Source organism: Lepisma saccharinum, chromosome 17 (assembly GCF_977018435.1).
Source record: "Lepisma saccharinum chromosome 17, izLepSacc3.1, whole genome shotgun sequence".
NCBI classification, from domain to species: domain Eukaryota; kingdom Metazoa; phylum Arthropoda; class Insecta; order Zygentoma; family Lepismatidae; genus Lepisma; species Lepisma saccharinum.
This window is the reverse complement of record NC_139245.1, coordinates 41189973-41305352: the sequence shown is the minus strand read 5'-3', so window position 1 is coordinate 41305352 and position 115380 is coordinate 41189973. Positions and strand designations below refer to the sequence as shown.

At 38.1% G+C, this 115380-nt stretch overlaps 2 protein-coding genes across 4 annotated transcripts; both read right to left on the bottom strand.

Annotated features, from left to right (window-relative positions):
- Positions 1 to 446: 446 nt before the first annotated feature.
- Positions 447 to 24425, bottom strand: LOC146001692 (SAP30-binding protein). Of its 3 annotated transcripts, none has more exons than XM_083139343.1 (4): positions 24289 to 24425; positions 20556 to 20648; positions 4232 to 4345; positions 447 to 2794 (listed from the first exon to the last, which is right to left on the bottom strand). In XM_083139343.1, the coding sequence occupies exons 2-4, from the start codon at positions 20626 to 20628 to the stop codon at positions 1245 to 1247; spliced, it is 1737 nt and encodes a 578-aa protein (XP_082995469.1). In that variant the 5' UTR covers positions 20629 to 20648; positions 24289 to 24425; the 3' UTR covers positions 447 to 1244. The 3 variants fall into 3 exon arrangements, with proteins under 3 accessions (XP_082995469.1, XP_082995470.1, XP_082995472.1); XM_083139344.1 differs by having other exon boundaries at positions 447 to 2773; XM_083139346.1 differs by lacking the exons at positions 447 to 2794; positions 4232 to 4345 and adding an exon at positions 13904 to 15854 and having other exon boundaries at positions 24289 to 24402.
- Positions 24426 to 39935: 15510 nt separating this feature from the next.
- Positions 39936 to 111765, bottom strand: LOC146001691 (uncharacterized). The gene is made up of 8 exons (XM_083139342.1): positions 111263 to 111765; positions 106016 to 106187; positions 93373 to 93531; positions 91989 to 92127; positions 60822 to 61032; positions 54182 to 54335; positions 49459 to 49716; positions 39936 to 44867 (listed from the first exon to the last, which is right to left on the bottom strand). Exons 1-8 carry the CDS (start codon positions 111418 to 111420, stop codon positions 44721 to 44723), a joined length of 1398 nt encoding a protein of 465 aa, XP_082995468.1. The 5' UTR covers positions 111421 to 111765; the 3' UTR covers positions 39936 to 44720.
- Between the last annotated feature and the right edge of the window lie 3615 nt (positions 111766 to 115380).

Here is a 115380-nt window from a genome sequence, read left to right as displayed (position 1 = left end):
AGTGACTGAGAAGAAGCTACTACACACGCAGCATCTGTATGTGGCACATAGGGGGACCAACTCTCCTACATAAGAGTTAATTCTTTTCAATCCTCTTGGCTCCTGTATTGACATCCTATTTCTTTGTTCAAAAGCATTACTTTCGTTGACCTTACTTAAAATCTGCCTAACATCAAAGCAAGAAAGGCTTCACACAGAGCAACCATTATATCAGACAAGTCAGTAGAAATGCAAATTAAAACATTAATTTCAATAATTTAAATCAATCCTGTCTCAGTAGACTGGAGAAGAAAAAACAACAAATGGAAACATCTTGCAACAATGTGGAGGTTCCAAGTAATCGTCTGACACATCAGCACTGATACAAGTCAAACGTTCCAACCATTATACACAAAATAACACTAAATTAAACACAGTAGCACTTTTCAATGAAGTAACTAAGGAAAAATTGTAGCATAGTTTATTTACGTATAAACATTATTTGACATTTATTTTGGTCCCTTAACACTTCTAATACAAGAACAATTATTTTGTATATTTTTTAAATCAATACTCAATCCTGTTAATAAGGAACTTTTTCAAAAAAAATATATGAAAAGTGATTAATACTCTACTTAATGAAACAAACAAACAAAAACATTATATAATATTGTACAACAAACATATTTTAAATTGAAATAACACACATTCCTATCAATTCTTTTTTTTTTACAAAAATAAACATCTTTATGAAGGAATTTTTGTCTTCTACAATGGTACAGCTAAAAACGATTTAATATCTTTATCCACGAAATTGAAATGGATTTTCACTATTAATAAAGCTCAAACAGCACACACTTTCAACACAAGTCATAGATTAGTAGTGTGGTGCAAAAACATTAATCCTAGAAATCTAAGAAAATTGCATACTCAGCTGCTGCACTTCACTGCACCTTTTAGTAATCAAAATGTAGCATATATGATTAACCTGTCTGGAGACTACAAATGTGGCATGTTTATACAAACTTCGTTCACCTATAATCTTAACAAAAGATTATTATTTCTTCTTGCAGCTCAAACAGCTTTGTGCTATTCCAAATACATACAGAATATAAAAAGAATATTACCTGCATCTTGAGGGCAATTGCTACAAAAACATATTCTCAGACTATAAACGAAAAAAATTTCCAGTGTGTGTTCAGTTAGTAAAAGTAGGGAGAAGTAAAATGTGCTGAATGATACTCCTTTTGATCAATAAATGAAGATTACTTCGTTCTCACTATTTTAAGTGAAACTTTCAGCTTATGATCCGATGCAAAGAAGTGTGCAGCCTGTGGCCGTATGAAGAAAGAGTCGCCAGTTGCATAGTAAGCACTCATCTTCTTGGAATCATTGTGAGTCGTTCTCGTATACACTATAACACGTTTGCAAACATCACTCTCGCTCGATACCTCAAAAGTGTACATGAAATTTTTTGATTTCTTTTTCGGTCCATAGTACTGAACACCACCAAAAATCTGGGTTCTGGCACCATTCTGCATAAAGTTAACACGGAAAATTTCGTCAAAAGCTGTCAGAAACCAATTTTCGCTTATGTTTCCTGCTGGGTTGAGATTTATGGTAAGACTACACCTTGGACCATACAACAGCATATCCTGATGGGAAGTACTCATGTGTGCAAGGATTTCAGGGAGGAATCCTTTCCATTCGCATCCATGTTGGATGCATAGGTACGCACGGAACATGCAGTTGTTTTCATGTTCAAACTTGTCCTCGAGTTTATGATGTTCTATGCAGCCGGTTAAGTGGTATTTACAAGGGTACTTCAGCTGGCGAGCCACTTGCTCCATGGCAAGATTTCTTGTTTGCAAGAAAGGCGATCTACAGGTATGACAGCAGGGGAGCTGAGATTTGCAATCGGAACAGATGAGGTGACCACGTTGGCAATGATAGATAGGGGGTATGATATACTCCAAGCACACGGCACATTCGAGAATAGGCATCAGATGATTATTCAAATCATCGCTGCACTTATTTTTGGTCTCCTCTGTCACCGGCAAGGGTGCATTTTGATTCTGAAGTCCAACCTCCTCATCCAGGACCACTATTTCATCCTGCCGCGATGGCGTACTTACGTTCAGTGATTTTCTTGCAGGTGAATCCTTTCTGTTGACAGCAGAGCCAATGCACTCGATGTTTTCCACATCCATATCAATTATATTGGTGTTGGAAGGCAAAGTGACTGTGCTTGCCTTTGATGATCCACCTACATGTTCTATGTCCATATCAATGATGTCGCTAGGTGAACTGGTTGTACTGGAAGGTCCGGCTTCATTTTCCAAATCCATATCAATAACATTTGGCCTTGTTATTTTTTCCTTCGATGAGCCAATGTAAGATGGACTGAATGTTGAATTTGGAAACAGGAACCTTCTTCGTTCCCTCGTAAGAGATGCCATGCCTCTAATTTTGGATATTTTTGGTAACTGGTTGCTTGTCCAGAACTTCGCAAATTTTGAACTAGCTTTGTCTGTCGCTTCCTTGAAATTCATCGGTATAGCTGTTGAACTTTGGCTTGTACGGCTAGCAGGAACTTCGTAAATACCCTTCCATGTCCGATGCGTGTGGGGTGTCTGTGGCATTTTAAATGGCCTGTTATTCAAAGTCTCTCCTTCATCAGCTTGAATTCCTGAGGAAGTATCTCGTAGTAGAAGACAAACATTGCTGGCCAATGGCACTGTAGGAACCTTTTCATTGTCAAAATCAGGTGGCTCTATTTTAACAGTGGCAGGACCTAGAAATGGGATGTCAGGACCTAGAAATGGGAAGAAGTATGTGAGGATATTACCTTTATCGCATTGCAACTACCATTTCACCACCTAATATAAATATGTAAGAACAGATGTGTTCTTTTAGAATTTTTTACTGCTGGATCCCTATTGATTATTGGCGTTTTTACAAACAAAAAAGGTTTTTTGAAATTGTGGACTGAAAAGGAAAATTGTGATGTTAAATACTCTTTTTTTGATAAGTCTTTATTGAAAGTTGACATTTTTAGCTTTTGAAAGGTTTTGTCCTTCTTGTTGAAATATCTGATTATTGATTGAGTGCACAGCACAGTAAAGCTAATAGGGAATGGGACTACAGTTTAAAGTGGCATCCAACCACTATGTGCCTCCACCGGGTATCGGACCAAATATCTGATTATTTCAAACCACCTGGATCTACTCAATTAAGCAAGAGAACATTTGTAGAATTATATGTATATGTATGTGTGTAAAATTTACTTGTATAATAAATATTGTGAATTAAATTAAAACTTAAAATTCAATTTCAAAACTTGTATGTTCATAAAATTAAAAGTGCCTTCCAACTTCATATTTTATATCGATTTCATTAATATTCCATTTACCATGCAAATCAAACTTTTAAAGCATCCTAGGCACCCTCCCCCCAAATGACATTAGAGAAGTTCTACTGCATATAACTTAAAGTACATCAAACCATACTTAAATTCAATGTTGAGAAAAGTTATACTGCATATAAATTAATGTACATCAAACCATACTTAAATTCAATGTTCCCTATTAACTTAATGTAACTTTGCTAATAACAACAAAAATTAAAAATTTAACATGCATTCTTGGAATATCACCCAGGTTAAGATGGTGTTTATTTCCAACATTTCGAGTATATACAACGCTCTCAAGTGTTAAGTATAAATATGAGTAGATGATGGGGTGGAGCAACACATGCATTTCACATTAGAAATAAGTGCCGATTTAACCAACCTAAGAACACTGTTCAAATCACGTCTCCAGGAAAGCTACAATTTCTAAAATTTAAAACTGTAACCATTGAAACCTTTCCATTTTCTCCAACATTCGACACTTCTTCAGTTTCTCAAAAAAAAAAAGTTCGCCTCTTCCATTTTTTTTACACTAATGCCTACTGCCTGGCAGGCTGTAATGGAACGAAAAACAACAGAATGCCTACATGCTCACACACACACTTAATGTAGACACTGCACCTTCAAATACAAAAAAGTCCAGTCATCTATCAGAGTTTTTCTGTTACTGACGTTCAAAGAGTGTAAACACATTGGGACACTCTGTACATGGCCATGCTGTGCATCCACACACTGTGACTGAAAACTTAAATTGGAAAACTACAGAACTACTGGGAAGTTTCTAATGAAATCCAAGTGTAAAGTAATGCACATTTGACTTATGACTACAATGTTGCAATTTACCTGCGGATCCTGCTTGTGGCAGCTGCAAGTCACTGCTGGTACCAAAGGCACTGCTGTGTGTATTTGATGCCACGGCAGAAGAGGTATTTGTTGAAGTATTAATGTCATTGGGGGCTGTAAAAAAACAGTCCATTACTTCAAAGTAATTTTTTTTTAAAAAAAAAAAGGTTTGTGAGACCTACCTAGAATACAAGAGATGCAAATATCAGTGTTTGTAAAAATTCAAACAGCAATAATTGAGGGGTTACAAAAATTTATTGCAAGTAAAGAAACCAGTCCAGAATGAACGACGAACACAAACATTTTTTTTTTTTTACACCTACAAATGTTCAATGTGTGCACCACGGGTGACATGGAACACATCAACACAATAGTCTATTTCTTGCCATACTCACATCAACATGGGCCTGTCAATCGTGTTGATCGCTCACTTAGGTCTGCGATATCACATGCGCAGCATCGGTGGAACGAATACCCTGTCTTTGATGAAACCCCACAAAAAGAAGTCACACACCCTGTTGTCTTGGGGACCAAAACATTGCACAGAACACTATGATTTGAGTGTTGCCTAGCAGCAGGGACGTGAACACTCAGCTTAAGAAAACATACATGCACAAGCTGTTTGCGTTCCTTGTTCATTCTGGTCTAGTTTCAATAAAGTAAGTTCAATAGTTTACTTCCAACAAATTTTTGTAAAGCCCCAGTTATTTCTGAAACACCTGGTATTTCCAAAAAAACTGGTCTAAATGGGTCAAGCTGCTTTAAGATTTGTTTTACATGCACTCTGAAAATGACAACCAACAAGATTTTTTAGTTAAATATTTATGAAGTTGCCTAACATCAGCTATTTTATACTGAAGTTCACACATTTGTATTGGTTTAAATAATTTGACAATTTGACTGTGAAGATAGATAAATGTAGACCTTAAGGATCTGCTATAAGTTAATAACACGTACAGTGTTTTTCTGTGACCTTGAAACAAACTGACAGGGTGGATAGACTGATCCAAGTAGCAATATGAGATAAGGAACTCTGGTCTGGAAATGTGCCATTCAAAAGTTATAAGCCCATACTAGTGGACTATGACAGTAGAATAAGAGACACGTTGGAGCAAATGTGACGGACGTTATTGTGACGCTGTTGTGCCTGCATGCTATTTTGAACAACTACTGTAACGATTTCATCGTGGAGTGCTACAATACACTGCAGTAATCTCCATGTTAAGTATACAAGCCACATGTTTTAGTTGTCTTATTCGACAGTCGAGTCCCAACTAGTTTTGGTTTATAACTTTATAATGACGCATTTCCAGAACAGGGTTCCTTATGTTTTACTGGAACTTGCATCAGTCTCCATCCACCTTGCCAGTTTGATCAAGGTCACGGAAACATCCTACATACTTTATGTTGAAATCTATCAAATACCTTTCATTTCAAACCTCACGACAGTTTTCAATCATAACATTCTCGCCTACAGTCAACTGTTTCTCAATTAAATTAAATATTTGGTGAGAGTGTAGCAGGTGATCACGAAATTCTGGCCATCCTACTTGTTCAACAACTTGGATATGCAAAAGTGTCACATTTTATTTGCAAGTTGACCATTAGAACACACGAAGATTGTATAAGAAGAGTGGCCACTAGATTCGTCATTAAAAAATTCTCATAAACATTGCAGAGGAAAGATTAATATATTAAGAAAAGATTATATCTTCTGCTCTTGATAATAAAGTGGGGTTAATGAAGCAGATTGTGATGAGACACAACTAAATAAACTGTTGAAAAGTGATTCTTAAAGAGCACTTTTTATAATCTCGCCTTAATTATTTCAAAGTAAATGTATGGCAAGGAAACAAAAATGGTTCCACCACAACATGAACATGGGAAAAATATACCAGGGATATTGGAGTGTAATTGATTGTAGATTACTGTTAGGCAGTGTACACACAGAGAAATAGCAATAGATGCTGAGTACAAAAACTTGCCAAAGCGGCCTATAGAATGAAACTTAAAAAAGTTCTGGACATACAAAACAAATTACAAGATTTAATTCATCATGCACTTCTGGTGTTTTAATATTATTTTTGTTTCTTAAATTTATTACATTTACTTATTTCATTTATTGATTTATTTTTGTTCTATTTCAAAATAAATATTAATACTGAGTATAATACGTGGTTTGATTTGTTTGAAGTACGAGGGCTGCTGGAAAAGTTTCTGCAATCAATATGAAAAAAGAAGTGAAATTCTGGGAATGGCTTTATTGTTTTTCAAAGTATTCACCCTTAAGATCGATACACTTTTGCATATGCTCAAACCAAGTTTGAAAGTATTTTTTCCACTCTGAAGCTGATACCTCAGAAACTGCTGTTCGGAATGCTTCAACAGCTGCTTCAGGCGACACAAATCGCTCACCATGCATCTTATTTTTCATGTGTGGGAACAAAAATAATCATTAGGTGATAAATCAGGTGAGTACGGACAATGAGTCATTAATTCCACATATTTACTGGACAAAAAATAAACAGTTTGGTGTGCTGAGTGGGAACTGGCGTTGTCGTGGTAAAGAATAATGCGACGATTTGGGGCTATTTTACGCAATTCATTGATGACCTCTGGCAAACAAATTGTTGTATACCATTCAGCATTTACAGTCCTTAGATCTTCTAAAGCCTGGTATAACGGAAGAAACAAGCAATCATTTGCTTGGCAGCACTCCTCGAACAAGCAACTTTTGTTGGTTTCGGCTCACTTTGAAACACCCAATCAGTGGATTGCTGTTTAGTTTCGGGTTCATATGAATAGATCCAAGTTTCGTCCCCTGTAACGATGTAGTACACCAAATTTGACTTGCCTCTGTTGAATTTTTTGAGCATTTATTTACGTCAATTTACAGAGCCCGTTTTTGAGCTATGGTCAAGTTGTGTGGGATCCATCGGCTTGAAAGTTTCCATACGTTCAGATGACGATGCAAAATCTTATGTATTGCTTTCATGTCAATGTTCAAGGTTGCCTGAATCTCACGGTATATCACATGCCGATCTCTCTCAATCATTTCACGCACAGCATCAACATTACTGGCAACAACAGACGTGGATGGACGACCTACACGAAATTAATCACTGAGAAATGTGCAATCACGCTGGAATTCGGAAGGCCAATTGCACACAATCCTATTGGATGGTGCTTCATCCCGAAAAGCCAAATGAAGTCGCTCGATGCACTGCTTTAGTGTTGAACTACATTTGAAATCATTGCCCGAAAGTGTTCACGAGAAATTTCCATTTCTCACACAAAACAACTACTTCAAACTGCTGTGAAAAATAAAGGAATAGGCTTAAACAAACAATCAAAGATAATTTAAACATAAAAAAGGTCTATTCTTTCGATTTTTATAATAGCGGAACACTAGCGCCACTGTTGGTGGTAGTTTGCAGAAACTTTTCCAGCAACCCTCGAATACAATAACATTCTATATGACTGCATATTTAAAGATTTTCTGCATCAATTTTATAAAAAAAATTGTTATGTGATTGGGAAAATGGTTACTATATTTGAAATCACAATGACTTTATTATTAGAATACCAGCATCAAACCAAAAACAATGCTAAAATGCAGACTAGTGTTGCAATTTTAAAAGAAGACAATACATAAGACAGTGAATGTGAAATTTTGAGTGAGAAATAATGGTGATTTCTTCTTTCTTCACGTAGCATGAAAACCAACTTTGAGAATAGGACAAGGAACTGTAACACAAGAACCATCTAGGAAAGAATAAATGAGAACTAAAAAAAGAGCAAAAATCTAACTTCAGAATCTGAACTCTCCCAAGACATAAAGGCATCAGCAACAATTCAGGATTTTACACAAATGTAACTGACAAACTGCAGTGTGTTATAAGAGAAACCTTTGAAATCTTTCACAACAGCCCAACACAGGCTAATTTTAAAGAAAATTGCAAACAAAAGGATTTCAACACATATACAAGTGACATCTAGTAAAATAGCCTGAAGTACAGAAACGCAACCAAGTGCAAAATTAGTCAGATACTTGTTATAAATGGAATGTTGCAAAATTTATGAGAATGTCAATGCTATACTGACTGAGAGAGGGAGTAGCCAAAATTGGTAGATGAATAAGGATCTCAATCATTGCAAGGAAGATAAATACCCTCTTGTTCTGACGTCAGTGAGGAATGCCTTTGTTGTTAGGTTAGGCTTGGTTCTCAGCAAGCCTCGCCTGGCCTTCTATTAATTATGATACGAGAACTAAATCCAACAAGCTTAACCTAACATCGAAGGTGCTCCACACTGACGTAAGAACACAAAGGTGTTTAGCTTCCATGTAGTGAATAATACTCGGTGAATAAGGTAGTTCTTTTGCAACAAAGGTTATTACACGGAATTATTATTATTATATACTTGTGTCAGAAGAGAATTCAACCATGCCTGTGCTAATAAAATAAATGATTGCCCTCATTTTAACCTGTCTAATGAAGAATTTGCATCCAGACGAAAAGCACAACTTCTATATTTATTTCTTAGTTATTTCCATGGTTTTCATGTTTATTTTAAATTGTGTCAGTAATACACTTTGATTCCTTGACACAGGTGCTGTACACTGTAAGTTACTACATGCTTCTGCATTTGGTTATGTTTTCAATGGTTTGGGGCTTTTTAAAACCCTACAAATGAAAAAAAAAATGTAATTTTATTGAAAGCACTGTAATGAGTTACATCAGGACGAAGAAAAATGTAACATTTATGTATCACCGTAATTGTTTCTTTTCTTTGCATACATAGTTTATCAACACAATGAAGATCAACAATGTTGGCAAATTTTCTTTGCAATTAAATTATTATGACGGTTCACATGCATTGCGCTACTTGCACACTTTCTTAGTCAGGGTGGTGGCCACTCTAGAACCATGATAAAATTCATGTATAATTCCCGGTTTTCAAGGTGAAATTTCCAAAACTACAAGGGTACAAGTAGATGTTTTTTCTGCTTCAACCTTACCTATTACCTCTCTCACCACACAGATATTTAACAATATAAAGGGTGTGTGTAATTCCAATGTATCCAAAAATTCTAATTCCACTTTGACGTCTGGTAAGAAACTCACTGCAAGAACACAACACAGGGATTGACTGAGGTCACGGGTCTAATGTCATAAACTCTGTATACATCCAGCAAACAGGCTGGAGCACCCAGACAGTCGGGAGACAGTGTGATGCTTAAGAGGATCGTCTGAAAGTGCACCATGGAGAACACACAATTGCGAGTGATTTTTCTTTACGAATTCAAACTGGGACATTCTGCTCAGCAAGCCTCCAAAAACATTAACAGTGCATTTGGGCCAGGAATGGCAAAGGAACGCATCATTCGCCGCTGGCTTGTCAAATTTCGTTCCGGTGACACAGCGTTGCAAAATGAGCCCCGTGGCCATCGATAAACATCATGTTCGGATGAGATCCTCAGGAACACCGTGGAAGCCTCGGAAAAATGTTCGTGGCATTGCAGACGAGTTAGGCATACACCATACCACTGTCGTTCGGCAGATCCGTGCGATCGGTAAAGTGAAAAAGTTGGACTCATGGGTACCACATGATTTGACACCGGCCAACAAGTCTGGAGGTGTGCAGTTCTCTGAGTGTAAGGAATAACCGGGATTGTTTCTTGCATCGGATTGTCACTTCAGATAAAAAATGGATCTGCTATGATAATCACGATCAGGACAATGGTTGGATCATGATCAACGTCCAGGGTGGTTTCCGAAACCACACCCACGGAAGGTGTTGTTGCTGGTATGGTGGTCTATGGTGGGTGTGATCCATCATGTTTTTCTCAGGTGAGGTGAAATCATCAATGCAGATCGTTACAGTGCTGAACTCCATGAAATGCACCGCAAACTTCTCCACAAGCATCCAGCAATAGACATGGTGTCCTCATGTTGCACAACAATGCTCACCCACATGTCGCGCAAAGGACGGTGTAGGCTCTCCATGAGTTGCAATATGAAACCCTTCCTCATCCAGCATATTCTCCCGACCTCTCTCCCACTGACTACCATCTCTTCCGGCATCTTCATCACTTCCTGACAGGTAAGACCTTCGCTGATGATCGGGCGTTGCAACATGCCGTTCAGGAGTTCTTTGTGTCGCAGACTCCAGACTTCTTTCGCCATGGAATCCAAATGTTGGCTGAGCGATGGCAAAAGTGTGTGGCTGCAGACGGCGACTATTTTGATTAACCAGGTATTGTAGTTTTGATTTTTTTGTCCTTTGGCAATGATGCACCTGGGGCGGACATTTCATTCGGACCAACCCAATAATTTAAAATGCAGAGTTCACATTAACCATTTTACATACTCAGACTCGAAAAACATGTACAAACACAAATGTCACAGGACACACAAGGGAGAATCAAATGAAAACCTTGTTTCTTATCTAGTCGATTTCTGCATGTATGGTAGCACAATTTTGCTGCATTTTAGCAGCTTTGGGGTCCACGTGCAGTCACTTATGAGGAGACCTCGGATTTTAGGTTTTTAACCTATCTTTTTTACAGGTATGTAAGAAATAATAAGTTATGTCAGCATTTCGTTTAAAAATGCAACAACTGAAAGTTTTATAGTGCCTAAAAAATCTATTTTGCTTGTTAGAACCTATTTTATGTTTATGCACCTAAATCAAGCCTTTTTTAGGTTTTTATATATTTATAAAGGTTTTACAGGATTTTTTTTTTTGCTCGGTTTGGTACCGAAAAAATTCATGGACTACCGTGTTAGGAACATACTTTCAGTCGATTTCCCTCCCTCCTAATTCCAAAATGCTTTTTCAAAGCTCCAAAGAAAGCAAATTGTCTGGTGCCATTGTTAGCCTACCTGCACAGTTTAAAGTACAAACTTGTGATCCGTGTTGTCTTACTTACTTTCGCGTCAGTTCGGTACTTTCTGGCATTCACGCCTTGCGAAGTAACGTTTCAGCATTCAAATTTGCATCACTGACTATGTTTTTTGTTGAAAGATCATTTTCAGCATTTATGATGATCCACACACACAAAAGGCAGAGTTTGACTGTGGATAACATGAAAAAGATTGTTTTGTATTCAGAGTGGCCACTCTAAAGTGTGTTCCGTATAGGATGCTGAATTTGAATCGAGTGCTATTGTTTTGTTTCGAGGTTGGCAGACCTGTTTTTACCAATGTTGGTATCTGTTGTCATGCCGATTAATGTAGCCTCAATTGTTTTGACCCATTTGTTGTGGTTACGATACGGAACAGTTTACGATTGAGCAACGTGTTCTCATTGTGAAGACATTTTACCAAAGTGGTGAAGTGCAATGCAGACAGAGCGAAAACTTTGTACGATTTTTGGAAGGAATTTTAGACCTAACGAGTCTACAGTTCACAGACTAATGTTGAAGTTTCAGTCAACTAGTTCAGTGTCAATCATACGGGTGATTGGAGGCATCAGGACAGACATCTGCGAGAGGGTTATCAATAATTTTGTGGAGCATATAAATGCACGCAGATTCGGTAGGGGTGGACATATACCTGACATTGTCTTTCATATGTAAATGGGAGATGTTACTGCTTACATATAAGTGAAATATAACAAATTTTCATGATATTTTCCCTATTTTTATTTAATTTTCTAATTTGGCATCCTATACGGAACACCCTATATAATTCCTGGTTTTCAAGGCAAACTTTCCAAAAATTCAGATGTTTTTCAACCTTACGTATTACCGCCTCTCACCAACCACACACATACAAACAAATACACTAACAATATAAAGGGTCTGTGTGATTCCTATGTATCCAAAAATTCTAATTCAATTATACGGTATACATTTTTTAAATATTTAATTTAAAGTGCAATTTAAAGTGCAGAGATTACATTGGCCATTTCACATACTCAGACTAAAAATACATCTATAAACACAAGTCACAAATGTGAAAAACTTGCCTCAGGGCATTAATAAATATGTATAAATTCAATGCAATTTGGATTAATAAAAGATGGAATTTTTCACGTAATGGGAGAAAAATTCACGCAGAATTCCCTGAATTCAAGGAATTTCCGGTGAGTTGCCACCCAGGTATTGTGCAGCAAATTATACATACGTAATTGATTCTTCATATCAACAAAGTAACTTTTGCTAACAACACAAATATAGTATTACGAAAATTTGTGGATAATTATGAAAATGATGTTTGCAAATGAAAATTTGGTTAGAAAATTAATAATTGGTTGTTAATATACCTATTAAGATTCCTTATGGTTCTCTAACGATTATATCTAATCAGTATTTTTCAGGAATTTTGAACAGTTTTAAGTTTTTTTGGGAAGCTACTTCAGGATTTTTCGAGCCTAATTTAAGATTTCAAGAACTTATTTTAGAGCCATTTTAGGAACCTACAAGCACACTTTTTAGGACCTAAAAATCCGAGGTCTACTTATGAGGCACTGCGAAGGCCTTTCCACCCATCTGCCTGCGAACTGAGGCCATTGTTGAACTTTCTCCTCCATTAGTAAACTTCCTGGTGTGGTAAGTATGCACAGAGATATAACTTTTCATTTGCAATAAATTTTTGTAAGTTTTAGGCTGACAGAGGGCAAGAAATCACTCCTCTTCACTGGTGCAAGCGTGTAGATGAGGCACAATCTTTAAAATGACAAAAATGGCAATTTGAAGCTTACTTTATTGTGTGCAGCCTTGAGGTCATTTTGTTAATAATAGTTGATAGCTCATGTAAATTTGAGCTGCATGCAGTCTGTCCTACAATTGTTATTGGACTTTTAAGTTTTTAATTTGACTCTCCCTCATACTATTACATGAAAAATTGTTAATTGAATATATGAAAAATTGTTAATTGAATAAAAATGCAAACTAAAATTTAACTTCTCAACTTTATCTTGCAATAATATTCTGTCTGTCAGATAGATTGTTCTGGAAAGGACACTAACAAGTAAACAAAACAGACCGAGAGAATTCTGTTTTATTTTCCACGGAGCTTTCTTTTCCTTCTCGATAAAAATATAAGCTAAATGGTAAAAAACTTGCCTCGGGGCATTTATACATGTGTTTAAAACCAATGGGATTTGGATTAATAAAAGTTTCACGTCTATGAGAAAACTTCATGCAGAACTCGCGCATAATTCCCGGAGCAAATAATTCATGCAGAATTCCCGGTGAGTAACCACCCTGTTAATACATCAGAATAAAGCACTAACTTATCTACGAAACCCATTGTTTTAAAGCTTGCAAGCAATAATCCATGTTCCAAAAAGGATGGTCCATGACAGTGGCCACCAAAATTAAGGGATCTTCAAAAAATCATCTTAATTTTATTCCGGTATTTTAATTTGCTACAATGATTTTCATATAACTGTAGGAAAAAGTGAACCATAATATTTTTCTGCTTCTTTTCTTTCATCCTAGGACAATACATGACACTTACACAATATTTTGTAACAGCAAAACAGAAACTTTAAAATTCTTACGTAACAGATATTTTCTCTCAATTCAAGTGGCCTTTGAGAAATAGTAGCCTGTAAAGCTTATTTCAGAAATAAACATTGAGATTACCTTATACCTAGGTAAATCTTATTTCACCTCCATTTCAACAAAGCAAATAAATGTACACATGTACCCAATTATAATTCAGATAAAAATCTAAATTTTATTCTTAGTTCACGCTCACTCTTTCCATTAATGCAAATTACATAGATATAGACAACACAGTAATTTCATGAATATTGTATACTGTATTTCATATGCAGAACTACCATCACTAGAACAATGGAAAATAATAATCAGATGTCTCCATTCATTATTATTTTAAAATATGTTTGTTTCAGATATGACAATAATAATGTGTATGCTTATAGCACAAAAACAAATTGAAAGTCACAAGGAGTAAGTTCTATCAAAATTGTTTTGAAAGATAATGAACTAAGAACAAACAAAAGGTGCCAAATAAAAAGGATTAAACAAATGTTAACATCCATATTATGAGGATAACTGAAACTTCAGTTCATAAGTTTCTTTAAAAAAGGATTCCAGCTAGCTTATCAGAAAACTCTGCATGTCCTACATAAAACATTTATTGTGGGAATCCCCAAGAGCAATAGACAATCTCATAGCAAAGAGTTCAATGACCTCAATTCAAATCCTTCGACTCTCAGATAAGCAATTTCTCATCCACTACGCAATTATAAGTTGTGCCTTTTAGCCTTGTTTGCAAGCACACATCACTTTACAAAGTTTTCAGTCTCGGAACACCACCTCCATCTGAGTGCATTTCCCTTTGCACTGATATTACCTTCATGATACTTGTTTCTCAGGACATAAAATTAATCTGTTGACATGTAAAATCACAATTTTATCCTGCAATCAATTGGCTATATATCTGTTGTCTTTGCAACACCAGTTACACACACAACCCCACTGGTATAACAGAAGTCTTTTTATAAATCCATGTTAACTGAAAACATTACAATTCTAGTACAACAAAATCTGTGAGCAATGACATTCACATTACTGATATGCCCCTCTCCACTGTAGAATTAAAAGGTAAACAAAGTATCTTCAGACATTATGAAACTACAATACAAAAAAACTGTTGAACACTGCTCTCGCTACTTCATGTAGCACGTGGCTTCTTGGGAAGAGACCCAAATGCAGAAATCACGGTACCTTTTGTACCTGTTACAGCTGTCGTTAGAGACGATGGCTGAATGACAGTGGCTGGTTTCAAAGGGACACCGACCGATGCTGCTGTGCCCACTTGATCCCACTTTGACTTTCTTTTCTTCACGTCATCTTCCACACCTTTCTTTACGGTCCCCGATACAAACTCCACTTTGGTTTTCTCCTTCTTTTCCTTCTCACGTTTGTCCATCTCGGCTTTCTGAACTTTCGCCACTTCCTCATAGAAAGACTCCTTCCCCCATCTCGAGGGATCGTACATGTCCAGGGGATAGTTCGTCCCGAGCTCATTGATGCTGCAGAACTGGATAAGCTTCTCGTATATGCTCGGATTTCTGAAATCCTTTCTCTGCTGAATTACGGAGTTCATGTCTAATCCGCTTCGGACCATTTTGTCATATAATCTGGATATTTTCTCCTGGAGCTCATTAGAGCATCTTCCGAGAGGTTCTGGAGGCAACTTGACATCGTCTTCGTTCATAGTGCTGGTGACTTGCTCAGACTTCTGTACTCGGAAAACCCATTCACCGGTTTCCCCCTTCCCACTGTCAACGTCATTCGGTTCATCATCCGAAATCACGGTGTCGTCCTGATAATTCACCAGAGCGTTGACCATCTGGCTGGCGAGCTTTGCTGCAGAAGGTGGCGTGACTGCACTCGATGCAGAATTTGTGCTGCTTGATGGAGACTTATCGGACTTGGGCTGTCCCGGGCTTCTCTTCTCATCTTCTCCTGCTTCATCTTCACCTTCAGAATCCGTGTATGTTGCTGTTAGAGATGCTAGCGCAAGACTAGACTGTCCGGTGGGCCTGACAGACATTTTTTTCACTACTTGTTTTGCTCTGGGTAAAAAACTTCCTCAGCGTATCTGCTCTCAAATTTTCACACATCTGTTTCATACATCTGCAATAAATGAAACTTCGACAGGAGATATTAACTACAAACCTGTAGCCTGCGTTGGCACATGCTGATACAGATGTCCATGTCACAATGACTTCTTCGTAGCAGTGGAAATGTCCCAATTACTGGATATTTTCTTAGTTAAAATTTTGATCATATTCATGCCACAAATGTACACAAAGTAAGCTTTATGTTTAAATTTGTCTTCAAAACATGAGTATCGGTATCAGCACATGACTTGCAGGTTTATATTTTGAAACTAAATGCTATGCAATACATAGAGAAAACATCATACCCTTCAGTCAACTGACCTTTTTGGTACATTAAAAATAATGTAAAAAGTGAAGATGCTGAAATATGGACTAATGCCAAATATCAACTGAACTTTGATATGTATCAGAAAAAATTACATTATCAATCCCAGACACACATTGCACTTTATTATGACTGTAAAGGAGATCAGCTCACTTTTTTTAGATATTCAATTCTTTGAAAGGAACAAAACTGTATTAGGGAACTTATTTTCTTCTCTTGGGACACCCTTCACACTGAACTTCACAACTAATATTTTGAGCAATGGTATAAATACACCACGGTCCCATGGTGTTTTATCTTACTTTTCACAATGTATGCACTAACTTAACAAAAGAACCACCATCACTTTGTGAAACCACACCTACCATTTTGATAATCACAATTCAATACTTGTAAAGAGTGGGGGAGCATGACACTGAAATGGCTGTGATCCAACACAAGGGAAGTTGTCCTCCTTGTTAGACACATGACCCACCAATGTGCATGCGGTAATCAAAATGTTAACACTAGTTCTTCAGAAAGTGCAATTCTATGTCATATGTTAGTTTTATCTAAGTCTCTAATTGCTGTATGGTTCTACACCTTCCTCGCAATCTTTTCTAAGAATGAAATGACCTGTCCACCACTCCAGATACCGATGTTGGAGATTCTTGTTCCCCAAGATGTTGGTGTCTTACTTCAATTGATTCTGCACAAATTTTCTCAACTATTTTCTGCAGTGATTTACGGCAATGAGACACAAACATGTGGCAACATAACTCTCAAGTTACATTCCCCCCTCTCCAGAATGGTTCAGGATTTCTGACCTTTTCCAGGGAAAAGGTTCTTTTAACATTGCACACAGTAATAATTAGCTTGATGTGCAGAAAAACGATATGCTGCACTGTGGTCTAAAGTGTCATGATTTGGGCTCCGGTTACGGGACGCACACTGATTAGAGTCACTCGTGGGTGAAGTGTAACAACCTTTCTCCTGAGATTTTGGCCTTTGTATGGGAACGGTGGCTGCCCACCATCGTGAGGAAATTGGGGAGCTACAAATGAGTAGCATAACCTGGTCATGGAAACCAACAACAACAACTGGGGATTTGTCCTACTGACCACATGTCACCTGGCAACTGGTTGAATATCTCCCACCTCAGCAGGTGAAAATGAGGCCGGCAGATAGGCCTTGGCACTCATGGACTGTTACGCAATGGGTTGTTATTACAGAAAAATGATTGTATCCAGCAACCTAACCTATTACATACAGCTTTCTGAGCACAAATATCTAATCACCCTATACTGGTCCCTTTTGTTGGCAAGTCAGTGAAGTGGCACCAGCTTCAGTTCAACAATCTGGCAGGAAAAAAACCTAACACTCTATTACACACGTGAACTTCTAGCACAGCCATCAGAAAATCTAAACAAACCTAAGCTTTCTATACAGACTGACCACTATTACAAGATCATCTTGCTACTCAATCCGATCACAGCCTCCTGCATGGCAACACAACTATAAGAGATCAGAATTCAATCCAAATCAGCAGGAGGGAGGGGAAATTCAGAGATGAGATTCATTTGTAAAAACTGGTGCATCTATATGTATGGATCCTTGCTGCAGTACTAGCTTTCACACCACAAAAATTTATTAACATGTCCTGATTGTGTGTACTATGAACATTTTAAAGCTCGTTAGATGCATTTTAACCATCATGCAATTCACTGCGTAGAATTGTCAGAAATAAGAAACAAGCGAGTGCAAAATAAACAACGTTGTTGATAATTCCATATTGCAATTTTACTAGACTGCTACCCTTTTACTTTTGCACGTTATCACCAAACATCAGGCCTCCCCAATGGCCTAGTGGTAACATTGTCACCTTGTAATCAATGGGTCCTGAGTTCGATACCTGCTGGAGGCACATAGTGATTCGGATTCCACTTTAAACTGCAGGTCCACTCCTGGTTAGTGTATCTATGCATAAAGTGTACTTAAAACAAAAATTCTGTTATCAATCTGCAATTACTGGAAAAGCTACAAGTCCCTTTCATGTGACCAAAAAACGTCAGAACAAAGGTATGAAGTTATGATCCTTTCAAATACATTTCTTTAGCTAATACCAATACTCATTTTACAACTAGAACAATGAATGAATATTCACATAATAATTAAACACCTAGTCATTTGATAAAGAAGTAAGCGTGTTCAATTTTTTTAGCAATTTAAACTTATCTTTTGACTTGAAAAATATAAAATGCATACTGGAATTTAATCTTCTTGAAAACACAAACACACTTGCTTGTCTATCACATATTTTATTGATTAACTTTTATGATAAAATCTGTGAAAGTGTAATTTACAATATTAAAACTTTCACAGGAGAAGAGTGTTACCTTAGTACCTTTTTACATATGTGATGTGCTTTCTTAGTAATTGACATAGAAGAACTATTAAAAAGCATTCAGGGTAACAAGATCACTAATTCCACAAAGGAATTAACAACAACAATAAAGACAGGAGGAATTCAAGACAATTTCGGATATGAAAAAAATTGTTAATGAATTAATTCAATGTTCATAGGTTTTTACATATTGCTTGACAAATGGCAAGAAATGTGGCCCACACAAATCTCCTGATTTGTTCCAACAGATGGCACCACAAGTAATGTATTTCATAATTTTACTGCTTAGCTCCATTAACCTCCCACCATCTATAGCTTTTATCACCCATTGTAAATTTTTCCTTAAGATCTTTCTTTGTAAGGGTGCAAGATTGGATTTTTATCTACTTTTAACCAGTGCAGGTATGTTTATGTCTATATTATTAAAAAATGTAGGTTTCATGGTAATAATAAAGGTTTGTTATTTTATGCCTTATTTTGATTGCTTGTAACAGGTACTAGTCAATATGGCCTAGGACATATCGGTTAGTAGCTAAGCACATTATAAACTATTTCTGCAATGATGTTTTTTACACTTATTTTCCTCTGGCCCACATTTGTTTTTTTTTGACAGAATATTCAAAATGCTTGAAATAGTCTTCATCAGGTGAGGTAGCATGGATGTTATCTCACCAAACAAACAACGTTTCAAACAGTGGAAATATTGTGTTAAAACCAAATAAAAGTAAGTGCAAAAATAATGTATTACTATTTATTCATAATTGTGTTGGCAGAAAACATTATTATACTTTAACCCTTAAATGGTCGGGTTGTGACATATTATCACAGCATGTATTTGCGTTAATGCCGGCTTGTGACATTGTCACAAGGAGCTTTTCTTTTCGTAGTATGCGACTTTTTGGACATACTGTGTCTCGGATAATGTTCGGATATACATGTTTTGAGTTCTGAATGAGTCTTGAGGGATGTAATTAGCAATTAGCAAGGTTTAATTAATTTCATTTTTGTTATATTGCTTTGCATTTGATTTTTTCCTTTTCGGAAAGTATCTGCAATATGTGCACAATTTTTTCCATGATAATATGTAACATGTATTTCAGACAATGTGCAGGTACAGTTTTGTAAATGTTTGTCTCGGTGTTGCTAGTGTGGGAGTGCAACGAATTTCAAAATTCGTAAAAAAGAAACAAGTTTTTCTTCTTTCTTCTTCTACCCGATAAAAGAAAATTTGGTTTTTATAGCATAGCCTTATAGCCCCATGTGTACTGACCAAAACAAGGTATAATTTGTAACTCTAGCGTTCTGAGTTCCAGAGCTACAAAATTTTATTTAAAAACATGCAGAAGTTTAAAATTCGTGCTGAAAATTACTCGGTCGTTCGCGAGTTTGTCGTTTGCTCCGTTGTCTAAGGGTTTTAATTATCATGTATTTTTTCTTTCTTATATCACTTTTCTAAGACTATTTGGCTAACCGTGCCAAATATTAGACTGTCTGTCTAGGCATGAGGATGATGTCACAAGATACACCCACGTAAAACATTAAAGCTACAATGGCAAACTTCTAGTATTTTAAACTGTGTTTTTCCACAATGTGTCATGAATATGAATGAATGCCATTGAAACTGTCAAAAAACCTGTCAAATTTTAACACAATCTGAGCCTGTACATTATTTTCAACCAAGAAACAAGAAAAAATCTGGAGGTAAAGTAAGGGTCAACAAATATTCATATTAAAAATAAAAATGATGACCTAGCAGAAGTTACAGAAAGTTTGTTGCAATATATTTCAGTATGAAAATACCACATTCTTAAATTCACATACTATTTACTTGGTGCCTTAAATCTACAACTGAGAACTAAACATAATGTAAAATAAATTGTACATTGTGAAGAATATTTTAATATATTAAGCAGAATTCAAATCTCAATACCATAAAATATATATGTTTAGGCTAATATAGCAAAAATTATTTTTTTTTGTATGAATTCAGTAAACTTTACACTTACGTCTGATGATGTCCGATGGACTGTAAGTTTTAGTAGAATCCTTATCTTCAGAGTTGGTATTCTCAGAGTTCATACTTAATTTTGGTTCAAAAACTGAAAGAGAAAATTTTTATTCTACATATACATATTCTACATTATTTATACTACATATAACTTCATTCTTAAATTGTATTCTTGGTCACGCCAGCACATTTTCAAGCGTGCGCTTTTCAAACTTCCCGCAAAGTACAGAAAAAAAACTTTACTCAAAGACTAGTTGTCTTAGGTAAAATTTATTTTGTTTTCTTTCTTAAAGACAGGGCTTTTAGTGAAGATAAATTATTGGGAGGCACAATGAAAAATTTTATGTTAAACGAAGAAGAAAGTTTTTTTTTTTTTTTTGGCATATGGCATGTCCCTTTAATAGACTGAAGTGAATGAAAAAATGTAGTATGTAGCGGTGGTACATTCCTACAACTATGCAAAGTATCATTGAAATCAGACTTATACTTCTTGAGTAAAAAAATAATAACTTTATATAAAGCAGCAGTGTTGCCAGCTTCAGGACAGTGTGTGGAATTTTGCTTCTAGAATAGGCCGTATGGACGATGGATGCACCAAATTTGGAGGAAAGCACAACAAAAGACCACTCTATGGAGATATGTAAAGCAACTTTGAAAAAAAATTGAAATTCCGGTGTTTGGAATTATTGTGCAATTATCGAAAATTCTGAACTTTGGGCCTTTGACCCAGCTCTCCTCCCAGGGTGGGTGATCTAAGGTCGAAATTTTCCCCCACCTTGTTCCAGCATAAAGTGGCTCTGGGCTCACCCAGTCTCAAATCAATGGGTACCTGAACACAACCCGGGGGGGGGGGGGGTAAAGGTGGCAGGAGTGTGGTGCTGATCACATCATCTCCAGAATGGCGGAGATCGAGAATGTGTGGGGGCCCCACCTTCACATCCCCTTGATGGAATGCGGAACTTAACATTACCTTTACAATAGATGCTGACATGAAACACTGCGTTCATATTTTCGTACTAGGTAATGTAAGAGTTCAGTTGTATAAATTATATTTTTGCTATGCCATTAAGAGTGTTCTCCAGTAGTATAACAATTCATAAATTTTCTTGTGAAATCTAAAAAATGTCCTCTTTATAGTTTGTCATCTGGTAACCTTAATTGTGTGTGCTTGTTATTGTACTTTTTTGTCCACAGTAAATAGTAAAATAGACAAGGTTTCCAATGGTAAAAATCTGATAGTCCCCGAACACCTATAACTTTTTTGTTTTGTCAATTTTTGACATTCGTACTTACCCATCTGGTTAATGTTAACATTCTTGAAGATGCATTCACGTTTTTTTTTATGAAAGTTATTGCAATTTTGCACATTAGGAGTACTACACACAATATGGGGCGGGGTGTACACCTTCCTAGGTAATCGCGCGTCGTGCTTGTGTTTTTGTCGATTTTCATTTGTTATGCAGTGTTTCAACCTTCGGAACCCAAGAAATGCCCGTGAACAAAGCTCGTGATCATCTTTTTTTTATTATTATTATTTTTTTCACATTGTTTTACGAAGAAAATTGTAATGGTTCGTGGGGTTATCCGTGAATGATATTTGGAGCTATCCATCCAGGAATCGGTGTGAAATGAAAAAAAAATTGTTTAGTTTCAAATTTTTGAGTCCAAATTTCCCACCGATTTCGGGCTCCGCCCCTGGGGTGATTGACCTACCACCCCCAACCGCTGCCGTGGCCCCACCTCCACTCCCCGGCTTTTTCTATAGACTCCCTGTTAAAGGCATGTTAGAAATTGGCCGTTACCTGCCCCCATATTTCACCATGCATCCACGACACGTCATATTAGGCAAGCTTACTTTGTCCTATGAAGGTACACACTTTTGCCGATTTTTCAAATCTACACGGAACTCTTTTAAACCGTAACTTCCCACGTCCCTGGACTCTTTTTGAACAAGCATATACCCACAGCCCATTCCTTCTAACGAGTAGCTTACATTCACTGCCACACTTTGAACATTCAATTCCTTCCATCACGATCCCATGTTCAATTACAAAATTCACTGGATCTTCCACACCCGGTACAAATTTCACCATGCATCCACGACATGTCATGTTTCTGCCTTTCGTTGGAAATACAGACGGGTCGAAACACCAGATACTCAATGAACATGAACAAAACACAATCACGACGCATGATGATGTAGGAAGGAAGGTGTATGCGTGGCAAAGGCTATTTATTCTCAGTCGGAGAATTAATTGTCAACAAACAACATGAGTTTCCGCTATGAAACATTCCCACATCACACAAAACACCTTGCAGATGTTAGACAATGCTACACAAACTTATTACCGTAAGTAGTTTCTTCTGTAAAAATTAAGAAATCTGTCCAGGGATTGTCAGTTTAGGGTACTACTTTACTATACCGGAGACACCTATCAATGATTTATTTCGCAATTTTTTACATTGCTAACATACTATTCTGCATTGCGGAACATTTCTTTAAGTGAAATAATGAATTTCTAATGAAAATAATGTATATTTCTTACGTTAACGAGTACTTACTGTTGTTCCTTATTTCCCACAAACCATCCACGGCTAGCCCCAAAAACCATTGACGTTAGCCCAAAAAATCACGATAGCCCCACGAACCATCACGGGGATGAGGTATGCCTACTAGGTTAGGTTAGGTTCCATTAACACTCCTTTCGTTCAATTTAGCATATACGGACAACATCGGCTTGTAGCAGCGGCAATAGCGCGTCGGAAATAGATTTTCGTAGAACACCACATCCATTCGCATTAAAATGGATGAAAACTACATTCCCGAACATCAACAATGCTACAGAAAATGATTTGCGTAAGTACTTTCTCCTGTAAATTTGAAGAAATCCGTCTCCGGTATAGTAGTGTTACCCAGATTAGTACCGTGCATTGTTTTACGAACTAAATTTTAACTATGCTTGTCTAACCTAACCGAAAATGGTTCCTGGAGATATAATAGAATGGTTTGTGGGCCAATTGCGAGCACATACATTAACAGAATGTTAGTTTTGTAGCACTAGAGTGGCAAGCAATGTTTACTTCCTCACGCAAGAAGCCATTTTCTTCAAATGAACGTCAATTGTTCATATCATCAAACATGGTTCCCATGTTTGTGTATGGAGAATGATCGTGGTAATTAATTATTTTACAACTTGTACACGTGCATGTACAATTTCTACACGTCACCCCCAAATCTTAACTGCAGACACGTCATCAGGACTCGATATTTAGTGAGTATAAGTAGGAAAGAAATTGGAGATCCTTCCAGTATTGTAAATTCTTACCGAAAGAACAATAAATACTCGCAATGTGAAAAATTGCAATTATTTTCGTGAGAAAAGCAAAATCCCACCTTAAAGAATGTTTGGCAATGCATAATAGCTAAGTACCATGTCGAACAAGACGAAATAAACGAGTGAGAGGTGTTTTCCCCATACCAAACAGTAATGCCGAATTTACACAGTTTGCACTGACTTTACATGGAAGAGAGGGAGAAAGTGTGACAAGTGCGAAATATGATACTGTTATATATTACAAAAGCATTCCGTACATATCCAAGTTCCACGACTCCATGAACATTTGTCTATTTGACGATCAAAATACAGCCTCATAATACTTTCTTTCATACCATTTTTACACTTACATTGCATACATAAACACCAGACATTTTAATATTCCGAAATACTAACCTCATACAGATAAAGAGAAACAACCACACCATAAATTATCAAATTAAATTACAATTTGCAAACAACGGACGCAATGCAAGATTCTAGATGGTGTTTTTTACTTGACTTGGTGGCTGGCCTTGACAATTGTGAAGAACTAATGTCGGGTGAAGTGAACTCACTTCCGCTTAGAACGAAAAAAACTCTTTTCTAAAAGTTACAGAGGAAAATCTTTTTTCTTGTATATACAATATATTTGTAGGTAATTGAGTAACACATTCAGATAATTTGTAATAAAATATTAAATTCACATTTCATCTTTTCTTTATTATTATTTTTACGACAACCTAGTTCTGTGAAGATTATACCATCAGCGAACGATCGAGTATTGCCAGAATCTACTATGTGAAATCATCCTTTTTGGATAAAATTTCCCTGATGTGTTCTGTAAAAAGTAGACTAGGGTGCACAAGTATTGCTCGGCCTCTTGAATGTGTTTTTAAGGAACAAATTTTTATATATGCTGGTGCAGAGATTGCCAGCAGGTTCATTAACATTTTGTTCCAATTTTTGAAGCTCTCATTGCATTGGCGGATTTAGCGTGAGGGGTACGCGGGCATATGCCCCTCCCATAAGGGGTGACTAAATATTATAGGCAGCATTATATTACAACAAAGAAAATAGCGTTCTAACAATTATTTTTCAGATGTTTATGACGCAAAACAAATTTTACCACAAATACATTAATTTGGACTTGAATAACACTTCAATAACACAACACTTAAATAAGCCCACGGAAATGAAATCCGAGGATTGTTGCAACTGATTAAACGATGACACAAGGTGAGGATATTCTAGGTCAAATATTTGCGTCCTTTGGCAGTTTCTCAAGCTTCTCTCTTTCTTTCTGTAATCATTGTTAATACAAAAGTAGAACTACTTCTATTTTACAAAAATCTACTAATTCTATCATCTTACGATCAAATGTGCTTTGTTAGTTTTTTGGTGGAAGTACTACATTGGGCAGTGGTTCAGTAGATTGCACTTTGAAGGCCCAGTAACGATTAGTTTTCTCTGACCACAAATTGGACCTAAGACTAACTCTTGGGGGCATTCCTTCTGCTAACAGACCCACAAACCTTTAAGATGTTTTAACAAGCTGGACACTTATACCTACGTATGTCTTTCCTTTTCTATTTTCTTTGTATGTTTCCTTTTAGGACCAATTGGCCCCATGTGAAATAAATATACCTGATGTGATAGAAAATACATAAAAAAATAATAATAATGTGCAACTGTTAAAACTACAGCGCCTTGAATAACGTAGTGTGGAAAACGACCCAAGAAACTAGTTCCCCAGATGGATGACAAACATAGATGGCAGTGCGATCGAACCAGGTGCTAATTTTGTTATGAAAGTAATGCGGCTTAGTTAGTTTTTGGAATATATTGTGTTGATTTGTTTGTCTAGAAAGGCGGTAAGTGAATTGATGGCAACAGTTATATTTGTGAAGTGATTTGCAGTCACGAAATGACATTAATTTGGAAAGAAAAGTAAAATAAAATGAATAAATAAATAGCATGCGTAACACAAGAAGAAACATCGCAAAGTGATTCCGGACGTCAGGTGTTGGATTGTGTACTACAGTTTTGTTTTTCTATGTTATTAGAATATACTTTTTAAATAGTATCCTGAGATATATTTCATACCGAGGCGACAAACCATAAGTGTCGCTTGGAAGCGAGCAGTCTGTAATCAATGCAGCCTTTCGAACTGTAGAGACACAAGCTCTGACTGCACCGTTTCCTCAAGGAGATTTTACACCAAACCGACATGCGACAAACGATACGAAGATTTCACACCAAAGCGACACGGGTCCTTCGGTCCAATGCAACTTTCATACCGAAGCGACACATGTTGCTTGGAAAGGAGCCAATCAAGAGCAACATTTCACATCGTAGCGGCGTGACGAGAAGCACAGGCCAGCGTTCGGTTGGTGAAATTCTCAAGTGATAAGTGTTGCGTGCCCCTTGTCGCTTTGGTGCGCAATCTCCCTAAAGCAAGACACTCATTGCATCGCACATGCGCGAACAACAAACCAAGGCAATATGTTGCAAGCTATTGAGGAAATGGCCCAGTTTAAGCGACGCACAAGCGACAAAGCGACACGTGTGGCTTATCGTGTCGCCTAGATCTGTTGTTGTAATGTGCGGTTTGTCGTGTGACCTATCTGTTGTTCGCACAATTAGCAGCAAACGCTTGCCAATAGACTGAAGGCACCATGTCGCTTGTCACTTAGTTGAGAACTCCCCCTGTAGCGCGTCGCTTCAATCTCAGCACCCTTCCTTTAAGGAGCTTTCCGACCGAAGTAACAAGTAGCACGCGAATACACCATATGAACGTGTCGTTTGCTGTTTGGACCCTCATGTGCAATGAATGTTATTTTACAGTCTGGAAGTGTGTGTCACTAGTGTGACAGTGTGAACATCCCGTGTCACTTGTCCCATTGGTTTGAAAGTTTCCTTACACTCATGTCGATGGCACTAAGAAAGTTTTGTGGGGTTCCCCTTGTCGTTTCATGGAATCATCATTATCATCATCGCCGCAATTAGTTTAAAGCGGAAGAAAAGAGACAGTAAATATCATAAATAAAAATGCTTCAGTGTGTATATCTTTAAAAGAAATGATGATGATGATAATAATAATGAACCTAATTCATACACAAAAATTTAGTTGCCAAGAGCATTCCACGTGTATTTTTTCTCCCGTATTATTAACGAAAGTATGACGATAACAGGACGTGGTCGACTGTCTAGAATGTTCGTTAATATCTTCACGACCACTGTACCAAATATCATAGCAATTATTACATTCATAGAAATGCTTCATATAAAAGAATCAGACGTTGCAGCGAAAACTCCATTTACTTCCATTATAAGCAGACGAATACCAAGCACCGGGTCCAACACCAGCGCCTCTAGCGGATCATTTTCGAGTGGAGAACCGTGCCATTTTCCACACTACGTTATTCAAGGTGCTGTAGTTAAAACTAATCTTCCTTAGGATTCCAAATTAGTTTTAGCAATTGAAACAATTGTTATCTACTATATTATTAAGAGCCTAATGGTACTTACTTTCTAAATAGGCCATGCAGTTTAGCATTTGTTTTTGTTGCACCTTGCTTTGACACACTCTTAATGTTCCTTTATCAGTTGGATCTCGTAATTTTCCGCACTTTGACAGTATTGTGAAAGTAACTGGGAAACTAAATAGATAAAAACAAGTTGCAAGTGATAAAGTAATGAATGCAGTTGATTGTATCCAAGATGAGTGGCATTGCTAACATTGGGCTGCACATTTAGAGACAAAATAACTTTGCTGTCAATGCATATTTACATTACTTTCAAACTTCTGAGTAAATTTTGCAAATGATCTTCAAACAATATGATGTTGTTTCACAAAAACGAAGATGAACTTTTTTAGTGAATAAGGGCCAGTTTTTCAATGTCCTGTTAATCTTTCTGTTAACTAACTGCCAGTTCGAGATAACAGCCAGTCTTAACCAGCACCGGGTTTTTCAATGTGAAAGTAACTACCAGTTAACTAAACAATGGTTCGTTCTCCGAAACAGTGTGTTGGCAATTCTGAAGCACGGAAATCACAGGAAATCGATCTGCGCGCCATCTATTAGTATAGTTTCAAACCGCGTCGACTGGCACACAGCCTGGCGTTTAAATGTAGAACTACAAGCATGCCGCGCTCGAAAGCACGTTATTGCATTGTGAAACGATATGAACAATGGCAGCGCATCCATCCTGTATGCTTACGAAATAAATTAACGAAAGACAGCACTACAAATTTGGTTTTCTTCTAATAAAGGCCAATTCCACGTGGGGGAAATGAAGTTATGAGGCGCAAGCGCAGATACTTTCTTGTAGAAGAAACGTGAAGAACTCGAAAGTCGATACATTAATAATAACTGTTTGTTATTATTATTAACAAGTAAATATTGTACATTGTACATTTCACTGCATGCTTTGTACCTCTCTATGCATGTTGTTGAGCGAAAAAACAACATTTTAATAATAAGCATGTTTTCTAAACTTCTAAAAATATGAAGGTACGAGTAAAAATAATTTTAAAATTTACTGTAATATTTATCCAAGAAGATCATTCAACAATAAAGCGTGAATTGAATGCAACACCCGTAATAAATAATTGACAAGAAAAAAAAATACCCGTGACCAGGACTCGAATTACAAAACACAACACGCTCCGAAAGATTGTGCCGCTAACCACTACACCAAATTACCGATTGGACATTATCACGCCTAGTACACCAGATATCCTGGCCACAAATTCTCTAACACAACCTTGCCAAGCGAATTCTAGCAACTACGCTGCTTAATTTCCATATTTGCATGGACGTTGGTAAGCTCTGCCAAACAAAGCAAGTCTTTTTCTGTACCAATTTGAAAGTTTTATGAATCATATCTTGTTTAATCTGACATTGAAGTTGCGAGTGTTGAACTTCGATAGCTGCACCAGGCATCCATGTTGCTTCGCAACTTCCAGTTAGGCTAGTAACTGCAAGAAGAAGTACCAGTAAAGATAATCGCCACCAGAGTTCCAGTTACGAACTAACTGTACATTGAAAAACCAAAATTTTCACTAACTTCCAGTTACGTGCTAACATGAACCTTAACTGAACATTAAAAAACCTGCCCTAAGTGCTAATGAAGACTAATTTCCTTCTTAGGTGTTTCTGGTTACTTATTTCTTCTACAGAGACCCAATTATATTTAAAGTTTATCAGTTTCATTTCTTGAACACTCACAGTAAAGCATCAGTACAGTGCTTGGAATGAGGGAAGATGGTATCCCCCAGCTAGCAATGTTTTTGCAAAGCATCTACCCCTAGCTGCCTCATTGTCACAATGTTAAACTATAGGAGCTTCCTCCCAGTTAACCCAAAGGCTTGATCAAGCATCCCCATAGCTAACATTTTTCACTTTACATGCTGATAAAGTCACATAAACAAAAAGTAAGAGCTGCCCATACAACACAAATCTCCAAGGGACGTCCATAGGATATCCACAATGTCCAGATCAGATCCATGGATATTATGGATATCCTGTCCTGGATATTTATGGGATATGTGGCATCACATCAAAATGTTAATAAAAAATTGGCATAAATGTTTTGATATTTGTGGCGAGATTCATTCATAGTACCTAGTCTCACGTTAATTATGTTAGGACTCAAATTCTGTGATGCACTACTAAAACGTAACTTAAAAAATATCTCCCAAAGGAACTGCATTGTCCGTAGGCCCATTGCCTTTTAGGCGAGTCAGGCCAGCCGAAACTTTCTTTGCCACGAGGCTTGCTTTCTTTCCCATCAACAGTCCTCTGCATTTTTTGATGGTAAACAAATTCTAGTGCTACTTGTTCATCTGGTTTTCAAGGCCAATTACTTTCAATGCTTTACAGAGCCAGTCCACTCATCTTACTGTCTTCATTACAGTTCTCAAATAATTCTTACTAGTGTTTCTTCCATGGCTCATGTTCATTTGTAACTGAGGGCGAACTCTGCCTGGGACATAAGAAAAATGTACAACAAATGGAAGCATGTTTGCCTACTATCCATGACAAAAATATTGAGCCCTCTGTTTACATGCTTGTAAAATTGTACTCCGTGGGAGGAAAGAAGTTAAATTTATCTCATTGGAAAGCCAGAAGTGCCTGCTTTTAGACAAAAGCAAGACAAATTGATTTTAGATCTGTCTGTTCTCTATTCAAACAAAAATGTTCATAAAAGTGTAGATTTTTCGTGTGATTTTTATGTAAGTCGAAATCAATTGTGTGTAGCTTTTTGTAAACCAGTCGTAAAAATATGACATTTCTTGTGATTGAAGCTTGTTTATGTGGAAATCTCTCAGCCATATATAATGTTGCTATCATTTGTGGAACAGCCACAATAACAGTGTTGCAATCTCGGTAACGGTTAGCCCAATGGTGATGCAAAACATATCTAACTGATGAGCATGGAATAAAATATGCACTTTTCTTTCCTTTGTTTTGAAGTTGCTATACATCACAGGCATGTTATTTTTTATACAGAGGAGTTGCAAAGCCAAAAGTCAAGGATTTGAATATTTGTGTGTAGCTTCTTGTAAACCAGTCGTAAAATTATGCCATTTTTTATGATTCAAGCTTGTTTATGTGGAAATATCTCAGCCATATATAAGGTTGCTATCATTTGTGGAACAGCCACATATCGTGCTCTTCGTTGCACTTACTCTGTTGAAATGAGCAACATAAAATAATACAGATACGGAGAAAATGACGTTCATATAAAGACTGGAAAAAAGCTAGAAAATGTATACAAAGTATACAAAGAAAATGTCTTTCATTCATAATATGACAAATTGTTTATTCATTATTTAACACTGCTACAATGCTTTAGATCGGACCAACGGAACGCACTTCCAATATTCTTTCAGGCCGTGTAGCGAGGCGGCTACGCTGTGCACGTCACCTGCAGCCCGTGGAGTCTGAGATTAGCCGCATCTCGCCATACGTCATCCGCACCTTTTCCATATTAGGAGTAGTCAGTAATAATTTATATCTGTGGTCATACTTGAGATACATACGTTAGAACTTCCGGATTTGGATCAAATGTGTCACATGAACGGCTTTTTACAATTTCATTGAATTTGCAATTATGCATTTCAAGATAGCAAGTTTGCCTAAAATTTCGCTTTTTGAAGAATCTAGTGAAGATCTTCATTTGACTCTTTCCACAGAGGTGCCAAAATAATCAATCTTTAAGTACAAAAAATCTCAATTTTATGTCAATAGTTGATTATGAACTGTATTATGTTAAGTTCCCTGTTCTTGCAAAATGAAAGAAAAAAATACACTTTTTAGTAAATTTTTCATTATAATAAGAAAATGCAATGAAGAATAATTTTCAGATGACGCTTAAGGGGTGTTCAATAAAAATCTGCACAAAGTCGTAGAGGGCAGCACCAGATGCTCAAAGACAGACACAGCTTGAAGACCAGATGGAAAGATGCGTTAGTAGTGTACCAACAGGCACAGAAATGAGTGGTGTTATCGTGACCCTGTTAGATGGTGAGGATGGCCTCAAAGGAAGACGTGTTGCGGGAACGTGTGTACAAGTTCTACGTAACACATGAGAGTAAGGGGTAAATGTATACAGTAAGGCATTTTGCAGCCGAGGGAGTGCCGCGAAGAACTATCTACGACATCATTAAAAGATGTGAGAGTGGGACTGAGTGGAAACAGCAGTCGGGATCAGGACGACCAGCGTGTATTTTCCTGAGCAGGAAGGTGCAGCAGCTGAAGAAGACACTTCAGAACAATGATGGTGTATCAATGCGTGTGGCGGTGCGAAAATTCAAGTCTTCTGCATCCATGGCCACTATGTAGTGCATAAGAAGATGGGCATACAATACAGGGTAAGTCAAAATGATGGACCCGATAACAGAAATTTATTCTGTGAAATCTAATAAACATATGTTATTGTGAGACATGCACTTCGAAAGATTAACTTTCAAAGTTTAGTTCCCATGTAGTGTTTCCACTTTCTACCGCTAGGAGTCAGCAGCGAGCAGGAAAATGGCGTGGACTGGAGAACAGAGATCTTTCTGTGTGCTTGATTATCATGTGAACAAGTCTGTGATTAGTATGCAATTGCATTTCCGTACCAAATATCGGAGAGAACCACCTACGGGGAAGGCCATTCGTAAGTGGTATGAACATTTCAGACATTCGGGCTGCATCTGTAAACGAAAATCGACTGGCTGTCTGTTGACTGGGGTAGAGACAGTGGAACAAGTGCGCACATGTTTCGTGTGGAGTCCACAGAAGTCCACCTACTGGGCAGTGAGAGAACTTCAACTTCCACAGAAAACTGTCTGGCTGGTTCTGCAGAAACGTTTACAAATGAAACCCTACCACTTGCAACTAGTTCAAGCCTTAAAAGACACTGATTATGCTTTGCGCACATCCTTCTGTGCTGATTTCCTCGAATTAATGGAAACAGATGGGTTCTCTGAGAGATTAATTTAGTGATGAAGCATCTTTCCACCTTTCAGGGAAAGTGAATACTAACCCCCATGAATCTGTGGAACACGGACGCAATTCTCCCGAAGTGAATGCCTTTTGTGCCAATTCCCATGAAAAGATTTATGGGCCCTTTTTCTTCCATGAACGTACTGTGACAGGACTTGTTTTCCTTGATATGCTGCAACTATGGCTCCTTCCACAGCTTGCAGAGGATAGCACAGATTTCATTCTCCAATTGGATGCGCATTACCATGGCAGCATTCGGGACCATCTCAATGGGACATTGGAACAACGTTGGATAGGCCGTGCATCTCCGGAGGATCGACCTCTCCTTCATTGGCTACCTCGTTCCCCCAACTTGACCCATGTGATTTCTTCATGTGGGGTTTTGTCAAGGATCATGTTTACGTACCACCACTTCCAACAACATTGGATGACCTGCGTCCCCGCATCACAGCAGCCATTGCTGATATTGACCGCAACATGCTACACAAGGTTTGGCAGGAGATAGACTATCAGCTTGATGTGTGCTGTGTTACGGGAGGTGCTCACATAGAACACTTGCGATTTGTTTGAAAAAACTTTGGCAGTTTACCTTTCTTAGCACATGTCTCACAATAACATTTGTTTATTATATTTCACAGAATAAATGTCTGAAATCGGGTCCATCATTTTGACTTACTCTGTACAGGAAGAAACAAACCACCCCCAAGTGCACAGAACAACAAATAAGCATGGCTCAAACCAAGTGTGGCCGCCTGTTGCGGAAATTTGATGGTCGTGCTTTCATCATGGATGATGAAACCTATCTGACATTAACCCATTCCTCCATCAATGGAAATGATGTATACTACTTACATCACCATTAAGCCTTGTTTCCATGATTATGAAAAACTAAATATGCTGACCAAGGCAGTAATTTATTTTATTAAAAACATAAACTAAAACGTAACGTTTCAGCCTTCTAGCAAGGTCTTCATCAGACTCTGTATCAAGTACAAAAGTAACAAGATACACAAAAAGGGCATTATATATACACAAACATTACTCCCTCCAGACTATTAGAAAGTTGTTAGGAACTTTCTAGCAGGTGGCTTTCACTTTCCAACTGTACTTTCACCTAAAAGGCTAAACATAATTACTTTCATATAGAATGTGAAGAGATATTCATATAGAATATCTCACGCTCTTTTTCCTTCATTTTTCTCCCTTCTCCTCTCCTCTTTCTCTCTTGTCCTTTCCACTCTTTCTAACACCTTCTTCCATTCTTTGTTTAACTTCAGTCCCCCATTCCCGTTCATTATGTCTTCTTCACCTTTCTTCTCTATTTCCTTGGCTTCCTTCCATTTTCTCACTAGCATTCTCTTCTCCCTTCCTATCTGCTTAGCCTCATCCCACTCTATGTCATGTCCTGTTTCTCTCGTGTGTTTAAATATTGCATTTCTCTCTCACTTAAGTCGTACATCATCCCTATGTTGTTTCAACCTGTCTTTCAGCCTTTTTTTTGTTTCTCCTATGTACACACTCTGACATTCTTTACATTTCACTTCGTAGATAATCCCTTCCTCTTCCTCTTCTCTGTTCTCCTTTTTCTTGCTTGCATTCTTCGCTATTTCTAAGATGCTTCTCCCTCCCTTCCTGTAAGTTATAATTCCCGCTTTCCTAAGCACTTTGCATATCTTTTCTGTGGTCTTCCCCATACTCTTTATTCCAAACCTTCTCTCCTCTTTTTCTTTCTCTTCCAATTCTCCTCTGCCCGTTTTCTTACTTCTTCTGTTTATGTCCAGTCTATCCTGCTTCTCATAGCCATTCTTTTCCAGCTGTTTCCATAGGCTATTTATTTTGCCTTCTTTTTCACATTCTTTCATGCATATTTTCTTGATTCTGTCCTCCATATTCTTTATAAAATTTATTTTTGTCACCTCACTTACATCACTTCTTTTGTGGCAGAATACCCCTGCCGCACACTTCTTCTGATGCCAAGTGGTTTCAATTTCTTGTCCTCTCTTCCTTTGCATCAATATATCTATGTAGCTTAATTTGTCTTCTTCTTCTATTTCAAGTTCCAATAATATCCCTCTTTCTTCATCTTGTATTTCTTTGGCAAAAATGTCGAGCTGCCTCTTCGTTCCCTTCCATATGCCAAAACAATCGTCCACATATCTGCAAAACAGAATTATTTTGTCACCTCCTTTTTCTATCACTTTCTTTTCCCATTCATTCATAACCAATTCAGCCAATGCTGGGCTTAGGCTAGAACGAGCATCAAGAGGGGACACGTTTTGGACATTATTAAAAAGAGAATGGGACAAGAAATTATAGGAGAATGGGATAGTGAAAGGGTAGTGAAGGTGCTGGAAACCATTTGGAATAACGGTTACAGTATAATGGGAGATAAAATAATGTTACTGAGTGAAGGACTAAATATAGGTTCTAGCCTAAGCCCAGCATTGGCTGAATTGGTTATGAATGAATGGGAAAAGAAAGTGATAGAAAAAGGAGGTGACAAAATAATTCTGTTTTGCAGATATGTGGACGATTGTTTTGGTATATGGAAGGGAACGAAGAGGCAGCTCGACATTTTTGCCAAAGAAATACAAGATGAAGAAAGAGGGATATTATTGGAACTTGAAATAGAAGAAGACAAATTAAGCTACATAGATATATTGATGCAAAGGAAGAGAGGACAAGAAATTGAAACCACTTGGCATCAGAAGAAGTGTGCGGCAGGGGTATTCTGCCACAAAAGAAGTGATGTAAGTGAGGTGACAAAAATAAATTTTATAAAGAATATGGAGGACAGAATCAAGAAAATATGCATGAAAGAATGTGAAAAAGAAGGCAAAATAAATAGCCTATGGAAACAGCTGGAAAAGAATGGCTATGAGAAGCAGGATAGACTGGACATAAACAGAAGAAGTAAGAAAACGGGCAGAGGAGAATTGGAAGAGAAAGAAAAAGAGGAGAGAAGGTTTGGAATAAAGAGTATGGGGAAGACCACAGAAAAGATATGCAAAGTGCTTAGGAAAGCGGGAATTATAACTTACAGGAAGGGAGGGAGAAGCATCTTAGAAATAGCGAAGAATGCAAGCAAGAAAAAGGAGAACAGAGAAGAGGAAGAGGAAGGGATTATCTACGAAGTGAAATGTAAAGAATGTCAGAGTGTGTACATAGGAGAAACAAAAAAAAGGCTGAAAGACAGGTTGAAACAACATAGGGATGATGTACGACTTAAGTGAGAGAGAAATGCAATATTTAAACACACGAGAGAAACAGGACATGACATAGAGTGGGATGAGGCTAAGCAGATAGGAAGGGAGAAGAGAATGCTAGTGAGAAAATGGAAGGAAGCCAAGGAAATAGAGAAGAAAGGTGAAGAAGACATAATGAACGGGAATGGGGGACTGAAGTTAAACAAAGAATGGAAGAAGGTGTTAGAAAGAGTGGAAAGGACAAGAGAGAAAGAGGAGAGGAGAAGGGAGAAAAATGAAGGAAAAAGAGCGTGAGATACGGTATTCTACAGGGTTTTCGTAAATGATTGTCGGGGTTACAAACAAGCACTGTACTTTACGTAATAAAGGTAGATACATGCAATTTTTTGCAAAATGTTAGAAAACTCACCAAGTTTTTATGACAAAGTCACAAATGTTCCATGTGCTCGCCTCGCGATATCCTGCAGATATCTAAGCGATAGTCCATTTCCTGCCACACTCGGGATAGCATATCACGTGTAACACTGTTGATGGAATTCGTTATGCGTGTTTTCAGTTCCTCGATGGTAGTGGGTAATGGAGGATAGTAAACGGTATCTTTTACGTATCCCCAGAGAAAAAAATCGCAAGGAGAAAGGTCAGGGGAACGAGGCGGCCATGATAAAAGGTTTTCATCCTCATCACTCGCGCGCCCAATCCAACGTTTTGGTAATTTTCTGTTGAGCAATGATCGCACTTCACAGTGGAAATGAGGTGGGGCTCCATCCAATTGCATGATGAAGGTGTTAGAATCTTCTTCCACTTGAGGAAATAGCCACTCATTCAACATATCCAGGAATGTCAATCCTGTAACCGTTTTCTCCATGAAGAAGAATGGACCGTACACCTTTTCTCGTGACACAGCACAAAAAACATTCACTTTAGGCGAGTCCCGAAACAATTCAACAAACTGATGAGGATTTTCCGTTCCCCATATGCGCACATTGTGTGTGTTTACTTTTCCACTTAGGTGGAATGTCGCCTCGTCAGTGGAAACGAAATTCTCGATGAAATTGTCATCGTCAGTCATGAGATTTTGCATATCGCTGGCGAACGTTTCCCGTACACGACGGTCGTTAAGTGTTAGCTTTTGATGCAGACTTAGGCGGTATGGTTTCATGTTGAGCCGTTTTCGTAGAACACTCCATAATGTTGTCTTCGGTATGTTTAGTTCCTTGGATCCAGCAGGAATCGATTTCTTCGGGCTCCGTAGATAGGTTTCACGAACTCGCTCCACATCATGTTCCGGCACTGATGGTCGACCACTGCTTTTGTTTTTGCAAATGCAACCTTTTTCCTTGAACTGTGCATACCACCTTCTAATCGAATTGTCTGATGGTGCATCTTTCCGATATCGCGCACGAAAATGTCGCTGCACAACTGTAACGGACCTCGTTGCGTGATATTCAAGGACACAGAACGCCTTCTCACTAGCAATATCCGCCATTTTGGAAAACTGACGCCTAGCGGCAGAATCTGGAAACATAGGTCTATGAAACAAATAAGGAACAAAACTTGTTGAGTTTCTCAAGAATATCCTTCATTTGTGTTCACCGTGTCATTCACCCAAATCGGTTACAACAATGAGGAAACCCCGACAATCATTTACGAAAACCCGGTATATGAATATCTCTTCACATTCTATATGAAAGTAATTATGTTTAGCCTTTTAGGTGAAAGTACAGTTGGAAAGTGAAAGCCACCTGCTAGAAAGTTCCTAACAACTTTCTAATAGTCTGGAGGGAGTAATGTTTGTGTATATATAATGCCCTTTTTGTGTATCTTGTTACTTTTGTACTTGATACATAGTCTGATGAAGACCTTGCTAGAAGGTTGAAACGTTACGTTTTAGTTTATGTTTTTAATAAAACAAATTATTGCCTTGGTCAGCATATTTAGTTTTTCATGTATACTACACTTCGGACCCTTCTCAAGCTCCAGCTAGTGTTAAATTTGCCATCAAGAAGAAATTTGAAGAGAAAGTGCTGGTGTGGATTGCCATGGATCCAAAAGGTCTCAGCCAACCGTTGGTGCAGAAATCTGGATTCTCTATCAACGCCCAGACGTACGTGGAGGAGTGTGTTAAGAAGAGACTGATAACTTACATACATGACAACTATGAGCCACAGTCCTGTGTGTTCTGGCCTGATCTAGCATCATCACATTATGCCAAAGTCGTTTGTGCACATCTCCAGCAGGAAAATATTGAATTTGTACCGAAAGAAGATAACCCCGCTAATATTCCGGAACTTCGACCTATCGAAAAATTCTGGGAAATTTTGAAGGCTGCTGTTTATGCTAAGCAATGGCACGCAACAAACACAGATCAGCTTATTCAACGGATCCGGTACGGTCTCCGGAACATTGATCTGTCTGTTGTACGAAACCTTGCAAGATCCACCAGACGTCATATCGACAAGGTGCGTTATGATGGAGTGATGGAAAGCCGTTAGTGATCCCACAATATTCTCTGTGATGTGCCTTCCTATATGTATCACCTTCTTGCCTTTTTCTGTGTCTTGTTCAAATATATTTCTCACTGAACCTTGCACGGATTTTTATTGAACACCCCTTATTAATAAATAGACACTTGAAGCTTTCCAATGAGGTATATTAGACTTTTTTCCACCTACGGAATACAATTTTACAAGCACGTAAACGGAGGGCTCAATATTTTTGTCACGAATAGTAGTAGTCAGACAGAAGTTAAAAAATCCATACAGTAGTACATTTGAAGACACAGTAAAGTTAAAAAGTTCATTTCTCCCTAATTGTACTAAATAATGTTTGTACGAATAGTTTTTAGCTGAAAATGAATGTAGAATTCCAGTGTGGGCATGCTATCAATCTGTCATTTTGAGTGTTATATGGTTGAATAAATCTGCTTGTATCCAAGTGCTATCGCCATTGAAAGAAAAGGAAAAATACAGCTTTAATGAACCTCCACCTCCAAAGGCACTGCCACTACTGAACCACTGAATAGAATGAAAACAGAATTTGATGCCAACCTATGTCACAAATGATGATCATACATACATACTCGAGTGGTTCATTGGAATGCATAAATATTACCAAACAAATCATCCATCACCTCATTTACTTTATTTGATTTCTGCAATAAGCACTTCAATAATTGAAACAAAATGCCAAACATGCTGCTGAATTAATGAAAATAGTCATGGACAATTTTCCTAGCAATGCTTGTGCATCCCAGTATACATAAATTGACTTAGTTAAGGTAGGTAATCATACATATTAACAAAGCCATGAAACTGTATGATTTCTTTCTGTATTTCATCATCTTTATGTACAATAATAAAACAGAAGTTGTAACAACGTATGTATGTGTGTATGTATGTGCATGTTTAAATATTACAATGAAAATTTACACAGAGATTATCACAACACAGATGTATCAAGATCAAACTGTTATCACAAATATATTTAGAAATTGTATTAATCTTCATAAAGATTAACTCATCAATACTGTGCACCATTAACCCTTTCACTGCTGAAACTCTTAAGAGCACATTCTGTAAATCATTTGTCCACCATGATGAACCTGAAGACTTACAGATGCTGCTTAGCATATAATGAGTTGATTTCTTATTTAAGATATTAGCTTAGAATATTTAAACTTGAAGAGCTGAACTGAATGGAATTAATCTTACACTGGTTCCTACCCTTGATTGGCAAGCAGACAAAAAAATCTGAAATGGTGCAAATTATCACTGCTATTGCACGTCACTAACCATGTGACTACAGATATTCCAGGGACATGAAAGATAGTTTGATTGATTCATTTGGTTTAGTTTATTTTACTTTTCTGCCACTTTTGGCTAATTGCAAAGATGAGGATGAGTGATATGATGAAATTGATGAAAGGACACTCGCAAAGAACACCCATGCCCAAGCCAGAATTAGAACCTAAACCATGTTTGTTACAACCTGTCACGTTTCCTATGCTAGCGATCGCTTGACAGTTTCGGTGCCAATGAGAAACAAGGTAAAGTCGTCTACTGGATAGCGAGGAGCAAATGGCAGACAGAAGAGAGGCACTAAAGCCGACGCTGTTGCCACATTGGTCTAACTCCTATTTGTTTTGTTTGTGTTTGGAAGAAGCTTTTTTTGTGAGCATGGTGCTGATTAGTGTGGTGTTGAATTTGTACATTCCTGCCTATCTTATGCTCAGCCTGGTCTATAGCGGTCTCGGCAGTGGCGTGGCGTGGATTTTTAAAAGTGTTACTGGTTATCAGTAGGACATTTAAGGGAGACTTGGGCGCCTCCCCACCTCATGCCCCCCCCCCCCCCATGTCTTCCAAGTAGTTCATATACAAGGGTCGTTCAAGATTGACCGGGATTTTCGTACGTAAAAAATCGATGAATAACCCGATCATGATGAAACGTGCGGGTGACGTAATGTATTCCTTCGCGAGTAACTAGCGCCCGGCATGACGTATTTCACGCATGCGCAGCAGTTGCAGCGAACATGGCGGCAAGCAGTGTGTCTATGGCTGTGGAGCAGCGGTGTGTAATCAAATTTCTCGTAAAGGAGAAAGTGAAACCAGCTGAGATTTTCAGACGATTACAAGCACAGTATGGTGAACAAACGATGTCGCGGACAAGAGCGTACGAATGGTGTGAGCAGTTTCGCGAAGGACGGGAGCTGGTGACAAATGAAGCGCATGGACACATTCGCCCGACTGCAGTCACACCAGTGAATATCGCACGTGTTGAGCAAATGATTCTTGAGAACTGGCGAGTAACAGTGCGGGATATTGCTGCCGAGGTGAATATCAGTGTCGGGAGTGTTGAGACAATCATTCACGACCACCTACGCTTCCGCAAAATCTGTGCAAGGTGGGTTCCCCGCCAGCTGACATTCGATCAGAAGTGGAATCGGTTTCGAGCAGAAGGTGATGAATTGTTGCAATCCATCATCACGTGTGATGAAACATGGTTGCACAATTCAACCCCAGAGACCAAAAGACGCAGCATGGAGTGGAGGCATAAAGGTTCCCCGCACCCCAAGAAAAGCAAAATGCAGCCGTCCGCTGGAAAGATCATGGCAAGTGTCTTCTGGGACATGAAGGGCATTATCCATGTGGATTTTCTGGCTAAAGGGAGCACGATTAATGCCCAGTATTACTCCACATTGTTGAGTGGTGCTGTACGAAAGTCCATTCGCAAGAAAAGACCTGGGATGTTGTCTGGAAATGTCATTCTTCTCCATGACAATGCCCGCCCTCATACGGCCAATGTGACAACAACAACTCTGGCCGACATGCGCTGGGAAGTTCTGCCCCATCCCCCCTACAGTCCGGATTTAGCCCCCAGTGATTATCATTTGTTTGCACCCCTTAAAGACCATCTGGGAGGGAAGAAATTCACGACAGACGAAGCACTGCGGAGCGATGTCCTCCAGTGGCTACGACAACAACCAAGTTCTTTCTATGCCAAAGGAATTCGGGAGCTGCCAGAACAATGGCAACGGTGCCTCGGCGCGCACGGAGAATACTTTGAAAAACTGACATAGTTTGGTGTTTCTTCTGCTACCTATTTCCTCTGTAGAAATAAAAGTCCCGATCAACCTTGAATGACCCTTGTAATATTAATCTTGTACGTATGCAATTCAATACTAGATTTTGGTAAAGTTATTAATCAGGAAAAAAAATGTTGACATAAGGAATAAAGTGAAATCGCAAACATTGGTTGTTGACACAATAATACGTAATTTGATACTTACAGAAACATCGAAGGCTACTTATAGAGCAGATCAATCAGACTTTGAAAATAGTTATATGATGCTGGGATCCTGGGTTCGAAACCTAGCTTAGGCATGGGTGTTTGTGATGTCTATTCATCAATTTAATCATATCATCACTCATCCCCATCTTCGCAAATTAGCCAAAAGTGGCACAAGCGAAGCAAAATCAATCAAATCAAATCAAAAAACTTCTATGATGCTGTCATAAAGAGAAGTTTTTCATTTGAATTTGAATTTTTGGGTGCGTCATGGTCATGGTCCATGTTATCCACATCTGAATTCGACACTTTTTTTTTTTCACCCGAAAATAGAGTACATGGCCAACAAAAGAGTTTTGACAACTGCACACACCCACATAACCATGGATAGTCGTTATACCACGAAACATTGAAATGTCGGTCATATCCAGCAGACGACTTGGTTTTTAAATCGTTCAAAATAGGCTTTGGCCTCCCTTTCGCCACAATTTCGATTTTTTCTGCAAAATAACGAACCAAAAGATTGCTTCAAAATATCTTCTATTGCACGATTACACACACTGTCCAGATAGGATGAACCCGCCACCTCGGAACTCGGAGCAAGCTTCATTAATTAATTGACAATGCCCGAAAACAACATAAAAATGAAAGACACCACTCACAAAACTCCCACTGCACAGTCCCTCCCACAAACCGTTGTTTACTTTTGTAACACGTGAAGCACCCTCCTTGCCCCCTCCCCTCTCAGCATCGGCCCTTCCCCAATATTTCCTTCGGAACCTGCAAGAAGTCCAGCTCTACTAATGTTGCCATCTTAGTTCTCTTGAAACCAGATTTGCCCAAAACGCGAAACTTTTTGTTTCAAATAAGACGTATGTAGAGTAGATGTAGTCTTCATCTGTTTCCTAACTACTCCCACTCCCATGTTTCGCTAAATCCACTGAAATCTCATTTCTGACACCACTACTATTTCGTATATTTTACGTCCTTTGTTACCTTTAAGGCTTTCGCTTTATAGGATAATCGTGACGATGAGGATGCATGGTGAATTATTGAAATAAAATTATTATTTCTTTGTGTATGTAATTATTAATTTTTATAATTATGTAAGTAAAATAATAACAACGAACATTGAAATAACCATTTCTTGCTGAGGATTCGAACCTGCGACACCTGACACTTCAGAGCGTGCTAAGATAACAATCGGGAAATTATGCTTGTAAGTATTGTTTTCACCCAAAAACAGTTCTACCACCTCAAAAACATTGCTTCAATCCGAAATTATGGCATTCCTGCGACAACGTATGTCAATCTCAATCAGTATTATCAACAATTATCACAAATTCCTGTAACCGAAATAATAATATATGCGTGAAATATAGAATTTTAGGTTGACATTTTTAGAAGGACAGCGGACCCCTTGACCATACCCATCCCTCTCCTCTCCTTCTCGCCCATGATGTCGAAGAAGGACAAAGAGGACTTTCATAATCGCTGATATTTAGTGTAAATACAAAATATCACTTGGTAGTTTGCTTTTGCCCCAGTGTGATTTGATTTTTTAAAATTTTGATTTGGCGATTTAAGTCCACTTCATGAACAGTAATGCTAATCGGGACAGTTTAAAGTTGGATCCGAACCACTTGTGCCTCCACCGGGTATCGAACCTGGAATCCCTTGCTTATAAGGCAGCGATGCTACCACTGCGCCATCGTTCCCCAGTGTGAGTGGACACCTTCAGAGTAAGATAGACCCGATTAGGCGACTTAGCTCTTTTCTGTCAATTGAATATGGCAACACTGGTATGTTTCCGGTAAGGATCACCGGCAACTGCGCCGGCTAAACAGGCATGCCAAAAACCCGCCTGCTCCTCCCGCGGTCAGTCTTTGCCACAAGGCGAAGTCTTCCTTGCGTGGACTCGGGGCCCTTTCCTCATGTTGCCTGTGGAGTGTACCGGATCAGTCCTCCTCTTCGCTTTTTCCGGTGTCAGAAAAAATGTCAGTCTGCAATGTTTACTTTACGACAATTATACCAGTTTATGTACGTAATAATATTTTAAGACGGGTTCTTCAATTCTTTATATTTAGGTGTTACCTGCGGTAACAGCGGCTCCATGCATGCCACGCCTCTGGGACTCGGTCTATAGAAGCAACGCTTAGAAATGCCAACAATTGGCAAGCACGGTAAATGTGACAGGATATACCAAATGTGGTTTAGTAAATATGTTATACGTATACGTTATGGAAGCAGGAATGGAATAATCACTAACTACAAACAAATTGGGTGATGAACAGTTTGATGATTTATTTAGTTGATGTTCCAATTGTGAATAGTGGCTATATGACAAGAAGAAGGTAAGGACATTCATTATCTGGATTGATTGATTGATTGACTTAGTTTATTTTACTTCGCGTTTTGTGCCTCTTGGCTAATTTGTGAAGATGAGTATGAGTGATGAAATTGATGAATGGAAGTTCACAAACAACCAAGCCTGAGCGGGATTCGAACCCTTGGCGTCGCAGCATGATGTGCTAACCACTCGGCCACAGGATCCGGCTCCATAATCTGGAGAACACCACCTCATCTCACAGAGATAGGTTTTCCTTCACTTGTCCCCCTAACAAAAAAGAAGAGAAATGCTGCAGGAATTTCCCACGTGTGCTCAAACAATATACTTCAGCAAAAGAAGAGCCACAAGATGGGTGCGTACAAAATGTGATGTTTGACTTTGCATACAGCCCTGTCTTTAGATGTATCACTCTTTGTTACACTTCTAGAAGACAAAGGTCTTTACTGAATTCATGGTTTGTGTCTTTGCAAAAAGTGTCCCTTTAGTGGACACCCTTTAAAAGCAAAAAACTCATTCAATATATGTTTTTTTAATTTTAGTGAGAAAAGGTGATTCTCAAGACATCTTGATATTGTTTGATCTTATCACATCATCTAAGGTAAAAATCATATTTACATAAACTCAATAATTACAAAATGTTTACAACACAAAGCATTATGTCACAGGAATATGTACATATTATAAACTTGTATTCGGCAGTGAAAGGGCTAAGAAACATTACATCACATCTAGAAAATCAATCACAATATTTTTTTAAAAACACACACAAAAACAACTTAAAAAATACACAATGCACCATCACAATTGTTCATAATCATCTAGCTGTATTTGTAAGGAATGTCAATGACAAAATAAATCTTAAGTTATTCTCTGGTGTTTTATGAAACATCACTGGTATTAATCAAATTCCCTGAGCATACAAAAATAAAATACTTCTGTCATTTGAACACTGTACTTGGTTACCTCCACCTTTCACTTGTATTGCAACTGGCAACTTCATGTTATCCAATGCTATCCAAGTTCTATTTTATCTGTTCGATTGGTTTCTCCTAGGAACATTTTCCAATAAACTGGAAAGTTCGGCCGAATATTTCCATTTGGAATCTTCTGGCGATTATTTGATTTCATAGCCCACCGAAGAAACTCCAGGGCAAGAACCTGAAAACAAAATAATTATTAGCATGCAATGTTAATTTGATATTATTCATTGTCTAATGCTTCTATTTTTATCTATTGATACGTTCACTGATTCTTCAGCAGTTATGCGAGATTGTATTGTGAATGCCATCGGACTCGGATGATAGAGCTTGAGGTTTCGCTTTATGTTCACCCTACAATCTTCCTTATCAACGCCTCGGCCAAAGCGTGGAAGGAAACAAGGGATGTTATGCATCGACCAACTTGCCTCTTGATCAGGCAGTCCGGTGCAGACGTCAGGTACTAGGCTCTTGTTATTCTCCATTATCTGTGAAGGCTACAGTCTTCCGGTTCTGTGGTGATGCAGGCTGCCTGGGTGCTGGCGACTGGACTTCTTGTGACTGTTGTAGCCTCTCGCTCTGTGGTTGGCCAGCAGCGTGTTTGGATCTTTGGGCAGCAAGACTCGGCCACGGTGATGGTTGGCTGCGTAGGCCCCGACTGTCCGGGCACTGCGATAGAGTTCCCTTCGGAACTCGCGACGATGTGGATGATTAGCATAGGTCTTGTAATACGAAGCAGGATCTGGCTAACTGCGTCAGCCCAAAGAGTAAGGCTGGCTGCCATGTGACGATGGCGGAGTAGCAGTTGCCCTCGGGTTTCCTTTGATGCTCGTCGCAGTGTCCTCACCAGGTAGACTCTTTTGCAGCTCTTCTCGCAGAAGCTTTTGTGATCAACTGGCCCCTATTTCAAATTTACTGACCTATTCAAAGTCGTTGCTTTTGCTGATAAATCGTACCGGGTTTTGTGTGTTTTGATGAGTCTGTTACACCACAAAACCTGGTAGCGCTTGTAGAAATGTTGCATGCCCTGACGTCATTGCTAATGCAAAAATGGAATGTGATTGCTGACTTCCTGGCCGAGTGTCGGTGAATGGTTTTAGGAAATTGAGATTTTATGATGGCTCCCTTGTTTCATTCCACACTATATCAACAGAAGTGCTTAGAACAGATTAGAGTAGAAGCACTAGACAAAGGATAATGTCCAATTATGAGGCACGTCCAGAAAGCACCTGTTTAAACAAGCTAGTTGAACACACTGAAAGTACATATCATGGCTCAGTGGCATATTCTCCATTTTACCACACTTACCACACGTAAAACAACTTTTTTTCACATATGTTTATCCATTTAGCTTTAATATATGGGTAAATGCTAATTATATATATTATCATGGGTTCATGCCATGGGTGCCTATGTAGAAAAATAACTCAAGGTATGCGCTTTCAGAGTAAAAAGGTTTTACTAAGTAGCTGAAGTCCATTTTAGGCATGTACTTACTTTCCCAGTAACATCATGTGGCTTCTTCAGGAGTTAAGATAAGAATAGTCCAAGTTTAAAACGTCAGTTGCCAGCCTGAGGTACAGTAGTAGGAAGCAAGGCACTCTGCATTGTCTTTCACCTTCAAATTTTAACCCTCCCACGTTTTAAACTTTAACCATTTTTGCCTCACTCCTGACGAAGACTGGTGACATCTTTTTTCACGACGTGAAAATCACTTGAAAATCTTCAATGGGAAGAAGGGATATGATATGGCAAAAGCTTGAGTTACTTAAAAAGTAAGTAAATGCCTACACTGGGCTTTAGCTAGTTAACGAAATGATGGCATGTGGTGTAAGTTATGCTTTATCTAAAAAAGTTTTGTTCAACTAACTTCTTTTGTTTTATTTTTATATCTATATACTAGGTGCATCCAGAAAGTAAGTTTCCCACTCGTCCACAGGTGGCAGGCCATGTGTATTGATTAATTGATTGATTGATTTAGTTTATTTTACTTCACGTTTTGTGCCTCTTGGCTAATTTGCGAAGATGGGGATGAGTGATGAAATTGATGAATGAACATTCACAAACAACCAAGCCCGACCGAGATTCGAACCCGGGACCCTTGGCATCGCAGCACGATGTGCTAACCACTCGGCCACAGGGTCGGGCGCCATGTGTATTGAAATCGGTTTTGCGCATGTGTGCACACATGCCCTGGCTAGTGAATGTCCTAGAAGATGCCTCACGAAAGTCCTCAGTAGCGTCGCAGCACCGATGAAATATGGCGGCTCTTATTCCATCTCCTGCCGCATGCGAAGTTCGTTTGGTGATCAAGTTCTTGAACGCACAAAACATACAGCCGATCGAAATTCATCGTCAGCTGTGCCAGGTGTATGGGCCAGACCTCATGAGGAAGCAGATGGTGCGTCATTGGTGGGACATTTACTGAAGGTTGGCAAAATGTGCATGACGACGAGCGCAGTGGGCAGCCATCAGCTGTTACGAGCAAGCTTGTGGAGCAGGTGCAGCAGAATCGTCGCATCACGATCACAGAACTCAGCAGCCATTTCCCGCAGATTTCTCAGTCGTTGTTGCACGACATTGTTACCAACCACCTCTTGTTCCAGAAATTGTGTGCCCGGTGGGTGACGAAACAACTGACGCCCGAACACAAAGGAAAACGCATGGGCACGGCGCTGACATTTCTGTAGCTTTACTTACCATCATGACGACGATTTTCTCAACCGGATCATCACAGGGGATGAAATGTGGGTTGCATACAGCACACCAGAAAGCAAGCAGCAGTCCATGCATTAGCGTCACAGTGGATCTCCATGCAGGACGAAATCAAACAGACTGTGTCGGCATGAAAAGTGATGTGCACGGTGTTCTGGGACAGACAAGGCATTCTGCTCATCAAGTTTCTGCCCAGAGGTGAGACTGTGAATGCTAACCGTTACTGTGAAGCACTGGGGACATTGCGACGAGCCATTCAGAATAAGCGATGTGGTAAGCTCAGTGCCGGGGTGATCTTGCTGCACAACAATGTGAAGCCGCACATAGCTATGCACTGCAGCCCTTCTGGACAGGTTCGGTTGGGAGGTGTTCGATCATCCATCGTACAGCCCGGATCTCGCTCCCAGTGATTACCACCTGTTCTTGCACCTGAAAAAGTTCCTGTCCGGTCAACATTTTCACAGCAACGAAGAGGTTCAGACGGCTGTCACACAGTGGTTCGGCACCCAGGCAGCAGACTTCTACGATGCAGGTATACAGAATTTGGTCTCACGCTATGACAAGTGCCTGAATTCCGGCGGGAATTATGTTGACAAGTAACTGGACAAGTGCTGTATCTGTGGCAATAAATCATTGAATGAGATAATGTTTCCTTTTTGTGCACGACCCCAGGGAAACTTACTTTCTGGATGCGCCTAATATGTCTAGTAACATTACATGCTAGTAAAAACCACTGTTGCTAATATTCAGAAAAAAAAGTATTAGGTCAGTCAAAAAGTAAATGCAATGTTTTTGTTTTCTTCCGTAGGTTGGCTGTACAGCTTTCTGCGCTCGCAAGCCGATAGATAGTATCGTTGTCTTCGCCTGTGGCAGGTTACAGCGTCATCACTTCAGTTCGCTCTGCAGTGTTGCCAAGTAAACATGGCTGTGCCACTGTCCGTGTGCACCATAGAAGAACAGTGTTCTGTAATCCGTTTTATGTGGTCTGAAGGTGTACCAGGAGCTGATATCCATAGAAGACTTTCAGCACAATACGGTGACAATGTTTTACCGCTGCGAAGTGTTTACCAGTGGATTGAAATGTTCAAAAGCGGTCGAACAAGTTCGAAAAAAAAAGTCAAGCATCAACACTCTGCAGGAAAAGTGATGCTCACACTTTTTTGGGACTCAGAAGGGGTAATTATGGAACATTATGTGGAAATGGGGACAACAATAAACAGTGAACGATACAGTGATATGCTTTCGAACAAGTTGAAGCCTGCAATTCGAAGCAAACGACGAGGTCGATTGTCGGAAGGCATTCTTTTGTTGCATGACAACGCGCGTCCCCATACCGCCGCCAACACCGCTCAAACTCTTCAGAATCTGGGCTTCGAGGTGTTAGAGCATCCTGCATACAGTCCTGATCTCGCTCCGTCGGATTACCATCTGTTCGGTCCACTTAAAGATGCTTTAAGAGGCCGTTGATTCGACACAGATCAACATGTGAAGGAAGCGGTGCATACGTGGCTTGCTGCTCAACCGAAAACCTTTTTTTTCTCAGGGTATCGGAAAGCTTGTGGAACGTTGGACCAAGTGTATTGAAGTGCAGGGGGACTATGTTTGAATATGATATCATTGTAAGTTTTCTATTGTTGCTGTGAAAAATAATAAAAAATGATTGCATTTACTTTTTGACTGACCTAATAGATTATACAACACATTATGACCTTGTAAATGTAATGAAAAACAATAATCCCAGTCAATTCAAACAAAGCTGTACAGGGTAACAATGTAACAAAATTAAATTTCTAGACAATAAGAGTAAAAGATACAAAAGTTTAAATTTATTTCTGTCTCTAGGCACACAGTCCATGCATATTTAAACCTACACTTGGTCTGCACTTGATTATGAGAGCAATATATTTGCTCAAAATGTTGGATGTAAACAGCAATGTAACTTGGCTCCTATTTGAACTTGTGAAATTCGAATACATTAAAAATGAGAAAAGAGAGGTACACAATGTTTTCAACATTGGCATAAGACTTCCCAATGAGTAAAAAAAAATGAGTAATACCTTCCATGCATCCACAGCTTGATCTGATAAGCCAAGCCATTTCTGAATTTCCTGCAATCTCTTAGACATGCTTCTCTCTTTATTGGACAGAGAAGACATTCCATTTTTATCGTGATCCATCGCAGCACTGCAAACTTTCTCACGAATTGCTCTGCACAAAACGTACCACCCACACTTTTTCTTCGTAAGACCAATTGTACATTGTCGTGAATCCAAAAAATACAACACTTCCCCTTCTTCGCCATATCGATGCAAAATCTTAAATGAAATAACAAAATGCATAAGTGCAATTGATATATTCAGACACTTAATCTAAGTTTCAGTAACACACTCAAAGATGCAAAAACTCATAAAGTGAAAGGTAAAGTGCTCCTCTGTGCATAGCACCATGCCATGATCTTGATCCGGTCGTGAGTGGGGGTGATGTGATCAGCATCACGCCCCTGACCACCTTTACCCCCCAGGGTTTCCCCCAGGTACCCATGTTATTCGACGCTGGGTGGGCGCCGGAGCCGCTTCCATCGTTACAAAAGTTCCCGGATTTGAACCGGCCGGGGATCGAACCCGGGACCTTTAGCATGGTAGTCAGACGCGTTACCGACTCAGCCACCACAGCCAAAAACTCATTTTGTTTTTATTAAATTAAGAGGCGTAGCCAGTATTTTTCAGGAGTGAGTTCAAACTTTTGATTAATCCTTAGTCTGTACACCAGGCTACCCCTCACCCTGTACCGTAAATATATTTCTGCATGCATGCACAATAGATGTTGCCTATGTGTAAATTCGGTTTGGAGTCAATGTGTTAACAAGCAGGAGTGGAGCATTGTGCAGCTTGAAAAAGTACCAAGTGATTCATTTAACTTTTTGTTGCATCTCACAGGCTCAGTCAGACACTGGTGGGTACAGTAAATTACTATTTTTTGTGTACTGTAATGTACATTTCTGTTGTTTAATTATTGATGAATAGAAAGTAATTTGTACCTTATGTTCAACATTAACATAGATAAAATATGCACCATCCTGTATATGCAAAATAGTCCAACACAGTTATTTCTAGTGGTTTTTATTTTATCTGCAACATTTCGTCCTGGTTTCCCAGAACTTTTCAAGCTTACACCAAGATACACATACTACACACAACCTCACATGGCTAGTCACTCTACACTAGCCATGAGAGGGATGTGTAGTGTGTGTATCTTGGTGTAAGCTTGAAAAGGTTCTGGGAAACCAGGACAAAACATCGCAGATAAAATAAAAACCACTAAAAATAACTGTGTTAGAGATTATTTTGCAGCTACAAAAAGCGGTTATCCAAACCTATAAGAAGAACATAAGACATCCTGTATATCCCTTCACACTTCATTAAAACTTGTATTTACCTATGTTCAACCTTTTTGTTTTTCAAAACACCACTACACACACTTTTAGGCATCACTCGGTATCTTGCACATCACGTCATCATGAACAGATACACTAAATGTGCCTCTAAAATAATTGCATTGTTAGCAAAATTAACAAGAACATTTTTATATCTATTTCTTCACAAGCTGACAATAATAGTCATTTAATACGGCAATAATATATACTTTTACAGGGTACTGCAAGATTTACCCTTTTCGAATTTTTCCTCTGTTTTGGTCATTCGGTAACCTCCTTGCCTCAACTACCCTGAAGCTATGGTTGTTTGTATACGTATACCCTTGATATAAAGGGTCTGACAGATGTAACACCCGTTTTTCAGTAGTGTAGAATAAAATGCATCCGGCACCACTTACAAAATTAGTTAATAAATTTTAGTTAAATGTATATTGATGTAAAATTCTAATGTCTTTTGTTTGCCTTTATATGTATTTCGTAACTTTTTACATTAGGTCTCTTCCTTTTTAGGTTGATTGATTAATTTGGTTGTTTTACTTTGCTTATCAGCCACTTTTAGCTAATTGCAGTAATTGGGGATGAGTGATGATATGATGAAACTAATGAATTGAATGAAGGGACACTCACAAAGAACACCCATGCTCAGACCAGGATTCATCGTAGCATGCTATTTTAGCCACTCCAGCATGGGTGTCTGCTCTTCTTCTTTAGGATAAATGAGACAAGGTAACTGATTGATGAATTCACCAAAGCACATGACAGAACACAAACGATTGTAGCCATGGCTCATTCTGGACATAAATCCAGGAAATCTTGTGAGGTGTCACTAGCAGGTGGTCCAGACCTTTCTGGAATTTCTCACTGGACATTGGAATTTCTCATTTCAACATAAAGTCAACATAAAGTGGATCCTTATTAATAACAACTCAAAACACACACATTATGATAAAAGTCACTTTAAAAGTTTGCCCAAGCTTTCGACTCCATCTCGGAGTTATCATCAGAGCTGGTCAAGAGACGATGAAGAGGACGTGGTTGAGGTTCCGCTGTTGCTACAAGCTGTGTCTGCCGGAAGATGTCGTTGCGGTGTTGCACTGTTGATACGTTCTTGTTTGTTGATATTGATGGCTGAGGGAGATGAGTTTTTAAGTTTGACTGTGTTAACTTACCAACAGTGCAACACCATGGTCCGGCAGACACAGCAAATAGTGTCACCGGAATCTCAACCATGTCCCCTTCACAGTGTCTCAACCAGCCCTGATGATGACTCTGAGATGGAGTCGAAAGCTTGGACAAACTCTTACACAGCGGCGGCTCGTGACTTTTCAAAGATGCGTGCTACAACTGATGCTGTTTTTCATGTACTTATAATGCCCCTACCCCCCCCCCCCCCACACACACACACACACACATACGTGCCGGCTCTGTGGCCACGAACGTTAAGTGGTCGACTTTCGATCTCGCTATCGAAGTTCCGGGTTGGAGTCTCGGCCCGGGTATGGGTATTGTTTGTGAATGCCCCTTCATTAATTTCATTATTACAAAGTATTACAAAGAATACCCATATCCGGGCCGAGACTCCAACCCGGAACTTCGATGGCGAGATCGAGTGCCTTTAGATACAGTGCTGTTGTCTAGATGTTCTTTAACAGCATTGTCTAAACTGCTGACAAAATCAAGGAGCCCTAAAAATACCCCAGGTTTTGCGGAGGAATCTGTTTCATCGTGGCCGGCCACGCAGGGCCAACTCAAAAGCTCCACAGAACTTGATTCAGTCTATGATTTTTGACAAGACGTGGCGATTTTTTTCAACTTGCTCATTATGCGATTCTACATAAACGTGGCTTAACTGCGTTGCTATGTTGACAGTTCCGAGAGAGACAAAATTTAACTCATTATTCATGTGCTTTTTGCTTTCACTATGCTTTCTCATATATTCACATAAATGTCCTAGATCTTTTACCCCTCCTTTAGACTACGAATCATTACTTCCAAAAAGTATGCAAGGAAAACAGAATAATGCATTTCGAATTTGACACCCACAATGCCATGGTTCGCTATATTACAGTTTTCTATTAAATCGTCTTTTATGTGTAGCGTTCTTACCTCCCTTTGCATTTTGCGATAGATCCAAATCTGGCAACGGCCGTCCTAGCGCTTTTATTTCCAACTTTTCTTCAAGTGTTCTTGAAGAGAAAGGTCGCTGCAACATAGAATCCACCGAATTCATGGTACACTAACACACACACACTCACTTTCACTTCTAACAACAACAAAAAGCTAATCCTTCACAACAATGACCAGCACTTCACGCGCCACGCGATTTTAACACAATGAACCGCGCGGAAAATTTTCGGGTCTGGAAGCCGGGGAAAATGACGGTACTCTGTAAGTTTGTTTCTTGACTATTGAAGTGCTACATAAACAAGAAAATATCTAGCATTTAAAAACAGGTAATTTAGATAAAATATAAAATTAGAATTTCCTAAACATAAATTACGTAGCAGAATCCACTTTCGGAAGCAAAAAAGGCACGGATTATAGTTTCAGAGTTGCAATCTTTACAACTTACCACCGAAATAGATTCAAGGCTGAGGGGTTGTGTCAATTCGCGTTCCAACTTTTTTGCAGGTGCTGCAAATGTATACGACATGCTACAAACATTACATAACTCTACACTGATAACGTACAGAACGTTTGAAAATGACATTAAAAAACGTTGTTCTGACAGAGGCAATAGGTTGTCGTAGACTTTCTTTTTATCCTGAGATGGCACACTTACCGTGCTGAGTCGTCCTGTAGCACGCTAGCAGACCCTATCCCCCGTACAAATCGAGGAGTGGGGGTGTACAGTATTCATGCGCGGAGGGATGAAAAAGGGGCGAAAACGTGCTGTTGAGATTTTAGCACGGTACGCTATTCCTTATAGCCAGCGTGAGGGAAATACGTGGCGCCGCTGGTAAATGTTGAGGCTCTTAACATGAGAAGTTTCATTTCACTTTGGGGCTTCATTAAACTTCTTGCATCTGTGAGATTTGCTTTTTTCTTCTTTTCATTTTAACAAATTTAGCAACGTGCTATAGCACGGTAGCACGTATTAAGCAGCCGCCACTGCTCTTACAGTGTTTTTTTATTGTGCTCTTTGCATGTTTTGTGTTGTTTTTAACAAGTATGTTGCTCGTGCGTGACGTAAGAAGTTTTTACTGTCATATAAAGTGGATCCTTATGAAAATAAATTCATAATTACACAAATGACAATATTCATTAAATTTTCTTCTTCTTCTTCACTATGAATATACAAGGCAAGAATGAAAAGAAAGAAAGAAAAGACACAAGAAAAACCTTACCTTTAAAAACCTTTGCTCAACTTCTTGTGGACGTATTACTTCATAGGAAACAGTTTTTAAACCGAGTGCATTTCCTATTTCAACACCTACATGTGGAGGGACTGCAGTATATGAATCATCATCCTCTCTGTAGGGCCTAGTCCATGCAATGAACCTGCAACATAAGATTACAGAAAATATATATTACTGTCTTTGCATAATGACACAATTGGCCAAGGTTTGTTTAAAGTCCATTTTATGCTCAGAGAAGCTTATTGGAACTGAACCTACAGTTTGAAATGAAATCCAAACCACTGTGAAATGTGCCTCTACAGACACCTAGGGCCCCCCGAGTAGCAGGTGACAAAGTTAATTCTACTGCACTGGGTAGGCCCATTATTAATCTATGCTGTGACAGTCACTGGGTAGGCCCATTATTAATCTATGCTGTGACAGTCAATCTCTTTAAGATTGAACTGAATATCCTGCACTAATATCAAATCTTTAGATAATGTACAAATATCATACATGTAACTGAGACATACTGTGATGGAAAATTGAAAAGAAGCAATGGAAACACATAGCATCACTTTCTTATCTCTTGTAGGAATGTAGCCACAATTGAATTGTTTTTGCATTTCCTTCTCTTGAAATTAAACCATGAGTTGAGCAATTTAGACAGATCTGAAACTTTCCACAGCATACCTAAAAGCTTCTAAAATCCACAGGTAAAAATCAACATTTTCTTCATAATGGATGCGGTAATCCCACATTTCCTTCAGTATGAAAGGTGTTGAATTCATAATGGATGTGGTAAATGATGCGCTACTGTCTCTGTTCCAGACACCACACCCTTAGTGAATGAAGACAGTGAGCCTTCGAAATTAATCAGAAACATGCAACATGGAAACATGAAACTTCATGCACGTAACATTTTCTTATTTGTGGTGTTTGCATCCCAAAATTCATCACATAAGCAACGATATGCAATTATTCTTTATATTCTTGAATGAATGAATTACATGAAACCTAGTGTGACAGCTGATTGGATTTGATTGGAATAAAAAAAATTGGGTGTGTCAGCACTGAGGCAATTTTACACCCATCACACTATACAGGGTCCAGCCCCTTATCATAACAAAAATAAAAGCGTGTCTGAAAACTAAAATTTCCTTACCTTGGTTAAAAGCTGAGGCTAAAAAGGGCACTCAGCACAAATAAGGACAAAACACAGGACGACACAGAATTATACTGACCATAGTGAGGTTGACTTTTGGGCACCTACGTAGAAGGTACTTCTTACACCCCAGTGTGACAGCTGAATTTGTTGTCCTGTAAATTATATTTTGTGAATAAATAGTTCCTCTTTTAACTCAACCATTACTGAAAGTAACATGCATTTCAGTTGGTCAAGAAGCTGTTGCATGATAAAGAACATCTATGATGATCACCACTTTCCCATTTTTGACCCCCAAAACAGTGTGGTGACTAATGCCTTTCAATTAAGGGGTCCCAGTTTGATTCCAGATACACACACATTCACAGTGGTCTGGATCCAACTTTAAATTGTAGGCCAAGATCAAGTACCACAATTCTCAAATTAAGGCCCAGTATCAGGCATCCCTCCCCCCCTCCCATCCCTCAATTTTCCTGAACACCTCATAAAATTTTTCACAAATGCCCAATTTATTGACTCTAAATTGAACATTACACTCCCCTAAACACGAACTTACACCCTCGATAGAAAATTCTGGATAAACCCCTGAAGCTCTACTACCAGGAAGAGTTGTAGAAAGTGGTGCAGGAACAGGCTGAACAGTATATCCGACCATTATCTGCAGGAATTGCGCACGCTGGAGCCTATGTAGATCTATCAATCTTTTCATTACACTTAGCAGGAGTTTCCTCCCTTCTAGGGGCAGTAAACTTCATTACAACAGTAATTAATATATAAACTATAGGAATATCTATGATTGTAGTCAACATTTACTCCTTTTGTACACAACTGATGATGTATAAGGGTTGTTTGAGCCTGTGGTTTCCGTTTGTATGTAGAAATATGGAATAACTGATTGTGTTTATTGATACACTTGTCTATTGTGCATGTTACACGCACATTGTCAGTCATCTGTTTTATGCGCATGTAAACGTTCGACAATCAAACGTGATTGAGTGCAGGGATGGATTCCTCCAGAACAGGAGAACACACGCTCCTGAAACTGACTGATCTTGAACTGACTCAACAATTCAAACATCAGTCCACAGGAAAAAATTAGCAGGGGAAAAATACATCCATGCCAATTCAGAACATTCGCATATAACAAAGGATAATATATTTTTATTTTTTTTCCTGAGAGCACAAAGACTATGTTCTAATAATAACAATATCAAAAATGAAGAAGAAAGGCTTTTAATATAGCAAAAGAAAATGGCTTTCACAGTAACAGAATAAACCAAATCAAAAAACAAGTAGCAAGAAAACTAAAGGAAAAGAGAAATACAGACAAAGATGAAAAATCTGTTTAAAATAAATTTGTGTGCATTCCACTCCACAAAGGATTCTCACATAAAATTGCCAAAATTTTTAGAAGTTTTAATTTCAAAATTGTTTTTGGATCACCAAGAAGTTTGGAATGTACATTTAATGAATTCAAAATGAGAAAATCTCTACCAGATGTGGAAACCACAGGAATATATAATATAAGTTGTTCATGTTCAAAGGATTATGTAGGACAAACAGCAAGGAAAATGGCAATAAGATGGCACGAACACGATTTGGACATTATAAATCAAAACCCAAGAACAGGTTTGTCAGCTCACATCATCGAAGAGAAGCATTTGATTAAAAAGAGAAGGGTTTTAAAAAGATTAACGGGAAACACAGAGTTGAAAGTCTGGGAAGCTTCGTTCATTGCAGAAGAACACTGGAATAAATTAAATAATGAAAATGGTAACATAGATCCAGTATGGAGTTTTCTTTTTCACAAATGGAGTAAGCCACCATCTTTAAAAAGTAATGTAACAGAAAATATCAAGAGACTTTGTGAAGGCAATGATGAATTTGAATTGCCTGATGATATTTGGGATTCATAATTTTAAATAAAAAAATAAAGTGATCAAAAAAAAATTATCTGAAATAAAAATAAAACAGACTGCTTCTTTTCACAGTTAAGTTGCTATATTATAACAATGTAACATTGACAACATCCATTATATAATGGATTATTTTTGTTTAAAAAATTGCTAACCATTGTTATAACTATCTTTAGTCAAAATGAAAATAAATGTCTGATGAAGAGAGCATGTGTTCTCCTGAAACGTCACAACGAAAAGCTGTTTTCTTATGCTTGTAATAACCGTAAACTACAGGAAAATAATTCTACAATGCGTACATACAAGAAAAACTATTATTCAAGTGATCTGTTCGTGGTTTTTGATAATTGCCTATAGCTTAATGTTTTTTTTTTTTTTGTTTTTTTTTGCATTGTCGATAAACGGTTTATTTTCTGCCTACTTGTTCTTCCTTACACGAGCAAAAATTTCAGCTGCTTTTAAGGTATCAACAATTCGTGCTCAGGAAATTATTTAATGTGAGTTGTAACATGAAGGGTAGTTTTCTTCTTAATACGTTCTATGCATTTGTTCCACGTAACATGTCTAGTAAAAGTACCATTTCAGGCTTTTTCAAAAACCGTTAGTAAGAGGCCCAATGTTCACGAAGAAATTTTACAGTTCGTTGTTGGGGACAGTGCGACAGAAGGAATTTTAAAGATGACACAGTTGCTGAGCTCTTCGCATTTTGTCTTGTGGCAGACGGAAGGTGTAATGTACTATGTATTTTGTACTTCCATTGGTTACGTTGAAAAGGTTAAAAAATTGTGTTTTTAAGGGCAGGATGATTTTATTTTGTATTTCACTACATAGGGGGGGGAGGGGGCATCATCCCCTGAAAATGAATGTCAATCTAAAGTTATATATTTCACACATATATTTTAATTTCAGTCAGTAATTTATGTTAATCAGTGGCGGCGATTAGGGGTGCAGTTGCCCCCAGCCCCCTGCTTTTTGCTATTTTTGCCCCCGCACCATGCTAAACCTTATCTACTAAGGGAAAGTAAACTGTCCTTGTCCCGCAGGGTGCCCACAGGTGGAATACACAGACTTGCAGAGGAGAATTCCACAGGAAACGGAGGTTGCAAAGTACAGCGGAACTGGCTACAATTTAAACGAAGGGTGCCTTCACCAGGCCTTATTTCAGTTGTTTAGTTGGTGGATCATTGATAGTAGCAGCCAGTGCCGCCGCCAGGAAGCAGAGTTAAGTGCTGGTGTATTCCTTCTCCTCCTACTCTTATTTGTTTAGCTCAGTAAAAAGTAAACACCATCTGACATTTTCTCATGTCTCCAGAAATAAGTGCTCAATCAATATGGTAAAGTAAGCGATTTAATATATCTTCACACAAAAAATTGTTTGATTGACTTGTTATTGATTTTTAGTTATGGTTATTATGTACTATTCTTCTTTGGAGCTGATCAGTGAGTGGTAATTCATTCATTCTTAGCTTTGAACTTTTAACCACTGTGTGAATTTTAAAAATACCAAAGTTTCGGAGGCTGATTCTGCCTCTGTCTTCAGGGTAGTGTGTAATATACTAAATCATACGGTGTCTATATGGAGAATGAGAATAAATGGTTACCTTGGAATACAGAAGGACTGCCAGCCTGGTATGGAAGTCTTGACGTGACCACCAGACGAAGTGGATCCTGGGGCACTGATAATCCTCCCTGGCACCTTCATGTACAAGAGGTCATTTTGACCTGCAGACGAGGTGGAGCCTTGGCCACTAAGAATAATCCTCCAAGGCAACCATTTATTCTCACTCTCCATATATATTTGGTCTAGGAATTAATTCGTGCGGTTGTAACGCACACATTGAAGCTGTAGTTCAAACACAAAATACATAAATACCTTAAGAAAAATATTGTCCATCGCGAGCCACCACTTTCGCCCATCTGTCAGGCAAGTTACGGATTCCGTGGCGAAAGAAGTCCTCATCCTTTGAAGCGATCCAGTCAGAGACCCATTTTTCGATATCTTCTGAAGAAGTGAACCGCTGTCCAATCAAATTGTTATTCATACAATCGAACAAGTAGTAGTCTGAAGGAGCAACGTCTGGTGAATATGGCGGGTGGGGTAAAACTTCCCATCCGACATTTTTTAAATAGGTTTTAACCGGTTTTGCGACATGTGGGCGAGCGTTATCATGTTGAAAAATAAGTTTATCATGTCTGTTCTCCCATTCTGGTCGTTTCCTGGCCAGAGCTTGCTTCAAACGCATTAATTGGCATCGATAACGTTCTCCATTAATAGTTTCACCTGGTTGCAGCAGCTCATAGTACACCACACCTTTCATATCCCACCATATGCACAGCATAACCTTTGCACAGTGAATATCTCGTTTCGGTTGTGATGGACCTGGTTCACCTGGCTTCACCCAGGCCTTTTTTCGTTTCGGGTTCTCGTAATGGATCCACTTCTCAACGCCAGTAACAATGCGATGCAAAATCCCCTTTCTTTTCTGTCTTTGAAGCAGCAATTCGCAAATGGTTTTTCGTCTTTCAACGTCTCTGTCTTTCAATTCATGTGGAACCCAATGTGACATCTTTTGAATCATTCCCATGGCTTTGAGGCGTTTGGAAACTGTTGTTTGATCAACGCCTAATGCTTCTGCAAGTTCTTCCTGCGTTTGACACGAATCCTGATCGAGCAATGCTCTCAATTCTTCGTCTTCAAATTTTTTTGGCTGTCCAGGTCGCTCTTGGTCTTCCAGGCCGAAATCACCACTTCTAAACCGTGCAAACCAATTCTGACACGTTCGCTCAGCTAGCGCATGGTCACCATAGACTTCCACCAAAATACGACGACTTTCGGTAGCACTTTTCTGCATGTTAAAGTAATGAAGCAGAACACCCCGCACGAACTGCGCCATGTTCAGTTGACTACAAAATGCTGTTGTTGACGCATCAATCAACTGCCCTATACTACGAACGATGAGCGCTGACAGGAGTTTTCAACGCATGTGTGGCTACACGGAACTGTGGGACCATACGCTCGTTACGCCATCTCTTGTCCAGGCGCACAAATTAATTCCTAGACCAAATACATATAGACACCATCCCCAAACACATATGTCTCCAGGGATTGAACTATGATTTAGTAGATTACACACTACCCTGAAGACGGAGGCAGAATCAGCCTCCAAAACGTTGGCATTTTTAAAATTCATACAATGGTTAAAAGTCCAAAACTAAGAATTAATTCGTGCAAAAATATCTGAGAAGGGAGAAGAATTACACACCGTTGCGCATATCTGGAGGAATCCATCCCTGCACTTATTCACATTTGAGGATCGAATGTCCACCTGCGAATAAAAAGATGACTAACACTGTGCATGTAACATGCACAATAGACAAATGTATCGATAAGCACAATCGGTTTTTCCTTATTTCTACATACATCGAAACCACAGGCTCAGTCCACTTATTTATTAAACAACCCTTATACAACATGTAAATGTACAACCCATGAACTGCAATAAGAAATTTAAGAGGGAAATATTACAAATTGCACCTATATCACTTTTGTAACCTGCAATAAACATACCTAACTTCTGGACCAGGTAAATTTGACAAATCTTCTACGTGTTGATGGCTAGGTTGTAGAAGCTCAAAGGTTGCTGTGAGGCCTGTGTGGTAGAGGAAATTAAGGAGAAGTTCACATTTTGATTCATCCAAACCTTCCAGTATATCCATAGCTGCTCCAGCTACTATCCTGGCAACTTCGTATCTCGAGTCTTTGTAAAGTTTAATGTCTCCTGGAATAAAATATAATCAGCCATGGTTAAGCAAGTATGATTTGAATGATTTTGAGGGCTCAGGCAGATTAACCAGTGCACTACCACCACTGGTCGATATAGGCATGTTAGTGTATCAGCGCATTGATTTATGGATCTCATATTTCTGCAAATAGTCTGTGACTTAGTGAAAATTCTGTCACTTGGTTACTATTTTTATGAATATACAGGGTGGCTCAATAAGTCACTTAACACCCTCAGTACAAGGCCACTGCGGCATGGAATTTGAAATTGGCGATGACCAATCATTGCCTGGCCAAGGGGGAACCACATTGACGCCACCCACACGGTCGGCGACCATCTTGATGTCCGCCATCTTGAATTCAACTTCAGAATTTTAAATGGGAAGGGGGTCGTGCGACATATCAAAATGGGCTAGAATTTCACGAGAGACGTTCGCATGCCATTGCACATTATTTTAATCGGATACATCCATGAAGAGCTGCTCATTATGAATGGTTGTCGCGAACAATTTACAGTGTGACGCTTCCATTGACTTAAAAGTCCTTCACAGTGACAAGGCTAATGTTTATGTTCAGAAGGAAGTTCATAAACAGAATATGTGACCCTTGTCATCTGATAACTAACTTTGGACAAAAACTGGTTCATAACGTTCCCATAAGTGTTCTTCCGTATTGAAAAAACTCTGTAAAAAGTACCTTCTTCCATAAGCAAGGATGAAAAAAACTGTTTATTTAACAAATCCAAGTAGCCCTAAGCATTTAAGGTTCCGTGGATGGAAAATTGACTAACCAATCGTGTTCCACACAGCACGTCACACCATTAACTTACCAACACTAACCATTCAGTTTTGATCTGTCAAAAATGGGTTATCAGATAAAAACAGGCCCGTAGCCTGCTCTGCCCCCCCTGTGAAAAATACAGAATACATTCCTACCTGGAATTCTCACTAATCTTTACAATTATATCATGTGTTACTCTAGCAACATTGCAAAGACACTTATTGATTTTGTGATTTATTAGGGTGTATGGGATTCCGTATAATGTCGTATCAGGATTGGGGGGAAAAATTCCTTTCCAGATTAGACTTCGGGAAATGATTTCACAATTTTCAGTATCTAGAACAGTTGTGACATTTTGAGTAGTATTGTATTAAAGGTACCTAATGTGTTTGGATGTTTTTCTTGGATGTGTTGCTATGAACTTTGAATTGCTTAAATTTTTGTTTCCCAAGTCTATCTTGTGGTAATAGTGTGGTAGAGAGAGGGAGTGGATATTTAATTTTTGTTACTTTGCGTTGCTTTTCTGCCACTTCTAGCTAATCGCAACAATGAAGGATGACGTGAAATTGATGAAGAGACACTCATAAACAGTGCCGCAACTACAAGGGGCAGACAGAAGTCCATTCTAGGCGAAGCAAACATTGAAGTAAAACGAACAAGACTAGGAGAAACTAAGAATAGCAGGACAATTGGATACTCATGATGGAATTAGTTCTTACATATTCCTTGCATTTTTCTATGAGACGGCCAAGGGCACTTGCAAGGGGCACAGAGGGGCAATTGACCCCCTCGATTCACAAATTTTATACAAATAAAAAAACATTTCGTAAAATTTTCTTGCTCGCTTCGCTCGCAATCTCTGCTGTTCTTATAGTACAAGTTCAGAGCCAGCTATGGGGCGGCAGGGGTCGGACCTGGGAGCCAAAGATCTATATGAAAAAAAAAATGTTAAAGAGAATGCCATGGCGCCCCGTGAAATTATTGCACCCTATTAAAACAATTTCTTTCTATGACACTTAATATGAAATATTAATGATGATACTGTAATCCGAGAAGTCATTGATCAATCAAGGGATTCCTATTTGTTTGTCAGATATCAAAAAATGTATTTCAACTATAATATAATACAATTCACACAATATTTTGCAAAATGGTTAACGTAACCAGTAGGCAAACGTTGTCTGTAGTGATGCAAGTCTCCCCCTTTGGAAGAAATAGAGTCCGTGGTGGACTAAGGGACCCATATTTTAATGTTTTAGCAAGTACAAAAAAAATGTATTAGCTACAAATTTTTACACAATTCATGAAAGTGTAGGTAATATGTAACCATTATTATTTAATTAATTCTATTTTTCTTGCATAACACAACACAATGGTGTTGTTGGATTCTCGTTAGATTCCTTTGTGCGTAAAAATTATGCATACTGGAAACTAGAGTGAATCATTATGAAGCATGATTTATAAAGGGCTCCGTTAATCAGTTCTGCAGAGAGGCCCAAAGTTGTTGGTGCATCTTAATCATCTATTAACATTATCGACAATCTGGAAAGGTCATTATCGAAATATTGTAATTTCATGTTGCTCGAAGTTCTTTTGTTCGTTGCAGTTTCAAGATATCATCCCTTTTCTGTTACTTATCTCTTTTTGGGGGAAGGGGCAAGTTCCTCTGTGTACCCTGTTATATGTGCCAATCCAACATAATATATTAAAAATTTGCCCCCTCTAGGATTGACTTTGCCCCCCCTACAAAGAATTCCTGGCTACGGGCCTGGATAAAAAGCATCGAATATTCTGTTTATGAACTTCCTTCTGAACATAAACATTAGCCTTGTCACTGTGAAGGACTTTTAATTCAATGGAAGCATCACACTGTAAATTGTTTGCGACAACCATTCATAATGAGCAGCTCTTCATGGATGTATCTGATTAAAATAATGTGCAATGGCATGCGAACGTATCTCCCTAGACGTCACTTTGATCTCGATGCATTACCTATGAGCTAAACAAATTTTAAGGCATTTTTCTAACACCTCGAAAAGGAGCTAATTGGTACAAGAATTCAGTCATAACATTTTACTGGTTAAAGATACGTCGAAAAAACCTTCACCATTGCATTTCTCGTGAAATTCTAACCCATTTTAATATGTCGCATGACCCCCTTCCCATTTAAAATTCTGAAGTTGAATTCAAGATGGCGGACATCAAGATGGCCGCCGACCGTGTGGGTGGTGTCAATGTGGTTCCCCCTTGGCCTGATAAAGATTGGTCAACACCATTTCCATGTTGCGTGCTACAGTGGCCTTTACCGGGGGTGTTAAGAGCCCGTATCAGCGTCGCTCGAAAAAAGCAGCGGACAGATGTCATTTCTTTTTCCTAGTCTTGCCAATATTGATTCCATTTCCCCCTTCGAAGGCAAATCCATTGAATGGGAGACCTTTGCTGGAGGGAGGGGTTGGGCGAAGCAGACCACAAGGTTCCCTGTCCGCTACTCTACCCCCGCTCAAGAGTCTGACCATAACAGGTTTCCTGTTACAAGACAAAACTTTTTCCAAGTGTCTGAAAGAAGAAAAACCATAGACGAGAAAAACACACATTGACGAACATCGCAATACAACTGAGAGCCAAGGACTATTTAGGGGAGGCGGGGTGTCCTGGGAGTCCGAATCTTCTACGGGAGACTTACGAAGTACTAAAATTAAATAATGTAAATATGCTTGTTTTGTTTAGCATCTGTCGTATAATCGAGAGACGTTTATTTCCGTCAAACATATTCTAAGGGAAGGATTACATTGGGGTCAAACAACTTTGGATGACTGTATCAAATACGATTTATGCACACCACTATGATTAAATATTAAATTAAGAGCTTTTCATTTCGTCAAATGGATCTAACATCCTTTTTCGTTATTCAAACAATATTCAATTCCTTATCTGTTTCACAATCACCTTGGCAGGGCAGTTGTTTTTATACAAATTGAAGCGATCTGAACTATTCATGAGCTAGATAATGAATATGTGCGGTTATATTCCTATTCATATGCCGTCTTTTTCCCATTCATGTAATAACAATATTAATTAATATTTTAATTATTAATTTAATATTACAGTTATTTTAATTTGTTTTTATTATTAGAAGAAGGTACCAACATCATAGGCGTGCGCAGACTCTCTAATAAGGGGGGGGGGGGCAAAAGCCTTGAAAATTCAGTTAGATCGGGAAAGAAAACCTCATTTTATCTCACTGTTTTAGTTTTTTGCATTGATGTGATATATATATATATATATATATATATATATATATATATATATATATATATATATATATATATATATATATATATATATATGGGTCATTCCATGGCAAATCACCGAAATGGTAGTCGCCACTACATCTCCAATTTTAATAAAATTTTGCACAAATGTATGTCTGAGGGTATTATGGAAAACTGTAAAATTATTTATGTCTACGGTCATTAGTTTGGGCTACAGGACTGATTAAAGTTACCGTCTCAGTGTGTAGTGACGTGGTAACGTACAGCGCGAAGGTACAAGATAAATGCTTGTAGCGTAACGAAAAGAAATGACATATGATTTCTAGTTGTTGTATTATGTAAAGGAAATATATACAATGAAAAAAGTTAAGTTTTGGTAACAACTATATTAATTTGTGGTTGTCTTTTTCATAACCGAAAAAGCAACTTCCCACACATATATGTGGTATATATGTGGAACTCTATGTCATATTTTAAAGTGGAAGGAAATAAAGTGCGATCTTCATAGTTCTCACAAGAACAGTTCCCAAAGTGTGGGGTCTCCACACTAAAAAGGAAGACTGCAATATATTTCCTTCTTGCTTAAAAAGTGTGTCATGTATGTTAAAAATATGAAAAAGCTAAAAAAAGCACTCTTTTTGGGTGCAAAGTTCCATATGAGGGAAAGATATCAAGAAGAAATGAGTGGCAGTAAAATATTGTACTATTCCAACATGTTGCTCAGGAGAAATTTCATGATTGCACTCTGAACCATTTTCATAGAATACTGAATTATGTGTACTGCCGTTCTGCTAAATTTCTGCTTTCACATATAATGCGTAATTGAGTTTTGCTTTCAAATATTTCAGGTTGCTGTACCTCGACCCATGCACCCACACCTGTAAAAGAGTATATTCCAAAACAAAAAAATTAATGCAAATTGTGAAACATTTGTGCATTTTGATACTCATTTGTTTCATGTGAATTTCAGGAGTGTGAAATTTTACACTGACTGAAATATAAAAAAAGGAGAAGAGGAAAAGGTATGGAAAAGCAAAAATGAAACAAATACAATATTCTATTACAAAGCATGTTGCAGCAGTTTTACATATCCCTGAAGAGTCAGAAGAATCTGCTGAGGCTACAAAAACTCATGCTGAACGCGACCTAAACCTTCTCATGTCAGAACTTCAGCAGAAATTCATCAAGTCTTCAAGAGCTGAACAGCTTCAAATACTCACACTTGCCCCTCATAGTTGGCAAACAACAAAGGTTAAAGAATATTTCAACACTACTGAGTACATGGTACGAACAGCCAAAAAACTGAGAGATGAAAAAGGAATACTGGCATTGCTCTGAATGGGGATACCATTGATGCTTGCCGCAAATTTTATGAGAATGATGAAAACAGCCGAATATGTGCAGGAAAGAAAGACATCATTTCTGTGAATGTTGACGGAGGAAGGGTGCATAAACAAAAGCATCTGGTAATGTGCAATTTAAAAGAGTTGTATGCATTGTTTAAAAATGAACATCCAAACTTGCAAGTGGGGTTCTCAAAATTTGCTGAATTACGTCCAAAATGGTGTGTTCTTCCAGGAGCACGTGGAACTCATAGTGTGTGTGTATGCATCATACACTAGAATATGAAGCTCATGCTGCACTCTGTTCAACCCCATGTCAAACTTCTTACTATAATGGAAAAATGTGTTTGTGATATATCAAATATGGAGTGTGCGAGTATGTTTGGTGAATGTACAAACTGCCCAGGAAGCTACGAAGTGCAGGAGTACCTAGAAAATGTGTGTGCAGAACATGAGGAAATAACATACAAACAGTGGGTCACTACAGACAGGAGCACTCACATCAGTCGTGCACACAACAGAAGAATTCATTGCTACTTTCCTTGAAAGAATTCCAGCCTTAACCAGACACCATTTTATTACCTCTGCACAAAGCCACTTTCTGTCAACAAGGAAATCATCGCTTGCAGATGATGAGCGCATCCTTCTAGTAGATTTCTCAGAGAATTATGCTTTTGTAGCCCAAGATGCTGTGCAAGGATTTCACTGGAAAAATTCTCAAGCCACACTTCATCCTTTTGTTGCCTATGTGTAAGATGAATCATCTGTTAGTACAGTTTGTGTGCTGTAAGTGATCACCTGATTCATGACAGCATCTTTTTATTCCTTTCAACAAGAAGTTCTCTCAATTCTCAGAAACAGATTCCCAGCTATACAGAAAATTGTGTATTTCTGTGATGGATCTTCTGCACAACACAAAAACAGGAAAAATTTTATAAATCTCTGTCATCATGACAAGGATTTTGGTTTGAAAGCAGAGTGGCACTTTTTTGCTAGTTGTCATGGGAAGGGACCTTCTGATGGTGTAGGTGCCACAGTGAAACGGTTGGCAACTAGGACAAGCATTCAAAGACCATACAACAATTATAGTCTAACTCCTATGCAACTATGTGAATTTGCATCTACAATCAAGAACATTCAGGTTTTCTATGTCAGCTCTAAGGAAATTGAACAGCAAACAGACAAGTTAAAGCCACGATTTGCTCAAGCAACTCGCATTGAAGGAACAAGAAGTCTTCATTGTTTCATACCACTAACCAAAACATGCATGCTTACATCTCCCATATCCAGCATGACTACAAGAACTGAAGTTAGTGTGATATCTAAAGAAGTATCCAACGTGCCGGTAACACAAGGTAAAATAATGCTACACAGCTCATCATACGTTGCCTGTGTGTGCAATTCGCAGTGGTGGTTGGGTATCATTACAGAAGTGTCTCATGACAACAGTGAATATCATGTCAAATTTATGCACCCTCATGGACCTGCACAGAGTTTTACATGGCCGAGCAAGGAAGATTCATGTTGGCTTCCACACACTGACATTTTGCTCAGGATTTCACCACCTGGCACAGTTACCGGGAGAACATATACTCTGGATTCAGCAACTGTGCAACATATTCACACTGCATTTGCGACATACAAATGAGCTGTTTTCAGTGAACTAAATTGACAACCATCACTGTCAATGCAAAATTATATTCCACATGGCAACTCTCCGATTTATCCCTTGAAATTACTTTCCACTTACAACTTCCAGTTGACTTGGGATATGATTATTGGAAACTTCCGTATTACGGATATTCTACACTGCACGCATTTTGTATGTCCGCAACAGATACCAAATGAGGCAGAGTGCAATTTTCATATTTCCTGTAAATAATACCAAAGTTCAGGTGTTTCCAATTATACCACCTGCATAGTGTTGCCACCTTTCCCATTACAAGATTTTAACTCTTGAAATAGCCTCATTTTGCACTTTCTTTCCCACACATACTGTAAAAAGTGTCTGTAATTTATAACCAGAAACATTAAACAGCAATATGAGGGTGTGTGCTGATGAACCATACATAGAAGTCATACTATGACGAATATAAAGACTTTGGCTGATTTCCTCAGTAGGGGGGAAATTAATAAACTTACCTGATTTTCTGCCGCACATCTTAACGACAATGAATTTCAACCACTTCCTGGGCATATACATATAAAGGTAAGGCAAAATCTACATTTCGTTACAATTAAGTATACTTTACTTTGTACAATAAAGCAAAAACATACTTTCTATCTCAGTTCGTTGTTTCTTAACAATTAATTGAAAATGTCGGTGTCTTGTACTTTTTTTGAAGGATCACATTCTTTAGAGGCACCCTGTACAATATGTATTATGTTTTGAAACTAGATATTTCACACAATGATATTTCCTTACTAACTCTATACGTGCACAAAAGCTTGTTACAATCTGTTACTATGAGGCGACCCGTTTCCGGACAATTCTGGTGACTTCCCATGGAATGACCCATATATATATATATATATATATATATATATATATATATATATATATACACACCTAGGTATTAACATATTATTTAAATACATTACGTAATCTATTCATCCGCCCCTTGACAAACCAACAGCAAAAATTATATAGATTGTCTCTGAAATGTGAGCGCTCGTTTTCCTCCAAACCAAACTGTTATAGCAGCAATCGTCTGCATTACTTATTTGTTCTTACTTTCTCTCTGCTAATTTACAATGTATTGGAGAAAAGAAACTGCGAGCGAAGCGAGCAAGAAAATTTTTCGATCCAAATTTTTGAAAGTTGAAAACAGGATTGATTTTATAGGGCGCAAAAAATTTCATGGGACGGCATGGCATTCTCTTTTACAATTTTTCTCAATCAGATTGTTTGGCGCCCAGGGCCAACTCCCGCTACTTCCTAGCTACGGCTCGGAAGTTGACAAGACTGCAAGAAAAGCAGGTACCGCGAGCGAAGCGAGAAAGAAAATTTTACGAAATGTATTTTTATTTGTATAAAATTTAAAGTCGAGGGGACAATTGTCCCGCTGTAACCCCCTGCAAGTGATCCTGACCGTCTGGAAGAAATAATGCAAGATGGACGTGAAAACTAATTCCGTCTTGAGTATCCTTTTGTCCTGCTACTAGTATAGATTCTGCTAGTCTTGCTTTTTTTTTTTACTTCAATGTATGCCCCCCCCCACTATAATTGATTTCCGTCCAAGGTTGGAAAAAGGCATAAGGCAACGCCCCCCTGTCCCCTTGTGGTTGCGCCATTTCCTTTTAGAGTATAATATTGTTTAATAACAGCGACAATATTGCTCTCCACTAAATTTCTAGGTGAAAGTATAATAATATAGGGGCATGGAACGTCTGGAAGGGGGGGCAAGGATGACCACACCTCGAAAACTAAGGTCAACCTAAAAGTATATATTTCACAAGTATAATTAGATTTGAGTCATAGTAATTTACATTAATTATTATGTAATGGGGACGCAGGAATGCGATAATTTCAAATTCAAGTGGTGTTTTTAGAGGGGACAGCACTAGTATCGGGGTAATATGCCCCATGAAAAAAATACCTTTCTTGTCCCTTTGTGGAAAAATCTGCGAACGTCCGTGATTAGGGGGCAATTCCCCACCCCCTCCCGTGTGCACGCCTATGACCAACATATATGGAATAGTTTATAACATCGAGTAGCAGGATATCTCTCCTGTATGGTGCTGTAAACTAGGGAAATAATGACGATGTTTTATAGTAGTGCATAGCTATTCAGCCTGTTGCGACACATGTGCAGAACAGGCGGAAGACATTCTTGTGTGTTTTCTGCAGTTGGTGGATTATCCTAGGTGAGATGATTTTGATGTTCTTTCTTTTCTTAACGTAATAAAAACGTGTCTTGCAACCTAAGGCGTCGTGCTTTGTGCTCCGCCTGAGGATGAATTATATGATGAAACTGATGAACGGACACTCACAAAGAGCATCCATGCCGGGATTCGAACTCCCGGATGTGCTAACCACTCCATCACGGAGGCCAGTGCTAATGCACATGAATATCACTCCAAGTTAGTCATTTGGAATCATTGGGAAAGTCGTGTAGTTAGTAAAATGTGTACTTTTAGCATTTTTGATACAATTAAAACTATTTACAGCCAATGCATATTACTCATATTGAACCGGAACGACGAATTTGTGAATTTACTACAGGACTTTTCAAACATCCGCAGATAAGGCTAATACAGTTTCTTGTTCATATCTATCATAGTTATCCTGAAATACACATATGTCAGTTTTCACGTAGCTTACTAGTTTCCAGATATACTTGATTCTGTTAACTGTTCACTCCTATTATTCATAGTTGCGAACTATCTCTCCGGATCCGAGCATGCATGTGAAAAAGAACTGAATCACTCCGCTCCGGAGGGCTCCTTTAGTACCACCGCGACCTAGCTCCGAAACCCTGCCTGCTGGCAATCGTATAATTGTCACCGATGTTCTCTCCATCCTTTCATCCTTGGGTTCGAGTCCTCGTTGAGCCTCATTATGGTTGTAGCGAAATCCGATTGTCTCCGAAATGGGGAGATTACCTCCGAAATCCGGATTCTCTCATTTTTCCATCGGATTCCCGAATAGTAAAAAAAAAAAATCTGGATTTGGCCATCTCTACTTCACACGTCTTGCGCGAACACTGACCTGCTGATGTGTAAGTGGAATTATCAGTGTGATAATTCCTAGTAATTCAGACTTCATAACATTCTGGTAGAAAAATGTGCAGAACAAATTCTCGAGTTAGTAACCTCAAAGTTGTCTTTTCGACAACATTTGCTCTTTTTTTTAACTTCGGACAGAAATGCATGGTAAAAAAATCAGAATTTTCAGTTTTCATGAGATAATTTGGAAATGTGTTTACAGGACAATAATACATCATCATCACTGGCACTGAGATATGGATCTCACTGGCACTGATATATGGATCTCATACAAAAATAATTTAAATACACGAATACAAGAACAGGGGAAGAACACAGAAACGAGCACTGCCAGATCTTCAAGCCACAAGACCCCGCAGTGCGGGGGTGGGGGCAGAGACAAGTAAGTCTCTAGAAGGCCCTCAGTGATTGACATAGTATAGGGTTCGTATATGCGTATTTAAAAACTAAACTTAATTACTCAGGGGTTCAGAAACGAATACAAGATATACAGGTAACGGCAGTAGCGGCGAGGGGGACAGTCAGCCCCCACTTTTCGCCACTTTTGTCCCCCCACTATGCTAAACCGTACAGTATCTACAATGGGAAATATACTGTCCCCTCCCCCCTCGGTTTTGGAACCCAATCGCCGCCACTGGGTAAAGGTAAAGTTAAAGTTCCCTGTGCATATAGCACCGTGCCATGACGTCCACTTGGAACACACCAATGTGTTTATATATGAGTTGTTGAGGGACTTTTGAATCACCCTCTAGGCTCTTAGATGTGACTTTGTCAACATGAGATCAAGAACTTCACACACACACACATGCATTATAATATACATACAGACAAACATACCCTCTACGCTCTATATATAATATGTGTGTGTGTTTGTGTGTGGTAAGTTGGTAGAGGGGAGCCTTTGGTTCGTTGTTGATCCATGCAGATCTGCAGCTGCCACCTCCAACCACGATTTTACGTACAACACGTTGAAATAATCTTGCGATCTTATAAAAGCAGGAAATGTACTTGAACATTGCAATGGCCTTGCCCTAAGGGAAGTTTTATAATGTAAAATATTACGTAAGATAGCTTCTATTTCTTTAATTTTCGATCGCAAGGCGTCTACCGTACTATAAAAATCTGGGGGCTACAGGGAGATTAGATCTGTTGTTGGGGTTTCATCCCCCCTAACCTCCTTGTAGTGCCGTCCCTGGCTGTATGTATTTCGTCCAATGAATACAAGCTAGCAAAACTGTGAATTTCAACAAGTTTGTAGATAATTCTGCAGCTGTTCATAAAAACAGACGTATGCGTATTTTATTAGTTTCTTGCTGTGGTTCATTTTCCCATTTCAGCAAAAAAGTATTCACACTCTTTGCATACAGTGAGTAAATGTGGGGGAAGGAAGAAGTTCCCCCTTAATAGTCTCACTTAGAAATTTAGTGCAGAGGAAACTAATAACCGTTCTTAAACAACATTATGCTTTTATAGAAATAAAAGTATATACTATTTTCAAACCTACGAAAGTTCCAAGTAACTACGTAAGGAAAGGGTAGTGAATTACTTCCTATGTAATTGGACTCTCCCACTAGCAAAATTCTTATTAACACCTCCATATATTTCATTATTTAGTTGTATTATCTGTATGTGTCTGCAGAATAAATTGCCCATATATTGCACATGAATAAATTATGTGTAGTTGTTTTAAATTTGCGGTACTAAACCACGTTTATACGTAAATTAGTATTTGAACGACAGAGATGGAAAATAAAGCGCCGGCAGAGAACAATGGTGCCACTGAAGTTGAAATTCATCTAATAAAGTGATTTTAGGTGGGTCGGGACACACACGACCCTGTTTTGTTCCCACCAATGTAATAAAAACAGTGAGATGGAATGAGGGCTTTATTTCGTCAGCTGAACTCTTATCAAGGCCCTTGCTCCCCATAATCGGAGGATCTGAGACAGAAATAGTGTTATTGGTCGTATATCCAGAAAGTTGATTGATTTGCTTTATTTTACTTTGCTTTGCTTTTTGTGCCACTTTTGGCCAATTTGCGAAGATGGGGATGAGTGATGATATGATGAAATTGATGAATGGACACTCACAAACATCCGTGGCCAAGCCGAAATTCGAACCCGGGACCCCTGGCGTCGTAGCGCGATGTGCTAACCACTCCCCCACGGGGAGTTGAAAGTGAATGAAATTTTTATGGTGTGTTTTGTATGGTCATTATCAATAGTAAGTCTGTCATATTATTCCACTAAATAATGTCTTTGGAAAAGAAAAAACAACAAATAATTAATGTATTTTATTTTATATAAGACCTATGCCTAAAAGTATTTTTGTATATGATGACACAGAACTATCTTATGTTGTGATTTCTGACTGTAATATATATATGTAATTGGTGATAAAATAACGCAGTAAAGTATTAAGTAAATATATTTTATCCCCCTACTTACAAATCATGAAAGGAGTCAAATTCGAAATTAAATTGAACGGACGTTCAAAATTTTTAAAAATAGCACTATTTCCATAACAGATCATCAAGTATTTTTTTACCATTGACCCTCAGGAATATCTCAAACTTACAATGAACATTCATTGAACTTATTTATGATCGACAGCTAAAAAGTCATTCATTTGCATGACTGGATGATAATCCACCACCAGATAGAATTTACACAATATTTACCTAAAAACTTTGGGTAAAGTCACCTTCACCCTAAAAAAATCCATTGGTAATGGACTTTCGTGTTCTCACAAAAAAAAAGTTATAATTTGGCACAATTTTTCTTTCGCGGGCAAACCTTTTGTAAAGGTGTACTTCAGTCTGTGCAATCAGCCCTTCCCACAATATTGTGAACAATATACTGGGGAAATCCACCGTCCTTCACTGTTGTCATTGCACTACAACCCCATCGTGATTTAGTATGAGGATATCGCGTAGTGAAGAACTGTTTACAAGCATCGCCCAAACCATTGATTCTCTCCCCAAAACCTTTCCCTGCCTTCTTTTTTCTTTTCCTAGCTCTCAGCATGCGGTTTTCTTGCTACTTGAGGAAGACTGGCCGATTGTGAAAGAAAAAAGGAATGGGAGAGGAGGGGGGTTCATGAGGGGCACGAGCGGTACAGAGGGGAAACGGCTAGCGCGACCAGCTTAGAAAAGTCGAAGTTAAAATTTACATACATTGCTCTGTACGTCGACAAACTACAGACATTCTAAAGAAAATTATGTAAGATCAGTTTCATTTCTTTGCTGTAGAAGAACAGTAGAAGCTTTCTTGTTCTTTAAAATGTTGATTTAAGTTATTACATATAATTGGCGAGCAAGTGAATTTTACGAAATTGAGATAAGGAAAACTACGTAATAAATAATGTATTTAAAAAAAGGCTTAACGACATAACAAATTTCATATTTGATCTTTAACTCAGTAAAATTTAAATGCCACACACTTGACTGTTCGAGCACAGAAGGTCGACGCAAGAACCTATATTTTAGGTATCGTCACCAGCGGTGATACGGGCTCTTAAGTGACTTATTGAGCCACCCTGTAGCAGTGGCGGCTGCTTAATACGTGCTACCGTGCTATAGCACGTTGCTAAATTTGTTAAAATGAAAAGAAGAAAAAAGCAAATCTCACAGAAGCAAGAAGTCTAATGAAGCCCTAAAGTGAATTGAAACTTCTCATGTTAAGAGCCTCAACATTTACCGGCGGCGCCACGTATTTCCCTCGCGCTGTTGGGGCTATAAGGAATACCGTACCGTGCTAGAATCTCAACAGCACATTTTCGCCCCTTTTTCATCCCTCCGCGCATGAATACTGTACACCCCCACTCCTCGATTCGTACGGGGGATAGGGTCTCAGCTCGAGAAAAATCGTCTGCTAGCGTGCTACAGGAAGACACAGCACGGTAAGTGTGCCATCTCAGGATAAGAAGAAAGTCTACGACAACCTATTGCTTCTGTCAGAACAACGTTTTTTTAATGTCATTTTCAAACGTTCTGTACGTTATCAGTGTAGACTTATGTAATGTTTGTAACATGTCGTATACATTTGCAGCACCTGCAAAAAGTTGGAACGCGAATTGACACTACCCCTTAGCCTTTTATCTATTTCAGTGGTAAGTTGTAAAGGTTGCAACTCTGAAACTATAGTCCGTGCCTTTCTTGCGTCCGAAAGTGGATTCTGCTATGCAATTTATGTTTAGGAAATTTTAATTTTATATTTTATCTAAATTACCTGTTTTTAAATGCTAGAAATATATTTCCTTGTGTTTATGTAGCACTTCAATCGTCAAGAAACAAACTTACAGAGTACCGTCATTTTTCCCCGGCTTCCAGACCCGAAAATTTTCCGCGCGGTTCATTGTGTTAAAATCGCGTGCCGTGTGAAGTGGTGGTCATTGTTGTGAAGGATTAGCTTTTTGTTGTTGTTAGAAGTGAAAGCGAGTGTGTGTTAGTGTACCATGAATTCGGTGGATTCTTTGTTGCAGCGACCTTTCCATTCAAGAAAACTTGGAGAAAAGTTGGAAATAAAAGCGCTAGGACGGCCGTTGCCAGATTTGGATCTATCGCAAAATGCAAAGGGAGATAAGAACGCTACGTATAGAAGGCGATTTAATAGAAAACTGTACGATAGTGAACTATGGCTTTGTGGGTGTCAAATTCGAAATGCATTATTCTGTTTTCCTTGCATACTTTTTGGAAGTAATGATTCATTAGGGTGACCAGACATACTCTTTTTAAGAGTATTATACTCTTTTAGAGGTTCTTATACTCTATACTCTATTCAATTTGCAAAAATCCCCAAATATACTCTTTTCCTTGCTATTTAATTACATTCATTATTTTATGCATAAAAATACGTTAAAATCCACAGAACGGAAAACGTCAAGATGTCAACAAACTGAGGTATTTACTCCTTGAGTCAAGAATTTCCTATGAACAATTTCAAGAGTCATTTTCATATTCCATCAACAAGCAAAACATATTTCAAGTTCATTGGAATTTAATGATAATTATGCATCTTGAAGATTGGGGGGGGGAGAAGAAAAGAAACTATGATGGGTAAGTGGAGGCCAATGTACAAAGATTTAGTACAGGCTGGGTCAATTTTAAAAGTGATTATGCCTCTTAAAATTCTTGTTTACTCTGCCTGATACAAATGTTGATTGTGTGTAGTAGTATAAAAGTATATAATATAAACCCGAGAAATGATGAACCCCCCTCAGACAGATTTGGCTACACTTAAAACTTGCTCAACATGCCCATATGAGCTTCTTGCTCAAGTGTGGTACTCCGTCTAATCCAAGATTTTTGTAAAAATGCCCTCGGGAAGTTCCTGTGAAATGATGAGCCCCCTCAGATTGATTTGTCCACACTTACAAAAGGCACTTCTGTCAGATTGTTGTCCATAAGCTTGTTAAAAATATGCCCCTCTTGATATTTTTTTTGCCCACACCTAAAACTAAGCTCTTGCATCATGTTATGCAACAAATTATGATGCAAGAGCTTTTGTATTATGCAACAAATTATGATGCAAGAGTTTTTGCATTGTGCAACAAATTATGATGCAAGAGCTTTTGCATTATGTTGTGCAACAAATTATGATGCAAGAGCTTTTTGTATTACATATCAGTTAGTATTGTGAGAGTGGCTGAGGAGTACAGATGTGTTGTTGCAGTGCTCCTCTTATTTTTTTTTAAAAAAAAAACACAAAAATATAGCAGATTTGTATAAATTGAATTATAGGTTTGTTTGATTCAATATATAGAATTTTCTAATATATTGAACAAAGGGTTTATATTTGCCCTAGTTTGTTATACAAGATCAATACATGACACATGATATTAGGTCAATGCCTTTCCATGCACATCACGACATGCCTGTGCAGACATGCAATTGTGAAAGGTCAGTGCTTCAGTGGATCAATACTTATTCTATCTTTGTGCATGTAGGCTATCCTGTACAACCTGTCATAGGTTTATTAAGTATAGAGTTTTGATTTGAACCCCAAGAAATTTTATATAAATACCAAAGCCAAAAATATTAACACACATACACACACACACACACACTAAGTATACAAAGCACATTGCTGAACCCAACTGATATTTTTTATTAAGCATAGAATTTTGATTTGAACCCCAAGAAATTTTATATAATAAACAACAAAAAATGCCAAATCAAAAATATTGTAATCAATGCAATAAGAATATAACCAGCCCCAATTGGGCTAGGCATCAAAGGAATTGTAATCCAGACAAATGCAGAACTCCCACAAAAATATGCCCTAAATGCCATAGAAAATATATATAGCATGGAATACTTCACATATAAACATAAAGGTACTTGCTCTGCACAGTCATCAATATTGCCCCCTCAACCATCTACATCTGGTCTGAAAAGGAAGCATGAAGCACCTGTTAATGCTAGAGTAGCAAAGCAGCCACGCTATGCACCACCTATCCATAGCAGTTTTGCTGGCCAATTAAGGGATCACTGTTTTAAATCAGAGCCAAGATGTGACATTAAGAATTTTTTGAACAGTATAAATCCTGATGTGCAGGCAATTCTAAATGCACAAAATGGCTCTTATATGCTGTCCCTCAAATTGTTTACACAATATAAGAAGCCAAATGGCACAAAATTTACACAGCCCCACATAACAGAAACTGTAGCTATTTATTCAAATACAAATTCAGACAAAATAATAAGCAGTTTGATAGATCAATTGAATATTAAACACACTGAATTTGCTGGAAAAGAGTCAGGATGGAGCCTATGCGGATCTCCACACAAGTTATATATTAATATTTCTGAATTCAACCCATTACAAGGATCTACATATGTGCCTTTACCTGCCAATATTAAAAACAAAAGAGCCGTGGTTAACATAGAAAATAATGGTGGTGTATTTTAGCTGCTTTGTATCCAGTTTTAAGGCATCCTGAGAGAATAAGTTATTATAAACAGCATGAACATGATTTTGATGAAGCAATGGAGGGCTTAGAATATCCAATGTCAGTTCAGAATATTGATAAATTTGAAAAAAAAAGGCCAGGGATATCAATGGTAAACAATTATCTATTAATGTTTTTATTTGTTCCACTGGCCGTGGCAATTGCTTGATAGATCCTCTCAGAATCAGTACACTTGATGATGATTCTGCTGTTCCGATTGATCTGCTCTTAATTGAAGAGGATGGCACATATCATTACACTTTGATACATAATCTTGAAGCTTTAGTCAGAAAGCAACTAGACAAATCTAAGACAATATTCAAGTTGTGCAGAAGATGTTTGACTGTATTTGATGGTAAAAAAATAATAAATGGTGTTTGTAAAGTGAATACAGAAATTGCTAAAAACAAGTTAATTGAGCATCTGAAATACTGTGGCAATCATAAACCTGTTCATATGGTGATGCCTAACCCAAATGAAAATGCCAAATTCAAAAAATTTGAAGCCTTGTTGGAACACCCAGCATATATAGTCTGTGATTTTGAATCAAATCTCAAACCCCTTGCATTCTGTAGCCCAGATCCTGATGAATCTTCAATTACATCATACCAGCTACATGAACCTTCTAGTTTTTATTATGTTGTTGTACAGGATGGTGTTGTTAGTGAAGAATATTTATACATGGGACCAGATGCCATCAAAAAATTTGCACATAGAATAGAAAATGAGTGCCGTTGCATAGCATCTAATGTCTTATTAAAATCAAAACCCATGTTGCCTTTAACAGAGAAACAGATTGAAGATTTCAATAATGCAGAAAAATGCCCGGTGTGTGATTGTGAATTTTCAGATACAAATATCAAGGTACATCACCATTCTCATACAGATGGTAAATTCTTAATGGCCCTGTGTAATAGCTGTAATATTAAGATCCAGAGACCAAAATTTGTCCCTATATTTTGCCATGGTGCATCCAATTATGATTTTCATCATCTGATTAGGTACGAGGGGTTTGACAAGCAGAATTTAAATATTTTAGCAGAAAATAATGAAAAATATATTGCTATTAGCAAGAAAATTAAAGTTAATGGTGTTCCTATTCACTTAAGATTTCTTGATTCCTACAGAATTTTATCGGCTAGCCTGGCTACACTGGCCACTCAATTATCTGATGATCAATTCAAAATCACATGTGCTTTGTTTCCAAATCAGGAGCTGAAATTAATTAGGCGGAAGGGTGTATATCCATATGATTATGTTACAGATTTTTCTAAATTTGATGAGTGTTCTCTGCCACCACAACAAGAATTTTACAGCAAAATCAGAGGATCTGGAATCACTGATGATGATTATCACCATGCCCAGTTGATGTGGAACAATTTAAAATGCCAGACATTTGGTGATTATCACAAGGCATATTTAAAACTTGATGTGGCCCTCTTAGCTGATATACTTCAGGCATTTAGAAAATCTTCCATGCAAAATTATAAGCTGGATCCAATGTATTTTTACAGTGCACCAGGCCTAGCATGGTCTGCAATGTTTTTAAACACTAAAATGGAGTTAAATTTAATCCAAGATCAAGACATGTATCTGTTTATGGAGCAATGTATAAGAGGAGGCATGGTGCAATGCTCTCAGAGATATGCCAGAGCAAATAACAAGTATATTCCTGATTATAATCCAGCACTGCCATCAAATTATATACTGTATGTAGATGCCAACAGCCTCTATGGTTATGCCATGATGGATAAACTGCCATATGCAGGGCTTGAGTGGGTTGAAGATTTCAATATTGAAGATCTTCAGGATTTTGATGACAGTGACTATGGCCTATTCTTAGAGGTTGATCTGACAATTCCTGATGATTTACACAACACATTTTCTGATCTGCCCCCAATTCCTGAGGTTGAGTGCTCACCTGGATCTAAACAGAAGAAGCTCATGATGACTCTGGAGCCAAAACAGGGTTATGTCATTTATTACAAAAACCTCCAGTTCCTGATGCATCATGGTGTTCAAGTGACCAAAATTGGCAAAGTCTTAAGGTTCAGGCACTCAAGATGGTTCAAGCCATATATTGATACAAACACAGAGCTTCGAACATCTGCAATGAGCCAATTTGATAAGACCTTGTTTAAATTGATGGTAAATTCAGTGTATGGCAAAACCATTGAAAATGTCAGAAAACATACTGATGTTAAAATAATTACTGACCCCAGCCTGAGCAAAAAATTGATTGCAAAGCCTAATTTCAATTATAGAAGAATTTATGATGAAAATATGGCACTTTTCAACATGAAAAAAACAAAGATTAAGTTTGATAAGCCTATTTATGTAGGGGCTGTGATATTGGAATTGGCCAAATTACACATGCTGGAGCTCTATTATAATGTGTTGAAGCCTTTTTATAAGGATTGTGTAAAACTGATGTACATAGACACAGATAGTTTTATCCTTGATATTCAGACAGAAGATGTTTATCAAGGTATGTCACAGCCTGAATTGCTTGAATATTTTGATACCAGTGAACATTCAAAAATTCAACCCCACAACAAAAAGGTGCCTGGCAAGTTAAAAGATGAGACACTTGGTGATGTTATTGTGGCATTTGCTGGGTTAAGGGCCAAGATGTACAGCTTGAAACATGTAGTGGTGCTGTTGCCAAAAAGGCCAAGGGCATTGGCAAAGTAACTGTTGACAAAGAGCTCCAATTTGAAGATTACAAAAATTGTCTCAAATCATGTAGCACAATCAGAACATCAGAATGCAGAATTCAGAGTGTGGATCACTTGTTGACTACAAATGTTGTAAGAAAAGTGGCTCTGGACCCACATGATGATAAGAGATGTATTTTATCATGTGGCATACATACTCTACCATGGGGTCATTGTGGTTTGAAAAGTGGGAATCTATGCCCAATTACAGAGCATGATTTGAAATAAATAAACATGCCCATGAACTTATTTGGGTTCAAAAAACAGGCTATTATGGACCTGCCAACACCAGCACCCTCTTCTGATATGATATGTAAACTAAGTGCTTTGTTAATTATTCATCTGAACAGCATACTTACAGATGTTGATGATGAAACAGGTAAAACATTGTACATATTTAACAATAATTTAAATCATTACCAATTACCTGTAGGTGGGCAATTACAATTTATTACAACCCCCAAGGGTGATGTCAAGATTTCAATAGGGAAAAATATTTATAGAATTAAGCACTCAAACATGATTTCTGGCACTGTATATACTGTTTCTGCTGGTGACTGCTTATATATTGAGGTCCCGGGATCCTATGACAAGCTTATACCTTTTTTTATAGAATTAAGAATTAGATATTCAATAGTAAATAACCACTAAAACAAAATGCCTAATGATATATTTGGCCATACAAGACATGAAGATCACAGCGATGAGATTCTGATGCTTGATGTCAGAGTCAAAAAATTAAGAAGTGATTTACAAGCTTTACAAACCACACTCAATGCCAGTCTTCAACTAGAAATTACAAATTTACAATCACAATGCATGGACCCTCTTCTTAAAATTGACTCAGAACTCAAAGTGCTGCTTCAAAAATATACTGACTTGGCCACATTGGATAATTTTCAAAATTTAGAGGAAGCTGTAGCAGCTCTTCAAGCCAAATTTAAGACTCAGGCTAACAACTCTGAGCAATTGAAACATCAATTGGAAGAGCAGATAAATAATGTCCAGACACAGCTCCAAACAATTGTCAAAAGCATAAAGTCACAAGAAGATTTTGATCTAGTGATTTCCACTCTAAAGGAACAGATTCAATCACTCCAGATACCTAATCTGGACCCCTTGAACAATGCCATAGCCGAGGTTAAAGAAAAAATTGACACACTTGAAAATTTTATGAACAACTTGCCATCTTCTGATGCTTTGAGTGCTATAACTCGTAGTGTTGCCAACATCAAGCTGCAACTTGAGACATATGAAGATTTTGGAAAAATTCAAAGTACGATAACTCATCTTGAGGGTACAATAGCAGCAGTGCAAAATGATCTGACAAATGTACAAGAAACTCTAGAATCTCGCCTGCCTGGTATTGTAGACACCCTTGCCAGTGTCCAGCAACAGATCACAAAACTTGAAAACCTCAACACTGAATCTGAGCTATCTCATTTTCATCACTTGATCGATGATATCCAAACAAAGCTTGAAATTTTACAACAATCAACACCTACTCAGGCAGATATAGTCCTGCTTCAAGATGCTATGCGTGGTGTGGTTGATGCTTCTGAATTAAATGATGTGAAATTGGCACTTGAATCTTTGCAAAATACTGTATCAAATCTGCCTACATCACAGGAACTTAAAAATATTAAGAGAGCTGTGAATCGCATATTCAAATCAGAAGATATCAAGAATATCCAGACAGAGATCAAACAACTTACTCAGACAGTGGCCACTCTACCAACTAATCAACATATTAATGAACTGCATGCCCTGTTTGAGGATATCAGAAGACAAGTCCATGATCTTACTGCTCAAAATTCAAAATTGGCAGTTGTTGAAAATTTACAGCAAATTGTAGCTAATATCAAGCAACAGCTAGGGACCATGGAATCCAATCAAGCAAATGCTTTGTCTGTTTTAGCCACCAAGCTTCAAGAGATTGTGCAACAATACAAAAAACTTGTTGTGGACATAAAGATCAAGCCAGGCTATGATGATGTTGTTAGGACTATCAATGAGCACCTTGAATCTGTAACAAGTAGATTGCTTACAGCAGAAAAAGAAATAACTGGCATAATCGAGAATCCTAAACATACAGTAATTCTTGAATTGTACAGTATCCCCAACAAAGAATATGATTCACCATTTACACCAGGCGGCAAAATATATATGCTGTCCCCTGCACAATTTTATTACCAGTTTTTTGTTGGGGGCACACTTAGACCAATCAAGATCAAATATTGGCTACAACCACAGGCACACCACTACCCTACCTTATCAATAACAAATGCTGACAACAAACCAAAAATCACCAGTGTAGAGTTAGAGAATTTTACAGATCCCAATACATTAGAAACATCTTATGCTGAAGATGATGGCTCTCTGGAATTTTATATACAAATAGGAGACAAACTGTATTTAGAAAATTCTGTAGTATCAGCTGCTGAACACCCTATAATTGCAATATTCTTGTTTACATATTATGTCTAGACAAATTATTGTTGATGAATTACACAGACAAGCCAGACATAATTATAAGAGACTGCCAGTAGTCACAAAAGGCATAGATGATTTATGGCAGTGCGACTTGGTTGAGTTGGCAAGTGGACAGCTGAAAAACTTAGACAAAATCAACAAGGGCTACAAGTATCTACTCACTGTCATAGATACATTTTCAAAATTTGCCTGGGCTGTGCCACTCAAATCCAAGACTGGAAAATGTGTTACAGAAGCCTTCAGGACAATCATCAATCAGAGTGGAAGATCACTGCGCTATTTGCAAACAGATAATGGCAAAGAATTCTATAATTCTGTGTTCCAACAATTTATTAAAAGCCAGTCAATACAACATTACTCGAGTTACAGTGATCTCAAGGCCTCAATTGTAGGAAGATTCAACAAAACCCTAAAAAATCATATGTATAAACAATTCACACTTCAAGGTAATTATAAATGGCTTAATATTCTTCCAGAACTTCTACATAAATATAACAACTCGGTCCATTCCACAATCAACATGAAACCCTCTGAGGTAACTTCATCTGATGAGCAAAAATTGATCAGAACTGTTTATTATCCTAGATACCAGCCAACAACAAGAAAAGCCAAATACAAGGTGGGTGATCAAGTAAGAATCAGCAAATATAAGCACTTATTCAAAAGAGGCTTTACAAGAAACTGGAGCACTGAATTATTTACAGTGGTTCAAGTTAAACCTGGGACCCTTAACACATATATAATAAAAGATCACCGAGGAGAAATTCTCAAAGGCAGATTCTATAAAGAACTCCTCAGCAAAACTAAGCACTGTGACACATATCTCATAGAAAAAATCATCCGCAGAAAAGGCAACAAGTTACTTGTCAAATGGCTAGGACTCCCAGAACACAGCTGGATCGATGCAGACAAAGTGATACTATGAACACCTGGGATGTTATAAAGAGGCTGCCAGAACCTGAACAGCAGATTAAGAGAAATGGCAAGTTGCTGCCTGATAATATTAGATGTCTTATTGTTGGGCCATCGGCTTGTGGTAAAACTACACTAATGATTGATAATTTTTTATTGGCACCCAACTGGTTAGACTGGAAAAACAGGCACTTGTATGTCTTCTCTAAGAGCTTGGAACAATTAAAATATCAGCAGCTGATGAAGCTATATGATGGACTGGATATAGCCACTTTTGAAGCAGATGTTAAGCCACTTCATGAATGTCTCGATAATTCTGTTGTTGTGTTTGATGACATTATACTGGATAATCAAAACAAGGTTAGAAATTTCTTTACACAGGGCCGACACAAAAACATTGATTGCTTCTACCTGGCACAGACTTTTTCTAAAATACCGAAGCAGCTGATCCGAGACAACAGCAATTTTATATGTGTGTTTCATCAAGATCATACCAACCTCAAACACATACATGATGAATATGTAGGTGGGGACTTGAGCTACAATGATTTTTCTAAGTTTTGCAGTAGGTGCTGGAACCAGGACAGTTATGGGTTTGTCACAATTGATATGACAAGGAAGCCCAATAGTGGCAAATACAGAAATAAAATTAACAATTTTCTTGACATTGAAACATATATAAATAACCATGAAAAGGCCAATCATTGATGATCTTAAATTAAGAGATTATCTTGTAAAAAGATTTAAGGGATGGAAATCAGAGAACCGAGGAATCTATGAAAAACACAAGCAAACAGAACAGCCTATTATTGATGCTATTAGTGAATTAGGTAAAAATATCAAAACTGTTACAGAGCAAAATCAAAATTTGATCACAGAGCTTGTACCTGTAGCTGCAAGGAACATATTAGATTATCCAATCAGCCCACTTTCTAGTATTCATACACCTAGTCCTGTTGCTCCTCGAAGAATTGAAGCTACTCAGGATCCTATTGAATTGGGTCTTCTTGCTCAAAAATATTTAAGCACACCTAAAGACAACAAAGATGAGGTTTTTGGCCTATATGCTGACACAGAGCGTGATGGTAGCATCATACATAGAATTGGCAATTTCAGAGTAACATTTATGGGAGATGATCTAATTGTATATTCAGAATCTCATCTTGGAGAAAAAGGTGGTTTTGTTAAATATCCTGGCACACCTGGATTGTGGGAACTGATGACTAGGAAAAGGCCTGGCAGCTATACAGATCAAGATTATGAGCATTACAAAGAAATATTAATAAAATCAGATGCTCTATACCAGAACAATGATCCCACACAAAAAAGAGTCAAGTCTAGCAGTGGAGCAAAATACAACAACTTAATCAAGCCCATATGGTCACAGATCAAGACAGGCAGTGTAATCAAACAATACAACACCCTGCCTAAAGAATTTGTGTGGGTTGATGATGTCAGGAAACTTGTAGATAGGTTATTGGTGATAGCTGGGGAGGAAAATGCTGGCAACCACAATTTTTACAATGAAAAGGTTGGAATTATGGACATGATAAGCACAAAATTGTCTAATTTTATAGTGAATGACACTAAGGGGATTGGATATCTTATAAAAATTATTAATACTCTACCACCTAAATTTTGGAATATTTCTGAGGGTCGGGGGTTGGTTAATGACATTATAAACAAGCTGCCATTTGAACTACACATTCCAGGCTATCAGTATTGTGGTCCCGGTACAAAATTGGACCATAGATTAAACAGAGGTGATCCTGGTGTTAATCCCCTAGATGCTGCTTGCAGAGACCATGACATAGCATACAACACACATACTGATCTTGACAAGAGACATGTTGCAGACAAGAAATTAGAAGAGGCTGCATTTGGTAGATTTGTAAGCAAAGATGCTTCTTTGAGTGAAAGAATAGCAGCATTGGGAACCACCATAGCTATGAACACCAAACAAAAACTGGGGTGGGGGCTGTGAATATGTATATAATAAACCTACAATGAAGGCCAAGGGTGTTATGTATCAAATACCTTATGCAGGTCTTAAATCTCTTAAAACTATTGATAGTCTTTTAACCAAAAAGCAGCGCAAGAAAAAAGCTCTTGTATTGCCAAGGGCCATGGTATGAAATTGTTGCTTAGTACCCCCCAATTAAAAAAATTACAGCAATCCAGGAAAAAATCACATGTGGGTGGATTTATATTTACTATCCCGGCCATCTTAGCAGCACTTGGGGCTGTTGGGAGCTTGGCTGGGGGATCAGCTGCCATAGCAAAAACAGTAATAGATGCCAAGAAAAATAGGGCAGAATTAGATGAATTGAAGCGCCATAACCTGGCCATGGAGAAACAAGGCAAAGGTGTTAAGAGAGCCATGAATAAGTTTAAAAAAAACAAGAGCCGCTTACAAACCAAGATATTGAAGCTTTAATCAAGCCACTGGGCATCAAAAATTTTAGAGGTGTGTACATGTCTGATTCTTTACCAGAACAACCACTCAACAAAGAGTGTGGCATAGTTAATTTGGATAAGTACAAAAATCAGGGCACTCACTGGATTTGCTATCTTAAATATTTAAAAGATGAGGCATTTGTGTTTGATTCATTTGGAGGTGTTCCACCTGAAAATTTAGTAAAATATCTAAAATCAGCTAATCTTTATTACAATAATGCCCGTGTTCAAAACTTCAAAGATGTTAATTGTGGACATTTGTGTTTATCTGTTCTTAGATATATGTCTCAAATAAATAAACCATCAATTGAAAATTTTCAAAAGGCCCTGTGGTATTTAAAACAATAATGGGGGTATTCCATCTCACCAGCCAAAATTCAATATTGAAACTCAAATTACATGATGATATAGTGTATCCCAAAACAATAGCTCTCAGAGCATTTTATGGCATGTACTTGATCCCTAATATTACACACCACAACAACAAAATTGCAGTAGGGGATCAAAAAATTGTCATCACTCCAGGGCAATATAATCTGTCCACTCTAAATGCTCAATTACCCAGAGGTATAGTATTAACTCAAAATTCTGTCACTCACAGAGTAGAGATTGTATCTGCTACAGAAACAGTGGATCTGGGTACTATAGGAGAGCTGTTAGGCTTTGAGAACAACACAAAACTTGAACCAGCCATCAAACACACTGCTATTAATATACCTAAATTCTTAGCCATAGAGACTCTGAATATTCACTGTAATGTGGCCGAGGGTATGATCACCAAATCAAATGGCATAGGCACTCACAAACAAACTGGCATTATTGCAACATTCAAACCTAACTCTGAATTTATGGAGCCCATCATCTACACTCCATCCCCAACATTATATTTTCCTGTGTGCCATAATAGAATAGATTATATTGAATTGATGGTCACTAATGAAAAAGAAGAATTAGTTGATTTTGCTGGAGCCACAACAACTGCAATCATAGAGATTAATATTTAAATAAAAATACATACAATGGAAAATATTGAGAGTTATGAGCTACAATCATTCCCCCCAAACAGAAGGACATTTGCAAATTTAAATCAACCCAACACAGAGATTGAGGTTGATCTTGATGTAGGGGATGGCTTTATACACCCCCACAGAGCAGATCTATACATCAAATTTGATGTTGTAAAGCTCGATGGTACAAATTATCCGGCAAATTCAAATATAAGATTGGTAGATAATTTTGTGCCACATCTGTTCTCTGAAATTGAGATCAGAAAACATGGTGTTGTTATAAACAGAGTGGATTACCCCGGCATTACCTCCACAGCTTTGGCCACACTAAAATTATCCAAAACCGAGGCTTCTTACTACAAAATAGGTGGATTTGAGGCTGGTGATAAGATATTATCTAAAAGCCACACAGTATTGTTTCCTATGCGCCTGTTGCCAGGATTCTTCTCAGATTACAAAGACATTGTGTGGAAGGGTGGTTTAAGAATTACATTTAGAAGAGCTGCCAATGATAATAATGCTTTGATGAGGTACAGTACATTAAATTCTACCAGGGAAGCTCTGCCTAATACCCTACCTGATGAGGGCAAATGCATTATTCAGACTATGGAGCTAAGAATCCTGGTTGTTGAATATGAGGCCAGTTATGCTCTTAAATACAAAGCAGATATCCTAAAAAATCCACAGATTCCTTTACAATTTTATACATATCAATGTGTACAGAAGCCTGCCACTGGTACCTATTATGAATTTGATGCTACAAATTCATTCTCCAGTATACAATATGACATGCCGGATTTTGTGGTGGTGCTGTTTCAGACTGGAAGACACAACAATCAGGAAAAAAATTCAAGTAAATTTGATAACTGCAACATCAAGAACATATATCTTAAAAATGGCAGAAATGAGGTATTTCCTAGAGAAAATTATAATTTAGACATGTCCAAGGATGATTTTCTTAAATTATATGAAGCATTTACAGCATACAAAAGGGTCACTACTGGCAATACTGACATGTATTACACACCAGATGAATTCAAAGCACAGAGACCCATGTTTGTCATCAACACCTCAAAAAGGAAACAAGTTGTGGTTAATCACAGGACAAACATTAAAATTATCTGTGAATTCCATGATACACTCCCTGATGACACTATATGTAGTGTTATTCTTATAGGTGAAAAATCATATGTTTATGATGTAAGAAATGAGAGAGTCACAGAGCAATTCTAGAAGGCCTCTGCATATTGCATTGTTTTAATATTAGATAAACAAATTGAACCTGGTGCCCAATTGAACTTAAACCGGAAGTGGACCGGAAGTAAATATGGGTGGGTGTGGGTGGGTGTGGGTTTTATGAGCATCTTGGCTTAGTTTTAGGTGTGGGCAAAAAAATATCAAGGGGGGCATATTTTTAACAAGCTTATGGACAACAATCTGACAGAAGTGCCTTTTGTAAGTGTGGACAAATCAATCTGAGGGGGCTCATCATTTCACAGGAACTTCCCGAGGGCATTTTTACAAAAATCTTGGATTAGACGGAGTACCACACTTGAGCAAAAAGCTCATATGGGCATGTTGAGCAAGTTTTAAGTGTAGCCAAATCTGCCTGAGGGGGGGTTCATCATTTCTCGGGTTTATATTATATACTTTTATACTACTGTGTGTTATGAAAACTTATTGGCGAGATGAAAAGAGTACACTCCTGGTGTCAACACTTGAACAAGTAATGAAAGTGAAATTCAATGTGGACATGACCTGTGAAGATTTTGGACTGGCAATAAAGTACGATTTAAACATACTCAAGAAAGCAAAATCATCCCAGAAGTATGAATGATGGTGCCCATTGGTGAGTAAGTATTATTTGTAATTAGCTAATTACATTAGACCAATAAGTAATTTGAATCTGTAGAGTGTAGGCCTATTTTATGGGGGCTATATATAATAGAAGCAATAACAAATAGCCACCCTTATTTTAGTTTTCTTTTTATGTTTTGTGGATGCACACCTTCAACCTATAGACTATACTCTTTTTGGTCAACAAATATCTGGTCACCCTAGATTCGTGGTCTAAAGGAGGGGTAAAAGATCTAGGACATTTAAGTGAATATATGAGAAAGCATAGTGAAAGCAAAAAGCACATGAATAATGAGTTAAATTTTGTCTCTCTCGGAACTGTCAACATAGCAACGCAGTTAAGCCACGCCTATCTAGAATCGCATAATGAACAAGTTGAAAAAAAAAATCTACGTCTTGTCAAAAATCATAGACTGATTCAAGTTCTGTGGAGCTTTTGAGTTGGCTCTGCGTGGCCACGATGAAACAGATTCCTCCGCAAACCCTGGGGATTTTTTATGGCTCGTTAATTTTGTCAGCAGTTTAGACAACGCTGTTAAAAAAACATCTTGACAACAGCACTGTATTTAAAGGCACTCGATCTCGCCATCGAAGTTCCGGATTGGAGTCTTGGCCCGGGTATGGGTATTCTTTGTAATATTGTACTTTGTAATAATGAAATTAATGAAGGAGCATTCACAAAGAATACCCATACCCGGGCCGAGACTCCAACCCGGAATTTCGATGGCGAGATCGAAAGTCGACCACTTAACATTCGTGGGTGGGGGTGGGGGTGGGGGTAGCACCATCAGTGCATCAGTTGTAGCACGCATCTTTGAAAAGTCACGAGCCGCTGCTGCCCTGTAGTTATAACTCATATACACAGGTTTTGTAAAGAAAATGCCGAAATATGCAGCAGCATCTTTGTGATCAATTGATTGCTTTTGGTTTTATTTTACTTCCCTTTCCTGCCATTTTTGACTAATTGCGAAGATGAAGATGAGTGAGATGACATGACAAAATTGATGAAGGGACACTCACAAAGAACACCCAAGCTAGGAATCGAACCTGGGATCTCTGGCATCATAGTGCACTATGCAAACCACTCCACCACAAAAGCCAGCTATCCAAATCTTGACACGAATGTGTGCATACAGGCCTTTCTATTCTTTACTATTTTTGCCTTGTATTAACTGTAAAAAGCCCCAGTGATCCAGCCAGGAGGATGTCTGACTGCCTTATGGGAACCCTGGTGTGGGTGACTTCAGGTGAGAATATTTTGGGCAATGTCGCTTCATGGAACAGCTCTGGGGTTCACCCAGCTTCTAATAACTGGCTATCTGGGGGCAACCCTTGTGGGTATAAGGCTGCCAGTGTAGTAATGTTCACATCAACTCCAGTGGCTTCATGGCATGGATAATGAATGGCCAGATAGTATATATATTTCACATAATTTCATTTCAATCACAGTCATTTATGTTATTTATCATAAGGGCATTGAAGGAACATTATAATTTCAGGCTTATGCAGTGCTTTTAGGGGCATTACTATTATGGGGGAAAATATGCCTCCTTTGCCACCTCCTGGAAAAAAAAATCCTGCAGACCTCCATGCCTGTACATTAAGTTATAATGAAGAAAAGTTCATGATTGTTATCATTAGCACTGGAACCATTGTGGTCTAGTTCGTAAAGTGTCCACGTGGGAGACCCAGTTTCGATTCTTGGTGTCATCTAAGGTGTGAATTTTTCAGGCCTTGTCCCTGCATGAACAGCTGTGGGGTTCACCCAGCCTCAAAATAAATGGGTTCATGGGGGCAACCCTAGGGGAAAAGGCAGCCAGAGCATGATGCTTATCACATCACCTCAAAAAATTGCAGAGATCGAGAATGTGTGGGGCCCCTACCTTCATATTCCCCTACATGTGCCTTGATGGCATGGTGCAATGTGCGTGGGGAACTTTACCTTATCATTAGCATTAATATTTGTATATTAATGTCCTGTATATATTTTGTGATGCACTGTGATTTATTGTAGTTCCAATTTTCTTTACGTTTTAAATCTAAGTAGACACTTACATTACATTCACTATGGTTAAGATCAAGAAAGAGTGCTCTACAGCCTTCATAGGATAGCGCAATGCACATGGGACAGGTTTAACTTTTTTTTTTTACGAATTATCACAATTGGATCTGCCTATAGTGATAGACTTAACTTAAATCCTAATTAAACTCATATTTGCTATCTGACGAGACATACCCTAAAATAACCTACAAGTTCTGAACATTTATTAATGTTATTGTGGAGTAGAAAAAATGACTCAAACCAATCTACAATAGATCCAATTGTGAGAGGGGAAAAAATATTTAAAATTTGCCCATTATTTTCAGTGTTCTCGACCACCATGTAGCTAGCTAAAATTATGCACAATTTTACATGTATGACCTGTAACATCCTCACCTCGACTGGACAGCAACATATGGACGTTCTTTGATCCTGCACACACAAACAGGTTTCCCCCAATTGAGCAGACGCTCAAGTGACCAGCTTCTCCATTCAGTTTCTTCATGCAGACAACCTGAGCAGCTTGCGATATTGGCTTTAAAAACAGTACAATGTGTAAATGTTAGAAACATGGCATTCACAGCAACAATACCTGAATACTCGGTGTCACATTCACATGAATTAGGAATGAATTGATATGAAATTTGTAATATCGACAAACATTTGATATCCATCTACCTGGTTAATTAATGTATGCAAATACATGCTTGTAATAGATTTTTCCTTTGAAAAAAACACTATGTACTTAGGCATTTAATTTACAAAACCACGAAATATGAATTATATACTTATATTCATAAAAATACCAAATGGAAGAACTGGCACTAAATTACAGGCTATTTATTGGCTGTTCTTGTGATCATTGAACATATTTGATTCATTATTCTTTTTTACCTGTTTAGGTTACTTTATGAAATCTGTTTCTGATGGTAAGAACAATGAATAAGCTTGTAATAGTAAATTATCTTCCCCATTATTGACTGAATAAGATATGTTACTAACTTACTGAGTGAAAATTTAAGACAACTAAGGGTTGTACCCAGTCTTTAGCATTCAGTTAGTCAGTGCTCCAAGTGGAAAGTTGCCAACCTCTGTGGCAGAATGGTTAGCACAACGTACTACGATGCCAGAGGTCCTGGGTTTGAATCCCTACCTGGGCATGGGTGTTCTTTGTGAGTGTCCCTTCATCAATTTCATCATATCACCAGTCATTCTCATCTTCGCAATTAACCAAAAATTGGCACAACAGCAAAGTACAATAAATAAAATCAATCAATCAAACCAAGTGAAATTTGAGCTGAGGGGATGCTTAGTCGAGTTGCAGACAGGTGGAGTGGTGTTTGTATGGTTCAACATGGAGATAATGCAGTAGGTTGGGGATGCTTTATGAAAATTTTCTTAACTGTTGGGATAGCATCCACCCATGTTTCACCCAACTTTGCGCATTGGCTCCAATGGTACACAATAGAGCCAAAAGTGTACAGAAAATTTGTTAGAACTCTCATTTAAAACTGTAAGTTACTTGTTCTATGTCTTTTCCACCTCATAATCTTCACCTATACATCATAATTTAACATCCTCAAATCTGTAGATTCACTACCACGACACTGTTCCAGTCAGGTTAGTGTTAAATTCAGTCGTCCACCCTCATAAAAGTTTATTTTGGCCATCTTTCGAAATACAGTTAAATCCTGTAACTTCAAATGTGTGTACACATCTTAAAAAAGGAATGACAGCCACTGAAATTCAAATCCATTGAACAAAACTCTTAGAAACTCACCTTTATGAAATAATCCTGCCAGACCAAATTATTTTTGGCACTGTGATAATCATCCTCATCTCCTAAGCCTCCTGTGAACTTCTTCAATGCAAATATAAGGAAATGGTGTGATATTTGATGTTTGTGATGTAAAGTCAGGACACAATTTCCTCGAGCAACCTGAAATAACAAATAATTGTTATAAATTGTTTAGTTCGCAATTAGCCAAAAGTGGCACAAATGTGAAGTAAAATAAACCAAATCAATCAATCAATATATTGTTTACATATACTCATCACGTACAACCAGTAGCATAGCAGTTTCCTGTCCCCTCCCCTCTCCCCAAGTAAAACATTTGGGGCTCTTAGTGAAAGAAATTATCACTGTATGTAAATATCAATGATACCAGATGAGTGGACAGATGTCTAGGACGTATTTAGGGGGAGGGGTCCGAAAGATTTACTACGTACAAAAATTAAATAATGAAAATATACTTGTTGTTTAATCGAGGGTTATTCATTTCCTCCAAATTTATTGGAAGGCAATGATTATATTCAAGATTTATGCAAGATTTATTACTACTTGCAACCTAACATTCATAGAATTTCACTAAGAACTTTACTTTTCGTCAACTGTATCTAACATCCTTTTTTTATATATTCAATAAATATTCAATTCTTTATCTATTTGACATTAATTCCCTTGCCAGGGCAGGGTTTTTTTTTTAACCTTAACTACACGTAAGCTAGATAACGAATACGTGATGTTATATCATTATTCTTATACAGTCCTTTTACCTATTCATGTAATAAAAATATATTAATTTGTAACAACCCTGGATCATCACAAGTTAAGATGGATCCACCTCGATGTTCATAAGTTCCTACATTAAATGAATAATTCAAATTTGATATTGTTTATCGTTAATATTTAGGGTTGGATATACTTTTTGTAGTTTGCGATTCTTCCACTCGCTTACGCTAGCATCGCCGAACCTTTATAAAGGGGAGATCTTGGCTAGCAACAAAATTGGCGTCCACCTACGGGCCAGAGAAAAACCTACTCCACCTTTGGGTGAGAGAACCCACTCCGCTTGCTAGCGAGAGAAACCCCACTCTGCCAAATTGGCGAGAGAAGGTGCTATGATTTCATTCGTAACCTAGTCTTCTAGAGGTTGGGACAGCAACTGCGATACCCCGTCATATTGATGTTGGGAAATTCGCTATCCCACAAGTTGCCCTGTAGTTCAGACGCTGGGAAAAACTGCATTTCCAAGGTTACCTATAAATATTTCCTCTTAATACCATTATTAATAAAGGTATAACTTAACTTCTGCTTAAAAGTCATTAAATAGGAACTTATTAAAGTGATATTGATAGCTATGTTACAGGAGGTTATCCGTTATGTGTTTTTGTGGTTATCCCTCCTGCACATACAGGAATGTTGTCGTTTGTATATTCAGGTAATTGTTTTGATGTATGCAAAGGTCTGTAGTTTTGAAATTGTTAACCAGTCACGGATAATACTCAGAAAGAGTAATGTTTTTGCGTATCTTCTTACTGTAACTCTTAAAAGATTTCTTCTTGATTTTATACACATATATTTTTCATTTCGTTAGAATAAAAATTACATATAAAAGTCCCTCAAACTGTTTTCTGTTGTACTAGTGTTATCTGCCAAATACATCTGGGAAGTTTCGATGAATGCTCTTAACCAGTGTGGTATTTAAGAAATTTCCAGTGGGGGGGGGGAATTCTACTGACTGTCTAGGGACAGCATGAGTTAATGATTTTATGCCATATAACATATCCCCCATGGATAAAATTTAACAAGCAGAGGGGCCACAAATACCCAGAGGGAGTAAATTCCCCCTACAAATACCACCCTACTCTTAACACCCGAACCCTGAGTGTAACAGATTCTCATGCTGCCGCTGGAGTGAAAGTTAGCATTAATGGTAAAACTTGAAACAAGATTTATCTCAGGTTGATATTCATGTTTGCCCAACATGTTGCATTAGTTAAATAGCATCCTAAGTGCAAAAGCAACTCATCGCGTGTAGGCATAAATAAGGCCAGTAACCAACTCTAAGGTCAACCAGGGCATTGCAAATTAATTAGAATATTTTAATTAATATGGTTTTAATTAATTAAATATAATTATAATTATTTTAAAACAACATATTTCTTCTTTGTAGCTAATCAGTGGTGACTTATTCATTCTAGTTTTTTAGACTTTTAACCACTGTTATTTTTTAAAAGAAATTTACCTACGTTTTGAAGGCTGAATCTGCCTCCGTCTTCAGGGTAGCGTGTAGTCTGTTAGGTACCATAAATGGTTGCCTAGGAGGATTATTCTTGGTGGCCTAGGCTTCACCGCGTCTGTCGGTCACAAGGACCTCTATATACAAAAAAATTGCCAGGTAAGATTATGAGTCTGACGTGAACACGTCTGACCTTGTGACCGACACATGCAGTGGAGCCTAGGCCACCAAGAATAATCCTCCTAGGCAACTATTTATGGTACCTAACAGACCACACGCTACCCTGAAGATGGAGGCAGATTCAGCCTCCGAAACGTAGGTAAATCTCTTTTAAAAAATAACAGTGGTTAAAAGTCCAAAAAACTAGAATGAACATATTTCTAGATATGTGTCCGTTAGTTAGTATCCTTCTCACCCAGCGACAATAAACAAAACATTAACTTTTACCCCAAATATGAACCACCCTCTCTCCCCATATTTTGTTATAGACTTGTATATAATCAAGGAAGTAGCTTCTGGAAACTAAATCAGGTTGATAAAAATCCTTATGATAAATAATGGTAGGGGAAATTGGATATACCTTTTCCTTCAACCCAGTGGAACAGAGAGGATTCTTTCTTGGAGGAGCGAGGCAGCGTCACACAGCTACATACAGTGCGTCCATTTCGATCTTCAGCCGAGAGATCGGGAGAAGCGTGGCGGGCGGCGCTGGCGGAGATGCCGACATTTGCGGCCTGTAATGCCCGCTTATTTTTATGGACATATGCAGACATTTATATAAATATTGCAAAACGAGCACTAACCTGTGTTATAATTTATCATCTGCAATTCATCCAAGTTCTGCCCTTATATACACAAAAAAATACGCTTTAAAAAACAATGTAAAGAGCCACAGATAATAAAACATTTTAATCATAGTTTTGACCAGTAACGTCCTGCTTAAGTTTATATCCTTGAAAGAGTTTTGTGTCGATGGGGATCGTTTGGAGGTTTCGAATGTGCAACACTGTATCAAGATTACGCTGTAGACAAAACCGTTAAAAGTCAATGGTGTTCGTGAGCTTCCTTGCAATCCGAAATCTCCGAGCTCGAGTTTTTTGTTCCTTTGCGACAGAGCTGTGAATATAGTGGCGAGCAAATGTAAACCAAGAGCGTGTTAATTTCGTACTGTGCGCAAGAGTGTTATTATTGGTTACTTGCCGTTACTTGTTTGTGTTATTGAAGTGTGTATGTGTGTTGTGTCAGTAAGAGGATTGGAATGCCAGCCGCAAGGTTCACGTTACGAGGGGGGCTGATAAGTTCTCGGCCCGACCCAGAAGGACTTTAGCTACAGGCACGAAAGTTTCAGGCTATTCAACGTATTCTCCCCGAAAGTCTACACTTGTCACTTGGTGGATATCAGTTTTAACAACTCTTATAACACAGGTTAGTGCTCGTTTTGCAATATTTATATAAATGTCTGCATATGTCCATAAAAATAAGCGTGTATTACAGGCCGCAAATGTCGGCATCTCCGTCAGCGCCGCCCGCCACGCTTCTCCCGATCTCTCGGCTGAAGATCGAAATGGACGCACGGTATATACTACTTGTCATAAATATAAAAAATTGTATTCCTCAACCTTCAATGAAGACGACTGACACAGCCTAGCCTCTATCCTTCGACTATCGCCGTAGCCCAGATTAAATACAGAAAATAATCGACTATCAAATGTGACTGATGCTTCACTCTCAAACAACGACCGCGGAAAAAAATGATAGTATAAAACCCGTGACTCCTGTGCACCGTACTCCCGCGAGGAGAGGAGCGGGAGAGTGGACCATGCTTCCTTATGGCCTGCGCGGGGATTTTTCGTCCAAGGTTTGTTTTGCTTGTGCTCGCTTTATACATGGGGATGGACTCCTTTCCTTTAAAACTACCACCAGGTTTCAGCGGTTAAATTCTTCCCCGACCAGCGCCGGTGGAGGCGGTCAGTGACGTATTTGTAGTGGCTTCTTAGACAGGGATCTCTTCATTTTACAACGGCGGTAAAACCTTACAGCGATGCCAATGCGATAACCAGCATGGGATTTTTCCCAGGTAAGGGAAATTTTGAAACTAAACTACTATTTCAGGAACGGGAAAAGAGTGGATGGCATGTTGATTGATTGATTGATTTAGTGTTTCAAGTCCACTTTATGCACAGTAACGCTATCGGGACTGGACCTACAGTTTAAAGTGGGATCCGAACCACTTGTGCCTGCACCGGGTATCGAACCCGGGATCCCTTGATTACAAGGCGACGACGCTACCAATGTGCCATTGGGGAGGCCAGTGGCTGGCATGTGATAGGGAATTTGTCCTGTGGCTGGCATGTGATAGGGAATTTGTCCTCTAGGCCAAAACAACACTGTCCCATCGAACACATGCAGAACTCAAGGCCGCTGACCTTCAACCAACAAACCACGTTTTATGATGTTTTCAACCCCTCTGCTGCTTCATTTATGACTGGCTGGGGTAGTCTGACTGGCCGGAGATGACAAAAGGCATTTTGCGAGTGGAAATCGAGTTGAAGGAAGTTTGAAAATTAGGTTTCTTACTGTGTGGATTTTCTTAAGTGTATTGAGTGCATGAATTACGTATATATGTTTTGAATGATCTGTGCTGCGTCGTGTATGGAACGAAAATGAATGACATAATTAACGAACTATTGCCGAAACAATTTACTCTGCTTTTGCATGAGGATAAACTTCAAATCGTGAAGATATGCAGGCCTCTGGCATCGCAAAGAAGAGAAGAATGGATTTGATTTGTTATTTTGCGTTGCTCTTCTGCCACTTTAGTTAATCGCAACAATGAGAATGAGTGACGATACGATGAAATTCATGAAGGGTCATTCACGAAGAATACCCATGTCCATGCCTGGATTTGAACCCGGGTCCTCTGGCATCATAGTGCACTGTGCTAATAACCATTTTACCACAGAGGTTGCCAAGAGAATAATGGTGTTCCTTTCCAAATTAAATATTCAAGGTAAGAAGTTTATTATACGCGTATATTTTATTCTCGCACGTAGGCCTACATAAATATTTCACATAATTGGCCTCTATGTATATTTTATAAATAACCATGAAATATTTGAAATGTTTTCCTTATTGTTTTTATATTAATGAAACAGTGTTATTTTTATAATTATTAGTAATGTATTTTAATCGCAATGTCGCATCACCTTAAAATCCAAGAAATTGAACGAAAAAGAGCCTCCCATTTGAACATTATGATAAAAAGAGATAGCCCAGGTTTTAAACCCAGCATACGCCACTGTTGCAGTTGTTATTTTTCAACAATGTAACATTATTGACAAGATTCATTGTAAAAATGCTTCTTTTTACTTTTGTTAAATTTACTATATTGTTATAAATACCATTAATCAAACAAGAATAAATGTCTGATGAAGGGATTGTGAGTTGTACCGAAACGTTACATCAAAAATTGTGTTCATGTGCTTGTAAGAACCTCAAGAGAAATAACACCAACATGTTGACCATGCTACGGATAAATTTTGAGTAAGAAAGGTTGAAGCAAGGTTTCAATTGAGCATCATCTACTCCTACTTTATTTTTTCATCCTTCTTAACATATTAACCCAGCAGGATGCCTGCTGTGTAAAAAATATTCACATGCAAAATTGCTACCCAAGTCCAAAATTTAATTGTTTAAAGCATGTAAATGTCGTATGTGTGACGCTTATTGCGTAAATAGTCTGTATGGTTTATAAGACCTTTGAAGTTGTCAAAATGTAGGTAAAAAACAAATTGTGTTTTGTCTTGTATAAATGGAGTTCACTATAGTTTGTTGAATGGAATTTTGTGATCAATTAAATATTGTTGAATTATGCGTGCATATCATTTATAATCTATTCGACACCTTGTGTAAGATCTGCATGTGTTCCAAATACACAACAGATGTATTAAATGGCGACGAGAAAAATATTTAACAGCGTAGTACAGATTTAGGTGAGTTTTGTCTATGATTAATGGGATTTAATCGTTGCTGTAGGCATCATGGCGTATGTGCCAGGATTTGACAAATATGATCCAGATGAAGGAACCATTAACTCTTATTTGGAAAGATATGATAATTATTGCCGAGTTTTCAACATATCTGAAGAAAGCAAAGTTCCTAGATTCATATCTGTAATTGGCGCCAAACCTTATGAAGTGTTACGCGAGTTGTTCTCTCCAATATTACCAGAGAAGAAATCGTTCAAAGAAATTTCTGATAGGCTCATTTCTTATTACAATCCAAGTAGTAATTTTATAGTGCAACGCCTAAAGTTAAGAAAATGTACGCAATTGGATGTGGAGAAGGTTGAAGATTTTACAAGAAGGCTCCGAAAGATAGGTGAAGCATGTGGATATGGTGAGTTTTTACCTATTGCATTGTTTGACACGTTCGTGAGCGGTTTAAGGTCTGACGTTATTAGGAAGAAAATAATAGCAGAAAATATCATGGAATTCCAGAAAGCTTTTGAGTTAGCTAGACAAATGGAAAAACTCGAGTGTGATATGAAGGATTATTACCGTGAAGTGAACTTAAAAGGCACAATGAATAATATTAAGTGCAAGGGCAATGACAGAAGATTTCATGAAGCGAATAACGTTTCACGTAAAAATGAGATTGATTCCAAATTTAGCAATCAGCAAAGTAATCTTCATGGTCAAGGTAATAATTCAAAATCATATAAATCAAAGTCCAAAGTGCAAGGGCATTATGAAGGAAGTTTTCGTTCGTTTTGTGGGAAGCAAGGCCATAATTATTTGAAATGTTATAAAAGGATTAACATTGAATGTAGAAAATCCACAAATTATGAACTTGATAACCAATTTGTTGCTCATACAACTGAGTTAGAATCTGCACCTAACTCTGAAGCTAACCCAACAAACACAGCTGCCAGTCAAGATTTGTTTGTTGCCACTATTTTTACGCATTCTAATGATGCACAAATCAACTTTAATAGTAAAGTTGATAAAGAAGAAATCGTGGATCAGGCATCCAAACTTCAATCGTCACAACATGTGATCAACGATTCTGAAAATGATATAAAAGTGTGTACAAGGGAACTAGATTCCAACATTAACCAGCGCTCATATTTAGTAGAAATTATTGTAAATGGTCATGAATCCAAGTTTGAGATTGACACTGGATCCTATGCATCTGTTGCTAGTAAAGATTTTTATCAAAAGTTTCTGCATAATGTACAAATGTCTGAACCTAACTGTACATTGAAAGGTGCTGATAATAATGTGATACCTTTACTGGGAAAAGTTAATGTGAATGTTGCGTGGAGAAATCAGTTCTATCGTCTAGATTTGTACATAATTAATTGTCATTTAGAATATCCGCTTTTAGGAAGAAGTTGGATTCAAATTATGATACCCAAGTATCATTGTGAGTTGATTGAAATTTGTGCAAGGGGAACTTGTTCTCCGCAGTCTGATATTATTGCACACAATGTCACAGGAAATAATGCAATGAACTCTGATGTTCGTAATGTCAAGCATATATTAAATAAATGTGACAATTGTATAAAAACTAATAATGTACAAGGGATCGTTGATATTATAAAGGAAGAATTTCATTCTACATTTGATGGCGATTTAAGCTTGCCTATAAAAGATTTTAGAGCTGATATTCCATTAAAACCTGACGCAACTCCAATTTTTAAGAGATTTTACAATGTACCTTATGGAATTAAAGATAAAGTAAAATCAGAATTGGATAAATTGGTAGAAAATGGCATTTATGAAAGAGTTGACACTAGTGAATGGGCCAGTCCGATGGTTGTCATTAAAAAGAAAAATGGAGATTTACGCATTTGTTGCGATCTAAAAAGTACATTGAACAAATATGTAGAAAATGCTTCTTATCCCCTACCACTGTTAGAGGATATTTTCCAGAAAGTTAGAGGAAATGCCGTATTTGTTAGTTTGGATTTACAAAAAGCTTATTGGCAAATAGCTTTGAGTGAAAAAGCAAAAAGGTTGCTTGTAATGAACACGCCATGGGGATTATTACAACACACAAGATTACCATTTGGAGGTAAAATTTCATCTCAAATATTTCAGAGAGTAATTGAACAGATATTGCAAGGTCTGCATTATGTAATTCCATATCAAGACGATATTCTAATTTGTGGATCTGGACTGAATGAAACGGTTAGCAGATGTATTGAGGTCATACACAGGTTAGCACAATATAACGTGAAGGTTAATTTGGAAAAGTGCAAGTTCTTTAAATCATCCATTCAATACTTAGGATATGAACTCTCTGCGGAAGGAATTAAACCATGCCAGTGCAAGATTGAAGCATTGCTTAATTGTCCACGTCCGCATGACGTGAAGGAATTGAAGTCGTTTTTGGGAGGCATTAATTTTTTTCGAAGGTGCATTCCAAATATGGCTATACTGATTCCAGCCTTGTACAATTTATTAAAGAAGAATGTGCATTGGAATTGGAGTGATGACTGTGAAAGTCAGTTCAAAAAGGTTAAAGAAGCACTGCAGTCATCCGAAACTTTAACTCCGTTTGATCCTAGCAAGGATACAGTAATCATATGCGACGCTTCGAGCTATGGTCTAGGAGCTCAGATATGCCATAGAATTAATGGTGAATTGAAAACAATAGTGTGTGCATCTACTACTCTTTCGCAACATGAAATGGCTTATCCTCATCATGAAAAGGAAGCTCTTTCAGTTATATTTGCCGTGAAGAGATTTAGAAAATATATTTATGGAAAGCAATTTCAAATATGGACTGATTCACTACCCGCCAAATAACTACTTCAATATGGAAAGGCTATACCCATTATGGCTTCATCCAGGATTCAACGTTGGTGTTTGTTCTTGGCTAATTATGAATATGAAATTGTGTACAAGAAGAATGTTGAAGTAGCGGATCTGTTGTCGAGGTTGCCATTGCAAGGGGAAACAGTTGATATCGACGGGATTCAGTTTGTAAATACAATCAAGCTCACGGATCGTCTGAAAGATGTCTTCCGAACTTTGCAAGAACAAGATGTGATGTTGAAACAGGTCAAAAGGTACGTTATGGAAGGTTGGCCAGAATCTAAGATTAAGGATCCAAATATAGATGAAAGTGAATTCGAAGCGCTGAGAAGAAGAAGAAATGAACTACAATGTGAAGAAGATATATTGCTGTGGAGTTCTAGAGTTATTGTACCTAATTCAATGAGGCAACAAGTTTTGGAGAAAGCTCATGAGAATCACGATGGCGTAGTTAAAATGAAGTTACTATTGCGTGAAAGATATTGGTGGCCTGGTATAGACAAATGCATTGAAGATCACGTAACATCGTGGAACGTTTGTAATGCTGTAAAACCTGACACCAAAAACAAAGAATACAATGATTGGAAGGAAGTAACTAAGCCGTGGGAGAGAGCACACATGGATTTTTTCTATTTTCAAGGAAAAGTGTTGCTTCTCGTTGTTGATGCTTTTACAAAATGGCCAGAATGTGAAGTTGTATCTTCTACATCATTCAGGGATGTAAAAGGATTTATGTCGAGACTAAGTTCAAGGTATAATCAGCCATACACCTTAGTTACGGATAATGGTCCTCCCTTCCAATCTGCAGAATTCAAGAAATATTGTGAAGATCAAGGGATTGCTTTGATGCATTCACCAGCTTATCATCCGGCTAGTAATGGACAAGCTGAGAGACACGTACAAATTATAAAAAGTGCTCCGAGATGTAAATTGTACGAAACTAGAAAAGAGGACAAGCATTTTGATTTAAATAATGCTTTGCTGGATGTGCTACATTGTGTCCGAATGGCTCCAAACACCGTTAATTTGAAATCTCCTGCTGAAATGATGTATGCATTTGAGCCGAGACCGAAAGATGATATAGGTCGGTTGCAGGATATTCCTGATAAAAGCAAACGCGAGGATACCAGAGGAGGTGTCAAAGTTTGGGTGAAACTTGCCAACCGAGATTCCAGTGGTGCATCCTATGTTCAAGGTGAAGTTGTCCGGAGAGCAGGGACATATACTTGTGTATATTAAAGTTGGTAAAGATGTTAAGTTAGTGCACGGGAACCAGATAAAATGGAGAAATGTGAGAGAAAATGATAGAGGATATCATCATGATAGTGACGAAACAGGCGATAAGAATAATGACGCATCTTCAGAAGTCCACGAAGGAAGATATTTAGATGCGAACGATACGTTTAAGGATTACGAGAGAGGAGACAATCATGAAGTGGTGGAAGAAGCTGCAAGAGGGAACATAGATTTAGATGGACGTGAAGCAGCAGAGTCAAGAGTGTTAAGGAGAAGTCAGAGGCAAAGAAAACCACCCGACAGATTGGATTTCAGTGATTATGGTTAAAAGAAGTAAAGACCGCGGGGGAATGTCGTATGTGTGACGCTTATTGCGTAAATAGTCTGTATGGTTTATAAGACCTTTGAAGTTGTCAAAATGTAGGTAAAAAACAGATTGTGTTTTGTCTTGTATAAATGGAGTTCATTATAGTTTGTTGAATGGAATTTTGTGATCAATTAAATATTGTTGAATTATGCGTGCATATCATTTATAATCTATTTGACACCTTGTGTAAGATCTGCATGTGTTCCAAATACACAACAGTAAATACAGTTAATCCTGAGTTATATGTATGTCAAGGTGAAGGGAAAATAATACGTGTAACTGAGAATCACTTACAAATCACATTTAGTTACCATCATTATTAAAATACTGTAATTGTATCTATTTTGAGGAACAAGATATACGTAATACAGGTTATTTCTGTCAAAGTGGTAAATTAACGAATCTAGAAGTTGATTCTTAAATACATTACATTTTCCACTTTATTAGTGACCACTTTGACACTGACATTTACTACCAAATTTTAAAAATTGTCTAGAATAGCATTTATTTTACTAATGACTGTGCAAAATGTGGTACAAGCGATGCTTAAATTTGCAGCTATCTTAGTTTTAGTTTAATGTGGATTAGCATCCACTTCCTCCTGTATAAATTTTAATTTCTGGTCAAGAGAGTAACTCTTCCTCTTTCTTGAGTGATGGAGTTGGTGATTTAAATCCACTTTATGCACAGTAAGGCTGGACCTACAGTTTAAAGTGGGATCCAAACTACTATGTGCCTCCACTGGGAATTGAACCCAGGACCCCTTGATTGCAAGGCTACGATGCAACCACTGTGCCATAGGGGAGGCCCTTTTCCTCTTTCTGTTCTCCATGGCCGACCAATAGCAACTGTCACTTCTGTGACATTGTTATGTACAAATCAACTATATCTAATTAAAATTAGTAGTAGTACAACTAAGGTTTACTTAACACATGTTTAAATTATATTTTGCTAGGACCTACAGTAATTTACATATAAAACAGAATTACGCAGAACTGAGTTACGTATAAAGCAGTCTCAACTGTATTAATACCTTCATTAATGTACAATTTTATTATGTGTAAATATTCTTATTTCATTACACAAAACTGCAAAAAAATTAGAAAGAAAAGGATGTAAGACAAGTGCTCTCTACCATTATGTACGGACATGTCCTAGGTAAAAAATACCCAGAAGAAAAACTACTTTTTTAAAATCAAAATGTTAATTGCTTTAATACCTGGTGGAGGCATATGGCACAGCGGTTCGGATCCCACTTTAAACTGTAGGTCCAGTCCTAGCTTTCCTGTGCATCAAGTGGAAACAAATTAATATTAAAATAATAAATAAATAAAGGTTTTAAAGCAAGTAAATAGTAATACCTTTATGGATTAACCTAATTTTATTCATTTTGAACCCTTGCATTGAATCAGACAATTGATAAAAATGAGAAAACTATAACATGTTGAAATACCAAACTGAAACATATCAGTGCACGCACGTTGGGTGAAATTTACCAAGGCAGTGTTTCTACGGCCCTGCAACCGGAACTAACAAACTAACTTACAGCCAAATTCAAGGTCCCTACACTCGGAATGGTTCACTGGAAAGGTACTGAGTAGAATAGACTCAAACACTTATCGGAAGTGATCAAAAATATATTTCAAAATTGGCTGGATAATTTTTACCCATATGCACATCCTTACGGTGAAACAAAATGTAGGGTTAAAAGTAATAAAATAAACATGTTTTCTTTCTTTCACAACGTGCTAAATCAGTTCCACTAAGAGTTCTTCACGATTGACAGGAAAAGTATTACATTTCCATTTTCGTTTATTTTATGTCACACAGAGTGAATGATGAAGTGATGATGGGATAAACACAATTAAAACAATCATGCCTGACCAAGGTCAGAACCTGGGACACAAAAAAAGCAACTCTCACAAAAAAAAAAAAAAAAAAAAAAGTAAAAATTAATTCTGTTGAATAACAAACCTTGTCCCTGATGTCCTTGTTACGATTATATATGACATCGTCTGGTCCCCAGCGCTTTCCCTGGACTTTGACATCTGTGAGAGTTCCACTAAATCCTGAAGGTAGCACACCAGCTGGGATGTCTGCATTAATACATTTTACATTTTGTCTTTTATTTGCCCATAGAAGCCAACTAAAATGTAAAACAAAGTTATAACTAATTACATTATCATCCATCTACATCCATGAGCATTGAGAATTCGATTTTAAAATTTAAAATTTTGGGTGCATTAGCACTTTAGCTATTTTGCACCGGGAACTTTTCTAATGTTGGAAGTGGCGCCGGCACCCACCCAGCATCGAATGACATGGGTACCTGGGGGAAAGAATGGGGGGGTAAAGGCAGTCAGGGGTGTGATGCTGATCACATCACCCCCACTCACGACCGGATCAAGGAAGTGTGGGGCATTGCCCCCACACCCCTTATATGCCTTCATGGCGTGGTGCTAGGCACAGGGGAGCACTTACCTTTTTATCACATTATACGAGGTCCATCCCCTTATTGTTACAAATAACAACTCTAACGTTGCATAAGTAAAATCTTAAAATATTCAGACTTCTGTCAAAAGTTGAGGCTGCAAATGGGCACTCGGCACACACAAGGACAAAAAACAGGATAACACACAGAATTATACCAGCCATAGGGCCAGTCGCCAGAGGCACATTTTTCGCAAAATGCAGTCCAGGGTGTACCGTACCTCATGGAAGTGAGGCTGACAATTGGGTGTACTACATGGAAGATCACCCCTTACACCCCGGCATTGGGAAAGGGAAAGGGGGGGGGGGGTTGAACAGGTCCATCGATCTCCCTTGGAAATTAATTTCCATAAATCACATCCATTACAAAAAAACAAGTTGTTATTTATACAGCTACTAACAGAAATAAAGTTCAGTTACCAAATTAACCAAATTAAAAACTGTGTTAGATTGAAAAAAAATAGTATAAAATACAGGATCCAGGTTGTTTTATTGCATATTCTACCATCTAATGCAAAGAATAAATGATTCCGCAGTTTTCAAAATTCCCAAAATTAGTTTTATGTGAGAGGTCACAGAATTAAAACTTTATTATTAAAATTTCCTCCTAATGTCCATGTGTAGAAGTTACTAACAAACCAGTGCTATGCATTTTCAGTACACTAACTTCACGAAATGTGAAAATATATATGAAAAACAGTTGAGCTAGACATTCACTCATATGGTGGATCAAGAAGACTTCTCAAGGAAATAATAATAAACTCAAAATTACATTATTCCTATTAGTTTATAATAGTTATTACTGAAAATAACCATAACAATTACTATTATTTCGGTATGATTTTACAATACCAGGCACTTCCCCAATATCTTTCATATTTTGCATACTCAATAATTTAGGCCTCGTAATCACATATTTGTAGTTAAAATTTGGCGGTTACGTGTAGAACTTGCAAAATCACGTGTAGAAGGTTGTGATTTTACAATACCAGAAAAACCATAATTTTGTTAATAATTCGATTACTCACTAATTATGGAGTTCTGATGACGTACCTGCAGTTAAGAATTGGTGCTCACGTGTAGAAATTGTAAATTAACATGTAGACGTTGTAAAATACAAACCATTCTCGGATAGCCCCACGAACCATGCACAGTTAGGTTAACATAGTTAAAATTTGGGATCGTAGTAATATCAGGATTATATATTTACACCCCTCGAACGATGCACGGGTAGCCCCACGAACCATGCACGATGCCCGTTAGGTTAGGCTGACAGTTAAAATCTGGGGTCGTAATAATATCAGGAATATATATTTCATTTTTTATGTATTCAGAACACAAAATCTTGCGATAAACATTGGTTTTCTTGAGAAATTGAGGGTGTTGGTTGCGATCACGGACCCGCTTATTTTGCGAGTTCTACACGTGAGTGCCAAATTTTAATTGCAGATACGTAATTACGAGGCCTAAATTATTGAGTTTGCAAATATGAAAGAAATTGGGGAAGTGTCTGGTATTGTAAAATCGTTGCATTATTTCTACGATTCAAATTTTACCAATGGCTTGACCCATCTACAAAAAGATTTGGCGATGGCTATGCCTACATATCAACAAGGGTGCGTACAGAGAAGGACCGGGGGGGGGGGGGAGGGGGGCATCGTGAAAATGTACAGAAACTGTTCCAATAACTGTTCATCAACAGTTTATGGAAAGGATGAAAGTCAAATCCAGTTTTTATTTGTAGAGTGGACTGAAATCTGAACTGAACAACAATGACGAATTCAATTTCAATTTTATGATTTGAAAAAAAAAAAAAGTAAAATCTGAGTTTTTATGAATGAGGGCAAGTTAGGAAATGGTAAATGTTTACTATACACAAACACATTTCTTCATTTTTACAGAAGAAACTACTTACGGAAATTAGTTCCTCTAGCATTGTTGAACATCTGGAAGGTTTTTTCTGTCATATGGGATTGTGTCATAGTGGAAATTCATTATTTTTTGTTGAAAATTAATTCTCCGACGCACAATAGCGTTTGGCGCATACACCTTCGTAGATCATGGCAAGTCGTGCTTGTGTTTTGTCGATGTTCATTGGGTATGCAGTTTCCAACGAAAAATATAAACATAGTTAAAATCCAATGAACCATTCACAATAGCCCCAAGAAATATTACATAAGGTTAGGTTAGGCAAACATAGTTAAACGAATTTTAACTATGTTTGCCTATCCTAACTAGTTACATCTATTCTAACTATGTTTGCCTAACCTAACTAAACCTAACCTAACCTTACGTAATGTGTCTTTGGGCTATTGTCAATGGTTCAACACATTTTAACTACGTCTGTATTTTTTCGGTTAAGAAGGTTGGAAACACTGCATACCCAATGAAAATCGACAAAACACAAGCACGAATGTGTACGTGCCATATTGTGTCTTACCGAAGTGAAAAAATGAAAAGAAAGAAGTACTCGTAATGTGAAAAATTGATATTACTTTGATCCAAAAAACGTGAATACACCTTAAAGAATGTTCCACGAAGCAGATACATAAGTACGAATCTTAAAAATGACGAAACAAAGAAGTTACACGTGTTTGTGGATAGTAAATTTTTACCCATGGATGCTTTGCCCAGTTTTGGGAAAAGTAGAGGAGGATGTTTGTATGTCTCAACATGGAGAAAATACAGGGGGTGGCTCTCCAAATTATCCTAGCAGGGGTATGCTTTATGAGAATTTTTTTAACTTTGAATGCTGCTGACCCCCTGAGAAAAGATTCTGTGGGCACTCTTGCACATCAATATGGGCAATATCTTGATTTCTACAGTATCACAGAAATCCATATTCTAGGCCAGGTCGAGCTTGCCATTTTCTCGCTCAATTTCTATGCAGAACATCTATGTGTGTCAATTCATAAGGTAATACACCACTGACATTACCAGTGTTTCAAAGGAACAAGTTCCATTGCGGTATCACTGACAATTTTCAGCCCAAGTTCCTTTTGTTATATTGCGATTTGATCATGCTAAGAATGCAATTTTAACATGGTTCCACCTTAGTTCACCCACCCCTGGTTTCCCACATGGTAGTCAGGCTAGAATTTCACGAGAAATGCAGTGGTGAAGGTTTCCTCAACCTATCTTTAATCAGGAAAAAGTTATGATTGTAACAAATGTATCATTTTCAAGGTGTGAGAAAACAGTGTCATATATATATATATATCACATTACCCCCTTCCCATTTAAAAAACTGAGTTGAATTCAATATGGAGGACATCCACTTGGAACACACCAATAGCCCTTTCTAGCTCGCTGCACTTGACTCGCTTTGACTCTCTTTGCACCGAAGCATTTAGTTGGTTGCACGGTGCAACACCAAGTCGTCTAGTTCGTTGATTTGGAGTCAAGTAGTGTATTTGGTGTCTGCACTATGTTCTGGGTCGGTGTATGTGTGGTGTATGGTCACTTGGTTAGTCACTAACTAATCAAATGACCGTTTAAAGCAGCAGGCAGGCATTTGCTGAATCTTCTGAAGTTGAACGTAATTTCCTTCCACCACCCTGACACTGGATACACCTGCACTGGACTGAATGTCAAAAAGTGCAGCCACCTAGATGGGGCTAATGTGTTTCCTCCCAGCCTAACCGTTTCTATCATGACAAATTGTACCCAGCCTAACTCCTTTACTTTTTATACGGGGGTATTACAAGAGACTTTCACCCTTTAGGCCCTGGTTCGATTTCGATGTACATCTGTTAACACATACTGCAGAGTTTTAGCGATTACCTAAGATTTTGTTCAATATATGCTTTCATGGTTAGGTTTGGTTCTCTTAGCACTAAAATAAAGTCCATAAATGCATTCTACTAAGATTCCGATTTACTTCTACATTCATTCCCATGCTTCTACGATATTTACTGTCGCTTGTCGAAGGAGAATATCTTGTCCATGGGAAGTGCACATGCTTGCGTAAGGTAATTTTTAAGTTGTTTTTTTTTCAACATAAATAACTTTTTTCGAGTCCAAACTTAAAGGAAGGTTCAAATTTCGTGTGACAATGATTTCAAAAATTCTACGATAATTAGTCTTTGTGCTAGGAGAAATCATAAAACTATCGGAACCGTTACCCCACAAACCATTGACGGATAGCCCCAAAAACAATTCATGGATAGCCCCACGAACCATTTTCGGCAAGGTTAGGTTAGGCAAACATAGTTAAAATTTTGTTCGTAAGAGAATGCGATACAGCTTTTTTTTAAAAAAAAAGTCAACTTACATCAGTTTTTTTCACCATTTCCAGATGTGACCGCGGCATTTTAACAAGAGATTCGTGATTAGAAGGCCAAATTTAGTTAGTATACCAAATAATAACGAAATTAGAGACATTCTCTATATTCTACATTCGCTCCCAAGAATTACACACACACATACATTATATAGGTCTATGTGTTGTGCGTGTGTAAAGGTAGGTAGGTAGAGAGGGGGGCCTTTTTTAATATTTTGCGGGGGGCCAGATTTGTAGATCCGGCACTGGCAGTAAGTAATCACTATGACTCCGAAGTGTGTGTTAACAGGCATAATTAGAAATCGAACCATGTAAAAAATGTGCACCATGACAAATTCGGAATTAAACAATCGGTACTTGAGCCTAACATGGATTCCTGAAGCCTAACCCTACAAGCAAAACATAAATCCACCATATTTATAAAAAAATATTTGTTTTCACTTGCTTACTCTTTTGTTTGCTCTTCGCTTGTTCTCTCTTCTAATAGGAGATGCTCCAAATCCTGTTGTGACGTCGAGTTCCGTCCTTCGGTCTCAATTGCATCCCATAACTTGACCAAAGTGTCATCCATTGTTAGTATATTCCACATTGTCGAGGTCCAATTCATTTTCTTTTTTTAGCTATTCTTCGAGCCACCTGTTCACTGCTGTAACAAGCCACTGCACTACTGCACTACAATACACAAGGTCCAACAATTTGAATTACATGGATGCAACAACTCAATCACTTGCAATAATTGCGCAACGAAAAAGAAGCTAGAAACAAACTGGTGGCGCGAGCGTGGGTGTTCTATAATCCTCATTGATTTTGTGAAATGGTATTAGTGTTGGATTATAACAAGCAAAACTGTAAACTTTTGTTCTATTGCTTTACAATAATGTGTCATTTTGTTCACGAAGAAGTTTCAAGTTTATATTTCGACATGTCGTCTGCATTGCCGGAGTCATGTTTTTCCCCATGATTCTGTCAATCTACACGACCAATCAGATTATGACTCAAATTAACTTGTCATTCATGAGCAATTATACATTTGAAGTCAGTAGTCCATCCAACGACAAAAGTCATAGCAGGCGAATGGACATTTCCACTTTGACATGAAAAACGTTTTAAATCCGTTCATTTTACAGATAATGACACAAACATGAGATGTTCTCAAGAAACACGCCTTCAAACATTACGTCAGGGATTTGAAAACGTCCTCTCCACAGACACGAGGTACTCTGACGTCATCACTTAGAAATGCGTGCAGCCAGGGCTTCTGCTCGTCCCGTCAACTTAGCATGAGCCGCGGAAGCGACACCAAAGTCACTTGTTACTGCGTAAAACAAGTATCTTCCAGTGCAAAAATCTGTGCTCCATTTCTTGGAGATGAATTATACCCTAACAGTATAGCAGTATTTACTATAATGGACATTTCCACTTTGACATGAAAAACGTTTGAAATCCATTCATTTTACAGATAATGACACAAACATGAGATGTGCAAATTATCTCGGCGATATTGGTTTCGGTTCTCGAAAAACACGCCTTCAAACACCGCTGAAATTCACCTACTACGTCACGGATTTGAAAACGTCCTCTCCACAGACAGGAGGTCCTCTGACGTCATCACTTAGAAATGCGTGCAGGCGGGGCTTCTGCTCGTCCCGACAACTTAGCATGAGCCGCGGAAGCGACAGAAAATTCACTTGCTACTGTGTAAAACAAGTATCTTACAACTTCCAGTGCAAAAATCTGTGCTCCATTTCTTGGAGATGAATTATGCCCTAGCAGTATAGTAGTATTTACTATAATTCAGCCACTCGGTAGAGGGTTTTCCCATTAGGGTGACAAAGCAAACCTTGTAACAGTCAATGGCTGAACACGTGAACAGCCTTGTCCATTGCGAATACATAGGTTAGTTCTGACTGGCAAGAACTTAATATTATAGCAATGCCTTTTCTGGAATTACAGTTATTTTCGTCATAATATTTTCTTCACAAATTTTAAGATAATACTTTTAGAACACACTGGTTTATACGCCAATTACTGCAATATAAGAGGTGATACGGTATAAAAAGGTACGGTGAGTTTTTCAATTTCCTGCAGTAAATGACAGTTTTATTCAGTTAATATATATATTGCAAATTTTTGTATTTAGCCTACTTTTACGTCGCTTTTCCGTCACTTTGTTTAACCGCAACGATGAGAACGCATGGTTAATTTATTATAATTTATTTATTAATTATCATCTCTAACATCACATTTCTTCCCACTTTTGGCTAATCGCTACAATGAAGATGAATAACTAAAAGCTGTATTCGAAGTCGGGGTGCAGGAGTACATCCCTTCCCCCCCACACACACTACCACCATCTAAGTATCACCCAACCTGCCATGATAAGAGACGAACTTTTTCTTCTGTCCCATCTCCTTTTATGAGACGAGACGGAGCATGCCTCGTCTCGTGAGCAACACTAACATTAACAATAGAAGCATCCCCCTAGCTGTCCCCAAAGTCTCGAGCAAACATTCTCCCATGTAACAATTTCCAGTTCAATGAAATGTCACTCACAAGGAAGGAAACAGTCATGCCCAGGTTGAGAGTCAAACCTGGAACATGCGACTTCCTCAGATAAATCATGAATTTTGTGTATAATAATTACAACGCCAGTTCATTCCTGGTAATTCTGAATCTGCAGTTTGGTTTGCATATATAAGCAGGATAATATTTAGTTTTCGAGGGCTGTACCGTCGAAACGAGGAGTAAATAATAATAATAATAATAAATATATTAAGAAAGGTTTTTTCCTGTATTTATAACGATAAGCCTCTGCATACGTTGTTAATTCTATATTTTTCTAGACTTGAGACGAGAACGAGAATTGCCCTCCCAAACCGAGACGGATGTTTATAAATTGAGACGAGACTGTCAATGAGACATTTACAAATAAACACGAGACAGACATTTACAACTCTCAACGAGAACGAGACCAAGGCTGCCATGTCTCGTCTCGATAGGATCCTTAGTGGTGAAGTTGTGAACCAACCAATTAATGCGTTCGGGGTAACGAGATGAGGCGGCTTTTTTCGCAGTACAAAATTCAAAATAATTATATCGTATCATTTCAGTATGGGATATTGTTATACACATGGGCGTATATATAGTTCACGGGGGGGAGGGATGGATCAAATTTTGGTATGATTAGGGTTGCTTTTTTTCAGAAGTGAAAATCCAGGACACTGCTGGCCGGAAAATTGTTGGGGAGCATGGGGGGAGGGGATGTTGGACCCGACAAAGTTGTGTGTTTGTAGTCACGAAGTATTGATACTTTTCTGTTCATCTTGTGTCACTACGTTTTTAAGAACCAAATTTCTTTAATATGATTCGAGGGGGGAAAAATAACTGATTTGATAGTCTCAATGCAGTTTGTTATCGCAGAAATTCCGAAACTATCAAGAACTTTCAGATATTGGTCTGCAGTCCCATCTGGTGAGTGGAATTACGAAATTTCCTTCCCATCCGTATCCCGTCCTATACGTCTCTAATTTAAGAGAATGAAATAAGTCCGAAGGATTTTTTTATGAACAAGCGGACAGAACAAGGAAACTGGTAATTTTAGTGAACCAAAACAAGAGAGGGGTTGGACCCGTTGAATCCCCCTTAAATACGGCAATGGTTATACACATTATTTCCTTGTAATACTTATACAAAAACTAAGTATAGATATGTACTGTGCAACTAATGTAATCTTCTCAGTGTATTTTCTCTTATCTGCACAAAAATATTTGATCATAATTTGCGCAACGGAAATGGAACACAAACTGAAATTGCTTTATGGAAAAGAAAGTTAAATATGCTTTTTAAATAAAGTGAAGAATGTGAAAATTCCTATATATCGATAAATATAAGTTTAAAAAATATTTTTGAGTGTCTGGTCAGCAACAAATTTTATATGCAATATTTTTCGCATGGCCTGAGAACACACACGCAGCTGAACCCTTTCATTTATCTTGCACGTGAGCAGCACGGATATTTCATAGAAGAATGATCATTACAAAGCATAGCTTTCCTTTCTCCTATCGCTCCTTCTTCCATTATTTAAATCGGTACAGATTTGTAAAACTGCTGCACGTGTTCGCTCACCGTGGGCTACCCATCCGGAACTGGACGCTCGAAGCAGACGACAAACGAGCTCTCCCTAAGGAGTGACGTAGTAACATGGCGGCGGCGTGTTTTCAGCGCAACGCTAGCCTCCCAACTTTGGAAGTCTCGTTTTTGTCTTAAACTGGACGCAGAGAAACGCGAGAACTTGTAGGGGTCATTTTTCCAGGGTGTAGTTTTTAAAATTGTTGTAAAAAAAATTGAGTGGAAATGTCCATTCAGCCTCTCGGTAGAGGGTTTACCCATTAGGGTGACAAAGCAAAACTTGTAACAGTCAATGGCTGAACACGTGAACAGCCTTGTCTACATAGGTTGGATCTGACTGGCAAGAACTTGATGTTATAGGAATGCCTTTTCTGGAATTACAATTATTTTCGTCATAATATTTTCTTCGCAAATTTTAAGATAATACGTTTTGAATACT

Bases quoted from the DNA above. Each gene is read 5' to 3' on its own strand.
- LOC146001692 (XM_083139343.1), bottom strand. From the start codon at position 20,628: ATGAACTCTGAGAATACCAACTCTGAAGATAAGGATTCTACTAAAACT. The intron at 4,346-20,555 runs GTAAGTGTAAAG...GTTTTTTTACAG, and splicing joins TCCATCGGACATCATCAGAC to CCCCCAATGACATTAATACT. The intron at 2,795-4,231 runs GTAAATTGCAAC...TCCCATTTCTAG, and splicing joins GCCACAAGCAGGATCCGCAG to GTCCTGACATCCCATTTCTA.
- LOC146001691 (XM_083139342.1), bottom strand. From the start codon at position 111,420: ATGAATTGGACCTCGACAATGTGGAATATACTAACAATGGATGACACT. The intron at 93,532-106,015 runs GTTTGTTATTCA...TTGTTATTTCAG, and splicing joins ACAAGGACATCAGGGACAAG to GTTGCTCGAGGAAATTGTGT. The intron at 61,033-91,988 runs GTGAGGATGTTA...ATTTTATTCCAG, and splicing joins TATGTTGCTGTCCAGTCGAG to GAGACATTAAACTTTACAAA.